At 40.4% G+C, this 106,640-nt stretch overlaps 4 protein-coding genes across 6 annotated transcripts; 1 reads left to right on the top strand and 3 right to left on the bottom strand.

Annotated features, from left to right (window-relative positions):
* The first annotated feature begins 949 nt into the window (after positions 1 to 949).
* Positions 950 to 15,050, top strand: pkma (pyruvate kinase M1/2a). Of its 2 annotated transcripts, none has more exons than XM_026378130.1 (11): positions 950 to 1,095; positions 5,752 to 5,936; positions 6,411 to 6,502; positions 8,769 to 8,900; positions 9,011 to 9,197; positions 9,326 to 9,596; positions 9,684 to 9,834; positions 10,033 to 10,185; positions 12,301 to 12,467; positions 13,437 to 13,618; positions 13,757 to 15,050. In XM_026378130.1, the coding sequence occupies exons 2-11, from the start codon at positions 5,780 to 5,782 to the stop codon at positions 13,861 to 13,863; spliced, it is 1,599 nt and encodes a 532-aa protein (XP_026233915.1). In that variant the 5' UTR covers positions 950 to 1,095; positions 5,752 to 5,779; the 3' UTR covers positions 13,864 to 15,050. The 2 variants fall into 2 exon arrangements, with proteins under 2 accessions (XP_026233915.1, XP_026233914.1); XM_026378129.1 differs by lacking the exon at positions 12,301 to 12,467 and adding an exon at positions 11,712 to 11,878.
* A 573-nt stretch (positions 15,051 to 15,623) lies between these two features.
* dhdh.2 (dihydrodiol dehydrogenase, tandem duplicate 2) lies at positions 15,624 to 20,946 on the bottom strand. 2 transcript variants are annotated; one of them, XR_003299867.1, is made up of 9 exons: positions 20,797 to 20,946; positions 20,065 to 20,176; positions 19,664 to 19,827; positions 19,242 to 19,494; positions 18,109 to 18,233; positions 17,667 to 17,817; positions 16,669 to 17,442; positions 15,814 to 15,937; positions 15,624 to 15,725 (listed from the first exon to the last, which is right to left on the bottom strand). XR_003299867.1 is itself a non-coding variant. In XM_026377637.1 (7 exons), exons 1-7 carry the CDS (start codon positions 20,884 to 20,886, stop codon positions 17,333 to 17,335), a joined length of 1,005 nt encoding a protein of 334 aa, XP_026233422.1. In that variant the 5' UTR covers positions 20,887 to 20,946; the 3' UTR covers positions 16,426 to 17,332. The 2 variants fall into 2 exon arrangements, 1 of the variants encoding a protein (XP_026233422.1); XM_026377637.1 differs by lacking the exons at positions 15,624 to 15,725; positions 15,814 to 15,937 and having other exon boundaries at positions 16,426 to 17,442.
* A 1,052-nt stretch (positions 20,947 to 21,998) lies between these two features.
* Positions 21,999 to 25,831, bottom strand: LOC113174035 (trans-1,2-dihydrobenzene-1,2-diol dehydrogenase-like). Its single transcript, XM_026377688.1, has 7 exons — positions 25,703 to 25,831; positions 24,989 to 25,100; positions 24,583 to 24,746; positions 24,208 to 24,460; positions 22,801 to 22,925; positions 22,354 to 22,504; positions 21,999 to 22,129 (listed from the first exon to the last, which is right to left on the bottom strand). Exons 1-7 carry the CDS (start codon positions 25,790 to 25,792, stop codon positions 22,020 to 22,022), a joined length of 1,005 nt encoding a protein of 334 aa, XP_026233473.1. The 5' UTR covers positions 25,793 to 25,831; the 3' UTR covers positions 21,999 to 22,019.
* Positions 25,832 to 45,805: 19,974 nt separating this feature from the next.
* hcn4 (hyperpolarization activated cyclic nucleotide-gated potassium channel 4) lies at positions 45,806 to 104,159 on the bottom strand. The gene is made up of 8 exons (XM_026377601.1): positions 103,459 to 104,159; positions 88,224 to 88,647; positions 75,460 to 75,621; positions 70,182 to 70,400; positions 60,265 to 60,411; positions 59,667 to 59,907; positions 50,158 to 50,322; positions 45,806 to 48,155 (listed from the first exon to the last, which is right to left on the bottom strand). Exons 1-8 carry the CDS (start codon positions 104,142 to 104,144, stop codon positions 45,820 to 45,822), a joined length of 4,380 nt encoding a protein of 1,459 aa, XP_026233386.1. The 5' UTR covers positions 104,145 to 104,159; the 3' UTR covers positions 45,806 to 45,819.
* Between the last annotated feature and the right edge of the window lie 2,481 nt (positions 104,160 to 106,640).

The following is a 106,640-nucleotide window of genomic DNA, read 5'->3' as shown; positions in this document are numbered from 1 at the left end:
TATTTTTTAATATACTAAAAAGTAATAATATAGAACTGGTATAGTAGATGTATTTGTAGTAGTAGTAGTATTTTGTTCAGTGGTATGACATTAGCAATATCGCTGAGAACTTGGAAATTGGAAAGCCTCTAAAAGTGTTTTATAATTTCCCATCACTAGATGGAGGCATTGCTACAGTAAGATAACAATTTAACAGCACATCAATAGATCCCTCCTAGTGAACATCCGTTCACTGGCTGTGCTCCACTGAAGCCCTTATGGCAATACATTTTATAAGGACATTTAGGAATTAAATAGAAATGGTGGACAACCTCTTCATAACTTCACAACCCTGGTCCTCAACGCACACTGTCCTGCTTGTTCAACAACTCTCCCGGACCTGTCAAACCCACAGCTGATCACCTGGATCAGCAGCTGCAAGTGCAGGGATGGTTGGAAAACAATCAGCACAGTGGCTCTCTCGAGTACCACGGCTGACATCCACTGGTTTAAGACGCAGTAACCAGAAGATGCAACACGTTTGTTCGTGCTTCCCATGAACCACCTCGGCAGGCGATGATTCATCCGCACGATGATGTTGCCACAAACGTACAGGCATCATGACATATCACTCGTGTTGCACTGCACACCTCCCAGTATGTGTTACATGGCTGTTAAAACACGTATGAAGTTAAACAAAACACAAAGCTAGCCATCAAAACCAAAAGGCTGCGTCTTTACAGGAAACCACAGCAGTCACATGTCGACCTGCACGCTCTGCCGCTGCTGCCCTCTGATTGGTTCTCAAACTTTACCAAGCGCTGCCACTGTTTCCACGTATCCTTCCGCGTCGTTTTCAATTTTTATCGTTTTCTGACTTTCCTTATGACTAATACTAAAACAAAGGTCATGTTTACTAGATGAGAAATAATCCGATTAGAAATCCGTGCCTTAAAGCAGTGTTTAATGTGTAATTTGACCATATAATCTCGGATGGATATGTCTCAGCATCCCTACAAAGTAGTTCCGCAGAGTGAGACTAGAGAGATCACCTTGAGCTGATCTGTCTCAGTGTAACGCCAGTTACATCGATACAAGCACTTCCAGAGGCCAAAGGTGGGTATCCTCAACATCTTGGTTGTGTTTCAGTCCTTTTAAGTCACTTGATGATTTATAGATCACTTTTATTGTCTTCTAAACCTTGTTATTCATGTACAATTTTTGTAGCCACATCCTGCGAGCTGTTAAGTCGGGGGATGTGTCATTCGGTAATTAGTGGCCTATCTGCTCTTTACTGCTTAACTTTTTATATCGAAATTGTCTATATGTCATTACCAATGCACCAGGTAGGGTCATGGTTAATTTACTAACATTGCTCTGCTGGCTAAGGTTAAGTATGTGTAAAATAACGATGTGATTTGAAAATGCGGCTAAATGGATGGATGAACTTATTAGATTTTCTCATTTACCAGGAAGCGGTTTGTTTTCAACACGCTGTAGGCTTGTTTTGTTGCACAATGCAGTTGTTAAATCTACAATTATTAATAAAAATGTGCCTCGTAAAGTGTTGAACGTTGAAGAATCGCTTCCTGTTGCCGCTTGTTGTGGGTGTGGCCGCTGCGGCATCTCGGCCTCCCATTGGTCAGCCTCGGTGACGTCTCAGAGCTTAGGAAAATGTGACGCAGGATGAGAACGTGACCTTTAGCGCATCGTCCACACAGTATTAAACAGAATAAAATTAAAATAAATTAAACTGATGGCAGAAATGTACTAGAGCTAAACCCCCCTACTTAAATAAACTCGGACGTTATCGTATTACTTGACATGGCAGTAGGTGTCAGTGGCTACAACTGTCACGTTAATCCTTTCCTCCATCTTTCGTGCAACTAATGCATCAAAATAATCCGAAACCTTATCAGGACTGTTGAAGATCATCATCATTAGTTTATGATATATAGATGGACAGATGTAGTTGTAAATATGCACATTGCCCTGGCTGAAGGACTGCAGTGGCCTGCTGCAGTGGTGCCACAGGTAATATGTCGTGTAGATACTAGATACACGAGAATAAGGCAGCTCTCATCCTGTCTATCCAGGCTGTAAGTAGTTATGACTTTGAGCTATCTGTGTGAAAGGCCTGACTGGTTCATCCTTTGCATAGGATTACAATGGCCTCTTCATCAACCTGTTCCCAAATCGGCTGAAAAATGTGAGCAGACTGTGGTAGGGCGTCGTTTATGATGCATTTTAAATAGTAATGCATCTACAGGGTTTATTACTAAACGTGAGGAGGGCCTGCTGTATGGACGGCATGAGCTTTAGCATGCTGCTAATGTGAATAATCAAAATTTGCCGACACAGTAGATGTAATGTCCTTCCCAGCTCAAGGTCCTTTGAAGAAAATGGAGTTGTTATCCCAAAGGACCATTCAGGTCATAATGCCAAGTGTTAACTCTGGTGAGATCAACAAAGGGATGTTCTCAGAGTCTCTTTAATGGGAAGTAGGCTCTCATGTACTGTAGTGTCTCCATACTGCTATGTAGAACCGTGGGGTTGGACACTGCCTATTAAAGGATATACCTGTGCCACTGCATACATGCATGGCTGCACAGAGAAAACTTCTGTGTATTAATCTAATCATGTACAGCATCCTAACTCATGCAGGATCTCTCAGATTTGCTCTGACGTTCATAGGCCTAGTTCACGTTACAGGCCTATGTAGTCTAAGTGCCACTGTACATTTCAGGTATTAGATTTCAACAAACAGACACTGCATGTGTTATTATTAGCCAAGATTCTGTTTTTAGGCTTGGAGCGTTGTATGACATAGGCTGGTAGTTGCATTGGGGAGTCAGTACTCTGGGGTGTTGTGGAGTAAGTCTCATGTACATACATTGTGTTAGGTCATGGAGGCTGCCCAGCCGCAGCAGGCAGTCTCCATGTCCCTTATCCTTATTGAAGGGATTTACTCTTGAGCTCCTGAAAGTGTCCTACATGTTTATACGCACTGCTGCAGCCAGCTCTGCTTTGACTACAGTTGTGGGGAATCGTTCGCTGATTGGTATTACAGACTACAACACTCTGGGGTTGTTGTGGAGGTCAGTGGCAGTGACGTGCCTGTGTGTCCCCAGAAGGAACAGGAACAGGAACATATACTGGGGGTATGTAGTGCAACATGCAAGTGGTGAGTGTGATTGATAGAAACTATCTGCTTGTTCTGTGAGGGAACTTGGATTAGCCCTGATTGCACAGCCATATTTTGTAAATCATGAATCAATGAAATTGCTTAAAAGTACAGAAGGAAATTGTGACTAAGACTGTATTATAAAGATAGATGTTTTGGGAAGAGATTGGAGTTAGATGTGCTTCAAAGGTTTTATCTGGAGGACATCTTTCTCTTGCCAGTGATTATTGCTCCGTAAACATGTCACCTGAGAATATAGGCAGCATTAAACAAACAAAACAATATGTGGCTTGAGCCCAACCAGGGTAGTATTAGAAGACAAATGATCTATTGCTGCAGATAATATTTACTGTATAAATAATAATGTAACAGGTTTGTCGTGGGTGTATGTGCTCTAGCTAGAAAATAAGTTTTAAGGGGAACTTTCTAAAATTCAATATCCACCTATCCCAAAGACAAATTTACTTCTCTTTTCAGTTTAGAAATTATAACCGTCAGTTTTGCAATGCCTTTAGTATTACACTAAACTCTGAAGTTGTGAGATTTCTATCAAGCAACCCTGTGCAATCAGTTTATTAAAATGTTTCACTAAATGGCTTCTATTAGCATATTAAGCTGCTGCATTAGCCATTTTTTTCTTCAGTTAAATTCTTAATCAAATGTCTCCATATTACTGCAGCGCAAACATTTAAATTCTTTTTTGTCAGAAAATAGAAATAAGAAGAAATAGTGAGGAACATGTTAAAATTTTCCAGGCCCCCCCTCCCCTACAGTCTTTCCCCATGGTTCAGCCCACTCTAAGGTCTGCCTGCTGCCTTTTTGTGGTTGTGAGTTGCAGTAGTGGGATGTGACTCTGCTCACGTACAGCACTGGTGTGCCCCATTGACTCAAAAGTTATATCATCAGTCGGTGGCGCCTGTTGGTATAGTAGATCTGCCTGGAATCCCCCACCATGCTGCATGTGTAATCAGGATGTGATGAATAAGAAGAAGTCAGACGACTTGTGTTAAATCTGAAAGATTTTCCCCTGAGAGACTGTGATAGTTCACTATGAATGTGTTGCAGTTGACGATGGATCACCTACACGTGCAAAAAATCTTCCATCCTCCATTTTCCAACTGCCTTCTTCAAGTAAAGAATCAGGCTTTGCAGCCTTGTCTGTTATAGATGGGACTAAGAAGCTACAGTTGGTGTGTTCAGTGCCTGTCATGGATCATAGTGCAGGCACTGAATCAAAGATGAATTTCTTTCTGTTACAATTGATACTGAATGTCTCAATTTAGAATATTTGAATCATCAGCAGCAACCAGTGAGAGTGTTCTTTGTATACTCTATACAGAGGGAACCTGATCTCTCCCCTGGACAATGGCAGTCATTACATTTTCAAGGTTCACATAGCTATTGGTATCCACTACTAACTGCTTCCTTTGCTTCATGCTCTGAAAAAAAAAAAAAGCATAAACTTGATATTTGTTATGCTATGCCATATTGTAGCACATTGATGCAAAAATATTTTTAAGTACAAAACGTTGATATCATGCACTCCAACCCCACATCCAGCTAGGTCTTTGTGCTAATGAATTAATATTTGATAAAGCCAGGATCAAATTAAAAAGGTTGAGGTTCTTGGTGAGGTGGCCAAATCATATACGTACCTCATGACTAATTACAAATAGTTCATATCACATCAGTAATTCCCTGTTCAGCCATGCATTTCTGCTTCAGTTTGTTGACGTGCAGTTATGGAACCACAGCAACCAGAGCCCTACGAGAGGCAAAATAATTTGTTATAGACAGGGTATGTTACAGCCTGCACAAATGCACCTACTTTATCAGCATTTTGTTCAAACATGCCTTTATGTGGATGAGAATAAGGTTAAGCAGCACATTGCATAATTCAGTCATCAGTATACTGAAGGGGGGGGGGGGGAGGAAGTGTCTCAAGCTAGGCACACATTTCATGCACCATGTGCGCATGACAATTCATTTTCTCTTTTCTGGCTAAAAAGATGTGATGAAAGCACGGCAATTCCAGTCCTTTAGACAAGCTTCAAAATGACTCAGAAAGAAGTGGGTGGGGAGGAACAGAATGTGCAGCATGGTGCAGTGGCTGAATAAAGCAGTGCAGCGCAAGTATTAGCAATAGCTAGTCTGTTAACACTTCAGCTTAACATTTATTCATTAACATTATTGTGAACCAAATACAATTATCCAAACCTGGAGTGTTTTTGTCTTTTGTTTTTTTTTTCTCTCTAATTGTAATTAGCTTGCATTTATTCACTATATAAATAAATGATAATATTTACTGTGCCCACCGGCTAAATCATAACTCAGCAAGAGACATGGCTTGTTAAAAGTAGCCTACACTACATACATTTCATAAGCCTAATCTTTATTGTCTTTAGGGTTGGTGACTAAGAATCGTATAGCTATCCACTGTCCAAAGGTCTTACTCCATTTTAAAAGCCACATAAAGTTTGTCAATTTATAATGTGGCTTCCACTTAGTATGCTGAACAGTGGAAAAAAGCTGTTAGTTGTCTTCGTTGTGTTGTCTAAACAAACTCTTGTTTTCACTTTTTCCTGCAGGACTTCTCCAGTTGAACCAGTGATCAATATGCCTCAGTCAAAAAGTGTAGACATGGGCTCTGCCTTCATCCAGACACAGCAGCTCAATGCTGCCATGGCTGACACCTTCCTGGAGCACATGTGCCTGCTGGACATCGACTCTGAGCCCACCACTGCACGCAACACTGGCATCATCTGCACCATTGGTTGGTTTGCCTTCTCAAAGACAGAAACACCTCTACTTTTACACTAACTTCAATAAATATATGTTCCCTTCTGGGATTTTAGTAGTGCATCCCTCAAGAAAAATGATAAACAATTCAGCAAAATTGCCAGTTTAATTGATTAGACATGGGGTTGCTATAGATGCAGAAAATGATCAAGATTATTTTGCTCCACTTTTAGATCACTATTATAACTTCATGTCTTTTGAGATAGTTCCAGTGCACATATTCAATCAAACTGTGCTTGAAATTTTAATTTTAATAACTACTTCTAAAAATGAACACATCTGATCAAAAGTCTTTATTCATATGGAAATATATATGTCTTTCTAAACCAATTTTAAGTAAAACTGGACTAAACAAGGAGAATCACTACACAGAAACTGAAACAATGCATGTGGTCTAGTTGATTTAATTTTAGGAGTTAAAATAAAAAATGTTTGTTCCTTCTAATAGGGCCAGCCTCTCGATCTGTGGATATGCTGAAGGAGATGATCAAGTCTGGAATGAACATTGCTCGCTTGAACTTCTCCCATGGCACACACGAGGTGGGTCTTTCCACAGCTCTTTGTACTGTGTAAATGAGCAGAGCAGGTACAGCAAACCACCACAAGATAGTTAAGTCACGTTGGATTGTGCAATAGTTTCCATTAAATATGGTTTTTGTGCTTTATCAGGGAATGTCACTGATTGATATCAGTCTATTGCAATCTTTACTTTTCTTTTCTCTATTTTTATTAGCTTTTCACTCAGGTTTAGCAACTCCAAGCTTATAATAACTATGTAAGAAAGAAGATAATCAACAATAGTTACAATGGACAATCACTGTAATCAGCCTAGCTCACTCTGCAAGACAAAATTAAGTAGCATGAATGGGGAAAAACAGTAGTCCTGACTTACTCTGGAGTAGAGTTTGTGTGTCATACAGACACATGGCCTGTATGGTTGTTGCTGTGTACTTGTCTTGGAGTGTGGAGGGCAGATATGTAAAGTGATTTATACCAACAGATTTCACCTACATGCACCCAGGTATATTTATCCTAAATACAAAATTAGCTAATGTTCTTGTCAAAAATTGGTACAAGATCTCATCTAAAAACCAAAAGTTAGGACATCTCCTGGTCTCTCCACTGAACAAGACAGCCATATGCATGATCATATTTATACAAATGCCGGTGAGTTGCTTTCATGCCCTAAACCAGCTAAACTAAAATACAACCAACAAATTAAGAAAATGGAAACCAGGAGAAGGGGAAACTGGCTGACTTTCACCAGCTTATACACTGTAAAGAGGAAGTTAATCCAGATCAGCTGAATCTTGCCAACTTTACTCTACCCTTCAAGCTCTGCAGCCATGGACAATCAAATAATCCAGACAGGTTGTCTAATCAACAATTATCAACATGGGTCATAGGTGTTTTGTCATGCATGAGGCATAAATTTTAAAGGTGTGAAAAGTATCAGTGGGTTGTGTGAGTCTAGCTGTTTGAGCACGATCGAAGGTCAGTCTGGAAAACGGAGCTTTGTTGACTTGGAACTAAAAATACGAATATAGCTTCCTGCCTGTCCTTTATCTCCTCGGAGGGCAGAAGGCCTAGACTCTTAAGGTGTGTGTGTGTGTGTGAGACTCCAAACACACATAGTCAATCTACTTAATTACTAAAACTCTGCAGCACTGTGCTGACAAAATAGCATCCTTATATTTATTTCTGATGTGACACCATGATATTTCAACTTTCTGAAGCTGCATTTCCTAATAGACTATGTGACACCCAATCCTAATTATAATTTTTGTGTTTTGGCAACTTGGATTAGGTCAATTTCCAGGTTTTCTTTTAGTCATAGTGCATTGAGTTTAGTGTAGCTCATGCGTCATCAGGCAGCCAATGTGATTATCTGCCACTTATTACTTCAAAACTCTAGTTACCCAGATGGGCAACATAAGCCGTGTGTTTATTAGTTTGTACTAAGGGGTGACTGTATTGGATGACAGTACTCTGCTAGCATTTCCCACAGCATTTCTTTAAGCCAAGGTCACCACCTGTGTCTCTTTTCAAATGCAGTTGTCACATTGTTTATGCTTTAAGCAATATCACACCATACAAGTAATGATTATTCTCGATTCTCTTTGTAGTCCATTTATACTTTTAATTGTGATAAGATTTATATTGTTTAGGTTTGTCTGTCGTTCCCACCAACTTCACTGTGGAATTTCCTCTTGAGAAATGTTTTCAGCTGACTTACTAACAATAGATACTTAAGGTAATGAACATTTCAGTCCTTGCAGATGGTGTTTGCCTATTTAGATATTATTACAACTCTGTATAGTACGCTGTCATTTATCGTCTCTCTTATTTAATGACTGTAATTTAAAAGGCATTTTAGCTTGAGGCCCTCAGTTATCCTGGTTGGTGCACCCAGATGGCTCAGGTGCATTTAACATGTCAGTCAGCGTGATCGAGAGGTGTGTAAGACCGTGTGAGGATGCTGACAGGATGCCTGATTTTTATGACTTGTGAGATATCAGGTCAACTGGGCTTTTTAATTGCACTGGCATGATTTTTATGTGAGCAAAAAATATTAAGTAACTCGGATGTCGTTGCTGCTGCCAAACTGTAATGTCCAGTTCGTGTCCTAGAAGGGAGAACTGGAGATAAAGAGTTTATGAGTTACAGGTTTTATTAGGATCAGGCTTGGGCACATACTCTGGTGACAGTCTAAATGTGATGCCATACTCTTCGTATAAATAAACAGGAAGTATATAATATATACTTAAATATATAATGAAGTGTTATCTTATCTTCCTTTCTACAGTACCATGCAGAGACCATCAAGAATGTTCGTGAGGCATGTGAGAGCTTCGAGCCTGGCAGTATCCAATACAGGCCTATCGGCATTGCCCTGGACACCAAGGGCCCAGAGATCAGGACTGGCCTCATCCGGGGAGTGAGTTGACATCACCTGTTACTGTTCTTAAAAGAGTAGACTTTAGGATGGTTGTATTAGGTATTGTTGACAATCACAAACAGTAAAACTGTCTATTAATGATTTCTCAGAGTGGCACCGCTGAGGTGGAGCTGAAAAAGGGCAACACAATCAAGATCACGTTGGACGATGCCTACCAGAACAACTGCAGCGATGAGATCCTGTGGCTGGACTACAAGAACATTACCAAAGTGGTGGAGATTGGCAGCAAGATCTACATTGATGATGGACTCATATCCCTGCAGGTCAAGGAAATTGGTGAGTGGAGGAAACACAGACAAATACAGTAAATAAATGTCAGCCCCAATAAATCACCTGTCACCCACTAGAAGGTTTAGGAAACACAGCTTTAGAATTGCGCTCTTCAGTCTGTCCTTGTTTTCCAGGTTCGGATTTCCTCGTGTGTGAGATTGAGAACGGTGGCACCCTGGGAAGTAAGAAGGGAGTGAACCTCCCTGGTGCTGCTGTAGACCTGCCTGCTGTTTCAGACAAGGACATCCAGGACCTGCAGTTTGGTGTGGACCAGGGAGTCGACATGGTCTTCGCCTCCTTTATCCGCAAAGCAGCAGATGTGCACGCTGTCAGAGCAGTGCTGGGGGAGAAAGGCAAAAACATTAAAATCATCAGCAAGCTTGAGAACCATGAGGGTGTACGCAGGTGTGGATGATGTTTCATTTATTATTTAACTTATTTTTATTTTTTTAATTTTGAAATTTTAAATAGTTTGGAATATTATGTCTGCAGATTCGATGAGATCATGGAGGCCAGTGATGGCATCATGGTTGCTCGTGGTGACTTGGGAATCGAGATCCCCACAGAAAAGGTCTTCTTAGCTCAGAAGATGATGATTGGTCGCTGCAACAGAGCTGGCAAGCCAATCACATGTGCTACTCAGGTCAGAAAATGGCAAATGCAATGCTGCATTTCTCAAGCTGAATTTCTATAGTTATAAAGACCAGTGCATCATTGTAAATGTGAAGTCTCAATTCAGTCTTGTTAAAAAAAGACCACCTTACTTTTAACTGTGCCACTGAAAAGGCTATTACATTATGATTTGTTATCTTCTGAACCGTTCTGCATGAATATAATCCAGATGCTGGAGAGCATGATCAAGAAACCTAGACCCACCCGTGCTGAGGGTAGCGACGTAGCCAACGCTGTGCTGGATGGTGCTGACTGCATCATGCTGAGTGGAGAGACCGCTAAAGGAGACTACCCTCTGGAGGCAGTTCGCACACAGCACATGGTGAGTTACTGTATATTGTACATAATAATGGTAAACGTATTATCCTAAAATAAATTAAAGCATAAAGAGTTTTTATAAGGCTTATTGATTGTTAAAATCAATTATATTTACATGATATTACGTGACATACAATTAATTTATGCATAAATATTAAGCTGCATAAATATTATAGAAAGGGAGGGAGAAAGAAAAAACTACTGGGAGATCACACTTTCTCTTCTTATTCAGTTTACTAATAATGCTCTTTACATCCACTTGGCCCAACAGCTTCTAAAAGTGTCAGGAGTGTTCAGCCAACTGGATGTGCCTGTTATCTATCCACCTCTTTCCAGTTTAGATATTCAGTGGATTTTAGTCTCAACAATAATTGAGCACCTTTAAAAATGTGAGAATTAAATAACAATACTGACAATTCCCGAAGTTGGTGCTGCATTATTTGTGCATCCCCACCCTATTGGCTCTAACCGTATTGCCGTTTTGAAATGCTTCACCTCTGCTGGACCTTGAGCAAGCTTAAAAATGTAAAGGCTTGTCGCTTGCACCTCTTCATCGAACCATTTCACTGTGGCTGCTCTTCTTTACTATTTCTTAATCTGTTACGGCTCCATGCCTAACACGCTATGGTCACTTTTGCCAACAAGGATTTACAGTGCATGTAAGAGTCACAGCATATAGTATGTACTTATAAACTATATTCCTGAATAGCAACAATATTTGTGAAATGGAAACGGTATAGGGATAGCAGGTTTAGGTGGTTTCAAACTCTGTCATTTTTCTACACTGGGGCTTTTTCAGTCAGGGACAGAAGACAGAGACCAGTAAAATACATGTAAAGATTTTAGACCTCAGACTGTGAACTGAACAGTTGGATAGTCCCGCTTACACTGTCTTGCCTGTCTTTTGCTGTTCAGGCCTTCCTTAGCTAAACTCCCAGGTTCACTGCTTCACTTCTGCTATCGATCATCAGTCTTTTTCTTATTTATTTCGGTCTTGGTATTTCAGTAATACTTTTTTATTCATTCCTACTTACTGTTTTTAACCATCTCTTTGATTTTGTGTGCAGTGTGTGGCATCTTAACCGCCAGCTGATTTTTAAGTCTCTATTCACACGTCAGGTTTCTCAATAGTTTATTAGTTTTTAGTAGTTTCTTTGTTTGTTTAGTTTTTAAGGAATTTATTTTCTTATTAATCTCAGCTCTGTCCTTTAATCTCATTGTTATTAGCTTTAATGTTTGAGGCTGAATGAGTTATTTCAGCACTAGTTTCCTTCACCAAAGTTGTATTCTATTAATTTACATTTAATATCATGTAAATGTTGGTTGTAAAATTTTATATACGTTTTCAATGTTGACGTTTTCCAAGTTTCACCCCAATCACTGCACAGCTTAACTCTTCTATTGGCTGTCTGTCCATTCCTATGCCTCTTTTACATTGTTTTATTTTTCCATCTATGTTCTTCATTTTCGATGCGTGTATCTGGTGTGGGAATGCCTTTGCTTGATGAATCTTACCCTTACTTGTGCCAGATCGCTCGTGAAGCCGAGGCTGCCATGTTCCACCGGCAGGTGTTTGAGGACCTGCGTCGTTCCACTCCTTACTGCAAAGACCCCGCTGAGGCTATTGCAATCGGCGCTGTCGAAGCCTCCTTTAAGAGCTTAGCCTCTGCGGTCATTGTGCTCACAGGCTCTGGAAGGTAGGCGGGCTATCAGGTCCTGGCACGTCGAGAAGGACACTGATATCAGTACTCTGATGTAGGTAGAGTAGGGACAGACAGGGAGGGACAGAGGTAGTAACTGGGACAGTCTGACAAACGCCATAACTAGACTACTGGTTGATTTTACCCATGTGAAAACTCTGGAGTAAAAAATAGAGGTTTATACATTAACCCATTATTCGTAATCCTCCTCCTGAGAGTTTTGGGCCACTCTTAATTTGCTACAGTACCTGGGACCGTGAATGACGGAACCATTGAGCCATCACTTCCTAAACAACTAAACTAGAAGTCTAGATCGGCTTTTGCCAGCAACTCCCAGAGTGTGAATGACTCAGTGTGTCAGAGTGTGTGTGATTGAGAGTAACTCCCCCACCCTTCCCTCACGGTCCTTCTGGACTCAGATAGCACGAGAGGCCGAGGCGGCCATCTTCCACAGACAACTGTTTGAGGAGCTGAGAAGACACTCCCAAGTGACCAGGGACCCTTCCGAGGCTGTAGCTGTCGGAGCCGTTGAGTCATCCTTCAAGTGTTGCGCTAGTGCCATCATTGTTCTCACAAAGACTGGGAGGTAAGAACGTGAAGGATAGAACTGATCACAGAAGGTAAGGTAAGGTGCTGCCAAACACATGTACAGCTCCTGATTCTCCCTCCAGCATCTAATGTGCTCCAACAAATCCCTTCTCCTTTAATTTGGTGTGGTTGTGTGTCTGTCATGCACTGTTACATAGGGTGGAGATTTGAACTGATTTTTACGAGTGAAAATCAATAACTCAATCCAAATGTCCACCAATCTGCAGCTGTGTAGCCTTACAAAACGTTGGTTTCACACTGAGACAGTCCAGAAGCTTCACTGGGTAAACAGCAATGCTCATCAAAGACTGTTTGGACATTTAGATTGAGCTACTGACCCTGATCCAAAGCCTCTGCACACCCACGGTACAACAGAAGTGTTGTCATTTATTTTGACTGATTTGACTTCTCAGGACTGTCATGTTGACACAATCCACCCAGATTTTTTTCTTATTCTCGTTAAGGGATCTTGTTAATTTAATATTTTGAAATTTAGTATCGGTATCATCATTATAGTGGAGCTCTGCTTATCCTGAGAAGTGTAAATCCATCAGAACATCAGCAGACACACTTCTGTTTGCAGAGTTGTTAATCACAATGAATTTCTTCTTCTAAGAATCTATACATGAGTTAATTTACATGTTTAAAGAATTACAGTTAATAACTTCAAGCTAAAACATTTTTCAGTTCAATGTAATAGTTACCTCTCTGCTTGTGAATGCATATCTACATCTCTGTTTACTATTCAGCATGCTGCAAAGATAATTGAGCCTTTTTTCTGTCAGAACCAAGATCAGACAGCTGTTGTAGTATCTTAGCATTCAATTTGTTTTGCCATCTCCCAATCCAATTCTAATTCTTTGGTCATTCGTCATCAGATTAGAGGTAGTAATAAAGGAGAATACTCAGAATGTGAAAGAAGTGAGGTCATATAGGTGCTCAGCTGTGTGTTTCTGTGTTTGTGCAGGTCCGCCCACCTGCTGTCCAGGTACAGGCCCCGTGCCCCCATCATCGCTGTGACCCGTAATGCGCAGACAGCTCGCCAAGCTCACCTGTACCGCGGCATCTTCCCTGTCCTGTATACTACCCCCGCCAACGATGTGTGGGCCGAGGATGTCGACTTGCGTGTCAACTTTGCCATGGACATGGGTAAGGCTTGATGAAGTTAAGTGCAGAGAAACAAGTCGACATGCTGATGTGAGGCAGGTTATACTAAATCTAAAATGGAACACTGAAGACGTAATGCATCAAATAAACAGAAGGTACATTTTTATGTTTAATTTCCAGGCAAAGCCAGAGGCTTCTTCAAAGAGGGGGACGTTGTCATTGTCTTGACCGGCTGGCGTCCAGGATCCGGTTACACCAACACCATGCGTGTGATTTTGGTGCCCTGAACACCCAACAGGGCTGTGCTTTCTTCTTCTACATTCATCTATCTTTCATAGCTTTCCACACTCCGCTCCTGCTCACAGACCTTCTCATCCAACACTCCCCAGCTCACAGACTCAAACCCTGAACTACTTAGCATGTAGGACATAAATAAAAATAATAAAAAAAAAACTATAGAGTATAGCCTCTGTAGCCTGGGAGCTGTTTTGGGTGGGAGTGGAGCCTTGTTCCGTACATTTCCACTTATTCTTTTTTTCCTCCATTCCTTTTGCATCGTTTCTCAGTCAAACCAGTCTTCAGGGCCTCAGATTAATACACCGTGACCAGAAACTGCTGTATTTATTCACTCAAATACTTGTAAAAAGTGACCCAGTCTAAGAGTGAATGCATCCTGGTCTGTGTGCATGTGCATAGCGGCTCGTGTTTAGGTGGGGCTGGTGGCAAAGCAGACCGAGCTCAATAGAGCACCTTGAAACAGTTAAATACTCACACTCCTCTTCCGACTGAATGAACAAAGAAGTGGCATCCTAACTCTAAGGGCTCCTCCTACAGCGCAGCCTCGGCACCACCACTCCACCCAAACAGATCCTCCTGTACTGCTGCTTGTATGATGTTTAAAATACCAGCTTTCACTGTATTGAGGTGTTTCTGTAAGTGTTGCACTCCTCCATCTACTCCACACAATGTTACATTCTATATTATACTTGACTTTTGTGTATGGTGTAGTTTTGTGTTGGGACATGCAGTACCACTAATATTTTGTCTAACTACAGAGAAATGTTAGTTGTGGATGTCCACTCCAGAGGTGTTTGAACTAGTTGCTGTATTATGTATATTAGATGAGTCATAAAGAATATTAAGTTTATTTGCCTTTGAATTATATCTAAATTGGCACTGAATTATATGTGTTTCACTGAAGTTGATATGAATGAGCACTTTTTTTCTCACAGAGTGGGCTGATTCAGGGGTGAAACCATGTCGCTCTCAGTTCTGGTGGGTTATGGTTAGAACTCCTTTGCTTGTCTCCTTCCTTTTACGTCAGTGACCCACTGTAGCTGTCTCTGTGTGTCTAACAAGCTTTAGATTGTAAGAACTAACTAAACGTAAAGGGGTATTATAATGTCTAGCTGGTGTACTGAGCTGTCCTATAAGACTGGATTTCCATCAATAAAAGAGCTGAGCACCTGTCTTACCTCTGCGTGGCTGATTTTTATTTTGTTTCTGTTTTTTGACAATGAGTAATTTATTATTTTTTTTTTAGTATAATACCATGAGTCCATTGTGGTGTACGGGTGGTACTAATTAACAAAGATTCTGGTAAATTATAATGGACCTGTTCAATATACAGTGTCTACTAATACTGAGGATTGGTGCATAATGAATTTGCAGCTTAGACATGTCCATGTGATCAGAACTCATGAACTAAAGAAGCAAATCATCTCAGCCAGCAGGAGAGAGTCAGCATGACACACAACTGGACTCTGCTTCAGTCCTACATGAGAAAAAGAATAAACACAGTGTATTGTTCTGTCTGTAAACACACTGAACAACATTAAGATTTAGTGTTTCTGATGCCACCTTGTGTTGAAGAGTAACAAGTGGAATAATGTCTCTGACCATTCAGAACTCCATTCAAACTTTGACCCGTTTTAGTTATTGTGTTAGTGTATTCATTAATGTCTCTGGGTACATGGACAGACTAATATGTCAACTTACCTTTCAGCAAACACTGTCGCACCTCCTCTGCTTCATAACTCAACCCTGTGCTGTTCAGGAAGTTTAGAGGCAAATGCGGATCTGGCACTGGGTACTGAGTCTCCTTCCCATTCACTACTAATGATGTGGGACACCACATTGAATTAGGGACCTAAAAAACATACAATAGGAAATCTATAATAAATGCAATGTTGTACTACAATGTTATACTGGCCACAATTCTCACTGTGATTACTTACCCTTATTGTTCCCTTTGTGCCTATTATATATAATGTCATTGGTCAGCTTTATACTGGAGGAGCAAGTAAACACAGCCATTCTGTTCTTAGAGAACTTCAGTCGCAACGACAGCCTGATCCACTCCTGAACGCACAGAAACATTCAGGATTCACATTTGATGAGGAGATGAAACAAATTCATATATTGACATGCTTTTAAAATGTGTGACAGCACATACCGCAGGAATCCAAGGCAGATGTTTACGCTAAATTTGACCCCTGGTAAGGCTGTCTCAACTTTCCTGAATACTACTCTACTTGTATCTTCTGCTAGTAAAGAGCTCTTCTGTTCATGTCCTTTAACAAACTGAAACTTTTATGCCAGTCCTACTGATTTTGGAGACTGTGGATTCAGATTTTGTGTGGTTTTTTTTTTGTTTGTTTGTTTGTTTATTTTGTTTGAGTTTTGTGATTTGAGTCAGTTCTTCTCTTTAGATTGAAACGCTGAGTTTTCAGTTTAAAAATCACCAAGCTTTAAGTTAAAAAACATATTTTAAAAATTCAGCAAGTAAAATAGTTTATTTCTTAAGTACAAAAGTTCATATTCCATGAATATCGGATTAAGGAACAAATCTTACATGCCCATTTAGACTCAATTTACAGTATAAAAGTAAAGAAAACTATGGCGTTGGAAAATTGCCAGTGGTCGAGGTAACTCGAGGTACTCATGAGCACATTGACACCTGGAAGTGAAATAAGCTGTAACTTGCAAATGTAGATCATCATGTCTTTATAATTTATTAGGAACAGGACGTTGGTTGATAAATTGATTAATTGCTTGATTTAGAAATAGGTTTTTAACAGTGATATAATTACCAGAAAACGCAGACAGACGATCTCCAGGCACTGAAGCATCTATTTGTGTCTGCACATCTACTACCAGCGACACCTCATGGTCTTCAGAGCCACAGTAAAGTCGTGACTGATCTTCCCTGCGCTGCAGATTCCCCACCTGGTTGCCATATTGGACCATGAACAGAGATCCTATGAGCACAGTCTGTGGTTCATGTCAACAGAGGCTGATCTTCACCACAAGGTGGAGACACAGTATAAATTTTAACAGTGTGATGATGCACAGAGAAAACATTTTTGATATGTGCTAACACAAAAGAAATTTCCAGGAAAAAAAAAAAAAACATAAGACAACTAACACCAGAATAAATGATCCTCCTTTGAGTGTCTATATTTTCAAATGGCTTAACTATTAATTTATTCTTTAATAAGTTCTGTTTGTCTACTCACACTCTCTTTAATAACCTGCTAAGCTGACACTTGAATTTCCAATATTTTCTTCATTTGTGTGTTGATTTTTTTTCTTCGTCTTACCTCAGTGTGATACTGAATTCTACACGACATCCATGACATTGGATGGAGTTGAACACACACCAATAAACAGTGTTAGTTTTTCCAAATCAAGCCACAGCATATGAACGTAGACAACTCCAGTTCGAAGATCAACACTTTATTATCTGTTTATCAGTTATTGGCAGTCCTGGCTGTACACCACCCCAACCTGTCTGCGAATCTCGTCCTCCATCTCAGCCAGCAGGAGAGAGTCAGCATGACACATAACTGGACTCTGCTTCAGTCCTACATGAGAAAAAGAATACACACAGTGTATTGTTCTGTCTGTGAACACACTGAACAACATTAAGATTTAGTGTTTCTGATGCCACCTTGTGTTGAAGTGTAACAAGTGGAATAATATCTCTGACCATTCAGAACTCCATTCAAACTTTGACCCGTTTTAGTTATTGTGTTAGTGTATTCATTAATGTCTCTGGCTACATGGACAGACTAATATGTCAACTTACCTTTCAGCAAACACTGTCGCACCTCCTCTGCTTCATAACTCATCCCTGTGCTGTTCAGGAAGTTTAGAGGCAAATGCGGATCTGGCACTGGGTACTGAGTCTCCTTCCCATTCACTACTAATGATGTGGGACACCACATTGAATTAGGGACCTAAAAAACATACAATAGGAAATGTTAACAAGCAAATGTATCAACAGCATATACAGTATGCACAATATATGCAGCAAGCACGTGTACAGGATTTCTTAAATACAGTGGTGTAAGGTGCAGGTTTTATTATTTTTATTGATGCACATTTTCATAAATTGTTTCAGAAGTGACTTGGTTCACTTAATAATAATCACTTAATGACTTAAATCTATATTGAATATGCAAATGTCTACAGTGGAAACTGGTATAGTGTTTCAGTCTGCTTGAATTCAGTGGATTTTCTGGTCTTACCTTGATTGTCCCCTTTGTTCCTATTATAATACCATCATTGGGCAGCTGTATATTGGAGGAGCAAGTAAACACAGCCATTCTGTTCTTAGAGAACTTCAGAGTGGCAACAACAGTCTGATCCACTCCTGTTAAAAAACATACACAAACAGTATCAGACTCATATTTGATGAAGACATAAAACATGATTTTGAAAAGTGTAACAAAATCATTTGTGCTGTCTCGAAGTTAGATAGATAGTTAGATAATAGATTTAACACAGATCTATGTCTGGTTTTTAATTAGTGGTTCCACTCTGCAAAGTCTCAACAGTGGCAGCAACACCTAATCCCAGGACACAAACTGATACTGTGAAATCCTAAAATAAGTTGTGTAGCTACAGAAACAGGACAAATCTAATGTTGATTACACCATAGTAATGACAAAATCCTATGTTACTGGTCTATATGAATAAATATCTATGCCTATATGGACATTTCAAGGCATATAGAAATGTCATGTGTGGTACTTTAGGTAGTACGGTATTTTTAGCTCATTCTAAGTTGTTAAACATTCTAAGTTGAGCATTAGCTCAAAGTTCAGACAGAGATTTGCTGTGAACATAAAATAAGTGACACAGGTCTAATTTTCTAATGACTCACAGGAAATTTCTAGACTTTCCTTCCTATACTTTATTTATGACAGGATTATTGATATTATTGATTTTATTATGATTTTATTTTTGTGTGACTATAGGGAAGAAGGATCATAAAAAGTGGTCCGCCCCGCGCCCACGTGGCTCCCCGTCACTAGGCTTGTCCTCCTGCTTCACCTTCACTTTGTCATTCAATGTGAAGGAAACGGCAGAGATAAGAGGTGAAGTCTTATCAGCCTGGAACACTCCCTTGGTTAAAAACTCTCAGATCACATACAACTCTTTTCAAGCACAGCAGGTAAAGTAAGTACTGTCATCGTAGTGGCACTAAAGCTGGAGCTAAAACTTCCCAAACTACACCTTAAAATATCACATCCGTTCACAAATGAGAAGCTGCCGAACAAACAGCATCAGTACAATGTCCTGACTTAATACATCAGTAAATGATACCAGTGTTTTGGAAATTATATCTGTGAGATCTCTATGGCCTGTTTTGAATTACCTGTCTCCAGACAGACCCCCATGGCTTGTATGCACTCTGGCTTTTCACCATTGTACACCATGGATATGAACTGCAGGCAGTAGATGCCAAGATCTAGTAGTGCTCCTCCACCCAGCTCCTTCTGCACAGATCTTGGTATGTGCATCAACGGCACACCAAACTCTGCTCTCACCATCTGCACCTCACCCAACTCCTCTTGAGCCAGAAGCCTTCGGATTTCTACAGAGACCGGAAAGAAACGAGTCCAGACGGCCTGCAGCAAAGGACAAAAGATAACATTTAAATTTAAAGTACATGAACTAGATGTGTTCTGTAGAGAGGTTCAATAAATCCAACATACACGCTTCAATTATTAAGACTGATTTGCATAGTGATCTAACTATAATGCCAAGTAATGTTCACAAGTTCAGATGTGTCTGTACCTCCATGAGGAAGACATCATTCATCTTGGCAGAGGCCAGGATCTGCTGAACCTCCTTTGCGTTTATGGCCAGTGGCTTCTCACACAGTACGTTCTTCTTGGCGTTAGTAAAGAGCAGACAAGTGCTCAGATGGTGGGGGTGAATAACTCCAATATACACCACATCTGCACACACATGAACACACAGAGAGAATTTGTTTTGTCTATTAAATATGTGTGTAGTAGTAACATACAGAGAAAAACAATGACCTGAACATTTAGTGGAGATTTAACAGAAGAATCAGAGTTTGTGGTGTTGTTGTTTGCAGCTCTGAGCAAACCCACTGTACTACTGGTGCACAAAGCAGAAACAGAGACGTACACTACAAACTGAATTAACCACAAAGACTAAATGAAACTGACCAATGTCTGGATCTCTGGCCAGCTCCTCATAGCTGCCGTATGCCCGGGAGATGTTGTGCTTTTTGGCAAACTCCTGTGCATCCTCTAACTTGCGAGCTGCCACGGCCACAACCTGTGAATACAGTTTCCAATTATTATTTACTGAAACAAGCTGTTCTGCTCTTACTAAAAATACAGACTCTCTCCTCCAGAATATGAGCTCATTATTGTTGTATTAAATTTCCTTCCTGGTAAAGAACTCTCTCTGCACCTGATGAAAGTACAGTATGTGAGCAAAACACTGTCAGGTCATTTAGATAAAAGAGTTTGATCTGAAATTTGGGCTTTGTTTGTAAAACACATTTAAAAATACAGATATCTAGTTAAATGTTTAACAGTCCATTTACCGTAATTGTTAGATTATAGTGTGCAACAATTTTGTAATGTCCGTTTAGTACGTGTTTTACGGTAGAAAAGAATCAGGCCGATTGAAAATGTTGCAGACTTTAACCTGCAGTTTCCAAATGCATGAATATGTATAGAAGTGGTTATTCCTCGGATTATTAGAAACCATAGATTGATAGGAAGAGAACAGAATTTAGTCAGTACTACGATCAGTGTAGTAGATTTAGTGTATTTAAAGTAAAACAGACGATTTGCACGGAGCGAGAAACCGAGTTTCAGCTTAAATCCCAGTTTTCGCGTCTGTACCTCAGAGTTTATTTGAGTCTGTGTATCTACTGCTAATGATACCTGATGGTCTTCGGCAGGAAGAGTTTTCAGAGCCACAGTAAAGTCGTGACTGATCTTCCCAGCGCTGCAGATTCCCCACCTGGTTGCCATGTTGGACCCTGAACAGAGATCCTATGAGCACAGTCTGTGGTTCATGTGAACAGAGGATGATCTCCACCACAAGGTGGAGACACAGTTTTAGTTTTGACCGTGTGTTGATGCACAGAAATAACATTATGATGTGTGCTAACACAAAAGAAATGTGATTTCCAGGTAAAAAAAAAAAAACACCCACAAAAAAGGTGAAAAATAAAAAGACACCAGAATAAATGATCCTCCTTTGAGTGTCTATATATTCTAATGGCTTAACTATTAGGGTATTGAAATTGTTGTCTATTTATCAAATGTACTTACTGTATATTGTATAACCTGCTAAGCTGACGGTTGAATTTTCTATAATTTTTCCATTTGTGTGTTGATTTTTTTTCTTCATCTTACCTCAGTGTGATACTGAATTCTACACGACATCCATGACATTGAACAGAGTTGAACACAGCAAATGAACAGTGTTAGGTTCATTTTCATGATTTACTTTCTAAACCAGGCCAGAGGCTTTTTTAAAGATGGAGAAGTTTCCATCATGTTGACCAGCTGGTGTGCAGGCTCCAGTTATATCAACACCGTGTGTTTGATTTCAGGGCCCTGAACAGCTAACAGTGTCTGTTATGTACAGTGGGAAGAACATCCTAAAAATATGTCAGTGACCCACTGTAGCTGTCTCTGTGTGTCTAACAAGCTTTAGATTGTAAGAACTAATTAAACGTAAAGGGGTATTATAATGTCTAGCTGGTGTACTGAGCCGTCCAATAAGACTGGATTTCCATCAATAAAAGAGCTGAGCACCTACTGTGTATTTAGTCAGCCTCAATAATAATATTAATTTGACAATGAGTAATGATGAACTTGAATAAAATGTGCAGTCAATAAAAATGGACTATGAGAGTAAATAAAAATACTCCAGTGTAAAGACATACAGTGTGTGTTGGGTTATAAATCTGTTAAGCATCTTGATCAGAACACATCAGCTCCATGGAAGCAAATCGTGGTCGGTTAAAAAGGAAAAATAAACTTTTCTCCAAAGATTCTGTTATTTTAAACCTTTTTAAACATCAACATCTTCCTCACAACATATGAACGTAGACAACTCCAGTTCGAAGATCAGCACTTTATTATCTGTTTATCAGTTATTGGCAGTCCTGGCTGTACACCACCCCAACCTGTCTGCGAATCTCGTCCTCCATCTCAGCCAGCAGGAGAGAGTCAGCATGACACATAACTGGACTCTGCTTCAGTCCTACATGAGAAAAAGAATAAACACAGTGTATTGTTCTGTCTGTGAACACACTGAACAACATTAAGATTTAGTGTTTCTGATGCCACCTTGTGTTGAAGTGTAACAAGTGGAATAATATCTCTGACCATTCAGAACTCCATTCAAACTTTGACTCGTTTTAGTTATTGTGTTAGTGTATTTATTAATGTCTCTGGCTACATGGACAGACTAATATGTCAACTTACCTTTCAGCAAACACTGTCGCACCTCCTCTGCTTCATAACGCAACCCTGTGCTGTTGTGGAAGTTTAGAGGCAAATGCGGATCTGGCACTGGGTACTGAGTCTCCTTCCCATTCACTACTAATGATGTGGGACACCACATTGAATTAGGGACCTAAAAAACATGCAACAGGAAATGTTAACAAGCAAATGTATCAACAGCATATACAGTATGCACAATATATGCAGCGAGCACATGTGGGGTACAGGATTTCTTAAATACAGTGGTGTAAGGTGCAGTTTTTATTATTTTTATTGACGCACATTTTCATAAATTGTTTCAGAAGTGACTTGGTTCACTTAATAATAATCACTTAATGACTTAAATCTATATTGAATATGCAAATGTCTACAGTGGAAACTGGTATAGTGTTTCAGTCTGCTTGAATTTAGTGGATTTTCTGGTCTTACCTTGATTGTCCCCTTTGTTCCTATTATAATACCATCATTGGGCAGCTGTATATTGGAGGAGCAAGTAAACACAGCCATTCTGTTCTTAGAGAACTTCAGAGTGGCAACAACAGTCTGATCCACTCCTGTTAAAAAACATACACAAACAGTATCAGACTCATAAAGACATAAAACATGATTTTGAAAAGTGTAACAAAAACATTTCTGCTGTCTCGAAGTTAGATAGATAGTTAGATAATAGATTTAACACAGATCTATGTCTGGTTTTTAATTAGTGGTTCCACTCTGCAAAGTCTCAACAGTGGCAGCAACACCTAATCCCAGGACACAAACTGATACTGTGAAATCCTAAAATAAGTTGTGTAGCTACAGAAACAGGACAAATCTAATGTTGATTACACCACAGTAATGACAAAATCCTATGTTACTGGTCCATATGAATAAATATCTATGCCTATATGGACATTTCAAGGCATATAGAAATGTCATGTGTGGTACTTTAGGTAGTACGGTATTTTTAGCTCATTCTAAGTTGTCAAACAGTACAGCATTAGCTCAAAGTTCAGACAGAGATTTGCTGTGAACATAAAATAAGTGACACAGGTCTAATTTTCTAATGACTCACAGGAAATTTCTATACTTTCCTTCCTATACTTTATTAATGACAGGATTATTGATATTATTGATTTTATTATGATTTTATCATTGTGTGACTATAGGGAAGAAGGATCATAAAAAGTGCTCCGCCCCACGCCCACGTGGCTCCCCGTCACTAGGCTTGTCCTCCTGCTTCACCTTCACTTTGTCATTCAATGTGAAGGAAACGGCAGAGATAAGAGGTGAAGTCTTATCAGTCTGGAACACTCCCTTGGTTAAAAACTCTCAGATCACATACAACTCTTTTCAAACACAGGAGGTAAAGTAAGTACTGTCATCGTAGTGGCACTAAAGCTGGAGCTAAAACTTCCCAAACTACACCTTAAAATATCACATCCGTTCACAAATGAGAAGCTGCCGAACCAACTCTAGTCAATAAGTAACAAACCTTATCAGCATCAACCTGTGTGTGATGTGTTGGAAGGAAAAAGCAGTTTTGAGAAGCAGCACCTCACCAACAGGCTTCATTCCTTAAGGCTGATACAATCTCAGTACAATACTTGGCATTTTGGCAAACAGGTGCCAGCAAGAACAGTTTAACCTTCTGAAGGCAGCTCCTAGTGCCACGTTAGCCTAAGACTGGCACCATGTGAGCATAACAGTTACTGTGTAGGCCAAAAGGTTACAGCAAGAAAAAAACTTTGTACACAGCACAGCATCAGTACAATGTCCTGACTTAATACATCAGTAAATGATACCAGTGTTTTGAAAATTATATCTGTGAGATCTCTATGGCCTGTTTTGAATTACCTGTCTCCAGGCAGACCCCCGTGGCTTGTATGCACTCTGGCTTTTCACCATTGTACACCATGGATATGAACTGCAGGCAGTAGATGCCAAGATCTAGTAGTGCTCCTCCACCCAGCTCATTCTGACCAAATCTTGGTATGTGCATCACCGGCAAACCAAACTCTGCTCTCACTATCTGCACCTCACCCAACTCCTCTTGAGCCAGGAGTCTTCGGATTTCTACAGAGGCCGGAAAGAAACGAGTCCAGACGGCCTGCAGCAAAGGACAAAAGATAACATTTAAATTTAAAGTACATGAACTAGATGTGTTCTGTATAAAACAGGTGATCTAATTATAACACCAAGTAATGTTCACAAGCTCAGATGTGTCTGTACCTCCATGAGGAAGACATCATTCATCTTGGCAGAGGCCAGGATCTGCTGAACCTCCTTTGCGTTTATGGCCAGTGGCTTCTCACACAGTACGTTCTTCTTGGCGTTAGTAAAGAGCAGACAAGTGCTCAGATGGTAGGTTTGAATAACACCAATATACACCACATCTGCACACACATGAACACACAGATAGGAGAGAATTTGTTTTGTCTATTAAAAATGTGTGTAGTAGTAACATACAGAGAAAAACAATGACCTGAACATTTAGTGGAGATTTAACAGAAGGATCAAGGTTTGTGGTGTTGTCGTTTGCAGCTCTGAGCAAACCCACTGTACTACTGGTGCACAAAGCAGAAACAGAGACGTACACTACAAACTGAATTAACCACAAAGACTAAATGAAACTGACCAATGTCTGGATCTCTGGCCAGCTCCTCATAGCTGCCGTATGCCCGGGAGATGTTGTGCTTTTTGGCAAACTCCTGTGCATCCTCTAACTTGCGAGCTGCCACGGCCACAACCTGTGAATACAGTTTCCAATTATTATTTACTGAAACAAGCTGTTCTGCTCTTACTAAAAATACAGACTCTCTCCTCCAGAATATGAGCTCATTATTGTTGTATTAAATTTCCTTCCTGGTAAAGAACTCTCTCTGCACCTGATGAAAGTACAGTATGTGAGCAAAACACTGTCAGGTCATTTAGATAAAAGAGTTTGATCTGAAACTTGGGCTTTGTTTGTAAAACACATTTAAAAATACAGATATCTAGTTAAATGTTTAACAGTCCATTTACCGTAATTGTTAGATTATAGTGTGCAACAATTTTGTAATGTCCGTTTAGTACGTGTTTTACGGTAGAAAAGAATCAGGCCGATTGAAAATGTTGCAGACTTTAACCTGCAGTTTCCAAATGCATGAATATGTATAGAAGTGGTTATTCCTCGGATTATTAGAAACCATAGATTGATAGGAAGAGAACAGAATTTAGTCAGTACTACGATCAGTGTAGTAGATTTAGTGTATTTAAAGTAAAACAGACGCTTTGCACGGAGCTTAAATCCCAGTTTTCGCGTCTGTACCTCAGAGTTTATTTGAGTCTGTGTATCTACTGCTAATGATACCTGATGGTCTTCGGCAGGAAGAGTTTTCAGAGCCACAGTAAAGTCGTGACAGATGTTCCCAGCGCTGCAGATTCCCCACCTGGTTGCCATGTTGGACCCTGAACAGAGATCCTATGAGCACAGTCTGTGGTTCATGTGAACAGAGGATGATCTCCACCACAAGGTGGAGACACAGTATCTGCATCTTACCTCAACGTCATAGTTAATGCTGCATGTTCCCTTCTTAAAGTATCATAACTGTGCATGATGTGATGTAAACCTGGATACAGGAGCAGATTTATTACACTTGGAGTTGAATTTTTTAAACAGCTTTATTAAATAATAAAATGCTATAGGATAAACGTATGACACAGAAACTATACAACACGCATAGAAAGGAACAAATGAAAAATAATACACTTCACAATCAAGTCAAACAGTAAAGACAAAACGAGTGTGTGTCGAAGTCCTACGAGCCCAAAAGTCATAAACGAGCTTTGCTCTTTGCTGACTCATAAAAGCGTTTCTCTGTCCTAACCTTGAAAAGCAGACAGTACAACCTATTTCTGTACGGAGAACATGAATCTATTTGTGCACCACTGCAAGGGCCAGACATGACAGAACACTTTGATTCAAACGTGCCACTCAAAGGCTCTTTCCTTCTCCAGCGGACGATGTTTGAAATGAAACATGGCTTCAGCAATCAGTCCTTTATTGGCTTCATCAATCACTGGTCTGACAGTGACAGCTGGGTTTGTCTTTAAAGGCCAAGGACTTAATTACAGCATGTTGACACACTGCGGGGTCGCTTTATTTGTTTAGCTTGTGACTTATTTGCTTTAAAACGTGACCTTTCATGTCTGTATATTCAGACATGTACAAGTGTTGTAGAGCTACATCAGGTATGTAAAAATGCTGTAGATTAAAACTGAAGCAAAAGCCAAAAGAGTGTAATGCTGTGCGGGCTCGGGGACGATCCGACGACCGACAACGCAGATTCTGAATCAGTCTGAGTCATGAGAAGCTCCAGCCTCAGTTTCATTGAATTGCAGTGTCTCTCTCTCTCTCTCTCCGGCTCACTTTACCTTTCAGGTGATGGTTGGGGCTGTTCAAACTATTTTGTCTCCTTGAAGACAAAATACATAACTATACTTTTATCATGACCTACATTTGAGCAGGCTGCCTCTCTCGCTCTGCCTCATCGTGAAGGAATGGTGCTTTCGGCGACATTCGGAGGGAGGCTCGCTTCAGGCGGAGGGTGCGTTGGCTCCTTGACGTCTAGCACCAGCAGTGTTAGAGCAGTGGATAGGACCAGAAAAGGAAACACAATTTGTTTGTTAATTGTACTATCGAACAATCTTTGTCTTCAGTCAACTCCGTTTTTGCATGTCTCAATCGAGCCTTATTTAAGAGCAGAAAGCCCATCCTCTACCTGTCACGATCCCATGCTTTTATTTTGGTCACCTCCCTGTTTCCCACCAGTTGTTGTGTTTCCTGCGTTCGCCTGTCAGTTTCCTGTGTTTATCTTTATCATCACACACCCTCCCTTGTATTATTCTTATACCTGATCTTGTCTGGCACTTTAATTGGGTCCTCTACCTGCTCATGCACTCTTGCCAAACCTTTACAAGTGTTCTGTTGAAAAACCGGTGAGCACCAAAATGAATGAATTCTAATAATGTTGCTGTTGTTTTAATGTCCATTCAGTTTAATTGGAAATACATTATAGTGGGATGTCCTTACATTGAAGGGCAAATTGCTGTGAGACATGCTGTTCTACTATATTCCCCTGCCAGATTTACAGTATTACTGTATTCTCCTGAGAGGATTTGGATTAGTCTGACGTTTTTAAAGATAAGTTAGGGATTTTCTGTGTGAAGAATTCTTCCCTGAGGTGTTTACATTTCAGACAGTTCATTTAAATGTTTCTCTTGCACCACACTAGAGACTGTTGTTCTGTTTTCGTTCTGAGCCACTCCCCTGACCAGTTTGTGATCACTGATTCATTCTGTGTGGCATTAATCATACTAATCTATTCCATCTCTGCTGCGTGACTTGTGTGCTGAATCATGCCTCAGTCAAATGCAGCACCTCTGTGGCTTGATTGGACATTGAACACAATCACAACAAACTGTAATTAGTCATTTCCAATTTCTAGCAAAGCACCTCTGGGGACACCTTTACTGTACCATCTTCACGTGCCCTTCTGCCTCAGTCCCCAGCAGCCTGTGCACAGGAACACAGCAGGATCGCATTGTGCTGGACACACAGAGGAGACAGCATGGCATCAATGCAATGATAAAACAGTTTATCAAGGAAAAGCAGGCTGTCACGTTTATTTCCACAACTTTCACACACTTCTCATGTTGGAGTAGTGGCAGATGTGCTGGTCAAGCATGACCAGATGTTTTTCTTTAGAATTTAAGGGGTTGTCGGAGAGGACGATGCTGTAATGCTGTATTTTTCCAACCATATCCCCAGCTGCATTGTGGTACTGTATATTACCTGTCTGGACACCATAGCAATAGACTTGCCAGTGTGCGTTGGGCCTTATGAGTACCTTGCTTCTTGGCAAACAGAAGAGAAACTCACACACACATCTACTTCAGTGTGTGACAATGAAAATGTAATGATCTTGTTTGAACATTACCTGGTGATCTCCGGGAGGCAGAGTCTTCACAGCTATCTTTCAAGTCATGGCTGATCTTTCCAGGGCTCCAGAGTCCCCAGTCGGTTGCCATGTTGAATTGGATAGTAAGTGACAAATGAGCCAGGTGGTGCTTTAGTAAAGATCTGAGCTGCTGGCAAATTGTGACCTTGTGAAAGGTTGTTCCTTCAAGGGAGGAAATATACTAAATTGTCATGCCTTGAGCCAACAGTACTTCAGGGAGAAGGTTTCTGCATTTATATGTTGGCGAGGCATAATGTGTCACTTTCCTTCTGCTCCCATGCTGATGCAGAGGGAGCAACACGCACATAACAACAGAGAGACACACACATCCTGCTGTGTTGTTGCCACTGCTAGCTGTTTCTTTTCAATCTGGACTAAAAAAAGGGTTTGCACCAATTGTATCTAAAAGTTTGTAACAGAGCTATCATTCAGGTGCTCTCCCGTTATTAACCCACTGGAGAGGAAGAAATGCACGGTGCAATGTGTACAGGCCGGGATGATGGTTCCCTCTGGCCACAGATCAGGACTCAGCAGTACACCGTGGTGCAGGTCAAGCATTGGAACCACGTACATTGTGTGCACAAATACTAGGCAAGACAAACAGAGCAAAACCTCACTTTTACTTCCTTAAAGGTTGAGGTTGGAGGTTTATTACCCTTTTGGATTAACCAAGAGCACTGTATTTATTCAATAATAAAAATAATCCTCGAAAACACAACTTGTCTAATAGTTGTGCACACCGTGTCGAGGGGCACTGATTAGCCTGCGATCGTTTGACAGCTGCACTGAAGCCAGTGATTAAAGTCTAGCGAGTCTCGTGGGGGTTGCTGGGATAAATAGATATGCTGTGTTCACAGAATGCTCATGCAGCCTGCAGCAGAGCAATTTAACTGGTCAGTAGTCTGAACCAGGATGACTATGAAAAGCATCACCTCAGTTGCCCTTGAGCTAAAAATGATCCATTTAGCCAGACAAGCGGTTGTGTGAACTTCCTGCCACATGCTGCCAGTAGAGGACACTGTGTTGCCAGCGGAGTTGACTTTCTTTCTTTAGATCTGAGGATTTAACGTGGCTCATTGAAAGAAATGATGTGAAGATTTGCAATAGACAAACCCAAAGCAAGACAGATGCACAGTGTATATGTAAAGAAAAGGAATTTTATCCACGAGTCTCCTCATCGGAGGCTTTTCCCTTTTTTGTTTCACTTTTAGTTTGATTCTTACTGGAAACTGTGTGCTGTTGTCATAACAACAAGGTACCAGCTGGGCAATTTGTATGCAAATGGCATTGGGCTTGGCCTGATATCCCTGCCTATACCACAGGACCTGGTTGCCATGGGAATGCCCAACTCCTCCTTGAGTAATTTTTCCATGTTTTGTTTGTTTTTGGGTTTTTCTGGGTGGTGAAGGACGTGGCACCGTTTCTCTGGCATGGCGACATCACCATAGCTGTTGAGAAAAGAGGTAGAAGTGTGAGGGAGGAGATGTGACCCGAGAGGACAAGTGCAACTAGATTTTGAATTGGTGTGAAGAAGTGAATTGGTTCCGTGCCGGCTCCGCTGGCAGCAGATGGGCACACACAGTGCAGAGGCTCAGGTGGTCAGAGAAGTGAGTTTGGCCGGGACTTGGACATCGTGTACTGGGACCCCACTGCTCTCATATTCAGCTGAGCCATGGACGCCTACTTTTCATCAGAAACTAAAATCCCCAAAATTTCTTGCTGCAAGTAACCCCCGTGTTCATGAGCTCACGGTTTAATGAGGAATGGCTAAAGAGCGGCCGGCAGAGGGTGAAGTTTGATGCCTGGCCCACGGATGGAGGTGGCGGTAGAGACAGCTCCATGAAGTGAACAGTGATGAGCCGAGTCATTCTGAAACCTGGCATGCGGAAGGAAGCCAGCGCCTCATTAATTCAGCATGGCCAGAATGATTGCCTTCCACTCCTATCACTTCTCACCGTCTTTGTTTGATTAAGAATTCATGCATCATCTCTTGCGCGTCCTTATTCCACCAGGATGTGGAAGAGTGGCATCCGCCGGGTCACGTGACCAGTCACAACAGCTTCCTTTGAGGAGACGAATCATTTTGCCTGTGAAGGTGGTTGATGGCGGCAGACAGCTGCGTTACACACGCTGTCATGTCATCTCATCTGTGTTTATTGCCGGCAGAAAGAGTTAGTGGTAATGCACCAATGTTACACGAAAACTTCTAAATTGAAATGGGAGGAGCAGACAATCCAAATCCACACAGTCCAAACATTTGACATGGATTTTTGTGAAGGTGCGTGTGATTTTAAATAAATTACTGATGTTGCCTCACTCAACATTGTAAAAGCTACAGTGTGGCTCTGCAACACCAGTTACCATGTAACAGCTAAGTATTTCATCAGAAACCTAAGTTGATGAGAGATAAAAAAAAGGCCCACAGAGAGGCATCCCGATCCTACTTTGATTGATGTTAATATGCAGAGGGTATTTTCCCTCCGTCAGTGCAGTTTTGTGGGGGACTGCAGCAGTTGTAGGAGCACCATTACTCCTTCATCTCTGTCTCAAGGTCACTGCAGAGGACGGCTGACAAGCTAGACAAGCGCCAGGAGGTGCCAGCCATTTTGAGGGGAGGCTGGGAGCTTGATGAATCCAGGGAGAGGGGGGAGAGAGGGAAGTGTACAGCAAGGAGTAATAAGTCATTTTGTCAGAGCTACAGCATGTTCTGATGTGTGGGCTGGGATGTTTTTTTTTCCCCATTAGAAAAAGTGTGATAGAGAGAGACTGAGAGGAGCAAGCAGAAATGGGAGCCTTTGAGCTGCCCAGCATTGTGCCCTTTGAGAGTACTATCTTTGTCTGCAGCACACACACACTGGGAGGCTGAGCTGTGGAGCAAGAGCAGGCTGGACCAGAGCTGACTTAGCAGCCCTTCATCTGGATGTTAGAGCCGGTGGGGAGGGGAGGGGAGGGGAGCGGGAAGGAGAGCGAATACAGCCACACGGAGCTATTATGTCAAGTTGCCATTCTTCATTTCAAGCCACTCTCAGTGTATTTATCATGGTTACTGTCAGCCAAATCCACGTTTGCCATGGTGAGGCGTTGTTTCTCCACCTTGACGTGGCTGGAAACACTCGTGTGCATGGAAAGGAAAAGGCACATGAGTGAGAACATGAGCAGGCTGGTTATCACGTGACTGTTAGTCCGAGTCAGTATTGAGCCTTTAGCCCCTGGTGTTCGCTTGCCTCTTGCAGATCTACAGGAAATGTGGAACCTCTTCATGGCACAATACAAAATAGTAGCAGTCAGTACTGAAATCAAGATAAACACATTTCCACTGGACCAAAGTTGTGGACGGAAATCCAACAGCAATGATTTGACCAAGATGAGTTTTCAAACCTACAAATGTGCTAAAAACGTTTCCTCTTCTCTGTAATGGATCTGTGAGAGAACAAATAAAGACCTTTGAGAAGAGCTCTGCCCCTTTGGTGAATGTTTATTTCTGTTCAAGTGCTAAACAAGGTGTCTGGTCTAACATTGCTGTTGTTCCACTGGAGTAAGTACTATCTGTCTCCATTAACAGCAACCTGAATCCTGGGAACATGGGACACACTCTCTCGCTCTCTTTTTTTTCTTACTCTATTGCAGTATCTCTCTCTCTCTGTCACACACACACACACACACACACACACACACACACAGAAAGCAAAAGAAAAAAGTTCTATTCAAGTCCACAGTGGTGCCACCTTGTATCGTCTAGCCGAGATTGTGTGAGGCGATATGGAGTCCATCACAGAGCCCCCGCTGAGGTGAGAGTGGCGGACATGGCAGGAGCCGAGGCATGTGGCCGATACCAAGCTCCATCACCCGGCTGATAGTGTCTATTTGGGTTTGAGGAATGTCCATTATGGAGTGATGATCCATCACCTCCTCAGTGTTCTGCGTGTCCTGGAGTAAAGTAGCATCGGGGTCATGATGTCTGCATGTACCAGGAATGCAGCTGAGGTGGAACTCACAGTGGTTAACTGGGGTTAACTGGTGACTCAAACTTAAACCAGAGTAGCAGCTTCACAAACCCGAGGTCTGTATCCCGAAGCCATTAAGCAGTCAACACACTCTGCTGCGTCTCCCTGTTTAATTGCCTGATAGGCCTAGTGATATTTTTATCAGCCATCCTGTGGTGGATGGCTGTCGAGAGGGGAAATGCGGGAGCGTGTGTGTGTGTGTGTGTGTGTCTTTACGTGTCATGCCTCAATACACCTCTGACAAGAGAGCTGCCTGCTTGCTGCAGGAAACCTTGTGCTTCTGTGCACCTGCATATCAAACGGTGTGACCCAGCCTCTCATCCGTGACATAGCACAGAACATCCATACCTAAATACAGCTTTGGCTTTGACGCCTCATTATTGTGCATCAAGATAATGAATCCCGTCTCCAGCACTTAGGATCCTTAACTATTATCACTGAGAAGTATTTCTCCATTATACAGGTGTTCTACCACGGTGGAGATAAAGTAGGACAGCGTTTAAATAAAACTGGATAAAAAGGTGGATTGATTTGTTGTGTGAGTGCTTTCTTCTGGCTTGAGACTGTGTAGACAGACACTGGCGAATCTCTTTATTTTCCACTTTGGAGGGAGATGGGGGGGGAGTAGGAGGTGTCAGTGGGAGAACAGGAAAGAGATACTGAGATACTGCACAGGTTCCTCGTTGGTGATTCAGAATCAACTAACTAGCAGCCATTATAACAGCGAGGGAAAACCAGCTCTCCCCATTTGTCCAGCTGAGTTTCTGGCAGGGGATTAGGAAGCGGATTTCACCTCCGTAGGATCTGTGCAAACTCGGCCGTGTGTGGGAATGACTGAACGTTCTCAGCTCTCTGCATGCAGCCGTCTCACTGACACACTCCGATTGATTACAGCGAGTTAGTCACACTATCTCAAACACAATGTCTCCTAAAACAGGCTGCAAAAACGTAAGCAGGAGGAAAAAATACAGAATGTGCATCAGTAATATAAAATTCATTCGAGTTTGCTAAGCCTCCTATTAACTTTACTGTCGAGCCAGTCGGGCTTTATGCATGGAAAATACACTGTGCGCTGATAATTGATGTTAGAAACAAGCGATCCCTCATTAGCTGGCTGCTGTGAATATTAGGAACTGAAAGGACAAATTTGCAACTGTTTAGCTAATTTAGCTAATATTAGAAACAAAACAAAAAAACACACTCACTGGCTTGTTGACTCAAACAAAAGCCTTAAGCGTGTCATCAGCTGATTTTGGATTTTACTAAACAGATGTATAAATAAAATAATATAAGGTTGGACGGTGCAGTTACTTATTTTACATATATACAACTCAACTTTGAGGCTCCTAATACTTCAAATAGAACATAAACTTTTACTTTTAGGTTGCTCGTTGAAGGTTTATATATTAAGCTAAATGCACTCGACTGTGTTATGTTCACTTTACATAACTCAGTTATGTGCCGGCTTTTGTTTGGGTCTCATTTGCGGTTGACACATACAGTGAACGTCGTGAAATATTCAAAGTTTAACTGCCACCTTTAATCCCTACGTCTATGCCAGGATTAGATCGGGCGCCTCTTTCCCGTCCTGTCTGTCGGCCTCTTCTAGACACACACTGTACACTCGCCGCGGCCACAGACACTCACTGCATCACTTATCTCACAGGTCTTTTTCCTCCTTCTCTTCCTTACACTCTCTCTGCTCTGTTCTTCCCTTCACTGCGTCCTCCATCCATCTCACAAAGGCAACACACACGTTTGCGCACACTGACATACTTTCAGCTTTTGTGTGATGGCGCACACACACACACACACACACACACACACACACACACACATATAATAACATACAAACTAATTTTCCCCACTCCTCCTCCTTGTTTTTTTTTCTGTCTGTTTTCCTCTGGGGGGGTTGTTGCACTGTACTTTACGTCTCCGTTGAATCCACTGCTCTGAGCTGTGTGGTTACACACACGCAGACAATTAAATACAATAAGAATCTTGAACATTTTGCAAATTAAAAAAAGTGTCTCCCTGTGAAACCTGTAAGAAAGGAAACATCAAAGGTACGATAGTTCAGAAGGATCCACGTCTGCTAAAGAAAGTGAGTCATCCCTCATCCACAAATGAGTGTGTGCTTCCTGCATGTTATGTAAAGACTCTGCAGCCTCAATGAAATCTGACTCACAGATGGCTGTTGGTTCTGATAGAGACAGATTTGTAGTTTAGGACTTGCAAGACGTTTAATTCTCACACGTTACTGAACATATACAGCATTGATTGTTTCAGCAAGCGACCTACAGTACGTTAGTGTTGAAGTGAAACAGCCCAGAGCCACTGGGAGCAAAAGTAGGAGGGAGTGTAAGATGTGTAAATCTAACCTCTAAGTTTTCTACATCAACCTAAGGTGACGTGTCAGTGCTTTGTTTACAATTTGCTAAACCTTAGTTATTAATGTGGGACACTTCAAACAAACAATAACTTCAATAGTGATGTGGGACGAGTGAGCAGGCACAGATTTGTCGTATTTCTTTATTAATAACATCCACGTTTTATGTTCCTCAGCCAGTTTTACATACGTAGCTCCCTCTGTTGTCAGGACACTGATTTTAACTCTGCAGTGCTGACAGCCAGAAGAAGAGACTGACGGCGTCACTAAATGCGTGAATGATCTGCACGTTTCCTAAAACTGTATGTGACTCGATTGTTTCTGAAGTCATTTCAGAAAAGCAGCAGAAATCGTTTCACATTGCCCTTTGCAACAGCAGCCAACGGAGGACTAGACCTGCTCCAATAAAGAATGTCAATCAATACCACGGGTATTTTATAAGTTAGCGCCTGTAGCCATTGTGTTCAACTTAATTAATTTTGCTCGCGCTCTCTCCTCTCCCTCATCTTGAGCCCAGCTCTCCTTCTGCCTCCTGTGCCTTCCTCACGTCTCGGTCTCCTCCTCCCTCTACAGCCCTCTCTTTGTCAATCAGCGGCTGATTTAGTCCTTTAAGCCTCACGGTGAGATCTATTTCTGACTCTTAAGCACAATGGAGGTGGTCAGTGACAGGGACTCCTTCAGCTCAGAATAAGAACAAAATCCTTGGGTGAGAGGCCTTTGAGGCTTCCACTGTACGAAGGTCAAACCGTCACAGCTGACTTGGATTTCACTCAGCACTGATCTAGGTAACAGCTCTCCTGGGTGAAATGACACAGCATTACAGGCGACTTGACATAAGGGTGAGGACTGAAAATATGCATTCGACTCTGTTGTCATGTGCAGTCCATCTGTTTCCAGGTTGACGGGAAACATTTTGTTTTTAAAATTTCGGCGTGTGCATTGGAGAAGATGACAGCTATCGCAGGAATGTCTGTTTGCTGGTTTCAGATGATAAGCATTTAATTGGATGCTTCTCACCTTGGGGGATTATGTTAATGAGGTCATTAGATTTGCTCCAATCATATTTGGTATGAACTTGGACTCCACTTGCATGAATGGGCCACATTTTTCCTCCTTCCACTAGCAGCTAACACATTCATTTGCAGGTGAGATGAAGCATGGAGATCAGCGGGGCCAGCATGACATTCAGAGCAGTGGCTGGCTAACTCTGAAATTGCTCCTCTTCCCTGTTCCCCTCCAAGAGCAATTCTGCTCAACAGACTGGCTCTTGTGCAAAATTATAATTACGGGAGTCAGTAATGACACTTCAAACTATCTTAATTATTCTGAACAATGGTTAGTCCTGCACTGGTGTAATTAGGCCTTTCCAGATGCATATGGTGGATGATAATTTGTTCCCGGCTCCCTCAGCTCTTCATGACTCTCACACAAAACGTGCTGCTAGTATTTGTTTATAGGATTGTGGTTTTTTAAGATCTTTCTCAAGGCTGAATGCGGAATAGCACAAGCCTGCAGAGACGAGCTAGTCAAGATGCTCCATCCTGGAGCCTGGAGATGGATTAGTGCGAAGGCCAGTTAGCGTCTGAATTTAGGCCCATGTGATTTATGGTATGGATGCTCTGGTTTGCTGTCTTTCCTTAGTTCAAAGGATGAGTGTGACTGCAAAACGCTCAAGGGCGCAGGCTAATATGATAAACAGGGAGCACAGGCTGCAGGCTGGCTGGGTGGGGGGGGTTGGCGGTGCCTTCTGCTGTCTGTGCTACTGTATGCTGAGAGATGTGGTGTCCAAGGGAGGTACAGTAAGAGGGATGTGAGGAACTGACATCCTTTCCTCTATCCACCCTCACTGAGGCAAAGCAGAAGGAGGCGGACGTGCACGACAATGATACAGCAGGGATCACCAGTCACGGAGGATTATAACTGCTAAATAAGAAAATGGTATTTTCCTGTTCTTCAAAGAGTTCCTCTGGGTTTCTTCTCCTATTATTATTTTCAGAAAGCAGAGAGAGTGCGTGCATGTTTTGTGGCGCATTTCGTTTCTTTTCGAAATGCTTTATTTTCAGAGGAGAGAGAGAGAGAGAGAGAGAAAAAAAACCTTATCAGCTTTGGAGCATTTCAAAACGCATCTCCGAACACAACTCTCCTTTTAATTAAAAATTAAAAATATCCACTGGAATATTTTACTCTCATGCCAGCAATCAGTTAAACAGAGTTGGGCTCACATTTGGGAAATAGCATTTTGAAATGAATCTCTGCAATTCAATCTCAAAGACCAATTCAATAAACAGTATTTAAACATTTTCTGACCGCTGCAAAGATGGATTTAAGCCTCTCTACTCAGAAACAGGCAGCCGGCTGTTTAAAGCTCGGAGGGTTTGTCTGGAGGGAGATTGGCTGTGCTTGGAAATGGACATTTAAGGACCGACTGTTAGCAGATGGCAGGGTGACAAGTTGAGCTGCTGGTTCTTGTGTTGACATATCACAGTGGGGTCACAGCTCAAGGCAGCACATCATCACATCAAAGTCTGTTACTCTCAGTTCTGATTAACACTCATCTGATGATCCGAAAAACAGCTAGAAAAGGTTAAAACAGAGTGAACGCATTAAGATCGTACTTCCGATGTCAATTAAAGTACGAGGACTCAGATCATTTACTTAAGTAAATCTGCAAAAAAGTGCAGCTGATCCAATGTTTTTAGTAGTATGCCGTCTCCAACGGGTTTTATAATTTGTTATCATAAATAACAGTCTCTTTAAGGAGCCAGCTAAGGTTGGAGACAGCTGGCTTCATTTTAATTTATACTTTAACAATGTACTGGATTTTAGAGGTGTATGATTGTTTTTATCTGAAAAATACAGTAAAAGTAAATCTAGTGAATTGAAATATTTTTCTATAATCTAATAATATAATAAAATAGACTAGTAGTGGATCTACAAAAACCACTGGGGGGTGCACACACATACAGTACAGTACTGAACCAGTCAACCATGTCTAAACGTTTTAATTAGGCTAAGAACAAAAGATGTTACACAAGCCTTTAAATGAGAAATTATTTATATTTGCTGACTTTTCTCTTCGCAGTTTGTTTCTGTGATTTGAACAGTTTACGGATATGTTTGTCATTTTATTGGCCAATTACAGCTTTAGGAACTGATCAGTTGGGGTGGGGGTGAAAGTGGGAAAGAGGGGAGCGTGCAGTGGGTTATAAAATGTGTTATTATCATATCCTTTAAACTGAGACAGGACAAATAAAAAAAGATTCAGCAATTTTGGATTGGCTGACATGTTGTCAGATACAGTTTTGTCCCATTTTCCCCCCATGGGTCCTACAGGTGCCTAAAAACTGCACTTGAAAACATGAACTTACTTAGTTCATAACAGTCAGTAAAATCCAGCCTGACACACATTCACTGGACTGATCACGTCACATCTCTTCTACTGATGACAGTAACTATTAGTTGGGACCCAGAGCCTTTCATTTCTAATACTAGCCCACATATAGTTTAGTCATTTTGTCTGCACTACCACTAAGTAGGGCACATATGGCCCATTTCTGACCATCATGATTTTTCAGCAGGGGAGGGAGGGCGCGCGTAGGGCTTTTGTGTTTGTGTTTGAATGTGTGTGTGTGTGTGTGTTTTGGCAGAGCAAAAGTCAGAGAGGGGACATCAGGTTGGCAACCTGTGGCCATCTTTCTGATGTTATCCATGCGTATGCTTTCATGAACTTAATCCCAAGAGACACATACACACATGAGCATGAGCGCACACACACACACACACACACACACACACACACACACACACACACACTGGCACAAAAAAGAAAACTTTCACCCATGCGCATCAAAAGCTGCAAAGTTGGCATTTGGACAATATTTGCGAACAAACTGGCAGATGTCAAAAGGCTTTGACGGCAGGGTTTTAGAGGCAAAAAAAAAAAAAAAAAAAAGGAGCACTAATACGGATGTGCTGTAGTTACCGTGTATGTTTCTGAGTGCTCTGGGCTCCAGGCTGCCAAAAATGTAGTGCCAGTGGTCTGTACGCTGTGAGTGTGAGAAAATACTGGAAATAAAAGTAGTTCCCGCTAAAACTAACACAGTTATCTTATAGTTTTGCAAGATAGGAAATAAAACCGAAAAGATGAGCTGCTGCTAACCAAATATGACTGCCTTATGTATCACAAATGACATAACTGTCATTTTGATCGTCTATTGCTCCGTACAGATTAGAAACTATCTAGAAAACGGACAAACTAACAAACAAAACAAGCTTGAGACACATGCATATACAGTGTTTGAACCCCGGGTCCTGTAGGCTAATGGTAGGATTAATTACTGTTGAGTTTGACCCAAGGAGAACTAGAGCAGATTATCACAGATGCTGCAGAGGAAGGCATTAGTGGCAGCAGAGAGACGGCCACCTCAACGGCGAGGAAGTCACCATGACGCCGCTGACCTGCTCACATGGCAGCCGTGGCCGCACGCTGTTTCCCCCGCGTTTCGGTGTGCTGCTTTTTTTTTTTTTTTTGTGCGCCGCCGTCAGATGTAGGCTACTCCAGCCCCTCTCCTCTCAGCAGACAGGCATCACAAGAGGAGAATAATGTGTAATTACAATAGACAATCTAAAACAAAGCCCTTCACTTTCAATGAGTTCCTCTTGGAGAAGGGAAGGTTACCTCAAGGGGGAATTCTAATGAAGCAGATGGCAGAGTGCTCACAGGGGCAGACGCGCTATGTCCTCCTTTTTACAGTCTGCCAACATTTCCAGCTTTCTGAGGGCCTTCACCTGTCTCTTGACCACTCTTTTATATGCCTCTGTGAGTGGGCTTGCGAAAGGCTTTCAACTTACTGACACATCTCACGAGTTGGAAAGCCAAAAAAATAAAATAAAATAAAATAAAACCGATGAGAATATGAAATCCACCATTTCCTGCACCCGTGTTTGCATAAGTAGACAAAAACACACAGTGAAAATGGCGTGAGAATGCCCTCAAGACTGTGCTGTTTGTAAATGACTCTGTGCAGTGCAATAAAGAGCATGCTGGATGTGATACAAACGACACAGAGAGAGGGAGAAAAACTCCAGACAGGTGTTCCTTATATTTTATTCTATACCGTTTTATTTCATCCAGTATGTGTGCTTATCGACAAGTCAGTTTTGGCCTCGCTCCTTTAACCGCCACACAAACTACGAGCCACAGTTACTGCGTGTGTGGTTGTTGTGAGTCAGCGCAATGTCCCTTAAGTGCACATCCAGTCACAGCATACCTGTCCAGTTCCCTTATTGCTTCCCCCCCCCCCCCCATAGTTCCCATGTTAAATGCAGAAAAAAATAGATATCCATTGATCAATAGCAAAGCAGTCAGAATACTGTCCACCCCAAAAGGTTGCGTGTCCACAAAAGAACTGTCGGACCAGTCACTGCCTTCGAGAAACAGAAAGGTTGAGCCTTCAGGTAGAAAGTCTCGGTCTGGAGCTTCATGTAACAAAAAATGTCCCACTCCAGTCCAGCGCCGCATCAAAGTAGAGAGATATACAATGCAAATGACATGTTTTCTTAAAAATCATGGACATGTTATGAACTCTGTACACACACACACACAATTTGGTGAACATTGCTTATCATTATCTGTTATGGTGATGACATCACTTATTAAGAGAGCCTAAAATAAATACAGAAATATAAATAGGTCCTATGGAAATATATAAATCTGTATAAGTAAGTACCTTGTCGATGCTATGATCCCAACATCAGATTAAGTGGTATTATAGTACATACATCAGCAAATGAAAGACAGCTTCGAGAAGCAGGATTTTTTTTTTTTTAAACCCTCATCTTGCCAAATATAGTACGAATGTGCACTTTCTGCCCCCCTCCTCCCCAACACTAATCCAGGGAATAGCAGCTTCACCTTTGGCTTCAACACAGGATTTTCTGATCAGCAGCAACCAATAGAAAAGCGTACTGTATGTATTTTCAGAACCAAACTTATGCTTCTAGTTTGTATATTTCTTAGATTACACAACCAAGTCGGTCATTTTATATATTCAAAAGTTGCCAAATAGCATAAATGAATGACTTTATATTGACAGCTGCAAAGAGAGAGAACTGTGCCCTTTACCCTGAAGAGCTCTACGTGACCACGTGCAACTCTCCTGTTGCATCGTATCACTAAACCAGTTCACATCCAGGTGGCATCACCCGACACTTTGTAGTCAAAACAACAGCATTGTTGTGTCACTCCATCTTATTTTAGAGGCAGAAAAACGGGTTTTTGATGTCATGATAAACACCACATGTACTAATATTCATACCATATCCAGTTCCTCCGAGTGTTTGTGGAAGGGTAGGAGGAATTTGTGGTCATGAATGAATAACAAGGGCCTATGAGAAACACGCGCCTTTTTCTCCCCGGAGAAATTGCAGGTTTGATTCCGCCGCTGCTACATCTAATCCTCAATCACAGCAAATGATTTCATTAGCGCGCATCGCTGATTCACCAACCCATATTCATGGGCGAGTAGGGCAGCACAAAGAGAGAGGGAGGCTGAGGTTAGGGCGGCAAAATTGGAAGTGCTCCAAACAGAATGTGAGAATGGCGAGTTACAGAAACAACCACGACTTGGAAATGGTACAGAGACGCCGCGTGAAGCTCAGACTTACCAAAGTGCTGGCTGCTTCACGACGTATCTAGACAGGACCAAGAGAAGGGGCAGGCAGAGAAAAAGGTTCATAACATCTGTCTGGCATTATTAATGTATGCTAATTTTTTTTATCCTAAAATACACAGTTTCATTCTCAACACTAGGTAGCCCTGACCTAGATTCAACTGAGTTAAAGTAGAGCAAGCGTTTCATACCAGTGCATGAATGAACACCTCACAGGATCAAAACACAAACGTGTCAGGCACATCTCCACGATTTTCCCACTAATTATTTCAGAACAACCTAGCTCTCAGTGTTTGGACAGAACTCCGGCAGCTACCGTGATCCTTGAGCTGCCCGTCTTTGCCATTTGCTCTGTCGCTCTCAGTCGTTTTCTTCCCATGTTTGGATGGGTGACACAGGGAGACATAATGAAAACAGTTGCCTGTGTGAGCGAGTGAGTCACCATTGTTTTCCTTTATTCGCTTCTCTCAAAAGACACACAGTTTCAAAGCCTCCTTATCTAATTCCCCACTGATTCCACTAAAAAACACACTCTCTATACTACAATTGCTATGGCTGCAGCAAATAGTCTGGGAGGATGGAAATAGCAAATCCTCTTGTAGAATAAACATTGCTGTCAGGTGAAAATTTTGTTACTCCAATTTCGGTTATTTTCATGCCTTTACTCGGAATGAAGGATTACATGGTCTTCTGTGAGTTGAGAAAATTTCATGACCCTAAGGATTATGAAATCCCTTTTCATTTCCATTACGTAATTTCAAAGCTGCATGGTCATCAATCAAAAAACTGCTTTTCCTTATTTCATTTAAAAAAATGTGAAGCTTTCTTGCATAAAAACTCCAAGACAGGGGATTTTGCAAAGATGCAGGCAGCGATGACATCGTGTCACATCTCTTACTGTTAGTGACACGTTCTGCTCATAGACTTTACACCCAACAAACCACTTGCCTAAACTACTTATCTGTGGTAATGAACCGGAACTAAGTTCAGGCCAACTAATCAATCTCTGTACATTGTCTTTCTCCCTGTAAGCTGTGACCTGTGCTTCACTGTCCCACCTTCCTCCCCCTGTCATCAACCCTGCTAGGCAGCGCAAGAAGCATAGTCACTTACACACAGGCACCAACACCAGCTGTTAGCTATATAGCATCCCTTTAAGCGTTCCCTCATTTCCTTCTAAGTAAAGCACTTGCAATCATAAGAATGGGACATCCAAGTCCAGCTCAAACAGGTACCCCGTTCCTCAACGGTGCATCAGACTACCTGTCTACCCATGGCTGTGTCTCGGTGCATTAATGTCTCCTCACATCCACACCTGTATCTGTTCTGCATCTCCACGCGTTAATAAGGTCATATTGTGAATAAAAATGGGAACTTCTCCTGATGTGTGAGGCACAGCAGCCTGTCTGCCTTTGTGCAGTGCAAGGCTAGCAGGTACAGGAAGACCAAGGTTTAAATGCCTACACTGTGTGCAGACAATTAGTATTCCAGAGGTGCAACGGTTCTGTGTGTTTACTTTCTGTTATTTCTCAAGCCTAACTCAGCCCCTCGCACCCCCTTTGGTGGTCTAAAGGGTCCTGGGCTTACTACCTTGAGGTGCAAGGCCAATTTAAACGTGTCAGATAGCTGTTTACTGTAGATGGTAAATCTGCCCTAGCCATTGTAACACCTGCTACGTCTGTGCAGAAGACCACGGAAAGATCATCATCCAGATAAAAGCTATGATCCATTACTGGTTTCACTTAATGTGTGTAATCTCACACAAAACAACAACAAAGCCATATGTTTACCATTATTACCAGTATTACAAGTATTGCAGTATTTTATCATATTCAGTGCACTTGTAGAATTCCATTTTGTTGCACTGGAATAATTTTGAATCTACATTTTATCAGTAATTGATTAAAGGTATAGCACAATGTACCTTCAAAGTGCTACTTAAAACACCACTGCAGGGCTCCAGGATGTTCTTATAAGCTAATAAGAGAAGAATATTTTATATTAGATGACAGAGTCCCAAAATAGGGGTACCGATGAATGCAGATGTGGGGCCAATTTATACTTAGATCAAGTTGTTTGTGATTAAAGACTAAACAGGAGTAACTTTGAAGGATGTGAAAAACAATACAAAAAAGGAAAAGTTATAATAATAATAATATTGAGTAAAGATCTTCAACAAAAATCATACATTAAATCTGTAATCTTTACACTACTAAGTACTCCTGGCTTTCTAAACTGGTCTGTCTGAATGCAGTAGGAGAGTGTAAAAATCAATCATCAATCGATTCAGTCAAATATATTTTTAACAACATAAAATGTGGAAAAACATGGGACTGGAAAAATATGGAATGCTTTTTATTTTTCCCAGTAGCAGCCATTGCATGCTCTTGTGTTTGTGTGCACTCATCCAGCTATGTGATATGAAATGTGTATTGCTATCCCTTATTATAGGAACTTCGGGGACATGTAATGAGGGAAGAGTATAGTCACTGTGCACCTCTGTGTGTGAGTCCATGATAGCCTGTGAGGGTCAAGGGATTGCAGACATGCCTTGTTACATTAGGCTGCTGTGGCTGAGTGCTGTGACTGAGTTAGGGACTCAGCTGTCTGAGTGGAAACCGGGCCGGTCTTGGTGATGAGTTACAGACAAACATGTAAAAGCATATCATTGCTCTTCTCCTTTGGGAGTTCAGTGACACCTACTGCAGCATGCATATTTGCTCCATGTGGGTCGTGTACATTAACGGTACAGTTTGAATCCATAAATACCTGCAGCAGTGTGATCCAAACAGATTTTTTTGTAATAATGTGCAATTTCTCTTATGATAACAGCAGCAGCGCAGGTATACAGTTCCACTTTAAGGAGCGTATACAGTAAAGAGCTGTTTTAGGCAGCTTACTGAGTCATGTAGCCAGATTGCCTTACAGCAGCTTAGTTGGCTGTGGTTCTGTGTCTTGCTAAAGGACACTTTGGCAGGAGAAATGGCTGCTGATGCAAACATCTGACAAAGGTATTGAACTAATGACCTTATTAGTTATGGAACAGTCTAAATCTCCTGGGGCACCAAGCTTTTAGTGTATCTCACATAGCTACAGTACTTACTTTTTGCAACAACAAATGTACATACATTCAACAACTCAAACTCAGCATTGGCCTTCAATAAAGAGACATGTCCATGTTGACCATATAGCAGCTACAGTAGAAGAAGTAATGCACAAATTAAATATCAAGTGGCATATTTCCATTTCCAGCACTTTTCATGGTTTCCAGCTTGTGTACTGTATGTCTTGTATTTGTTAGATGGCTGTTTTGGGGTGATTATATACTTGACTACTTTTGATATTGAATGATCAGAGTGCTACAAAATGCAACACACAAGCTGTGGTTGATGGAAGTCCAAGTTTGTGTGAAAAAGGCAAACTTCCTTTTGATCAGTCCAGGGAAAAGTCTTGCCTTGCATCCGACTGTTCCACTTATTCACACAGTTATTCACACTAACACTCACACATAACAGTTGTACACAGTCAGGAACGAAAACAACACATGCTTTCTACACACATTAGCGGCATGAGCTTGGAAGACAAAGTGAGCTTGTTAGGACATGATTTACGACTCTGCAGAAATCCAGTCGCTCACATACTGTTATGTCTCAGTACTGAGATGGAGGGTAGCTCGCTGAATCCCTCTTCCCCTGCTTCAAAAAACAGTGTTATTACGAGAAAGTGGTATAAAATAAGGATCGATGGGCCAAAAGGAGGTGAATTATTACCCCACAGGAAAAGTCTTTTTGGTTTCCTACAATCTCTTCTCCATCTCTCATAAGGTTTTCAAAAGTTTATACAGAGGATAAATAAGTACAATCTAATAGATACATTTAAGGATCAACAATATGTGATCCCAAATGATATTTTTTACACGGGTCAGCCTGTCTTGAAGCATGTTATTTTAGCTAAAAATTTAAATAATTTTTTGAAACACACCAAAAGCCTTTACGCATGCAGGTATTAGTGCATAGGTTCCTGCAGAAAAAAGAGTGTTATTGTCTAGTCCATTGAATTGTCATCTCAAACATCACCAGAATTTGGCATAGTTATGGAAATAATGAAAATGACTCTTATTCACACCCTCCTTGTCCCTTGATGAATGTGTCATTTAAACATATATATATATATATACTATGTATGAGTAAAAAATTAGGACAAAGAACAAAACAAATATAGTGTATTCTAGAGCTCTGAGTTAACCAGTAAAGTTTTTTTTTTAATCACAGTAAATTTAAGATCTTCGTAAAATGAGAGGTGGAACACAGTGAAGTCTGAAGACAGAAAGAAAAGAATGCCACACATAAAGATAGTTTGTGTGTGTTTCAGTTTGTAGGAGCACAGGAGGGTGTGATCAATCCTCACAAATTGGATGGGAGTTTAGAGCGGACAGTTTGAGGTTCTAGATCTGATGGGTAGGCAGCAGAGCCTCTCCGTAGAGACAAGGTCGGGGAAGTCCCAGGGGACTGAGTCTTTTGAGGGTGCCCAGGAGATGTCTGCATTGGAGGAGTCATATGCCCTGGCCCTGAACTACAGGGTTTGGGCACAAGAGTAGGTGAAGAAAAGGGTGAGTGGTAATATCCAGTTTCCACAGAGGAGCGAGGAGTTTGGTGGCCTAACGCCTGGGCCACCTCCTGGGGCAGAGATGGGTGTGAGCCGGATAAAAGCTTCAGGTCCTCAGAAAAGCGACCCAGTGGAGAATCTCTCCCTGTTGTGTGCGGCTGACTGGGAAGCTGTGAGGGGAGAGAAGACTGGGGCGTGAGAAGGGAGCTGTGGGATCCTGTGGTGCTGGAGGGGTCGCTATAGTGAAAAGTCCTGCTTGCCACTGGGCTTTGAATTGTAGGGCTTGGCACCACTGGGGTAAGGCAGGGAGAGGCATTTGCTGAACCATACTGGGTGAGGGAGGCCAGGGCAGACCTCTCCAGAGACATCTGGTGAGGCAAGAAGCCAGACTGGAGGCCTGCCAGGCTAAAATGGTTGAGGGAAGATGGGGAGCCCTCAGCAGGCTGCTGGCTGTGTTGCCCTCTACTAGAGGATGGAGAGCTGTGAGGAGGGGAATGGAAGAGGTTTAAGCTACTGCTAGTCCTGCCTCCCCCTGAAAACTGCTGTAGAGGAGCTGCCTGAGGAAGCTTAGGAGGTGGCTGGCTATGAAGGAGTTGACCAGACATAGGGCTAGATGAGCCAGTAGATATAGGACTCTGGCAACGGGAGGAACTAATAAGTCCAGCTGTAATTCCACCAGAAGCCCCTCCTACAGTACTAGCTGTAGACCCTCCTATATGGCTTCCTACTGTGCCTCCTGGAGCTCTGCCAACATGCGTGCCCGTCAGCCCTACACTGGGGCCACTTGGAGCTCCTCCTGTATGGCTAGTTGTTGATCCACTAGAACCCTTTCCCAATAGTCCTCCAGGATTCCTCATCAGTGTATCGGTAGAGAGCCCTCCAAGTGGTCCCCCAGAGCCACCCCCCAGTGATCCCTCAGCAGCTCCTCCGGTCAATCCCCCAGAAGCTATTCCTAGTGATTCACCAGAAGCCCTCCCTAATGATCCTCCAGTGGTTACCACTACCAATGATTCTCCTGAAACCCCACCCACTGATCCCCCAGAAGCTCTTCCTGTTGAACCTCTTGTGATCTCTCCCATTGATCTTCTTTTTGCATCTCCTACTGAACCACTAGTAACACCCCCCAAAGATTCACTTGATGTCCCACCTGCTAACCTGTCATAAGCAGCACCCACGAATCCTTCCAATATTCCCCCCTCTAAGTCCCCTGAGATTCCTCCTACTAATCCACTAGGAGCTCCTCCCGACCCAAAAGGGCCACCAGGAGTAATTTCTATTGTTCCAGTTGTAAAGTCCTCTCCAGCCCAAGTAGTGTCTCCTCCAGTGGCTCCTTCCAAAGACCCTCCAACCGCTCCACCTGAAGACCAACCTGTAGCACCACCACAGGCTCCAACTGGCCCTCCACTTATTCCTGACCCCGTGCTTCCACCTATAGATCCATGGTGGAAAAGGTTTGAGAGAGGTGGGGTGCTGGAGCGAAAGCTTTGCTTATGTTGTGGTTGTCGGTGTAGCTGAGCCATGCTAGATGAGGGTGAACCAGAGGATGAATATGGTCCAAAGGGGAACGCAGAAGCTCCCCCTACACTGCATCCTGACCCAGCCCCACCAAGTCCATGCTTACCTCCGCTACCTGAGGCCTGTTGGCCACAGCCTGTGGACCCTGAACCTGACGTCATGTGCTGGGCACGAAAAGAGGCAAGCAATGGCATGTCCACCCCAGTGCGCAATTTAGAGGGTGTGCTAGAGGGGGAGTCCCCAGCAGAGCCAGGTGTTGTGGATGAAGGAACAAATGTGTGGAACCTCTTAAGTCGGCTGGGAGGATCCTTTAGGGAACCCAGAACAGACACTGGAGGCCTGAAGAGTGTTGGTGGGAGGTGGGGATGGTGTGTCAGGGCGATGGCTACTGAGGTTGTGGCAGCTGCTGCCTGGAGAGGAGCCTGGATGAGGGGGGCCCAGATGACAGGGGTAGGTGAGGGAGGTGTCTGGGGTGGGGCATTCTGCATGAGGTGGGCGCAGTGGGCCATGTCCCTGTCATGCTGCACAATCTGCTGGATGATCTCATTCTCCTGGTAGTTGAGTACACCAGAGTTGAGGTCGTGTTGTACCTTGTGTTGCAGGATGGAGTTTTTCTTGCCTTTAAAAGCACACAAACACAAAAACAGACATATGACAGGTAAGAGAAAGAGAAAAGAAATCAAAAGGAGAATGCACATACCTTTTATAGGCAGTTAGAACCAAGATGACATTTGCGTATACTTGCATAAACTGCCTATTTTCCAGCAACTTTTTCCAATAGAAGGAGCTAGCACAGGAATAGTTACAGTATGAAGAAAAAAAATGCACCTAAATATCACAAATGAGAAGAGGAAGGAAACAATAAAAGAGTAAAGAAAAGAGAGACAGAGTATGGAGCAGAAGAAGAAAGACAGAGCATAAAAGACCACAGATTATAACAATAGATAGGTGGGAGATAACTACCCAGAGACAAATATTCAGGATGTAATACAGCCCAAGGTGTAGGCGGTGTATATTTGACTAGTTTCTTCTGTGATTCTTGTGATAATAGGGACAAAATATTAAGCAAACTTTATACTGAAAAGTGCAGATTCAGCCTGGAACAGTGTGTAAGCTACAAAAAGGTAACAGGTCAGGTCTTCAAATATCCATCAATGTCATATTTTCTCTCTTGTTATGGGTACCGATTGCAAAAAGACTGACATGAAACTTTAAGGTGTTTCTATAAATTCTACAATTCATGAGGGTCTTGAAATGCATGTACTATACATAAAATGAAGCTCACTGTAATATGTGCACAAGCTCAAAGAGACAGGTGTAGTTGTGTCACTGTGATAGGAACTACAAACCTAAGCTTAACCCTAAAGGAAAGTGCTCATCTCTGACAGCAAAGTTCATTAGTCATTACTGGATGGTCACTAGCAACGACAGGGTTAATTCACTTGACTGCCACGTTCAATTTGCTTCTAACAATACGGTATGAAACTCAGAGACATTGTAAATGCAATTAGACCCAGATCAATCTCTCTATTCTCTAGACTTCTAGACTCTGTTACCCTCTACCCTTTATCACCTGCACACCTTCAATCAGATTGTGCAAAAGTCCATAAAGACAGTAATTCATTTGTGGATCAGTCCTGTAATAAGTGAATTTATTAGCGATGAGGGGTGTACATGAACATCAGGCTCAGGAGAAAGGGCAAACACAGGAGACCATCTCACAGAAATCACTATCAGCACAACACATCTTTTCAAAGCATCTATTTTCTACAAAGAGACCCCCTAAAGCAATTTCTCTATTTTCCATTCTAAACATAGCTGAGGATAAAACAGAGCAAGCAGTGTTGTCTGAGTGATGATACAGGCGCGCCTTTCATTGTGAATTTTTCATCTGCCCAGGATGAGCCTGGGAACAGTGATGGATATGGAGAGAATATCAATTGTATGCGTAAGAGAGTCATGCAGGGATTTCTAAACCAGAGCTCTATCTGCATGCTTATATGCAGATGACTTTGAAAGTAATTTTAGTTTTAAGTAAAACATTTTTTTGGAGCATTAGTGTGAATATTTTACAGCACTAAAGTCTATCTCAGGGCTTTGATTCTGGTTTGAGATATACACCATATATAAGCCATATACAAGGTATGACACATGGATCATTACCAGCATTTAAAACTTCCACAGATTCCTGCTTCCAACCTATTAACTTCAAGAACTGATGGTGCTCCTTCTGCCTAATATTTCCCACACCTTGACAAGTACCATTGCAACATGATAATGAATGGTATTTTTATTTCGCCTCTCAGTGGTTTTAATGTTGTGGCTGATCTGTATATTGGTTTATTATATTTGTGGGATGCTGAATATACAATCATGACTAAATAAAACAAAAAACATTTAAAACAAGATCTATTCATCCTTTCATCTTCAGCTGATAAAATCTACTCTGAGATTATTGACAATAGTAATAGTGATATATAAGAAATGCATTAGTATGTTGTAGGATATTATACATAATTCTTTACACTAAGTGCAGCCTTCATGCCGCGAGGAAAGCAAAATACAGATGGAATCTTTAATAAATCAATCTAAATAGTCTTTTCTAAATGTTATTTTCTTACCAATACGATCCAGCCTGTCCAGAGCAACGGTCTCAAATGCCCTTCTCATCATAGGATACTCCTCCAGCACCTCATTGAAGTTGTCCACAGACAGTGAATATAAACGACAGTATGTGTCTGCCCGGACACTGGCTGTTCTTCTGCCTCGAGTCAGCAAACAAATCTCTGAAACAAGACACAGTAAAAAAGAGACAGTAATGTGGAGGGCTTAAAGCTCACCTGTCTTTGAGGGGGCCAAGTGTTCTACTGTAGATTCAACTGTAGACAAAGGCTGCATTATACACATATCACTTCAATCACTGTCACAAAAAATGCTAACAGGCAGCAGGGCTACACTGAATTAAAGCAGGAACAGTATTTCTGAGACTATAGTATTTCCCTCTTTTAACTGAGCCCTCATCTGTCATGCCTGCTCAGTGAAGAACCGTTCCATTTACCAGACTACACTGCTGTAGAGCTCTTACACAGTGTGTGTGTACTGTATGCAGCTGTCGCATATGCCTACATGCACTATTCAAATGGGATGTGTCTAGGAGAGCCTGTGTATACACAGGACTTGTGTGTGTGTGTGCATACACAAATAGATGTGAATACTATTTGTGTGTGTGCAGTATGCATGCAAGTGTTTTATTCATGAGAGCAAGGCAGTATGATAGAGTATGGTATGGTGAAAATACCAGCTGTATAAAAAATATATACTTTATCTACAATTGTACAAACACATGCATATGTGAACCTACTATAAAAATATATAGTATATAGCCTATATATTACACATGGGTATATTTCTATCAACAGGGTTCCAGTAACTTTGACAGACAGATCTGTTAGTGTGCCATGTGTTTGTACATTCCCTAATGTCTTTTTTCTTAAGCTTTCATCTCATCATCTGCCTTCCCTTCCTGGGTTTGCTATCACACTGCTTTCTCAGAAAACCGTTTCCAGCTCATCCCCACACATGCTCTCAATTCTGAGTGAACCTTCCTTCCTTTTCGCCCACTTCAAATCAAAATTTTAAGCTAATCTTCAGAAATCATAATTCGACTGGCTTCTCTTTTGCTTCTGTTTTACCCAAAGACTTTGCATGTCTATAAAATGATGGTGCATGTGTTTATATTTCGCTAACTTGCCTCCTTGTACAACATAAAGAGATATGTTTGAGATATTTGTGAATACATATAATCAACTAAACACAAGTTTCCAAATTAAACATTTATTCTTTCTGTGTAATTGTGCATAGGTTGAAGAATGTATAATGGAGCCAAAAACAAAGCAACACATGATTAAAATTGACTGTCAAATGCAGTGCAGTGTATAGTTCATTGACCAGGTGGATGGCACAAAACACTGTGTATGTTGACTCCAAACCTGTGCCACATGGATGAATTGCCAGTGTCACATCCCTACTGGGATTCTCCTCCAACTAGAAAGAACCCAAATATGCTCCTGAGCAAGGAGAAACAAAAAACGGCACCTTGAAAATGCCACCTCTACACTCACGCACTTCTTCATTTTTGTTGTGACTTGTCTGGCAACTAACAGACACTAATTGCTGTTGCACATCTGGATGTGAGGAATGTTTTATAACTTAAATCTATCTTCTGGACAGAAAAATCTCAACATGCGTACTATTCAAAGCAATCATACACAAGAGTGCTACAATGAATGTATTCAGTTTGTCATTCTTTTACCTTTTGTGCAGGGATGTCCACCTTATGTTTTATCTACCTTATAATATTTACACACAATGTTTTTTGAAAGTTTGTGGTGTTTTTAGAATTGTCTTTATTTCTGCATGGATATTATCTAAAACATAATCTGAAGACCCACAACACCATAAAGAGAACCCTATTAAACAAATGAGACAAAAAAATGACACTTGTTCATTAATTTCCTAAGGAAAAAAACTGAATTCTGAAATGTGTGTGTAGCATCAGTATATACAGTAAATCTAAAGTATTATCATTTTGTTTTAGACAAGGTATATTTGAAAATACAAATCTGTTTTAGGTTCACAAAAACACTTCTTAAAATAATATAAGTCAATTAAAAACCTCACTGAATATGTGTCAAAAATCATTGTGGAGCTGAGTAAATAAAAAACATGTCAACACTTTACAGTATGTTTCGGATATGTACCACTGATTGCACAACAACCGTATTAGATTGCACTTATTGAGGATGTGCTGTATTCTTTCGGTCACTGAGTGTGAATTGGGCATTAGTGTGTGCAGTGTTTTGTAAATTGAGACAGGAGCCCAGATAAAGGGAGAATGTATGATTTAACAGGACAGTGGTGGAGGAATATAAAATGTATACTGTATATAACATGTAGTAACAATAATCTCATGTGTAGTGTGTGTAGTGAGTCCATATGGCTGCGGGTGAATGGACAAGAGCCAAGTTATCAGTAAAGCTGTGTGAGTAAATACCATGCTCTTCTCTCTGTGTGTGTGTGTGTGTGTGTGCCGTTTGCAACATGTGTTTGTGAGTGTGTACTGTAAGTGTGTGCTGGCAGGGTAGCCCTGGCTGCAGCAGTGCTGGGGGTCCATTTCCTGCAGCAGTGCTCCAATAATCCCCTCTGAAGAGCAGCATCGTGGCTCTGTATTAAATCCTCTTGTCCTGTGGCTTTCTGTATGAAGCCAGCACTGTCAAGATGAAGCAGTGAGCCCTCTGGCCTCATCTAACAGTCTTTGCAGAAAGCAAGAGAAGCCCAGGCATTTAGTGGTGCCATCTGTACTACAGTGTGGAAATATAAAAATAAATCTATCCGTATCAGGGTTTGTGTCTCGTGCAACTTGCTCTGAGCTAAACAATAAGAGATTGAGTCTGCTCGAGACCAGAGGTGGCGTCATCATTTTGATAATTATTGTGAGACCAGCTACAGTACTAAGTAAGAAGGAGAGAAGGGGATTATGATTCAATATATTACAATATTGTAAATAAGGTTATATATTGTGATTTTTAAATGACAATTTTAAGTAAACTGTCATAATAAAAATATCCTTAATATCTGATCAGTTCAATTTTTTGTACAACACTGCCACGTAGCAGTCCGGGGTTTACAAAACAAAAAATATACTGCTGAGGCCAAATGCAAGCAGCTACTCTAAAGCTCTTTACTATTCAGGAATTCTATTTCAATGGCTTAAGACAAATATAGTAAATGCATCTATCTTTAGTAGCTAACATAAAAAAAAAATCACTGAGATGAAAGATGTTCATGATTTAATAACCAAATAAGAATCAATGGGACAAATGTGTCCTAATATAAAAAAAATGTAACACGATGGAATTTTTGAAAAATGCAATTTTGAGATACAATTTTCTATGATGAAATGAACAGTAAATTTTTTTGTTCATGTAAAACATAAAATACATTATACTGGTGAACATCTCCACCTAACTGCTTAGCTTAAGATGGCTTTTTGCAGATGTTTTGCGGAGTTACATTAAATGTATTTATGAATGCTCTACTCCCACTGCCTACTCACATCTTCTGTGACTCATCGCAATGCTCCACAAATCCAGCATGAAATCACAGAACAGGCTTTGTGTGTCGCGCTGCCTGTATTCTGTGAGGGGCGTGTATTTTCTCCTCAAACTGCTAGTTTTCAAGAGGTATTTATTGCTGTGTGGTCCTTACTAACAATGAGATGATTCATAATTAACCCAAAATTGTGGGCTTCGTTAGCTCAAATTAGTAAAGTTATACTATCCACATTTAACAGCTAACTGGCTGTACTGATTCTACATACAGGTTCAAACATGTAGCACTGAGAACAGACTTAATAGTACTACTGATAAATTGTCCTATTTTAGGCCTGATGTCCTGTTGGGCTTTGAGTTTATCTGGCCCAACAGCGACAGTTGTTCCTAAACGTATGTTTGGCAAGTTGCTTAAGTAGACACAGCATCAGTACAGCTTCCAGAATGAAAACTACATCTCTCTACTTGAAGATGTTGCTTTAAGGTAGCCATGACGCTTTTCATTTTCACACTTAAGCGACAATGCCTTCATCAAAATTGAATGATACCAATTAAAGTTGGATGCCGTTCTGGGAAAGGAGGACAAAGACGTCATGTCCTGTGACCTTGGTGAGAAAACACGACTGGTCTCCTGTTGGATGATGCAGACCACGTGTCCCAGGCTCTTACAGAAAACATGCAACCCCCACCCCCCCCCCCCCCCGAGTCCCCTGCACAAGCTCTGAAAGCAGAGAGTAGTAGACCACATGTCTGTGTATGTGCATGTGTGGGGGACAGAGAAAGAAAGTAAGGAAGGAAAAACGAACAAGAGACATCCTGTGTGCATTACTACTGTCTTTACATGCTTGTGCTTATGCCTGTTTTTACACAGTGAAGCAAGAGAGATAAACACACTATAGTGTGTCTAATGTGCTTAAACCTTTTTTTTTATTAAAATATAAAACTAAGACAATGGGATGAAATCAAATTAAATTGTAAAATTAGCAATATTAGAACAAGCAGTCTTCACTGCAATAAATATAGTCTAGAATGAAATGTTTTGATCTCATACTAATTTAAAATAATTAGTAGTGTGTAACTGAAGAAGTTTTCCATTTTAAAAAGAAAATGACCCTTATTCACCTTCTCATCTTGCTTAAACACAATTTATTGGATCAGAGGACTGTATGCTCACAGTTTGATGAAGTCTACATGTCGTACAGGTTTTATTGACAGGTTTTATTGACTGACCAAGCAAAATAGAGTCAATAAAAAATATTCTTGGAGAAAACAGTGGCTGTTGCACATGCACATAAACAAACATAATTTGAATCTATATAGATCATTAATAACCATGAGAGGTTTAGGTCATATTACTGAAAGAGAGACAAAGCATCAGAGGGTAAAGAGCGCTTGAACCATCCTCAAGGACCCTCATGCCCCAGGACACTTTCTGTTCGAGCTGCATAATACAGGACACAACCTGAGACGCCACAGACGAGAGAGAACACACATCGGACCAGATTCACTAACAGCCTCGGCCAACAGGCTGTTTGCAGAGGACATAAAGGCTAGTGTGAAGTCCCATCCCCCTCCCACTGTCACAAGGACTGGTGTGTAAATACACACACCGTCTGTATTGTCTTAATGTGTACAGTGATGTACAATGACTAGATTTCCATTGTGCATAGACATTGCTTTACACTTGGGCAAATGGCAATAAAGCTTATATTAAAAAGTGTTTACTGTATTAATGAAGTGATTAGGACAATCAACATGGTGGAAAATGGACTAAAGACAGAACCCTGTGATAGACTGGTGACCTGTCCGGGAGGTATCCTGCCTCTTGCTCAGTGACAGATGGGATAAGCTTCAGCATTCCTGCGACCCCTAAGAGGAAAAGCAGTAAGGACAGCGGATGGATGAATGGGCGTGTTAACAAGTATATATGTATTCCTCAGGTTCATGGTGAATGTACACATGGGGAAGAAGAGATTCTGTTTATAATGTGTATGGGTGTGAATTAATGAGAGCCGGGCAGTTTGGTCTGTGATGAAGTATCCTGTGTCCTGCAGCCTGGTTTAGCAAAGCTCACCTGGACTCTTAGTCCTGCTGTCAGCTTCCATCTCCCTCCCCAACACAGCCCCCAGCTCACGCAGCAGACACTCTCTAACCTTTGAAACATCCGCAGTGGGCTGCCTGATTCCCTGTGACATGCCATGCTCACTCGTTCGCAGCATTAGCATAGCAGAGCAAACACCTTCTGTTTGGCTAGCATGCACAGACTGGCAGGGGATATCTGGTGTGTTTTCAGGACCACGGCTGATGCTGGGGTCCTGTCACATCTTGTTCCTCCTTTTACCTCCCTGAACTGAAGCTGCATGATGTTTATGTTGGCGAGGGACAAAAGGCACAATAACACATAACATTAAGCAACAACACAAACTTTTATGATGAGTTAACTGGATATTTGCAGTGAGGCCTCGTGTTTTTTTTACAATATTACTCATTGGATCAGGAGCAAGGAACAGTGTGAAACATACCAGACTTTCAATTCAATGTATGCTGGGTGTTTAGACTTAGAAGTGTAAATCTGAAGCTGTTTTCACAGATGCTCTCTGGACAATCTCTGAAGAATCACGCCTGAATGTGGCCCAGAGTTGCTTGTTCATACAACAGGAGAGTGTGTAGCTATTGCTGGGGGCATTTCTGTGGAGTCTGCATGTTCTCCCTATGTGTGTCTGTGTGGGTTCTCTCCGGGTACTCCGGCTTCCTCCCACCGATGAAAGACATGCATGTTAGGTTAATTGGTGACTCTAAATTGCCTATGAAGAGGTGAATGTGGGTGTGTATGGTTGTTTGTCTGCCTTGCAATAGACTGGCGACCTGTCCATGGTGTACCCCGTCTCTTGCCTAAGGGTCCAGGGTCAAACAGGACAAAACAGTTAAGATAATGAATGGATGGATGAAAGTCAAGCTAGTTGTAGTACAGGTGAAAATGTCAAATCTGTACTTATTACATTATTGCAGCAAAAGCTCAGAATGGCTCCACTGAAATGTCAAATAGGGCTGGACAAACTGACAACTGATCATTAACTGAAAATTAGACTAATTTTAGATTAACTAATTTGTACTTTGACAGCCAAATTTAATATCCCAATAGAAATGTCTCTTTCTCAAATTGCTGTGTGAAATACCCAATTATTTGTGAAACCACAATTGCATGTACCTTGTTTATTATTTTGCATCTCATAATATTTCCTTTCAGTTCACTGCACTGTCTTACATGTTTGCACAACAAGCCTATAATTTCATAACATACTGTCACATATCATATCACACATAGCAGTGGATTACATATCTCTTCCTACCCAACTGTATATATCATCATATGCTATATTCTGTCACCTAGTCAGCTACTGCAGTGTTTCCATCTTCAGGTCACATGCTTCACAGTAAGAGCATAGAGGTGTTAAGTGGGTTAAGGACTGGGAGGATTACCTGGGCCTAAACTGCTGCCAGCCTCTCTCACTGACTCACTCAGTCAGCACGGGCATTTGGCATCTCTATAGCACAGTCAGTCTGAGCTCAGAGATGGGGAGAAGGCAAAAAATTGAGGAAAAGAGGAGATGGGAAGAGAATTTGTTCTATAACCCAGGACTTCACAAGACTATGGATTTAGAGAGCACCGTTCACAGAGAACCAGTCAGAGTCTGAGTAAAGCCAAAAAGATGACACAGGAGATTGCAAACTGTGCAGTCAACTTACTCTCTTCCTCCACCCCCTCCCCACATTCTCAGTGTCTGTCTCAGTTTCTTTTCCTCCCACTCATAAAGCTGCTGCAAGCCACTGAAAACAAAGCGGACCATCGCAGAGGTGCAGCTTTTGATAAGCACCTCTGAATGGCATGCAGGGCCATCTCAAGGTCACTGAGCTCTAGTCCAACCAAGAGAGAGACGCAGTCTGCGCTGGAAACACATCAATTACTGCAGGCAACAGAGGATGAACTTTAACAAAACAATAACCTGCTCAGTCTGGGCACTGAGAGGGCAGCAGAGATGCTGTTCAGATAAGTGTTTCAATACTGAACTGTAAGAAGAGAAGGAGACAAATGGAGGCGGGGGAGGAGGGTGCATGTTTTCTTTCTGAGCCCAGAGCAGCATCCAGAGAGTGGGCTTGGCAACAATCCTTGTGTCCCTTGGCGTTAGTACTGCAGTCACATTACATTTCCTCTCTCCACTGGATCGCTGTGTACCCAGCCGACGCTCCCGTCCAGGACATGTCGTGTCCACTTTAGACTTTAGACTCTGTGACTCGAGCTAATCCAACAGCTAACAAACTGGAGCAGACTGCTGAGTATATAATTGAGTAAATAATTCAGGTCGTCTATGAATGAATGATTTACGGCACATGCGTTTGCTGAGACGTTGATGAGCACACTAATACCATTTTCTATACTGTGTGTGTTTCTGATGATATTGCTCTTCAACCACTGCACATCTGCTCCTTATTCACAAGCTTCACAATCACATGCACACATTTTACACATAAAAAAAAAACATGTTGTTTTAGAGGGACATACATACATTATATATACATAAACATATGAATTGCTTTTGATTTCCTGCTTGCTGATACTGACAGCCACACTGAGTTTCACATGTGCCACATACTCCCTGTGTTGATCCTGCACCAATTAATTTCATGAATGACTAACTCGTGTTTGGTAACAAACTCCCAGTGGCTCTAGGCTTACCTCAATAGCCCCCACCCTTATACCCCCAGAGGAGTGGCAATGCCAAGAATAGTCACAGGATAATGGAGTCAAAAGTCTTGTGCCTATAATGCGCAAATGGGGGAAAATAATTACAATAATTATTACTACAAACTAAAGGCTTAAGTTTAAAGTGAGAAAAACAGTTTCTGTTCACAAACCAGTGAATTGTATGGTATTCATATGTTTACTCAGATAAAAAATATATGCATCCACTTTAATGCATTTAAATAACATTGTTGTGTTGAGTATACTCGGTTCAGCATCTCTGAGTGGCAGGATGTCCAAGCTGTCACACAAACTGTGCCATTACCAGGATGCATGTGCTGGAAACAAGCCTACGAGCTAACTGAAACTCTCTCTAAAGCTGAATTCTGCCTTGCTGAGGAGTGACCTAAGGAGGGAACATTTTGGACAACATTTGAGAGAACATGGCCCTAGAGAGAGTCGGGGCCATGTTGTCTAAAATGTTGATTAGTTTTGGCATGTGCAGAGATAGATTGCCTGCCATCTTTTCATTATTTCTCTGGAACCCCCTGGAGAGAGGGCATAAAGATGGACTTGAGCAGGCAAAGCATAATTAAACTTCCACAGGCAGGTCGAGTGCTGCTAAACGCTTTGCCACCATTTCTCATTACGTAACAGTGTAGTCTAAATGATACGCTGTCACTACACAAATTAATTGATATTTGGTGAGGGCAGTATGGCAGCTTTGTCTCCTACATGTGTCACAGACTCTGGGACGATGAGAGGGCTATGCATTATCTGACCGTGATTAAAGACATAACATGAGTGTATAAGTGCAAAACAACTCTGGGTTATCACACAAGTCTTAACCATATTTATAGTATGTAATTTCTAAGCTTTCTCACCTTTTTCTGACATTTGGAGGCATATGTCTTAATCTGCAGTACAGCAAGTGCTGTTTTCTTAAATTGGGTTTGCCCTACATTTAAGAGACAGCACATGATGTGAATTAAGGGAAAGGTCCTGCATAAACCATGAAGCAGAATTTTAAGTGAGGTGACAAGCACTCCACAACATACCACTTTGAGCTCACGGCGAGCTAATATCAGAGCCAGAATCGCATTATCCAAATGCTGTTTCCTCACCAATCAAAATTCAAACCAAGGCCAAGCTCTTAAGGTACTAAAGGACAGCATGATTAATATTAAAACTGAGCAGGTTTAAGCCCAACAGAAGGATGTGCGTGTGTGTGTATCTGACCTTTAAGTTTGTGTTTTGGTGCAGCACCGGCTTGTCTTACCTCCAAAGTAGGAGCCATCCGAAAGCTTGGTCTCTTTATTGCCTTTGGTTAGTACGCTGACAACCCCGTGTTGTATGAAGTACATTTTCTTGCCGATAGTGCCCTCCCTGATGATGTAATCCCCTGGCTGGAACACCTCGAACTTTAGCTTGGTGAGCATGGATGTGACAAAGTTGGGGTCGGCGTTTGCAAATAAAGGCATGGACGCCACCAGCTTTCGACAGTTAAAGTTGATGATTTCCTGTCAGAGCACACAGATAAAGATTTTAAAAACAGCAGTTAGTAAGAACCGCAGAAAGGAGCTGGAGCTGAAGTACAAAACGTACAGACCTGTCACAGTTTCAGACAAAAAGGATATTAGAGTAACAACACAGGAAAATGTAAACTGTGCAGACATTTGTTTTTATCTGAGGTCCTCTCAGTTTACTTGTTTGCTTTTCGCCTCAAGATTTTTTTTCCCACTGAGTGCTTGTGTAAGGGTAAAATGTCAGTGAATGTGAACTGAACTGAGAGGAATGTCAAGCAATACACAGGTTTTTGAATGCAACACAGCAGCATGTGCAGTGGATTCAGGCGCGGACGGGAATGCTCATCCCACCTCTCGGAGAGGCTCATTCAGCTCTCCTAGGATGCTCTCCTCATCGAACATCTTGCCCTGGTAACGGTGCTCGTAGTAGTCGTGGATTCTCTGCCTCATATCTGCTGGCAGCTTGTGGAAGGACATGTACTGCTCCACCTGTTTGTACTGCAGGGACACAGAAACACATAACAATTAGGTTACTCAAAGGCCATAGAGCACAGATACACAGCCACAGGGAGCAGCACTGAGGTCAAACACATAAGGAAATGAAGATGGATACACACAGGTCATCAGGGTTCTTGCAGGTTGTGCCTAACAATACTTTTTCTAGTCTTTGATTGGTCGCTTTGTCCGAGAGCAGTGTGTTTCATACAAAGAAACAAAGCTGCATTGTGGCTAATCTGTTCTGCCACACAACAGATGTAAATGTATCAGTGTATGTGTGTGCGTTTGTCAATGTTCAGTTTTATGTTTAATTTCAAAGCTCACACAAATGGTGTTCCCTTCAGAAAAGCTTTAGGTGAGATCCTATTTAATCTACAAGTAGTGAAGACAGACTTGCCACTTGCAACAGAAATGCCTTTGTACTATTTTTGTGTTTACAGAAGACACCATCACAAATGCCTCAATAAATTACAACTAAATGTTTAAAACAAAGCCCAAAATAAAAATGTATTTCTTATTTATTTTTTTACTTAACCACACAATACACAGTATACTGTAGCTATTACATCAAACAACCAAGAATTACAATAATGAACAAGAGATGAAACCACGAAAAACACAATCTATATATTATTATCAACATTTAAACCTATATGAAACAATGTGTCCCGCTGATGCCTTTTCATACTGTAGCTGTACATGTGAGTATAGTGTTGCAGCTGGTTGACAGACAAAGCTGTGTGGTTCCTCAGACACACACACACGGATCAAAACACTTCCTCCTCCAGTCTTAATATTTGTTAAAAATTTAAATGCGTGTCAGATGGCCTTTCAATGATTCTGCATTGGAACAGAGGTGCAGATCAAAGCACAACAAGAGCACCTTGGGAATAATAACAGGTAGAATCCTCGACCCTCAATGACAGTAAAAAAAAAAAAAGAAGAAATTAACCATTCATGGGACAACACTGGAGGTGCTCTTTGATCACCATTTCAATGTTGACAACACCCTTGGTTGACCTCAGATGTCAACCTCTTTGTTATCGGGCTCTACTACCCTAGTCGCCACTAATCTTAGAGGAAATCATCAAAAGGCCAATCTTGTGGAAATCTTGCACAGTAAATAAAGACAGCTGTGTCATGCAAGTCAGATTGTTTTGTGTGGGAGCAGAAAAGCTGTCAAAGCTGTCAGGCTTCCTGAAAATCACGAGATGTGAGCAGAGCTGGGAAGAAACACATACTAGGGGTAGAAAACAGTATTATAAACCGTGCAGACTACATTTATAACTATCTTAGAAGAGGCCTGGTTCTGCAGGTAACATCTTCAGCCCATGCAACCATGCAGCCTTGTCTTCCACAGTGCTCAATACTGCAATAGTCTTATATTCAATAGTCAATATGCATCCTGCTGCTGCATTGCCAAATGCAGTTACCGTGTTTGACCAGAGCTTTTCAAGTCCCTCACAGACAGAGAAAACAGTCTGGAGTCACTCTATGCATATTGATGACATTGTATAGCTCCCTTGATAGTGAACAGTTATCTACAAACTGTTGCACACCCCTGCTTTTAATCAAGCTATTTTACTGCATGCACAAAGAAGGGACACAGTATATACAGTATATAGTTTTGAGTGCATAAAAACATACTGTCAACAACCAGAAATGGCGTGTATGATATACTTGATACATCAGTTCAATTCTTAGGACTGTCAATGAAACATCTGACAACTTAAAAATGTCAATGATGTGTAAAGTGACCTGGAAAATTAAATCTTCTTGCACAAATAAGAATAAGATGTGAAAAGAGGCTTTTAGATATCTAGTCTCAGAGCATCTGTGGGAAGATGGATGAGTTCTGTCATGGGGTAAAGGTTTCAGTCTTTATCCCCAAAATCCCTTTGGCATAAAATTGAGCATTTACTGATCTGATGACGAAACTGAATCCTTCCACAGGGAAGAACGTTTGCTCCTGTCCTCCAAGAGACAGAAAGCTCTAGAAAACAATCACAGATGTCTCCAGTTGCAGCAAAGATGGCTTGTCTGTGTGATGCCTGGGTGAAGATGACAGGTGTAACCCACATTCTGCATCTCGTCTAATGTCTTTTTGTCTCCTGCATTAGACATGCCACAGCATGTGCTCTGTTTCAAAGATGTGGATTATCATCTGCTTCAGAATGTCTCCCATGTTTTTTATTTACATTCATAAAAAAACACTGTCAACATTTAATACACGTTTTTATCTTTGGCTTTGTGAAATGTTACAATTTGAGCATGAAAGGGCATTAGTCAAGTAAACAAACACAAGATAATGCTAGTGTTTCTTTCATACTGTGATGGGTTCAACTGTACTGCGTACAATGGCTCGCTCAAAGACATTTCATATTTACTAATCACTGCAGGTCTCAGAAGATGAGCTGACAGGAGTGTAAAGACACCAACCATGTTGGGATGATGCTCTCCTGATGCTGTGATTGGCTGATAACACCCTCTGTGACAGGAAATTATCTTATTGCTGCACAGTTGCCATCACACTGCCACCAGAAAGAGGTGTGCTCCCCAGCTCTACTTGGCTAAATCAAATCAGAGTGAGCACCAAGGAGGTCATGATTCCACCATCAGCCTTTCACTGCCGACTGAAATCTAGGGGGGGCGGCCTGTAGGAGTTCATGTTGTTAATATGCATATGACTCCAGAGCCAGTCTGGCTCCATCTCTGCATTTCCATATGTTAAGCTGCCGACTTTAGATTAATATTTAATATGAAAATGATATCAACTTTCATATTTACAGTAACCCTCAGCATTGTGTTGTGGCTGTGATTACTTTAGGATTCTAAGATTGTCATTCTTAAATTAAAAAACTGTAGCACAATAAAATGCTTCCTTCATTATATACTTTTTGTTCTAAATTACATAACTGACTGTGAATAATACCACTATTACCTGTGTAGGCCAACCTTGCATGTACTGACTGGACTGTGGTTTCTCTTTTTCTATATATACTTTAAGTACCTTACTTTATTTCACTGTCCTCTTAAGCGCATTACAGTAGAGTTTATTAGTTTCCAGTCTTGGCAATATTACAGCAGTAGCATACCCTGCTTACTGAGTTACACAGAACTGCACATTCATGCTATTTTAGTTCATTCCAGAAATCCTTTCCCACTCCACTCAGTTTTGATCTTTCGCCACATGGCCATTTTTTTGGTGCATTTCCCACTAATACTTCTCTTTTCTTTTTTGCCCCTTTTCGCTTTCATCATTTCATCATGGTTTTTTTTTTTTTCAATTCTCTTACTCTCATGCAGCAGAGGGCACTTTTTTTTTAACAAATACAAACATGAATAATTCATTTCCCAGAAGAAATGTCAGCCACCTAATTACATTTTCTAAATATTTATTTTTCTCTCCTTATCCCCAACATTGTTATTGCATGGTCAAAAGTCGGTCTGGTACGACATACAGTATGCTATAGCTAATGTTTCCACAAGATAAGACCTACAGCAATGTTCTTTTTAGTAAGCAGCAGCTTCCTTCGAGGTGTCCTGCCATAGACACCCTGCTAATTCAATGTTTTGGCCGACCACTTCTTGGTAGAGTAGCCACAGTCTCAACGTGTATCCATTTGTAGATTGTTTGCCTAAATGTACGCTGGTGAATTTCTAAAGTCTTTGACATCACTTTGTAACCATTTCCAGCTTTAAGTAAATCAACAATTCTTGGATTAGATCATCTGAAAGCTCCTTTTGGCGAGTCATGGCTCACATAAATGTATTATGCTTGTGCAGAGCAAATTCAAAAAGTTAGAGTGGTTTTTGTCAGTCGAAGTAGCTCTAGTTTCCACCTCCAAACTAATTTTCTTAACTTATTCACCAATTAGCTTTTTTGAGGTATCCACTATCACTATAGGCTTTTATGGTTGTTCTCAATAAAGATATAAAAGATCTGAATTTATTTTGTGTTATTACTTTAGGCACATTATATTTGTTAAAACTGTTGAGTTAGATCAGATCACATTTTATGACAAATTAACGCTAAAAATCCATGAAATTCCAAAAGATTCGTATGAACATCAATAATCCATCTGTGTGAATAGAAGTTAAAAGAGTGTGATTGGTCAATCATTATATAGTCTTTCTACCTGCCCTCATCTCTCTACAACAAACATCTTGTACATCTGTATGAATGATTATCGTTATGTAAAAACTTTAAACACTGCAGAAAGCACACAGTAACTGTGAAATTATATATATTTACTTTTGGCTGTATTTAGTTCCGGGAAGTTTCTGCTATTGCTAAATGAAACCTACATCTTTTTTTTTTTATTTTAGTGGTGCATTAAGCCTTAAAAGTCAATCACAGAGATGACCAAATAAATAAGGCCAAAACTAAAACAGCATATTTGGCTTTTCCCATGTCAGAATTAATACAATTCTCTCCCAGTTGGAGAGAAAGGGACAGCTTGTACAAACGTACATCCCTCTGATGACTGTTTACTGTATTTCTAAAGGTCTTGATTGGGGGATCAAAATTGGGGAATAAAAGATCTCTAGAGGCTCTTCACCCGCAAATAATCAGCTTTGGGCCTCTTATTAACTATTCTCTAAAGAGCCATGTTTAATTGCCAAGTGTTAATTAGAGATTTAAAGGGGAGGGGCTGCACTTCCTTCTAAAGCCATTAGGGACTGGCATGTCACAACACACTACTCATAAAAGGGTCCCTTCTGGGTATGCTAGAATTCATCACAAAATACCAATTACAAATGGAGCATCATTCAGTTATCCCACTCTTAATAATATTAACAATAGATGCCTACTGTTATATTTGAGGACAAATGTTTCTCTAAAGATAGCTTCTCTAAAATGAACAACCTACAAATGAATGAGATTAACTTTTTGTGCTACGTTACCAATGTCTGTGTACTGTATATCCTCGTGCAGTAGAGAGCCACAGTAATAGCTAAGCTCAAAGAGGGCTGGAGTGACACGGATACCCTGTATGCACAGTCACATGAGCAGCCATCTTGTGCTCCCAATTTGAAGAGATGTAATTCTCTTTGTGTCATAATGATTTTCAACATGCCTGATACAAGAGGGAGGATCTTTGCAGAATTTGGCAGATGTTTAACCTATTCCAGCTCAGAAGGCTTTAGACTGTGGTGTGACTGGAAACTACAGGGGTAAGTCAGTGTCAGTGTGGGGGGATAAGAGAATAATACTACTACTGCAGTATTATAAAACTACAGGAGTTTCTGCTGCAGTAAATATTAAATACCACTGTAATGTGTTTTGTATTTCAGTGAAACTTTACAAGAATACCGTTATATATCAGTGACCTCAGGTACAGTAGATTGTGAGAGAAAAAATCATATGATAGATACTGAATAATGTGTCACCTTTACATCAAACTAAATATTATGTTAGATTCGTCATGAAACAGGAAATGCCAAATGATTTTGGGTCTTCAAATGGCAGCAATATGCTAAATGTTCTGATTGCTATAATTGTACATTGTGTGATTATTATTTTGACTTAATGTCAAAACAAAGAAAGTCAAGATGTCATTTTGGGATCTGGGAATATTTAATTATTTAATTAATTAATTTAATATTTAAATTAAGTTTAATGTTTTAAGCTTAATTAAAAATAAACCACAAATCAATAAATTAACTAAGAAAGTGCAAAGTGTCAATGGATGTTTATAAAAACACACATGATCAATGCCAAAGTACGTGTTTGCATAATTCAACTCAACCAACACGACCATGACCAGAGTACTCATTAGCCAGCACCTCTAGCATGTGGGAGTCACTGAACATAAAATGCAGCACTGAGTTAAAGCTTACATCAAATCCAGCTCCAACCTGTCTCGTTTGCATTCACATCTTACTTAAGTCTATGCGGTCTACAGTAATATATGTGCCTCAAGCTGAGTTGCACTCAGGCAAATAATCCACACTTCATTATTCCGCATCCACACCGCTCTGTTTACACAGCAAAAGATTGCGAACAGACATGTATTTTAAGCAGAGTGAAAAAGGATCTAATAAAGCTATTTTTCAGCCCAGTCGGGGGCACAGATCAACCCCTGGTATTTAGTGATTGCTGGGCTCTCTGCTTTGAGTAACAGTTAACAGGCTGCCTGATTCCTATTTAAGAGCTCATTTAAGTCTGCTTGCTAGCTTCTGACAGCCTAGGCATTCATCACATGGGGCCACATTGTAATAGAAGTCTATTCAGAAAAGATTATACCCGGGCTTTCTGATGATAATTTTCACCGTCTCTGAGAGCAGAGCTTTTTCCCACTTCTTTCCTCTTTCCTGTCTGTACACTTCTGAGATTCCTCCATAGAGTGGTTTTCTTCGTCATAGATCCTCAGAGGAGTTTTGCTGATTTGTCTTCCATCTAAATTCAACTGTTACCTGGACCTCTGCGAGCCAACTGGACAGATGGCCTCTCATCTTAGCCATACAGCCATGTGTATGAGGGCTCCATGTTCTACTTTTTACAGCTCATTTACAGTGGATGAATGCACAGCCTGTGTCACATCGAAACCAGCATGAGGCAGTGAAATATGGCATTTGTGCTGCTGGGTTCAACACGGATCTAACATAGCACTACTTTTACTAACTAAAAGTAGAGGTGGCCAATGTCTACTCTTTGCCCTGCTGCTAGTGAGAGTTGCTTCGCGTTGTCACTCACTGGGTGTTTATTTACTAGATGGCTCAGGTCCAATATCATGCACAGCACAACAATACACCTGCTCTACTGTGGCATGCATCCCTCTGCACACTAGGTAATATTATTAATATCCACACCAAACTTTTGAATTTTGTAATTTTTTGTATACTTTTTGTGTTTATGCTACTTTAAAGAGTCTCTATTACAGATAAGTGAGTCACATTTTGTGCTACTTCACAGACTGCGGGTGTATGCAAATGATGTGGTTTTGTAGTCTTGCTGACAGCATCTTTGGAAAATCAACATGGACATATTTGGTGCCCAAACACAAAAAACTTCAAAATGCAAACTACAGGGCTCCGTTTCAGTTTGCCAACAGGCAACAGAAAAAAAAAAAAACATCTGTGGCATTTGCAACTTTTACTAATGAGTCCAAATGTCTCATTTCTCATATTGCAACATCAGCTATACATGTGTTGAGTCAGCACACCAAGTTAAACATTAACTTGAGTGTATGATTGCTGTGATGTTATTTAAAAACTAACATGGCAGTGACACCAAGATGAAAAGCTACATTTTGTAGCACAGTTGTGGGTAAATACATTCACGAGAGACAAAGGGAAACTCACCAGCAAACATTTTTTGTATCAAACAAAACAGACTGACATACAAATAGAAAAGAGGAAATATAGTCTAGCTATGAAAATCCAAAATAGAAGGTAGCAAAATGTTTTTACTTTACAAATGACTGAACTTAAGGTCAGGTACTATGAGAGAGTTTTAAACATATTACAGTTAGTCACCAAGAATTTATCTGACATTTCAAAACAGATTGCTCATAAGATGCGAATTTCAGTATTTTAAATAACTAAAAAAGAGACAGAATTTAGTCATTACCACCTATTACCACCCTCATCCACTCCAAGCTTCTTGTTTTCTATAGCAACCTTTAAATATAATGTAATCTATTAATCTGATTTATTGATGTTTTCATAAATATTAGTAGTAAAAAGTCAAATGCATACAGTATATATAGTACTGTGAATTCAGGACCATGTTTTTTAGAACAGAAATAAATAAAAACTGTAAATCCAAAATTAACCCAAAAGGCTATATTTGGATGACATATAAATAACAATTTTAAACGTTGTTTTATTGTACCGATTAACGTATGGCTTGTAACAAATATCAAATTTTATATGTCACAACAACACATGATAATGTTTAAGCTGTGTAAATGTTAAATGTGTACTGTATGCTATCTATTCCACAAGTTTTCCACAAATTCTGTGGCATTTGTTTCTTCTTATTTTTTTAAAAACTCAAAACACAACCTGCTTTCATATACAGTAATATCACACAGAAATAACAACACAGGCTCACTAGGACTAACAGACAGGCGTATGTGATAAGGTGGTGTATGTTGACATGTTTGTCATTTGCTGTGGAGGTGGTGGTGGCTGAGCAGTTTTCATCCAGGCTGGGTTACTCTAACAAGAACAGGTGTTCCTTCCAGAGTCATCTGAAAACAGCCACCTGTCTACTCAAAATTCAAGGGACTGCCCAGTGGATCTACTGTCTACTTCTGGAGTGTGTGGACTATGGTATTAGTCTAACAAAGAAAAAGCGAGTGAAATCTCTAGAAGGAAGAACCCACTGTCACACAACTGATGCAATGGTCAACGGCAAAATGCTTAATGACTCTGAAAGAACTAGGCCTGAAAAACAGAAAGGAGGAACAGGTAGAGGACGGTGTAGTACAAATGACTGTCTGACTCCCACAGCCAGATGAGAATGCAGTCAGTGTGCACACAGAGGTTCTTATCACTGAGGCATATGGAAAGATAAATGAGAGAATCCGCACTCTTAAAAATTAATTACAGTCTGCAGTAATAACCTTTCTGCAGGCAGGCACCGTGGGAAGCTGTGGAAGCACAGGGTAGCCTTTTTAGCTGACTGGGGGATTCTTAAGTCACCGTAGGGGGTGATCCCAGACACAGCAGCAAATGGCTTTGGTAGCACATGCCTACTGGTGCTGAGACAGGACAGCTGTTCAGTCTACTTGGCAGCAAGACATCTCCATAGCACAGCAGCAGACGACTGGAGAGTGTAGAGCTGGGAGCTGGTTCACCCACCTTTCAATAAACAACGACTCTGCTCGGCAAGATAAGTCATTAGCCTTCTTGAATGTTATACTTTTTGCACTTTTCACCTTCTTAGCTGTTAAAAGTCTGGTGGAAAACTAGTCTCTTTGTTACTCACCCCTAGATTTGAGAGGTGTTAATTTATCCAGTGCACACACAGCTATTACGTCAGCTAATCTGTTCCCTCTGTTTGTCTGCACGGTTCTTTTTCTCTGCCCCCTAACTCTCACTCTGCCTCTTTCATTCGGGTGGGGTCTCGTGAGTCTCTGCTTCCATTCCCCGGAGGTCATCCTTTTCCATCTCCACTTCGCTACAGACAGTGGGCAATGTGGCAGCTTTGCAGCTCAACTCATTATCGCCCATGCTGGGTCCACAGAGGGCATGGCACTGTGGAACACGTCTCTGCCTTCACAGCCAGCTGTCAGGGTTTTCCTTTCCCTGAACTGGGGATACAGAGGTTTCTCTCTCTCTCTCTATGTATGGATACAAAGCAACAACCCACCCAGGCAAAGATAAAAAGATGTGGGAACAGAGTGAGGTGAAAGACAATCAGACTAACTCTTGGAGCCTGATTGCACCAAGATGAATTCTCCTTGGAGACATAACTCTGAGCACACAGACATGACACACATATTGTAAGATTCAGTGTGACTTACACTTTCTGAAAATATAAAAATCTTAAAATTCAAAAAACATCACAAGTTGTCTAAGAGTTACAGTATGGTGTTTTTAAGTTGTCTTCAGTATTAAAGTAATGCCCTGATACTTGTTTTCACAGGATAAACATACTTGTCAGTCTACATATCATTTTGACAGATTTTAAATAAATAACAGGTAAACAAAAAGGTCCAAGTAACTGATTCACCTCATCTGGTGGTGTCACTATGTGTTTAGTGGTCGTACGAACATCACAACACAATCAATAGCGACTTGTCGTCTTGACTCACCTTTTCCTGGTACTGTCGCCGAGATGAGTCTAGAGATTGGATTAACGCAGTTGCGTGGCCCACAAACATAGCATAGCAGGTAGCTCCCACAATCATGCTGAGAATGGTCAGCCACACGTCTGTCATGCCCACTGGGGGGTACATGCCATACCCAATACACAGCATGTGGCTCATAGCTTTGAAAAGTGCGTAGGAGTACTGCTGTCCCCATGTGTCATTCTGGATGAAACAGAGGAGATGGGGTTAGTTAGGGTGAGCACATTGGAACATTTCATCTTTCCATCTTGCTTGCACTTGCTCTCATAAGGGTACTGACAGCACATTAAAGGTCAATGAGCACTATGACAGCTCACACACATAGAGGCACACATCCAATTACTTAAGACAAACCTAATGGCAGATGTCCACCTCAGACTGTCTTAGTTCAATACAGAGCAGCTGGCAGGATAAAACATACTTTTCAATATGTACACATTTGGAGCAAGCAGACATTTGGGCAGGAGCCTAAAACAGAGCCTTGAGAATGAGTGGATGGAGCGTGAGACACTAGAGGCTTGCATGACATAAAGTAGGTCAGCTATTCAGAAAAAAATGTGATTTCTCTGTGAGTTCTCTCATTTGTAGATAAATTACCCCTTTTCTCCCTTTAGATCCTGGTGGTAGTTCATGGCAAATCAATATCAACTCTCTCCTGGGGGTGACATGTCCAAATTGCTTTTAAACTCATTTCCACAGCAGAAAAGCCAAGAGAGATAGCATTTTTATTAGTGCCCTCCTGAAAAGGTAAGGAGCGATGACCCAGCAAGATAATGGAACAGCTACTGTAAAAGTAGATAAAATGTGTCTCCTAATGATTCTAATCAGGACCAAACCAACCGTGACAGAGTCTATCAATACTAACAACCTCTTTGCCTACCAGGTAATGTGAGCAAAACATGAGGAGCCTTTCATCAGAGAGGTACCTGCCCCTGAGGACTGAATTAATTCACAAAGATATATTTGTTACTCTGTCACATTGAGAGCCACTCCTCTATGTAATGCAATTAATTAGACAGTGTTTACTGTGTGAAACAAAATAAACTCTATTTTGATGTTAAGGAGAGGCTACGTCCCTCACACAAGATTTTAAGCTACATTGTACATTGTGAGTGTTCTTCCTTGCATCTCAGGGTTTCTACTTGCAAAGGGCTGTGTTTGGGTGCAGCAGTGCGAAGACACAGTCAGTGGAAGTTACAGAAACACAACTCTGAGTTGTGACAACATGAGAAGTACCTAAATATAATCTAGTCAGAAGTGCGTCTTGTGACAAGGCATTGCCTATGTGAGCTTACTGTATGTTCCAGAGCTGCTGAGACAGACTCAAAGAGAAAATATTAAAGACTTGACGTTTTAATCATAATAGTAAGTGTACGAGTTATTAAGAGCATTACAGGCAACATTTCTCTTAAAATGTAAACATGTAAATTGGAAATAGACTATTTAAATCTGCCTTGTTTTATTAAGGCTTTGTGCATCACACAGTATAATGTCTGTGTGGATTAGGTTCAAAAATGTGTTTCAGAATAAAATAAAGAGATTAGTAAAGCAATCATATTGTTGTTTTCACTGCTGCACAATAAGACATCAAATCCAGTCTTAATCCGTGTATAGTGTACTGTCCCGTAATAATAACCACAGTTTTACATTATGTTGCCCCACAGCTGTGTGTAATGTAACTTAACATAATCCCCTTCCAACTTGTCAGTATGCATATCTTGCTAGTAGTGAAATGCGCCCTTTCATAGTGTCAAAAGGAACAGAATGATAAAACAGAAAGAGGAAAAGGTCTGCATGTTACAATATGCACAGAAATCGGTATAAACATTTGCCTAGGCATCGTGGTAATACATACAGTAGTCAAGTTAAGAGCTTGTCTACTAGTAGTTTTCAACCATGAACTCGATCTCTGACCTCACTTCTGTGAGTACATATATCTCAGTACAGAAAACCAGTTAAAGCTATCTGTGAAGCATCTTGTGGGACAGTGGTTTGCAACATCTGTCATTTCTTGTTATTAAATATAAGAGAGGCAGATTCTGTGGAACAAGTGAGCATGTCAGGGAGTCAGTCAGGCATGATGAACCAAATACATCATACCTTGAGCGATGTTACTACTCATGTGACATCTGTTCTGGCACGGAGAGCTGAACATACTTTTGTAGAGCCCAAAGTTAGCTTGTTTCAGTGTGTTGTTCTGTTGTCATCTTTATCCTAACAACTGCAACTGTCTGTGACTTGAATTATTGAACAACTTGATAAAATAATTTAATCTGTATTGTACAGTGGAAAAAACAGTATGTGAACCTTTGGGAACTTTTTTTTTTTTACAAATTTAGAAGATGACATGGATGAAAATAGGTCAATAATTATAGTCCAGGGTGTAATGACAACAGATATATAACAAGAAATTCAGTTCAGTCATTTGCCCCTCCACTTACAGAGGGGGGAGGAATTGTAAAGATTGATGGCCATGGCATGTAGCATGGTGCTGCAGACGTTGAAGGACCTGAGCCTCCTTAGAAAGTCGGTGCTGATGAGTTCTTTGTCCAGTCCAGTTTGTTATCCAAGTACACTCCCAGGTATTTGTACACGGATACGACCTCCACCTCCTCCCCATGTATAGAGAGACGGGTGACAGGACTTCCTGAAGTCCATCACCAGCTCCTTTGTTTTTCTGATGTTGAGTTGAAGATGGTTAAGTCCACACCAACGAAACTGTCCACCACTCTCTGGTACTCTGTGATGTCTCCATCCTGAATACATCCTACAACTGCAGAGTCAGAGTCATAAAGATGGCAGGACGACAAAAATCAATGTGTGAGTGTCAACCTTCCTTTCTTTTATATTTCTCTCCCAGCAGTGCAGTCCGGATGGTGTTGAATGCACTGGAGAAATCAAATAACATGTTCCATGATCCTTTGTTTAGTGGGTGTAGGTGCGATGGAGCAGATGTATGATGACATCATCCACTCCATGACGGGGCTGACAGGCAAACTGGAGGGGGTTAAGTGAGGGTTTGACCAGAGATCAGAGGGACTCCAGGATAAGCCTCTCAAAAGCCTTAATATAATATGTTAGGTCAGAGCCACCGGTCTGTAGTCCTCGAGGCTGAGGCTGATTACACCTGGCCTTGCAGCCTTTGTGGGGTGAAGCCTGTTCAGCTCTCTCCTCACCTGAGCTGCTGAGATGAACATCATGTAGATGGTGGCTGAGTTGTGTGGAGTAGGTACTGAGGAGACATGTAGTGATGTACAGGTTGGCCCAGTCCACTTTCCCGTTAGCCAACTGGCTGCTGGACTTGTAGCCAGTGATGGTCCTCAAGCCCCTCCTCACTTCCCTGATGTTGATATGCTGAAAGCTTTGTTCCAGTTTCCTCCTGTAAGCCTCCTATGCCTCCCTGATCCTGACAGACAGCCTTCTCTGGACCCTTCGCACTGCCTCCCTGTCATCTGACCTGAATGCCTTCTTTTTGTCATTCAGGATGGGTGTCTATGGCAGGACACCACAAAGGAAGCAGCTTACTAAAATTAATATTGTGGCATGAAGTTTGTGAGCACACCGGCACTTCACAGTAGTATTGGAAAAATGTTTTGAGGACTGAAACATTATTGGAACTATATTGGAAAGAACACACAGCACAACATCTGGTATAAGAAGGTCACTGCATATCATCATGAAAACATTCACACAATCATAAAGTATGGTGAAGGAAACGTCATGATTTGGACCTGCTTTGCTGCATGAGGGTCTGGCCAGCTTGCTGTGATTGAGGGGAAGATAAATTCCCAAGTGTATCAAAAAATTCTCCATGATAATGTGAGAATGTCTGTACGTCAGCAATGACCCAAAACACCAGAGCAAGTTCACAACAGGGTGGCTTCAGAAAAACAAAATCCCCCTTTTGGAGTGGCCAAGTCAGAGATGCTATGGAACGACTTGAAGAGAGCCACACACGAGACGTCCAAAGAATATGACAGAGCTAAAGCAGTTCTGCCTGGAAGAATGGACTACAATTCTTCCTGAACGATCTGCAGATCTAAAATCAACCAGTTATTAATTCCAAGGGTTTACATACATCTTCCACTATCACTATGATGTTTTTATGGTTGTTCTCAATAGAAATAAGACAGATCAGAATTTTCTACTGTTATAATTTAGGTACATTATATTTGTTAATACTCTTGACTTAGATGAAGTTCAGATCATGTTTTATGACTAATTAATGCTGAAAACCATGAAGTTCCAAAAGGTTCACATACTTTTTCTTGCTACTGTAAGTATTAGGTTGTTTTACAAGTTATTTATGCAGAATCCACACAATTTCAAAAGGTTTAATTCTGATAGAAAATAATACACATCTCCTACAAAGAGCATTGTGACAGACAGGTTCAGTTGTGAATACTAAACATGAATTATAAATATTAACAGGCTGGCAGAGGAAAACCTGCTTATGGGGAACATCGCCAATAAACCTAAGCTTTTATTGCACCACGTGGAAATCTACCCATTTTTCACTGACATTACTTGCTGACCACACAAAAGGCCAACCTTTGGCCAATTAACACTTACATCGACATGTATATTGATAAGCTATCAATTAGGGAACCAATGTCCTTAGCCGAACTCCTTCAGGGTTAAATACATGTTGATTTATTGGTATGTTATACTGCAGAGAGGAGCATCTACAGATCAATCCCTGTTGAGGGCCTCACCACAACACTTGACAATATTCTTCTGGAGTCATACTGTTAACTAACTTGTTAAGTTAGCACGTGCAGGTGATTCAGTGTTGTGTGGCACAGTATGAGTCCATAAGCAAATAAACTCTACTAGAGGCTCTGCTCCAGTGGCTGTGTAAACAAATACTGCAAAATACTGTAAAGACTCAACATGCGAGCACTCTGGAAACTGTCAATATTCAACTGATACTGTATGGTCATTGTCTGTTATCCTCAGTAAATCAATGTTTTGTGCACAGCCTCAGTGTCTCTCTTGTAATTCAACAGGAACAGTTGTTAAAAGTTGCACATAAATAAAAATGATCAGCAAATTAAGGAAACACAGACAAATGTAGCAGATACATACATTATGGGTTTAAAATGACAGATAAGTAAGGCTATGTTTTCCAGAATGCTAAAGAGTCTTAATACAGTAATTCCTGGAGCTGAAAGATGAAATCAGACAGGGTTAAATCTTATTCGAAATAGGCAGGAGGACTTGATGCAAGAAAAGTACTTACCACCATCTTATTTTTGGATACCCAGCAGTCGGCAGGGAAGTCCTGCAGCATGGGCACCAGGAATTGCAGGCAGCCGTCCCAGTGACACAGCAGCAGCATCATGCCGATCAGGTTCACTATCCTCACCATAGCGCTGGCCAGGTCATAGGTCATGTGAAAGATCTGAGGGGTGGGATGCAAAGGAAGCAGGAAAGGGGTTAGGGTGGGATGACTCAATAAGCCGATGGTCAAATCTCTGAAATCTCCCTAGACTGCAGGGCATGCAAACGTCCTCAAGGGAGATTTTCCTCCTCCACAAGCAGCAAACATAGCTTTTTACATTGCAGACAAATGAGGGGGAAGCAGTTGTAGCTGTTCTGAGAACAACCCACTGAGGACAGTCAACAGACTGGGACCAGATCTTTACCTCCCCTGCTGCTGTATTGAGCTTATCGTCACTCACTCAGTCAAACACAACAACATTAGAATGTTACAAGGGGAGAGGTGGCTTCTGGGCTGAGAGTGTTCACAGGCTGGAATTGTTAATCCTAATGATAAATATACTCAAAAAGCGCTCCAGGACATCTGGGCTGGTGTAGATTTTAAAAGCCTCCACCATTCAAAGCCTCTTAATCCCATTGAAGACCATGGTGTGCAATGCTAACCACAGCACTCCTTATTAAAATACACTTGGTGCCTTTTAAGGGGCTTGTGATTAAGAGGGCATATTCCATCTTAAATTGTTGTTCAGCAGTAGGTGATGAAGAGGAGGAAGATAAGACATTGTCACTTTAAGCTTAATGTTAGTCCATGTTTCTAAAGCAATACGTTTTTTACTCTTTAACTCTGCATTTTAATGAATACAAATGTGCATCTATGTTATTTAGTTATTTATTTATTTTTATCATCCTGTTTGCGTGTTAAGAAAGAGGCTCGCAGGGACCAGTGACGTGTTTGTCTGGGACAGTGTGGGTGCTGCTGCACCATCAAATCACATCAATTTAGCTCCGTCAACAGGCTAACATGAAGCCAGAGGTACCTTCAGGAGAATGTGCCCTGGCAAGGAGGGGAGCCAGGCTCTGTTGAAGTGGATGGTAACGTCATCAGTCTGTCCACACACACATGCACGACATGTCCCTCTCCCACTCTGGCCCTTTTCTTTTGTCTCCGGGATCAAAATGTTTAGCCTTGGCCTCTTTTACTTTACATACACTAAATTATAGACCCAGCTGCACCATTTTGTCCACATTTCACCTTCCAGCTGAAAGTCAAATGTGAGTTATTGTTTTTTTTTTTTTTCTTTCTTTTTAAGAGCCAACATTTCTAGAAACATAATGAGAGTTATGTTATCTAATATGCAATGTTGTGTGATGTCTCATCTCAGTATCCATTTAAACACTGCCCATCCAAACAAAAAACAGACAAAACAAAAATGCCATACTCTCTTAAATTATGTTGGACTGACTTTAGCTTTGATTACGGCATGCATTCACTGTGGCATCATGTCAATATGCTTCTGCAATGTCACAACATCTATTCCCAGCCAGAGTTGCATTCGTTTTTGCCAAGATCTTGTATTGATGATGAGTCGGACTGCCATGCAAAGTCTTCTCCAGCACATCCTAAAGACTCTCAATGGGGTTAAGGTCTGGACTCTGTGGTAGCCAATCAATGTGAGCAAGCACTATGGGTGCATCACTTTACCCACCTTTTTTCTTACCTTGAGGCTCCCATCACTCTGGAACTGGACCCATCAGACCACATGACCTTCTTCCATTGGACAGTTCTTAACCCAGTTTCCTAGTTTCAGGAATCTCATTAGATGTTTTCTTTGCTTGATTCATATCAGTAATTTGACCCTTCTGATCTTTTGCACGGCCACAGAATGTGTCTTCAGACATGGTTGTTTAAGAAATGAGACGCTATTCACTGCATCAGTTAGGGTTAAATAAGTTGTTGCCAGGTAAAATCGAATTATCCATCCAGTAATTATCGAATGGAAGGCTTTTACCTGCTTGCTTAGTTAAATCCAGGTGGGGACTTTTTTTTGGACGGGCAGTGTACCTGCTGGAGCTGTAATGGCATTGAAGTGTTAAATTTACTCAGTGGTGAATGAATAAATCATGAGTTACCCCGTTCCATCTCCCACACTGTGCCTAATATATTTTTCATTTGTGAAATCGTATTTCCAGACAGGAACAGGAAGCTTTATAAAACTAAGACTGCTTATAAATGTATAAAACCCTGCTAAGTAATGTGAATTGAAATACAACAATTCACAGTATATTGTTTACATCTTCCTTCCCCATTCCTGCATAATGCTTCAAAATTGAAGCAGATATATAGGGTTTAAGAGGAGGAAGATACGAGACATCAAATGAGTCACTATAATATTTTGATTTTCGATCTTGTTATTTTGGAAAATGACAAAAATTAAAGGCGCACACTACCAATTTCAAACATCAATTAGGTTTTAATGGCAAGTGAGGAAAAAAAGAGAACCATGGTTCCTATTGTCTAGAATTCAGTATATTTACAAACATGCACACAGAAAAAAAGTATTCTAATAACTGTAAGTGATAACACTATGATTTACTGAATTGACAAGATAGACAGAACTGAACAGTGAGAGCACAGAATAGCATCCAGAACGTAGAGCTTGTAGTTACTCTACTGTATATTGTAATTTATATTCAAAAAAGGCTATGTTTATTGGATTTAATTTATTTATTTTAATAAGTTATTTTAATTAGTTAATAATTAGCTCTGATGAAAGGTGACGAGAAAAAAGTATTTTGTGAATATTTTGTACCTAATCGATCAAAACTCCAGCACTAACAAACAAGACTGACAGATCCACTCACACCACAACACTTCTAAAAACACCAAACAACTCTGAACGAGCAAAGAAAGTAACTCATTCATAGCGGGTTTCATTTGAAAGGCGTAGTACAACTATCTAATCTGTAGGAACTGAACCCTACTTATGTCATAACTGCATTTTTTGATAATAGGTCTGAGTTACAATCTGAACGCATACAACACAGTAAACATTGATGTTTCCTGGTAGAGATGGTCTAATGAAAGACAAAATGATGTTGCACCATGGCAAATGTAGGATTCACCCTAGTGCAAGTAAAAACTACAGCGGTGTCTGCTGTATTATTTATGAGCTTTTTTCATCCAGTTATTGTGAGCATCCCAACCATATGGAAATAGTATCAAAAAGTAGAAAAGTTGCAGTGTTTCCCTTGATTTACCATTAAAATCTTGTTCATTCAAACTGTTTCAGAGCATAGGCTAATTTGTTATGGTCATACAGTATTCGTGTTTCACACAAAACATTTAATGGTCTACTTTGTATTTCTGAAAATGATCAATGATGCAAATGTGCCTTCAAAGGATCTCTGGCACTTAACCATTGTGTTAACAAAACAGTAAAAGGTAATGTCATGCAAAGTTTTGGTTTTGGAAGAAGGTGATTCCTCTGTCTCCCTTCACGGCTATAATCAGTTCAAATATACCTACGCCAAGCAGAAAGAGACTTTCCAGTTGTGAACAACTGTTTCCAAGACTTGTTCTGTAACGAGGTTGTTAAAGAATTATCATTTGGAGGCAAAGAAATTACGTTTCTCTCCCTTTTATTTCTGTTGCCCCTACTGAAAGGCAGGTTGCCTGTGTCTGGTGTATTTTAACAAAGATGTAAACACATACAGAATTCACACAAAAGTGCATAAACACATACTGTTTGCACACGGAGACCCCATGACGTGTTACGATACATGAAGGATGATGGATTGCTGACCACTTTCTTTTAATTGATCTGGACACAGAGTGAGCCTGGCACTATTATAATCTGCATAAACAATGGAGCTTTGATGGGTGCACTGAGACGTAACAACACAGCTTCCTACCTGGGTTTGCTGTCACTCTCACTACCCTCATTAAGCCTCTCCATTGCTGATATTTGTTTACACTGTCTGCCTTTTTTTAAAAATCAAAAACATGGGTCAAATCACATCACATCATAGTAAGTCAATGCTAATGTAGTGGTTTCATTAGGGAAGCTAATGACATGGCAAATATATAGTTGCTTTGAGATGTGGCTTTTAATTACAGCTAAACCTAAACTTACTACAATATTCCAATATGTTACTACCACTATGCCATAATGCTAATTTTATTAATTCAATACTGCTGCTAACACTGGAAGAGCTACACCAAAGCGATTAACTGTGTTTTGCAGACAAATAAAATTACAAAATAAGGACTTATATGGGCATCAAAAACAGAAGTACATGCTAAAGTCATAAACTAATCACTTGTGAGTTAGTGATCAAGTCCAGACATGCAGAGAGTGGATGTAGGCAGCTGCCAAATCATCTCAAACAGTTGGAATGAGAAGAGCGTGTTCTAGGTGAGAGAACAGATGCATATGTCCCATGATGATGATGGCAACTGTCCAGACGCGGTCAATGTAGCACTATAGGAGGCATCTGGTGCTGCTGCTGGCACTAGCACTGGCTAATGATGAAGTACCATTTACAGAATGTATCCTAACAATAAGCCTGGTGGATGAATTTAATGTTGAATGGTGGATGGATCCACCTAGTGATTTTAATGTTGTGCATGGGAAAAAAGTTATGCCAGCCCTGATTGACAGGTGTCAGAACACAGAGTTAATGTTGTTGCTGATCAGTGCTATTTTAGTATTTATTGTGCTAACTGCCACCTAACTGCTTTGTCTTCTTGATTTTTTTTGTGATGAGTACTGAAGCAACTAAATCAATCCACACATACCTGAATCTTATTTTTAATCATGCAACATGATGGCAGATTGTGGGACTAGGCTATGGGCAGGGGTTACAATTCTCCCTATAAATGCCTCGACCAAAATGTCATGCTCATGCATGCTGTCATGGTGGACAAAGGACATGTGGAGAATGAGAAGTAGTCCTGGGAGTGGACCACAGGGAACACCCTTCCATCATCTGTCTAAACAGGTCTGGAGGGCTCAGATCACAAAAACCACTCTCACTCTGCTTCCTACCAAGATGCACAATTGGGTTTGTGCAGGATTACACATTTCTGTGTAATTTTTTTTTAAGCAAAACCACTGTGGGTATTCATATCACACAAGGCCCATTCAGAGTGTTGAGGACCTGTCACTGTTGTTGGCAAGCCTCATTGTGCTCAATAATGGCCCATTAAATCTATTCTTCCTGCTTTTCTTATCTCTGAAAGACCAGTTCTTAGCCAAGGTAATGGGTCAGTGAATGGACGGCTGATTAGTTGATTTACTTTAGCTATTTAAATATTTTTTGTATAGATTTACTGGGTAGAAATGAGAGGTGCTCCTTCTCTGGACCCAGAGGGCAGCCACTGAGTTTTACCAAAGCACCTGAGCTTTTAGCTGACATATTGTTTTGTTTCTCCTTAACTGCAGCACACATCCACATGACTGGGCACAGTCATAAATCTTAACAGTTCAAGATTCCAAAAATAATGGAAATTGATGTTCTGCCACTCTACATTAAATCAACTTACACATGCCATTTGACTACACGCCTAACCATAACATTTCCTTCTCTTTCAAACTCCATGCTTCTCTCAGTGAAGGCCTCAGCTTTTGACGCACAAACTCATCTCCATCTATACTAAAAGCAGCGTTTACTGTCGTCCATGCATGTTGTTGTAGGCATGTTGCAGGCATCAGTCTCGATGAGAGGAAGCCCTCAGAGCTTAGTCATTAGTGCACTGCCTTAAATCTGATTTAACATGATGACTAATCTCATCCAAGTCACTGGTTCGTCAACAGGAGACAACTCCAATGAGGAGAATATCCAGTCAGTCTTATTTTTATCCCGATGAAAAGTGACAAGAGGAAGCTGACAAGAGGGAGACAGGAGAGATGCCACAACAGCAATCAGCTCAGTGTGTGTTTGTGTGATGGATATCTGCGCAACGTGTTGAACATTATTATGCATGACAGTGTTAGCACTGGCATACAGCCACCACCACCAAAACCTGCTTGTTTGTAAACAACATCCTGTCAAGATGGCCGCTGCAGAAACACCCTTTGGTCTAGAGTGTTTGGAAAGGAAACTGAAGCAATGAGACCTAATTTATCACAGCTGTGATAAAAAATGACATACAAGAAGGAGACTTCAAAAGTTGGTGAGGGGTGGGACTTTTATTTAGCTATACAAAAAAACAAACTAAAAATAAAAATAAAACTGATGTAAGTTGTGTTTGGATTAGAGACTTTGATGAGGTGCAAATGATGTAACTGCAGCAGCAGACGTCACTTAACTTCAATATTTTAAAATACAGTATATTTATTATTCTCTACTTGGGAGCGTGTCGATCATGACAGAGACATACTTACATCAGCAAATTTCATATTATTTCAAAGGACTATAGTATATATGTATCGTTGTCTGGGTATTAGTACTAGTACTTAAAATTAGCAAATTTGGCAAATAATTTATTGATATTTGACATAGTGTATAATGTGTATTTTATACAGTGCCCACATATATGAATCAGATTTAGGCTCCTTAACCTCTTGAAAATACCTCCTGAAGCAAAGGACAGTCATTTGTAAAAGCATTCTATATTGTGTTATATTAGAGGTCCAAGCACATCCAAATTAACTGGTAATAGTTGTGCCAGTTTTAGTGCTAGAGTGTAATTCATCAATTTGTTGGCACTTTATGAAAAGATTCATAATATATGTAACATTCATTAAAAATGATGCTCTGCTTTATCCCACAAGCTCTTTTGTTATCTTCTGGGAGGCTCCAATGGAGCAAATTTGGGGGTCAAGCAGAAGGCTCAAGGACTCTTCAACAATTTGTGGTTATGAGCCAAGATGTCTGAGCTTCAGGCTATTAGTGCAGTATGCTCTTCTAAGGACATGCTATTATAATCCATGTCAGCCAAGGCACACACAGGAAAATGCAATGTATTTAATGTATCAAAATTCAACTGACTTACTACTGTATACTGTGATATATGGAGAATTCTGTAAATTAAATGTGTATGTTGATCTCACTTAATTATTTGCCAGAGCTTCTGTATGTATTCCATATTATTATCTATTATTAAAAAAGGTAACAGAGGCCTTACAATACCATGTTATTTTTGCACAGGAGTCTATTGTATGTCTCTGAGACATGATGTTGTTTCATATATGCGATACTGACACCCCATATGAAGCTGATACTGTGTGTGAGAGTTAGCTACATGTTCCAAACCCCAAAGATTATGAAACAGACTTATGGCAGGCCGGACTGTCCTATAGGTCATTTTCAATCATGTCACGATTATGATGGGAAACATCCAGATGGAGAGCAGGAGGTGAAAAGCAAAATTGACTAGATGGATCAGAGGCCATACACTGTGCTAGTTTAGACAATATTACTTAATTAAGAGCAGCTAAAATTGAAAATTATGACACATGATGATAGTGCACACTATCACACTGTTGAAGGCTCCTAAATGAGTAACATTACTGCTAAGTTTGGTTAGACATGCATTTAATTTTTGGGGAGGGGGACAACTAAGAACAGATTTATATGGAAAATCTGTACTGTTGTAAAGTTTATAATACTCCAGAGTGACACATTTGTGATACTGCATCACATCAGTAATACTCCAGTAGAGAGAGGATGCTTTCACTGCATTATTTGAGTTTTGCATTTTTATAACACATGATCTGAGTAATATCCAGTGTCTAGTGTATTTAAGCTGAGTATGCTTGAGTATGTTAAGATCTTCATACATGTTCATGTTACAGATAATCTAGTAAAAACTAGAAGATGCTCTCAGTTATCTTTATGTTGTGCTTTGTTGTAAAAATAATTGAGTTAGTTTTTATACTATCATTAACTGTGGTGAGGAAGCTTCTGTCGTTTTGTAGATGTAACTCATGCTGTCAGTCAAGTTTGTCCTGTACTTAGGGGAAGACTAACCTTTGGGATGGTCCGGGGGGGTTGCAGTGGCATGTTTGATTCAAGTGCTTTCTCTAGCTGCTCTCTGCAAAAAGCCAAAGATTAATTATGAGGGAAGATACTTAATATAAGTGGACTGAATCTCACTGTAGTTCCAACAGACTGATGATTAATTCTTTCTTCTTTCATTTATCACAACAATTTAAGCTTATTAACTTATCACTTTTGAATCAGTATCTTCTATTTGGATCGAGTAGCTAAATTAAGGTGTGTCAGATTAAGTAGCTTAAAGCCGTTAGGCGTTAGTTCAATATTTAATTAACTAATACTGTAGATAAATATAAGTCAGGCTCAGTATTAGCTGATAACTAATATTAGAAGATAATGAAGATGCAGATGTCTTTATTTTGGGGTAATGTTAGGCTAATAAAACACAGACGTGATCTCCAGTTTATATCCAAATATGCTCACACTTGAGCATGTTCTGTAAAAAGGATAAGATACTAAATAGACATAAGTATTTATCCATATCCATTTCTGTGCACCACACACCATGCATGCTCCAGTTGCATGCTCCGTGCTCCCAGAATTTTCCACTGACATCATCCATATTGTGGAACAAACCAGCAACGTGGAATCAAAAGCAAGATTGGTTTATTAAAAAATATTTATATACAACTCAAAACCACAGCACAAGCTGGCAAAAATGCAACAGATCTAAAAAAAAAAAAAACTAAAAGGGAAAAACTGAAAAAGCTCAGTAGGTGCTGAGGTTCGAATCCCAGCTGGGGCCTTACTCCAGTATCAGTCCTTAGGAAAGACCTCCTTAAGCTTATCCTGCCTTGTACCTTCTAAGTCGCTTTGGATAAAAGTGTCTGCCAAATGACTTAATGTAATAAAGGAAAACAAAACAAAACAAAAAAAAAATCACGGGAAAGCAGAAGTAAACTAATAATGCTAAATCTAACTAGAAATAGGAAACCTACGTTTTTCCTATGAACAATACTAGCAAACAAAAAGCAAAGCAAACACTAACAAGACTAAAAAGCTAATAAACAGGAAGTGGAAGTGATGCTGCCGCAGCTGGTCTGAGGGGTGGAACTATAACATATTGTTAAACTGACAAACACCAGATGTAACAATCAAGAGTTTCTATCTAATATAAGTGATGCTGCAGATTGTGTTTGACATGCTGTAGACCTGTGCATGGTCAACTGTGCATGGAGGATGCATAATGAGCAAAAGCTTTGGTGTACGCTTTTGCGACTCACAGACTGCTGCCTTAATTAAAGAAAACACTTGAGCTCTGTTTTTGTCTGCTTTTGTACAGTATGAATTGCTTTTCCATCTCTTCAATACTTTTCATATTGTTTTATTGCTTTGTCTTGTCCTGAATTCCTAAAAAGCTTTAATCACTGTAATCAGGTCGTGGCAAAAGTCTCTAATTTTACACGTTTCCCCATTTGTATCATTCTATAAGACATTAAACATTGCAGTGCAGTGCAACAAGCTGTCCTCTGTGTGACTTCTCATTCAGGAAGAAATGAAATTCAAACAATAACAAACCAAATGAATTAGTGCAGGACTATTTATAGTTTGCAGATAATTGTGAAATATGGGTAAAATGAATCAGCTTTGCCTTTTGGACGACATCGAGACATCAGATCTGCAGCTTCTGCCATGTCAGAGGAGCACATCTCATCGCTGAGCCATATTTAGGGTGGCATGCAACACTGAATATCATTCAGTGAGGATACAGGGGCTGGAAACTGCTCAGTGATATCGACATGCAAATTCTGTCTTGATTCAGAGGTATTAACTATCAAAAGTACACTAAAGTATAACAGTATAAACACTATACCATGGAGTTATTCTGTCATTACAATTTTTCTAAGAGCATAGGAGAATAGGTCAGTGTGTGTTAAGTATGAAGTAGTAAGAAATCTAAATTTAAATGTTGTCTGAAGTGTAGACATTAATAATAAAAAGTCAAAAAGCCAGTCAGGTGGTGAGATCTGGGTGACAAGTTATTCTGCAGTGACAGGTGACATTTCTGAGGTCGCATCTGGAGTACTCTGGCGCTAAGGCAAAGCTGGCCTTTAACGATGCCTGCCTAACTAGCATTCATCAGCAAACCCCTACACACACACAGAAACACACACACATGCACCACCCTCATGAGCATAAACTTGAAAATGGCAAAGAGAGAGGGGACATTAGACTCGCTGAGTGTTATCTTCCTCTCTCGTTGTACTGTTTCTGTAGTTTTTCAATGCTTCAGTGATCACTGTCCTGGAACTTTTTAAATTACATTAATATAAATAAATGTTCTTTTTGTTACTTCAGCGGGCACTCAGGCTTTTTCTTTCTTTCTCTCTCTTTTTTTTTTAGTGCCTTTCCAATAATTTCTTCCACTCTCCTTCCTATTGCGCTGTCTATTCAAATGAAGGTTGGCATGAACTACATGTATCCCTGCCTTCATTTTGGGCTCAGAGGTACAGCAGCAGGCATGCATGGAGGCACAGGGTGGCAAAAGGATTCTTCCCCAGAGATTCATTTGAACTTTTCCTCTCTTTGAAATGGCATCACAGAGGCCCTGCATGATTAATGTCACCACATTTATATACACAGTTCTACCCAAATTTCCAACAGAATTTGTAAAACCCAGAAAGTTTTCTGAATGTCCATGGGCAGGTCTGGAGATGTTGTATTTTGATTGGCAATCAGCTTGCTATTCAACCTTTTCAATTGTCTGTGTAATGTCATGAAGTCGGGTGAACACGTCTACTTATTGAGTGATTAATAGATAGCAACACAGTGTTAGCAGGTATTTTTGTAGCTCTAATTCAATCAGAAAATTAGGGCAATGGACTCCACCACTGGAAATTGAGTTCCGTTGTCATCACTCACTAGCTGACTACATGAGTAGTTCATTTTATAAAATTATCTAATTTAGAGCACAACACAGCTTAACCAATATTCTAATTTCTGAGAACATTCATGATTTAATTCAATCTTCCATAATATGATCTTTTTCAAAGTTTGCTAGTGTTTGTCTGATAGAGCCCAAATTATTTGTACTTAGATTAAAATTAATGGAATTCACTTAGTGATGCTTGTGGGTAACATAATGGGATGAACAAGATGGAATTTTCCATAGTTTTTTATTTTAAATTATAATGTGTATTTTCTCCTGGACAATCTGGCGGTACCTGGGGACATCAGAGGCACCAATACATAATGTTAGGAGATCAATTAGATTAAGATCAGGAGAACATGAGGTTCAGTGGCATCAATGCTTTCATCATCTAGGAACTTTCTACACACTCTGACCACACGAAACTGGGCATTGTCCTCTAGCAGGAGGAAGTCGGAAGCCCACTGCACCAGTTAAGGTCTGACAATCACTCTGAGCACTTAATGTCCTCATTGCTCTTGAGACTGTGCTGAGAGACACAGCAAACCTTCCTGCAACTGCACATATGGAATGTGCCATCTTTGAGTAGTGTGCCATAGTGACAAGGACACTTGTAAAACACAAAACCTAAGAATCAGTCAGTAGGGATAACGAGACAGCAATTATATATTAATATATTTTAGTGTCATGCAACATTTTTCATTAATCTTTTTCAAGTATAGAGTGCCAATGTAGTGTAGTGGTACCTAGTAAAAATAAAATATTATGAATCATCAAGTAGAAAATTGTCCCTGAATGTTCACAAACTGTAAGTGAAAATGTTGCTTTGACCCATGACCACCAAGAGCCTGTATTGCAAAGATTCAATATAACATCTACATTATGACCATGCACTCTTCTACGAAACACTAAATCCTGAACTAAAGCTTTAACCCTGCAGTACCATCACCTACAAGAAAGCTTGTACAGTGGTTTGGTGATTTTTACAGAGGATATGTGCAATGATGCAATAACAAACAGTGGTTTATTGTAAACCTGTTCCACTTGTGGGTTGAAATCATTTAATTATGCAGTGTTTCCCCTTATTCTGTGCAAGGGCAACAGTGCATGATCATGCATTTGTCCACTCTTCTCATCTTGAAAATATTACCTTGTATAACCTCGCTATCAAACAATGGCAGCCCTAGTTATTCCATATTATCCTGTAGTGATGTGTCTTCTTTTTGAATCTAGCTGAGTCTAAAGTATGATGCTTCACTTTGCACCTTTTACCTCTGAGACTAAACAACAAGATTCATCCAGCGAGAACGAAAGGAAGTTTTCTAATTATTGCCCCAATTATAATCATGCTTGTGTTGCAGCAATGTGTCTCAGGGTTCTGTGGTCCCACTGCTAGCTGGATGGGCACACAGAGAGGAAATGGAAATCAACATCCTGGTTTCTTCAACCTATTGGTGACTGGGACAGAGCAAAAGATCCTCTTCATTCTGTTCAAGGTTGGATGATATCAGAAACAGAATCTTTCCATATTTCATTCCCAGAGGAAAGGGGTAAGTACAGAACTCTTGCAGTAACTCACTTGGATGGATCTGCCATTTGGAGTATAATTGGATTTAGGAAGTGAAGCCTTATGTGTTTTCACTTTGTGAGTGTAATGTCCCCTTACGTTGTCATACTGTTTCAGTAGTTTTTCAATGCTGCAGTGATCAAAAGGATTCTTCCCTAAAGATTCTTTTGAACTTTTCCTCTCTTGGCATATCTGCATATCTCCCATTTTTTCTCTGTATGACTCACACCCTTTTTGACACCCAGGGAATCCTGTTTGCTAAAGCCGACTCAAAATAACCAAACTTCTATTATCAACTTGTATTACTATATGCATGCAGTAAATACACTGAGGTCTACTTTCCTACCTCTTCCCACTGGTGGATGTACCGAATAAGTCTAGAGAGGCGCAGGAGTCGCAGCAGGCTGAGGATCTTGGTGAAGCGGACAATCCGTAACGCTCGTGCTGTCTTGTAGAAATCTGAGTCAATACGAGTCTCCACAATAAGAAAGATGTAGTCCACAGGGATGGAGGAGATAAAGTCCACCACAAACCAACTCCGCAAGTACTTGATCTTGATCTGTTGCGGATCCAGGATTATCTCTGTGTTGTCCTCCTTGACGATACCTGTCCTGAAGTTAAGGACAAGGTCCATAAGGAAGAAGGTGTCGGAAACCACGTTGAAGACGATCCATGGTGGCGTGTGCTCGTCCTTAAAGAAGGTGATGCCCACAGGTATGATGATGAGGTTGCCCACCATCAACAGCAGCATAGTCAAGTCCCAGTAAAACCTTGGTGGAAAGACAAATGGAGAAAGAATAATTAACCATTACAAACACTTTGCAGGTAAATGATCGGAGATTTAGTTCTATATACTTAAAATCACTCATTGTATTTGACATAATGCATCATATATGTACTGTATGTACATGACGTTTCACCTTATCAAACAAGTTGCATTCTTTTAAGGCCAAAAAGTGTAATAGTCACTTGGTATTTACCATACACTGTCTAAGTAAAGCAATAAATGGAAACAGAACAAATCTGCAATAAACAATACTACTTATATTAACATACAAATATAAATAAAAACATAGACAGAATTCATTTATTCATTCAGCAATGTCCTTGTATCATACTACAGTGAGGGATTAAAAGAACTCACTCTGTATCTCATCACTAACCTATTTGAGCTTTAGGTAGATTTTGGCTGCTAACCTGTACATACTGCATGTAACCTCCAGCTTGACATGAAAGCTATTTGAATTTGAGCAGTAAATCACTACTCAAAGGTCGATGTGGGTTAACTGTTAATTACAATGTGGACTCGTCCATCTTCCAAGCCTGAGAGTTTGGATATAAATTGCACTCTCTGCTGGCTCGGTGAAATAATTGAATCCACATTGGGTGGGGTTTTCCGTTAAGCGTGATACTCTACAGACGGATTACACCATGAAGGAATTCACTGTGCACTGGCCCAGTGAGCTTTTGATGATTTACCTACCCACCCTTAAAGATCTTCCTTTTTGCAAACCCAATTTCATGAGAAGGAAAAGTTGTATAAATACAGTACATACTGTAACCAGGGTCAGAGATGACTTTTTATGGCAAGCTAGGTAGAAGGTAATGACTGCTAGAGCACGTCCTTGTTGCATCTGATGTTTACTAATTACGAGGTTCCTTCATAATGTGCTGAAGTAAATAATGCTTGTGGTAACAGTGATCTGTTACTCTCAAGGGTAACATGGCCAAAATCAAAAACACCCTTGATCCAAATTAAGGCAAGTTGAGCAAACAGCAGAAAAACTCATATGATAATTTTACACTTCCAAGGCAGCCTTGTGTTTATTCGTGCCTCCTTTGTGTTCGCTTTGTTGGATGGTGCACATTTATCATTGAATTCATAAGTTCAATCAGAAATTACCTTTACTCTCTAAAGTCCTTTCAAAAACACCTCTAATAAAGCACTATATGAGCTTAATCAGTGATTGTAGTAGTCTAGGTGCTCCTACATGTTTTGTTTTTTTCCCTCTGTGAATTAGACTGAAAACTCCAATAATGATACGTAATACAAGAGACATCATATGATTACCAGCATGAGAACGTCTGATCCATTTTTTTCTTTTTTTGTGGCAACTGTACCTCTGGAGGTATAGGTATAGTATCATCTATAGTAGATAGTATCATTGACTCTTGAACTGAAATTGATCCACTACATCACTTCAAATAAAATATGTCACTGCAAACATAAGCAAACAGACACTTAAGTTGTAATGTGCTTGGATTACACTTTAAAAGAGCATCTCGTGCTTATGCATGTATCTAGGAATTATGCAGTAAACACAGCCGCACATCTCAGTTTCATGTTGCACACAAAGACCTTAATTCAGCCAATTAACTGTAATTATTCAGAATAAAGGGGCATCTACTGTTACAGCTTGTTGTCAAATGCTGGTATATTTAGGCAGACCTTTTTACCACTGTGTTTGAAAATGTTAAGGCTGAAAGAAAAGAGAAAGAAATGCGTTGCCATTTGACGCCTAAACCCAACCACACACAGAATTATGGAGCAGAACTTAGGTTTCTGATATGAGAGCCTTGCACATTATATACCTTGTTTTTACTCAAACCACTTCCTGGGGACTTCCTTCCCATTAATAAACATAAAGCTTCATTAAATAAATGCATATGTTGTATCAGAACATAGTCTTTACGTGATTACATTCACCACAAAAACATAACCACATTTAGTTTACTTGCAGAGAAATGTAATTTTAAGGAGACAGGGTTGGGTGAAATGCTGTGAAACACTTGTACTGACCAACCTATAACATAATACAGAGAATCCACAGCCACGCACACAGCAGCTCTGGCAGTTGAGCAGGTGTGAGGTGGCAGACATTATTAAGCAATCCTAAATTGCCGCAGTGCAATATGCAGCAACCCAGTAGTGTTCACATGAATGTGATGTTCCCAGATCCCTACATTTTGTTTAGTGACGTTTTGTTTTATTGTATAGTTCTCATAAAGACCCCTTTTAAAAAAACAAATCTAAAGTCAAATTTATATTCAGATTTACTAAATAAAAAATATCAATTAGTAATTTTATACTTCTTTTAGTATGCTAAAGTATAATAATATTTTTTTCTACACAACTTAAGGCTTGACATGAAAAGAATGATGTGACAAAAAGATTAACAGAAAACAAGAAAAGATTTGGACCAAGAAAGAAAAGGAGATGAGAGATGAGATTACAGTGGAACATCAGAAATGTAGACTAAAGAAAACCTAACTGAGTGGATGTTAACATAAAGGCACACAATGGTGAGTTTGAAGAATATGTGTGAAAGAAACCTTAAAATAGGGCTCCGAGAAACGGGGAATCACTGGGAACACTGAAAAAGAAAAGCTCACACCTAACTTGTTATGGTGCTGAGAGTTCACTGTTCTGATGAAGGGTGCCCTGACATTTTGCTGTCTGGACGGACAGAGCCACAACCCACTCTGCTCTCCGGTGGGGTGACCAGGGACAGCAGGAACATGTTATCACCCTTAGAGTGCATCTGACTACAAGACACACCTCTTTCATTCTCCTCACCCTGCCAGCCAGGCTACCTGAAAGACAGTGTGAAGCCTGAGATGGACACACACTTACCTTTCAGAGTAGCCTATATTTGATTTGAGGTGCCACACGGGACACAACAGTGCAATAGATGTAGACCTGTGAATACAGGGGATACCGTCTATATGAAGCATATGTTTGTATATTTGCATGCATTCATGTGTGCACTTGTTTACATTTTCTCAGTAGTAACATCTCTGCAAGGAGAGCAATGGCATAGCATACAAGTCTGTGCCATATCAGGTCAAAGTGTCAGACAGCATTGAACAGTGTCTCCATGTATTCTGCCGTACATTGACTGAATGGGAACAGCAGAAGAACAATGAGTGCCTCCAGACTACTCTTCTGTGATTTGGGCTGATTAAATGATTGAAATTTACCTGTTTTGCATATAAAGTTGGTTTTGTTTTGAATAATTCATTTAAGTGTAGTGTGTGTGTGTTTGATACAAATTTCTCTCTAAAGGTTCTGATGGAATACTAACTCACTTTATGTCTGAAAATACAGACTCGTTATGTTAAATATGAACAACACAAAACCCATTTAAATTGTGACCAATACATGCCTATACAACATTCCCATCCCTTTTGTTCTTCTTAATTATCCTAAAACTAATAAATTTCAAGTTTAACTGGACAAAACTTAACTATATAATTAACTCATAATTGTTCAGAGTTTACTAGCCAAAGGCTAGTAATTATTATGGCAACAATGTTTTATTACAGTTTTGCTGCTGAATCATGACTATTTTTATGTCCCCAGGGAGCTAATCTAACTGGCGGGGGCCATTTTGCCAAAAACAAGTTCCACTGTCTATTAAAACTGTTTTTTACTCAGTGAAGCTTCTTTATTGTACTATTCTTAGTACACTGCAGAAATGACATTACTGTAGATGTTATTCAAAAATGTCTTAGATAATTCTATATATGTTAAACATAAGGCATAGATAATTCAAGTAGATTTAGGAGAATATATATAATATAAACCTCTCAAAGTGTTTACTGGTCAGGTAGCTAAATTTAATAATTGAACACATTTTATTATGTACCACATGTAAGCCTTATTATAATAATTTCTAATGAAAGCTTTGACCTAAAAAAACAATACATTTTAAGGGACAAATAATGATACAGCATGGTTAATAATTATATATTTTTTATGTAGTTGCATTGTAGCTATTAATAGCTGTCATAGCCCCAGTTTAAATAACAACTTCTAAACTGCAGTTAAACTCAAATTTTAACTTACAGAGCAACAACCTCATTAAGTCCACTGCTATTTTTGAATGAATAAATGAGGTGGATTGAATGAAAATAGAGCATGAAAAGCTCTTGTGAGAAAAAAAAATCACTTCATTTTACATAAGCTACACTTAGCCACAGGGAGAGGCAATTTACGATAAAGCCTGTCACACTTAAGTTGAGAACATCAGTAACAACAAAAGCATGTGTATTTCCCGGGAAAGAGCAGCCCATTGGCTTTTAAACGAGCCAGTTGGCAAACACAGCAAGATTTAAGTGTCTAGAAGGAAAAAAGTCAGGTAAAAGGGTTAATCCTATTTTTGTTGTCACCTGCTCCAATGAACTGTCATAACAGCACTGTCTTTGCTAAGCACAGCCAGCAGGCACACTGAAAGCACATCAGTGGCACTAGGGCTGTGCAGTTGCAGGAGGCTATATTTAGGTAAGGCATGCTTTTTCATGAAACCTAGGCTAAGAAGATTTCATCTGAGGTAGAGGCAAGTCACCACAACCTTGGCTAAGAAAACAGAGGGATTTGCTGAACGGCTACAAGGTCCATATGTAAGATTACAACTAGTTTGGCTGGTAGGACATGCATAAGGACACAACACATGGCTTTTCATTCACAAAGATAATGCCAAATCCACTGCAGTTAAAAAACATTTTCTTGCACATTAAAGTTTGACCATCTCCAGGCAAACAATTACAAATATAAGATACATCCAAAATGTAAAACACCTGAGCTACAGTAGTGCTAAAACTCTGATCAACAGGACCCTGCTCTTGTTCCTGTTCGTTTCTAAACACAACCAAGAACAAATGAGTAAAACTCTAATTCTGCGTCTGAAAAATTAATTGGAAGTCTTAATTATTTGTATATATTCTGCACTATATGAAGGACAATTACAACCAGAGTTGGATGGATTTCCTGTTCAACACTGTTTAAAACCAGAAGAACAAGCTCAACTTGACGTTTAAAAAAAAAACTGACAGTGATATTATCGACCTAACTTATTAATCCACTTGTAGAGAAGAAGGCCGTGACCCTTCCAACACTAAAATACATAAATAACAACAAAATCTACGATAGTATAATAATATGATTTTTTTCCCAGACGAATAAAAAATATATCCCAGACCCTCTCACACCTTAAAACTGCTCTAATGTTTGAATAACTCAGAAGTGTGCACTTGAGTGCTAAACTGGCCAGAAGCAACCAGGAAGGCCACTGAAAAGAATGCTGAATTTCTGAAAGTCCATACATCCTGGCCCATTTCTTTTTTTCTTTTTCTTTGTTTTTTTCTGAAGGACCTCTGTCTGGTGACAATAGTGACTACTGTCCATGTCTCTGTAGTTCACAGAGTCCTTCACAGCATCCTGGAGTACAACCTGCTACTTATCTGCTGTGTAGTCTGCGGCTGAGAAATAAATATAGCTTCCAAAAAGAAAGACAGTGGGTGGCAGGGCTGTAGTAGACGTGAAGAGGACAGAAATCTCTCCCGCCAGAGCCATCAGCATACACTTATCCTTGTAGCATGTGCCAGTATCTGCACTCAAGCTTTGTGGACTGTCATCCTGCCGCTAATTGCATCTGTGTTTTATCATTATGCCTTGTTATCTTCCACAAGGTCCTTAGGGTCATGTCAAAGGGGTTTCCTGTCAGCCAGTCACAGAGTGTCAGAGAAAACATTGGCCAGTGCTTCCTAAATTAACCCCCAAAAACTCCTCCTCTCTGCAGCATGTTGTGTTTTCTTAACCAGAGATGGAGAAATTAGCCTTCTCTTAAAATTAGATCGATGTAACTAAGATAATGTAATGTTTGTAATACTACATGCTGGTCCCACTGTACTGATAAAAAGAGGCACAAAGAGAGAAAATAATAATAATGTAATAATTATTATTACATGTTAAGACTAAGGGGCAGAAATGACCAAGAGAGGAAGCGAAAGAGGAGAAATTCATGCCAACATGCTCTTATGGACATTGGGGTAATCTCTTTTTGTCCCATGTATAGTTTTAAAAACAAATCATTTTTTATTATGATCCAAAAGATGTAAGAGGAAAACAAAACGTATAGGTAAATACGATTAATACACCAAAAGCTGCTGGAGAAGCCTGACTAAAAAGACACAGAGCATGAAATGAAATCAAATTGCAGAGGAGATGAAGTTTATCAGATTTTTGCTGGTCTGCGTGAGTAAGCACATGCGGAGGCTTATCTGACTGTTAAACCAAACATAGAAGGATTTATCATGTTTATTTGTTAGTTCTATGATAATTTCTCGATTGCACATGATCAACAGGGACATAAATTTGATTTAAACACACTAGTGCCGCTGCTGTGTTTTGTTTCTAGCCAAACACAAGGTAACTTAGTACAGCCAAAGCCAGTGTGGAGGAAAAGAGAACGTGTGATTGACTATGAAGATAGTGAGGATAAATTTGAAGTCGCCCCCCACCCGTGGCAGCAGAGTGGAACCAATCTGTCTCTCACCACCGAACGTCTCATAATCCAACCATTTGTCCTAGTCTTCTAGACACTCAGCATGTGGCAGGGCCAGGCCAAACACATTGATCCAGGGAAGTATTTGCTGTGAATCACGTCAGCCACACACAGAGTCCTTCACTCAGCACACAGGACTTTGGTCCACTGAGTGGAAATCCCGCTGTTTCTATTCTATACATTCATACTGCAATCACAGTCACATGCAATCTCATGGGAAATATGAGCAGCTTGTGTGAAGATGTTACTTTTCATGACATGTTAATGCTACTCCACTACAAAGACATACTCTTATGTATAATTTCATTTCCCCCTTTTTCTATAATAAACAAACTTAATTCTCACCTTGGGAATTGTTGTAATTTGTATAAATAATAATCTTGAATTTAGATCAACTTACCAGCTTTTACCAGCTTACCAGTTTTAAACAGCTTTTTTTAAATCAACAAAACCAATTAAAATGAAACTTCATTTAATGGCTTAATTGTGTGTGAAGCTGACTTTGTGATGTCATATGTCTATGTCTTACTTAAAGTGCTCCACCCCCTGGAGCAACATATCATTACCACTTTCACATCTTGGCCATTTCGAGTGGAAGAGCGATTCAATTTCAAAGACACAAGGGGTGTGAGAATACCACCTGGGATACAAAGGTCAACCTGGGTGTTCATGATATAGAAGAATTTGTGTGAGGTCAAAGGAGTGAGTTGGGGCAGCAGCATGAGGGGCATGCAGAGGTAAACACATCAGATGTTGAAACATGGTTATTATAGACTCGGCATAAAGAACATGGTAATATTTAGGCCCAGTTAAACAGCAGCTAGTATTGCTCAATTTGAAAGGTTTGAATTTCTTTTAATATGCATATGCTGTTTTATATAAGACAGTTTTGTGACTTAGGCCATAAACAGTGATACACTGAGCTGTCTGGATTTTTTAGTCCAACCCTGTATAGTAAAAATGTTTAAATTCCAGTCATCTGGTTGCTAATTAAACAAGGACAAACCCTGATAAGTAGTAAAGGGCAGTATTTCACAGATCTGTGTATGAATAGCATGCTTCGATGTTTAATAGAAGACACCAGAGAGAAGCGATAGCATACAGGATGGTATTTTAACCCATGCAATCTTAATTATTCATTCCAAGCAGGCTTACAATTCCCATAAAATATAGCGTGCTGTGTGCTTTTGATTGCTGGCAAACATGTGATTAATTTCTTCTTCAGTCAGTACACGAGTTGGTAAAAGCAATAATATGAGAGACTATTCTGCAGCCTTGTTATCAATTTGGTGATGATGCAGAAGGCTGAATTACTGCAGTGTCCATAATCACAGTAGAGAATGCCCCCTTGGGTATCCCTGAAAGATTACACCTACATAACCTGTGTTGATGCTGACTGCTTTTACGACCAGCAATTATTTGTCAAATGTGTAAAATTCTCGGCCATAGTTGGATGGAAAATAATTGTCACTGTGCCACAGGCCAATAAAGAGACACAGAGTACCGCTGCCAGACTTAGTGTTTGTCTCTACAGTTGCCATCACTTTGCAGCCCCTTTTGCACAGTTGCAATATGTTTGGTGCCCCAAGACTCACTAATGCTGCTGTACGTTTGTTCTCCTTTTTCTCTACATGAGCACAGGTAAAGTCAGGTAGGGATCATTGTCAGTTCAACGTACGGTCAGTCCATTGTCTTGCAAGAGCACGCTTATTTTATTTTTGGCACTCCTCTCTCTTCCAAGACAGGATGTGGTGCTAAAACAAAGCTGTAGCACAGCCAGGAGCAGTATGTGTAAAGAGGACTACAGGAAGGTCTTCGGAGGTCACTCCAATGTCACACAAACGGATATTCTATGATATAAATATACTTATATAGTATGTTTTATAGTGTCATATACACGTTAAGTTTTCTCCATCAATCAACACCTAGATAAATAAAACTGATATTATTTACTGCTCATCAGTGGGACAATAATCACAGCTGTTCATCTGCAACAGAACAGAAATCTGCCACTAAAACATGCTTAAAGAGGAAAACCTGAGAATGGATATTGTGTTGCGTATCCACCTGGACAGATTATAAATTGATGTTGCAGTGCAGAGGATGGTGGAGTGCGAAGGACACACAACATTACATTTGTCAGGTGACCAAAATACCTCAAGCATAGCAGATGGGTGACACGTAGCACTTAACAGAGAATGCTTCTAGCGGTTTTTCCCATTATCAAAATGTATATGTTGTCTAACCAATCAATATAATCTCACCTCGAGATTACCATCACTTTCCCAAGGTTAAACTCAGCTTTCGGCCTAATGCATAAGGCTGAATTAAATGACATATCGGGCAGGAGGGGTGGGGGGATTTCATGGACATGCAAAAGAAAAGAAAATGCCATTCTTTAACTGTTGTGATCGTGTGTCCTTATTTCACACTCCCACGCGAATGTGCCTGGTGAGGTCACGCGGTAGCATTCAATCATTGTGCCACTATGACAGACAACCTTCCACCCACTGGCCACGCACATCCTCCCTAGGCTACCTCCATTAAATAAATTGTGCTGTAATAATCTCTTGGCTCCTAATACTCGTGGATGAGCACAGCAGCCTTTTTTGATTACCCCACTTTCAGGCCCAGCCAGAATCATCTGTAATCCCCATGTTTTACCCTCACTAAATTATAGGAGGAATTATTTAATGGAAACCAAAAGGAATATAGTGTCATTCATCCTATGTACGAAGCAGTCTTTTCCCCCGCACTTCCCATGCAGATTAGCACTGTAAAACAAGAGCACACAGTCTATGAAGGCACAGGTTGACATAAATGTTTTATCTTAAACATGTTGATCTCAAGTGGAGCTTTAAGTCATCATCTGCATAAAAAAAAATGTCAAAAACTGCATCTCGAACACCTTATCTCATCCTTTGTGTAAATCTCATTCTGACAACCACAGGCACAAGATAGGGAATCGCCCTTTGTGTTGCCTTGTATATCTCTCCATTTCATTTTTCAAAAAATCCACTGATGGCCAGTCGGAGGCTCCACACGACCCAAACAAATCAATAGCGAAAGATACTCTCAAATCAAGTGTAATCAACCGGACTGAAATACAGAATGCTGTTATTTTATCTGATCCCATACACTCACAAGCATAATACACACAGGTACACAGAGCAGTGTAGTCAGTATACTGTGTCTTCAGTAGAAAGCCTGTAGCGGTTTGTTGTGGCTAATTCTTGATAAGAACTGTAAACTTGGGTGCACACTATCAGTAAATAAAAATTATTATTTCAGGCCAGTTGAAGTTTGGGTATGAGAGGCACTCGTTTCTATTTGCTCTTATCAAGTACACTAAAGTCCTACAATTCCCAAACGTCCTTTGAATTTAGAGATATGCAAATATACTATTTGAGACACTAAGAGATGCTACTTTTTACTTTAGTAAAACAATGAAAACATCATGAATAGGTGACATAAATGCTGTCAGGAACACAATCTTTAATTATTTTTATTTTGTAAGCACTTATACCTAAAACCTAACTTGGCTAAAAGTCCCTTCCTTACAAATATATCACAGCCTTAATGTGCACCATGGTGAGTACATGCGCTCTACTTTTTAATGTATTCTCTAATAAGACAAGTAAAATGTTAAGATGTCTTTTCAGAGGATTTATTTTTGCCACTGTACAGGTAAGTGCCTCTGGGAAACAGAACTGGATGTGTGGGAGGAATAAAAGGCTGTTGGAAAGTGGACTTTGCTGAGAGGAAGGATTCACCTGACTGTTGCAAAGGGATTTAACTGACTGACACAAACTGCAGGACAGCTGACCCCTCTCTCATATACTGTTGACAGCATGATTCAAAAGGGGAAAAAAACAAGGGGGTGGGGGGCAATCGAGCTTTCAGTACAAAACATTTCTATTCAATTCTAAGGTGCGACATCATCTTTTCTATCTCTCCAAGGAAATGTGGAAGACTTCCCAACAGATGTGTCCTCTGGGCTCTGAATCACAAGATAATTAAAAGGCACTTGACGATCAGAGGGCTGCATATTAATACTGCACTGCATCGTTTGGAAAGAACTCTGTACAACGCTGTTGCATTCATTAAATCTTCTCGAAGGTGTCTATATAAACAGGTTAAAAAAGTCATATTTTAATTCATTATGCTTTTATTAGGATCCTTTCTATGTGCAGGATATGTGTTTGTCAATCAGGCATTGGGATATATTATTCTGTTAAAGAGGGGCAGGTATTTTATAGCTTTAATCTATCTATATATTTACAGATATCCAACAGTAGCATCTAGAGAGGAGTGGGCAAAGGAGAAAGCAACCTCAACACCAGTGTCATATGCTTAGTATTGTTGAAGAATCCTTTCATATCATGTGCTTAAGGACAGTAATAATCATTTTTATTTCAAAGACTCCGTACTAATAAATTGTTTTATAGGAATGCTTGTCTCCTTTTCATTGGTTGTAGATGTTAGTCTTGTCTGGTTAACTGACCACATCAGCTCACTGGGAGATGGTTGTTCAGAAACGAAGGAGGCTGTTCAGCTTTGGATCTGGAAATGAGGCTGTAGATTGGATTATGATGCCATGTTTAATCCGTCCTTTTCCCTCGCAAGATATTGCTCCTCCCCTGCTTCTTAGCATTATACAATATTTGACAAGAGGAGATTTTGCTGAATTCCGGCGCAGTGATGACTATGTGATTCCTTGTGACACTCTAATTTGAGCTTATAGTGCCAAAGCTTTGATGCGGACATGGGAATAAAACTTTTAGTCACAGATACCCTTCTCTTCTGCGGGTCCATTACAAGGTCCCGCTCATCTCCTGGTGCACTTTAATTACAGTCATCTTGTCCTGTCTGATCATAATATTGGTGGAAGTGGGCATCCGAGATTCATGTGTCTCCTTCAGTTGATTAAAAATAAAATAATAGCTGTAACTCATCTCTGCATGCTGTGTTCACACGATACTAATTTTTCTCCTTTTCACACTCTGAAATGGATTTTAAATACATTATCTAAAGGTTTCAAATACAGCCCCCTCTGAAGGAATTGGAACGACAAGAATAATTTCTACAAACATTTAACAAACAAAGCAATTTGGTGTAAAATTAAACAATGGAAATGAGATGAAAGTTCAGAACTTCAGCTTTTATTTCATGCTGTGACACCTTGACACCGAAGACGGCACCTTTTTTGACAGATGACCCAAATATTGAGCGAGCAAAAGTATTGGATCATGTAACTGGCAAGTGTTTCTTGTTATCCAGTTACAATCCCTGAGACTAATTTTAAATTTTTCGAAGCTTCACCTGTGAAGACTGCATTCGTTGTTAAAAAGGGTAAGTCAACATGAAAACAGGAGAGCTGTCGATGGGAGAAAGGTAAGCTGTTTCGAATCTGAGAAAAGAGGGAAAACAATCGACAGCTGATAAACGCTATGGGAGTCTTGACGAACAAAAAAAAAGGGCCTGTGACACAGTCAGCAACTTCCCCAAAGCAGGTATCACAATCCAACATCTGGACAAGACTCCATGAGCAGAAATACAGAGGCCATAACACAAGATGCAAACCTCTCATCAACAGTAAGAATCTGAAAGCCAGGTTGAAGAGAGGCTGAAAAGCCAAAAGTCTGGTGATGTCACTGTGGTGCTGGGTTAATGCAGTTAAGGCTGGGATGTAAAGCAAGTATTGAGTTTTATAGACTTCACTTCACTTTAAATTCAATACATTTGCCCATTTTAAATTTGGGGCATCCAAGTAATAGCTGAAGTTCAGAACTGTCATCTCATCTCCATCATTAAACCTAAATGTATTTGTTGTTTAGCAAAAACAAATAAATTAGTCTGATCATTCCAATACATGATTTATGAGTTTATGTTTTCCTTGTTACCAACAGAGTTAACCAAGGCAAAAACTCAATTGTTACTCTCCTGACTAAGTGTCAAATCTGTGCTTTTAATTGTAGAGTTGAGTGATTTTGTAATCATAGTGTTAAGTGCTTGTACTATAAGCAAATTGCTCTCAGATCACTAAAAAAGTTTATTTATGGCAATATACAGTATGCCGTCCTCAGACCCTGGAAAAATAGGCCCATGTCATCTCTCAGTGCATTTTCGTTCGATCTATTTATTTTGGTACAGCTCACCGAAAGGGCCACACATGCATGTATTTGCAGTGTTTCAGCATGTTGCTAAAAGACACTTCAAAACTGTTGGCTGGAGCCAAATCTTTGACCTTTCAGTATAAGGACAGGCACCCCGAGCCCCAAATCACCCTTCTTGTGATATTTAACACAGTGAGCAAGAGCACAGAGGGGGTCAGAAGAAAAACAACCAGCTGGGAGGAGTGTTACCAAAATGGCAAACTGTCTGATACATAACTCACTTTCTCATGATGACCTGACCAAAGTGTGTGTGGATACAGTATACTGACTAAGCAAGCACCAATATGATTGAGATGTCTAGCCCAGGCTTGGACTTGCTTAATGGTGCTGACTGAGAAGACTTGACTAAATATTATATGGAGACATACAGATGACCCTAAAATACTTAATTCAGGAAAAAAACAAAAACTAAACAACAAAGCGGTTCACCTGGGTCTGGTTCGACCTAAATAAAAGTGAATTGTTATATGTTTTTTTCTTTAATGCACAAAAATTCCTGTCCCCTTTCTCTTTTTGTCAGCCTACCTGTCAGTCTTACACACAAGTATTTCAATTAAAAATAATCAAGACAGCTAAAAATGATTCCTTGTCTCAGGAGAAACAGACATAAATGTGGCTGTTTTCTATTCTAGGAAGAGTCATGTTTAGCTTCCGACACCCCGGCCTCTCAGCAACTCGCACTACAACTCACATGTCTCTCAAAGTCAGACATTTTGTACACATTTATTGGTGTTACTTTCTATATTATGCCATTAAACCATAATAGCCAATCAAACACCAGGCAGGACAATATTCAGTGTCACAGACAACTATGTGTAACAGTAATGAGAAGAAGAAAGAAATGTTTCTCTCTGGTTTAAATGATTTATATGCACTGGTGAACTAAATGCCAAGGTTGAAATGCTTAATTTATCAAACTGAGAAAAACGAGTTCACTTAAAAAAGTCAAAATATAGGTTTTGTTTTTCCAGATTGACTGGATAGGTTGAAAGAAGAAAATTATTAAGAGTAATTTTCAATCAAACCATTTTTCTATGAGGTCCATAATATCCAGCTCATTTGTACACTTGTTTATACTGTACTGTGCATAGTGTGTACAGTACAGTTCATGCCACCACAGTAATGTACTCAGTAAACAACAACTGCAGAACAAGCGTTTACTATAAAATGTGATATTAATGTATGAATTAATACCACATCGCATATCAGCTGAGCCATTTTACTGTATTATAATGCAAGAATCCTAAAAATGAGGACAATTGACCTTAAATCTAGTCTTACTTTGCAGTTAAGAGGCTTCACATGGCCAATAACATACTCAAGGGCACTAACAAGTAATCTGTACGACAGCATGAGTGATTATGGACTTTCTCAGTTTAGTTTTGCTGCTGTAGGTTGTCAACAGAGTAAACAAGACAGTGAAATTCAGATATGGAAGGTGGGGATCAGTTCAAAATTAAAACATGAATTCCACATGTACTGCTTTTTAAATACAACATGTAAGAGAGAATAAGAAAATCTATATGCAAACATGTTAAGACAATGTGAAGGGAAGGCCTCATCGCTGACCCTAATCAATGATTAATTATGTCTCCTGAGCTCATATTTTATCAAATAAAGGAGAAGAAACAATTAAAGGGATTCGATTATGTATCCATTTGGATAGCATCTGCCCAAGATAGGCAAATTTGCTTAATTAGCAGAGGTTGTGTTATCTGAGGGTTGTTTCATACAAAGCCTCTGCATCTACAGGCTTCCTCACTAATGAATATAAAGCTTCTATGACACAGAAAAACCTTATTAATGTATAAACAAATTTGTAGATTGGAAGTTATTTTTTTAAACAGCTAAACAAATAAAAAACAAACTGTGTTTTTTTTTTTGTTTGTTTTTTTATCTTGGACTATTTCATGTGAAGGAGTCAGATTAGGAGATGAAGGTGGTATAAGGCTGGATGAAATGAGCTGTGTGATAAATGATAAACAGAGGAAAACAATGGGCCTGTGCAGAACATCTGACAGCATGTGTGAGGTGCCACGCCGTAAAGCAGTAAATATACCTGAAATCACTGTAGGGGTGAATTATCCAGAATCCGGCGGATTTAACCCGCTCTTGTTCCCGTTCAACCGCCTTCTCACTTCCAAACATCCTCAGGGAGAACTTGTTGACCCCTGGTTGAAGCATTGCTCCAAACTGTCTGTGTATAAATCCAGCTTGATATAATCTCTCGTCGTCCGGAAGAATCTGATCAATGCCATCCAACTTTATAAACCCTGACTGCTGTTCTGGGGAATCGTTTTGGGTACCACCGCCACCGCTGGCCCTTTGCGCGCCTTGGTCCGGTGGCCCATCACCGATGGCTCCAGGGGTGCTCTCCTCGCTGGGGGTTACATCCCCCTCCGTGATGAGGCGCCTCTCCTCAGCCGAGTCCGAGTCGTGCACATGCCGACTTGTAATTGACGAGAGGCTGCCTCGAAACCTCCGGCAATCTCCATTTGAGTTGGTCTTCATCGGTCTCCCTATGTCCGTCTCCATGATCACAGACTCCCCACTTTTGGTCTCCCCGATGCCTTTGCAGCTTCCCCCAGAGGTCGATGACGGTGACGGTAGAGGCTTCATCCTAATACTCTTCCTCCGGGTGTCCTTGTCTGCGTCTTCTCCTTCGCCCATTATAGATGTTTTCTGTCCAATGTGCTGTGGCAAACTGTAGAGCCTTTTACGCATGGAGGAGTGCAACCTGTCCATTATGACATTGAGACACAGTACAGAAAATTAAAGAAATTGTTTGGCTGTAGAGTAACGATTATTGCCACCAGCCCCGCGCTCCCTATCTGTTGGTGAGAGCGATGAGTCTGGAGCTAATCTGAATCCATGAACGCCTGCTACACATGACATGGACCGTCGTGGCTCTACTGAAACAGACAAGAGATATTCTTTTTCACAATCAGACTACCTGACAGTTTGCATATGTCCTCACGCACAGCTTGGGCGGTCCACTCTGCCATTGCGTCCCCGATGAACATCTTTGTGCCGTTCCGACATTGTGCGCAAAAGTGAAAAAAAACTGCTTGAAAGTCACCTTAGCGTGACATGTGAGGGGACGTGCCCACAGACGGTGATGGGGAGAAGAGGGAAAGGTCACGCAAGACGAAGGATGTTCTTCCCCCCCCCCCCCAGACGTCTCACAAGCTGTCATCAAACAACGCGACACAATAATGCAAAAATACAGTAGAGCATTCCGCGGACCGCTGACATCACTGATCCACAGTCAGGGTGCGTTTTGGTGAATTGTGAATATTCATGATGCTGATCTATTGGGTTGCCATAGGAGCGAGAACTGCAAATAAGCTCAGCCCACCTTGTTTAAAGGGGAATGCTCTTCCCATTCTTAAAACGCTCTCCTGTCTTCTTAGGTTAAGGTTACAGGTTCAGCTCTGCTGCTCTCGATATGTAAAAACCAGGGAGCCTGTTTGTCATTCAGGTGATCCGGCTGATCGACTGCGTAATGTGCGCACTCATAGTAGGCTACAACACACTCGTCTTGGCAAAAGTTATTTGTTTAATAAAAAGACTGAAGTTTAAAAACGCTATTAAACCCTATCCATATATTCTAATTGTATGTGATGAAGGTAACAACTTTGAAAATGTCATATTGTCTTGATAATAATCCAACTGAGACTCTATTTTTATAGTACACATTAAATATTTAGTTACTATAGGGGTTACATTATGCATATTACAAATATGAGACTTAGTGTGGAGGGTACTCCTGGATTTGTATAATGTAAACTCAACTGAACCAATGTAATTTCACAACTGAATTATAGAAACTCTTATGTCTCGTTTGGATGATCAAAACACAATATGTAATGGAGCCAGAGAAGTGAAGAGAAATAAATTGTCTGTGGTGGCAAAACTACTCCTTAAAGCAGCTAAAAAACCCAGATGAGTCTGTGTCTGTATGAGACAATTTGAACAGGCACCTTGATGACACAGTGTACACAAAGTAGGCCTTAGGACATTTGTGTTCAGCTAAATCATGCAGAGTATTTGGCAAAGTATTACCACAGATTCCAAAAGGTGGATTTTAAACATAGATGTTAGCCAGTTCTATTGATGCCTTCAAATCTTTGTCTTTCTCTCAGGGTTGTTCTTGAGAGAAAAACAATCTGCAGGTGTGATCCAGAGCTACAGGAAGCACCTGGTTGAGGTTATCAACCAGTAATTAATACTTAACATTTACATTCTTTTACTTACATACTTTTTCCACTAGCAATATGAGGTTATTATGGTTGTTCTCAATAAATTAGTTTGTGTTATTATTTTAAGCACATTATATTTGTTAATACTCTTGACTTAGATGAAGATTAGATCACATTTTAAGTAAAATTAATGCAGAAAACGATGAAATTCCAAAAGTTCACATACTTTTTCTTCCACTGTACACAGTATTATACACTATTATATTACTATTATGCACTGCCCATCCAAAATTCCCCACTACGCAAATTTAACTACGCACATAGTTAATCTCCCATTAGATTATTACTGAATGGATGATAATTTTTCAACTGGCAACAAGTTATTTAACACTAACGGATGCAGTGAGTAGCTTCTCATTTCTTAAACAACCATGACTGAAGACACATCATGTGGTCATGAAAAATGTCAATCTGTTCCAGAAGGGTCAAATTATTTAAACATCTAAGGAGACTGAAACTACTAAGAACTGTGCAATGGAAGAAGGTCATGTGGTCCAGATTTACCCTGTTCCAGAGTGATGGGGGCATCAGGGTAAGAAGAGAGGGGGGTGAAGTGATGGACCTATCATGTCTAGTTCCTACTGTACAAGCCTGTGGTGGCAGTGCTATGATCTGGGGCTGCTGCAGTTGGTCAGGTCTAGGTTCAGCAACGTTATGTGCTCGAAATATGAGGTCAGCTGACTACCTGAATATACTGAATGAGCATGACACATAATTTCCACACATGGATTGGCCACCACAGAGTCCAGACCTTAACCCCACTGAGAATCTTTGGGATGTGCTGGAGAAGTCTGCACAGCTGTCCAACTCTTCATCAATACAAGATCTTGGTGAAATTTTATCCAACTCTGGGAGGGAATAAATGTTGAGACATTGCAGAAGCTTATCAGATGATGCCACTGTGCATGTGTGCTGTAATCAAAGCTAAAGGCAGTCCAACAAAATATTAGAGTGTGGCTTTTTTTATGGACGGGCAGTG

The sequence above is a fragment of the Anabas testudineus genome, chromosome 3 (assembly GCF_900324465.2).
Source record: "Anabas testudineus chromosome 3, fAnaTes1.2, whole genome shotgun sequence".
In the NCBI taxonomy this organism is placed as follows: domain Eukaryota; kingdom Metazoa; phylum Chordata; class Actinopteri; order Anabantiformes; family Anabantidae; genus Anabas; species Anabas testudineus.
Note: the sequence above shows the minus strand (reverse complement) of the source record. Positions and strands in the feature narration are given on the sequence as shown.

What these genes read in the sequence shown, in the direction of transcription:
- LOC113174035 (XM_026377688.1), bottom strand. Translation starts at nt 25,792, where the DNA reads ATGGCAACCAGGTGGGGAATCTGCAGCGCTGGGAACATCTGTCACGAC. An exon ending in ATGATGTCTTCCTCATGGAG is followed by an intron (nt 24,461 to 24,582) that starts GTACAGACACAT and finishes CCTTTGCTGCAG; the next exon opens with GCCGTCTGGACTCGTTTCTT. An exon ending in GAACAAAGGGGACAATCAAG is followed by an intron (nt 22,505 to 22,800) that starts GTAAGACCAGAA and finishes CATGTTTTTTAG; the next exon opens with GTCCCTAATTCAATGTGGTG.
- dhdh.2 (XM_026377637.1), bottom strand. Translation starts at nt 20,886, where the DNA reads ATGGCAACCAGGTGGGGAATCTGCAGCGCTGGGAAGATCAGTCACGAC. An exon ending in GAACAAAGGGGACAATCAAG is followed by an intron (nt 17,818 to 18,108) that starts GTAAGACCAGAA and finishes TATGTTTTTTAG; the next exon opens with GTCCCTAATTCAATGTGGTG. An exon ending in GCGACAGTGTTTGCTGAAAG is followed by an intron (nt 17,443 to 17,666) that starts GTAAGTTGACAT and finishes TTTCTCATGTAG; the next exon opens with GACTGAAGCAGAGTCCAGTT.
- hcn4 (XM_026377601.1), bottom strand. Translation starts at nt 104,144, where the DNA reads ATGGACAGGTTGCACTCCTCCATGCGTAAAAGGCTCTACAGTTTGCCA. An exon ending in CACCCCTACAGTGATTTCAG is followed by an intron (nt 88,648 to 103,458) that starts GTATATTTACTG and finishes CTTTCCACCAAG; the next exon opens with GTTTTACTGGGACTTGACTA. An exon ending in GGATGGCTCCTACTTTGGAG is followed by an intron (nt 50,323 to 59,666) that starts GTAAGACAAGCC and finishes GTCTTGTTTCAG; the next exon opens with AGATTTGTTTGCTGACTCGA.
- pkma (XM_026378130.1), top strand. Translation starts at nt 5,780, where the DNA reads ATGCCTCAGTCAAAAAGTGTAGACATGGGCTCTGCCTTCATCCAGACA. An exon ending in TCTCCCATGGCACACACGAG is followed by an intron (nt 6,503 to 8,768) that starts GTGGGTCTTTCC and finishes TCCTTTCTACAG; the next exon opens with TACCATGCAGAGACCATCAA. An exon ending in CAACTTTGCCATGGACATGG is followed by an intron (nt 13,619 to 13,756) that starts GTAAGGCTTGAT and finishes TTTAATTTCCAG; the next exon opens with GCAAAGCCAGAGGCTTCTTC.